Source organism: Cyprinodon tularosa, unplaced genomic scaffold, assembly GCF_016077235.1.
Source record: "Cyprinodon tularosa strain WSP-4 unplaced genomic scaffold, ASM1607723v1 ctg164, whole genome shotgun sequence".
NCBI lineage: Eukaryota > Metazoa > Chordata > Actinopteri > Cyprinodontiformes > Cyprinodontidae > Cyprinodon > Cyprinodon tularosa.
In genome coordinates this window covers 756,058-876,580 of record NW_024038475.1, presented here as the reverse complement: position 1 = coordinate 876,580, position 120,523 = coordinate 756,058, and the positions used below count along the sequence as shown (strand labels likewise).

The window sequence follows — 120,523 nt, the reverse complement described above, 5'->3', positions numbered from 1 at the left end:
TATTTTTACTTTACTTTACTACTTATTTTCATGGTGACTTTTTACTTCTACTCCTTACATTTTTACACAAATATCTGTACTTCCTACTCCTTACATTTTAAAAAATTGGCTCGTTACTTTAGTTTTGAATAATTTCAATGGAGTTACCGTTATTATTTTTCACATCATCAATACCAAATTCAATCTAATTGGATGGGAATCTACGTTGCATTTGACGCACCACTACAAGATGAATCGACAGATTCGGCGGTATTCATTGGCGGCAAAGCATTGCAGCTTGGTGGCGGTGGCGAGATGATTGAAAAAGAACACAACGGAGATCTAGTCCTATTGCCAGACATCCATTTAAAATGTAGGCAACAGCATGAAAAAAGTGGTTTCTACTTTTACTTTTATACTTTAAGTAAATTTACAAGCCTGTACTTTGTTACTTTTACTTGAGTAAAGAAGTTTAATCAGTACTTCCACTTTTACCAGAGTATTTTTTAACACAAGTATCTGTACTTTTACTCAAATACGGAAAGTGAGTACTTTTGCCATCTCTGCTCCTTTATATCCTACACTCCTGGAACTTTATATTGAACTGCGTTTGTTAAAATCAACCTGAAAATGAAATATTTCTGCAACTACCACTCTGGGCTGGTGAAAGAAAGGTCATTATCTAAAAAAAATGGTCACTAATAATTTTGGTAAAAATAACATGCTGGATACCTTATCATGGACACTTCAAGAAAGATTTTCATTTTATTCTAAATGAAAATCTGGTTAAGTAACAAAAAAATAAACAAGTAGAAAATAAATCAATCAGTTACATTTTTTATTTTAAACTTGCATATTTTCTAGACTCTTTTTTTTTATTTATTTTAAAGCTAACTGTTTTATGTTTTAGTACACCTTTCAAATTACAAAAAATTTTCAATAAATATATAGCAGATATTTGGATAAATGGAAGAATACATGTAAAAATAAAAAAAGGATTTCCATGGCACAGATAAAGGACAGAGATTTGAATGCAGAGACAGAGATATTCTTAACTATAATATATATAATTAATTTATTTTCCTATGTAGAAAAAAAATCCCATTTTTAGACCCTGGTATATGCAAAAGAGCTTAATAGAGCACAAGGTTGTGCAAAGAGAGACAGAAATCATCTCTCTCAGTTAATTTCAAACTTACAAGAAGTTATGCTAGAACAGAAAGTACTGTCCTATTATTGGCGGAAATCATACAAAGTATAAACAACAGGTTAATAACACTGGAAGTCATGATAGTGGAAAACAATAATAAATATGTTTTTTTTCACAGTATGAATTTACTAAAAAGTATATCTCCTACGTTTGCAACAAATTTGCCCACATCTATAAATACTGGACTATTTGCCCAGAGCTGGATTTATGTTTGAATAAAGTTCTCCTCAGACATACAGTCTTTGTCTTACACTCTTCAAACACAACATTTTTTAAGCTATAACTGTCTTGTACACATGCTCTGGCTTTTTTCTTTTGCACTTTCAGGAAGCTGTCAGGCTTTATGCTTTTGACTGTGTAGTTTCTATGTTTGGCTTTTTACTGGCATAACGCAGAATGGGAGTCAAGTGGAGGACTCTAAATTGGTCAGGAGTGTGTCTACGTTAGCGATAAAGTAAGGAGCTGTTGATGGTGTTTCCCTGTCTCACACTCAAAGCATGTACGATAACTCCAGTCAACCATGAGCACAAATAGAAATCTAAGCTGTTAGAAGCAACTATCTCAGTCACTATTTGAAAAACAATATCCTATACTAACAGCTTATTTCTTGGTCCCATCACAGATATATTATACTTTAGCTTGTTTGCAAAACCTTATTGGTTTAAAACCTCAAGCAAATTTTCTCAGACAAAGAATGAATACAAACCTCCGATTAAAGCATTTACTGTGCTGTACCACAATTAGCCTGTTCAGTACTGGACCTGTAGAATAGACACACTTCTTAAATAGAATTTTTTTGTAAAGCAAAAATGTCTTCAAAAGAACAAATCACACCCTGATCTGACGAAACTTAGGAGTAGATGAACGACAAAGTCTTTCTCATCTAGTCTTCAAAGGGCAACAAATTATTTTTTAATGTTTGGATCATTTATAGATCACACTGAGGGCCGATATAGACAAAAGTGCAGTGGTGTCAGTTACCAAGCTACCAAAATTACTCCAAGGTTACATCGACCACTCATCCAGAAGGGTCATAAACATATCAAAAACATGTAAAGCATCGCAGGCCTCAGTTAATGTAACTGTTCATGATTGAATAATAAAAAAAAAAAAACTGGGCATCCATGGAGGTTTTTAAAGCACTGCGGACAAAAATTAATTATGAGACAGATCATACACACCCCAAGAAATATCTTTGAGATTCCCAACACTTTAGGGAAAATTTTAATACGGGCAAGACAAATGTGGACCCTCATGGAAGGGGTGAGTCCCGTCGCAGCTGAGCTTTGGTGCTTTACTGCTGCAGGACACTGATCACATGCAAAACCTGATGGTGACACCCTAGCCATCTGTCAGGACCATGCATCTTGTCAAGTACACTTTGGAAATGGTGCAGGACAACAATCTAAGCACACAAGCTAGTCCAGCTCTAAACAAAGATGAATGAAAGCACTGTGATGGAAGAGAGGTATCACTAATGATGGCAGCTGCTGCAATCTGGCTTAGCACAGGAGTTTGTTTGGTTCAGAAGGGTTACTTTTTCAAAATGATCCAGTTAGGTTTCGTTTTTTTTCCCCCTTAAAAATATCCTGGGCGTGCTTCAGTGGTGCGATGGTTGGTGTGCATAACCCATGTACGGAGGCCATAGTCCTTGACGTACTGTAGTCTGGCCTGTGGTCCTTTACCGCATGTCTCTCTCTCATACCCCCTTTCCTCTCAGACTACTATACAGTAAAGAGCCACCGCTAAAATAAAAAAAGAATTTATTGAGTTTTTCTTTGCAGTGTGTTAAAATGTGCTTGATGATCTGACAAGTAAAAAAATATATATATATAACCAAATCCTAAAAGGACACATACTTTTTAACAGCACTATGTCCTCCGTACCTTCATTCATTGAACAACAGAAAGCAGTGTGTGGGTCTTTCAGGGAGATCGTTCTCCAAACAGAGACTCCATCAGGAAGGGAACACTATACAAGTGTTAGCTGCTATCTGCCAGACATGCCAAAGCTGGAAGCCACTCCATGATAGCTGGACCACTCACTCTCACCGCCGGGACTTTGATTCTCTTGCCAGGCTCCAGGGCTCCCCAGCCTATCTGCTGCCCTGTGGTGTCGAGAAAGCCCTGCACTCAGCAGCTGCGGTAGCGGGGAAGCAGAGTGTACAGGCAGACCTGGAGGGTAGAAAACTAGGCCATATTTCTCCGACCGCAGGGGAGAGGAAGCAGGAGGCAGCACAGTGGGAAAACAACGACAGGTGATGCAGCGATGGCAGGTGTGTGTTTGTGCACATCAGGGAAGTCAGTGTGAGATGCTCTGACCTTTATTGTAACTGACAGGTAGTGATGCCTTGATTAACAACCATCCAACACACCTGATACAGCGATGCTTCAGTGACTTAAACTGACACTACGTTGCCCTTTTCACATCATCGACTTTTCCAATTCGTTAAATTAAAAGTGGGTTTAGAAGGAGAAATAAAAACAGATAACTTCATTTTTAAATAATGCTATATATTTCTTAGGTCTGATATTTCAGTTTCAAGGCAGTAACTTATAAATATTGAGTTTTAAAAAAATATTATTTAGAGCCCCTATTATTATTTAGAGCCCCTAGATGTATCCATTTCAGTGATATTGAGTGTAACATTTGACTTTCATTCATTTTTTTCTGAAATTTATCTACTTTTCCTCAGTAAATCTGTGTTAAAAGTATTCAAGCAAGTGTCAAACCAGTTTGAGCCTGTTTTGTTGATTAGATTTTTCCATCAGTTAGAAGTAAGACAACATTAAACAAGAAGATTGATTTGGTTTTGGTTTTTACTTGATAAATATTTTGCATACAAGCAGTTGTATTGGCCATTCAAGTCAGAAACCGGTTCTGTGTGCAAGAGTTATCTCTGGAGTGAAATGGGTATTTTGAATCCAAACCACAGAAGCTGAAAGTAATCAGAAGTGTTATTTTTACAGTGAAGTAACTATTGGGGAATCAGTGGCTATTCACACAGCTTCCATAGGAAGTGTGTTGCCTCTTATGCGTGGAGCTATTGAAGCACTTTTTAAACTAAAAGAAAACATACCTCTACCTTATAACACGATAGGCTTTTTTGGGGCTCCTGAGGGCAGAAATCAAGCCTTACATTTGATACACGTCTGAAGAGATCAGCCAGAAAATTACCCAATCCATAACAGTTAAGGATTTTTTTAGGTAACAAGCGAGGCAGTACAGATGCATTTTCTAATGTATTATTTTGATTCATTACCTGTCATAGCTCCAAAACGGCCGACTACTTTTATGGCAAGTCTTTCGTGGGTCGAGAGTTCGATGTGTTGATATTTGGGGGAGTGTTGGCCTAGTGGTTAGAGCTGTTGAAGGTTGCAAGTACCCTCTTCGATCCCCACATCCTCCAATCTGGGTTCCTGAGCAAGACCCTTTACCCCACACTAATCGCCAGGTGCCACACAATGGCAGCCCAGTGCTCCCCAATGGGATTGCTGAAAATGCAGAGAGTGAATTTCCCCATTGTGGGACAATAAAGGGTTTTACATTTTTATTATGTGTGTTGAATAGTGGTTAGAGCAGTGCACTTCTGCTCTGAGAAGGTTGCAAGTACCCGGTTCGATCGCCACATCCTCCAATATTGGTTCCTGAGCAAGACCCTTTACCCCACACTGCTTGCCAGGTGCCACACAATGGCAGCCCACTGCTCCCCAATGGGTTTGCTCAAAATGCAGAGAGTGGATTTCGCTATTGTGGGACAATAAAGGGTTTTACATTTTTATTATGTGTGTTGAATGACTAACTGGTCATTCACAACATATATAGACAAGTTAAAAAAAAGACTGATATCATTAATGAGTTGGGATATATAATTTAAGTCTGAAATATTTGTACGAGAAACTAAAAGATCACTACACATGGTATTGGGAGAGTCGTACTGTAGAAGCTATGCTTGCTGACATTGATGCTATGATACCCATTCATCTGTCAACATTGTCGGCAAGCCACTGACGTTTTGGGGGAACCAACACAAAGCCCCGATCTCAGTCTCAGAAGAAAGTTTTGGAGCAAAGCGACCAGCAAACCTGAGTTAGGATGAATAGACCAAACTTCCAGCAAATTACCATGAGAAAGATGAGTAAGGATTTATCTCGTAATATTTCTCCCTGTACATACACAATTGGGGACGGAGCTAAAAAGAAAGATAGCATCATTTGCGCTTTGCATTATACGTTGTAAAATTTATTGGCGAGTGTTTTACCTGTGCTCTGTGCTCCCCATAAACCAGCAGCTTTCTGAATACAGCACACAGTGGGTCACATGAACAATGAGGAGAGGCTACAGCAGCCAAGACAATTTCTCTTGTATATCATTATAAATGGTGGAAAACTGTTTAAAATAGGAAACTTGCCAGCTTCTTTATTATATCGTTAAAAATCTTGCCAGAGAAACTGCACAAAATACAAAACCCTACTCAGCCAAGAGTTGGGTGCAGTCAGCAAAAATCCTGGAGACTGAAGGTAAAGTTTAGTTTAACCGGGACCTAATTTGGGAGAACAATTGGTTTAATTGCAGTGTCAACCTATATAAATCCCTACAATTAATAAAAAAACGCAATATTTTAAAAGTGTGCAATTGTTTTCTGTTTCAAATAGGTGTTAAATAACAGTCTATACTTGTTTTTATAAGTGGGAAAGTTACGTTTATGGATACTGGACCAGCACAACGGTATGATAAAATTGTAAGTGATGTTTTAAGATGTTGAAACTTATCAGGTCTCTATGCATTTTGTTGCTCTTGGTAAAAGTTTGATGACTCAACTAAACTTGCTTTTACCCAAACGTGGATTAATGTAGTGGCATGTTAAGACTAATGTGCAGCCAGAGAGGCAGAAGAAAGTGTAGTCGATACAAGCGTCACTGTCAGGTAGGCAGAATGGGTTTCTTGTAAATTATTGATATTTCCCAGTGGATGGATGGGCCCAAGATAGAGGGTGTAAAATGAGAAGCTGGACAAACATTACATTTTTGTGCATGACATTTAGACCTTGAAATGTAACAAATGCAGTATTTCACCATGATAGATGGTATTCAAACACGGCTTAGTTCTGGTTTCAGAGGCAGAACAGCAGATATTAAATTCTGTCTTTGAATGATGGGCAATAACATGACTATTAAAAAGCAGAGGTGGTCACTGTAACATGCTTTTACTTGAAGAGTTTCTTCTATTTGTAAAGTAAATAAACAGTTTTTGTGCTTTTCTTTAAAACACGGTAACCAGAAATGAATCACCTTAAAAGATATTACACTCAGTACTCGAGTTGAGGGGGGACGGCATCCCCCTTATTAAAAAAAAACTTAAAAGATCATACCCTTTCTTAAATAACCATCCCCCCTGTGACATTTTATTGCAGAACGTGTAAAATTTCTACTGTATATTAACAGTAATGGCAATAATATTTCCCTTTCAACATTTGGTGGGCTGTGGGTTTACGAGTACCTTGATGAATTAATAAATAAAATCAAAGAAGTGGCCTACCATGACTATGAAGCTGATCCCAGTGGGGAAATTTGCCCTCTGCATTTGTCTCTAACCCTGTAAGGGCAGTGATAGCCATGCCGGTCCAGGGACTGACTGCAGTTCTACAGCATGGTGCTTTGGTCAAGGTCAATGACCGGCGTAGCTGACATGTAACAACCATACCATGCATATTGCTTTAGGTTAATAGACTATATTATTTAGGCTATGTATGCTTCCAAAAAAAATAAAAAATTACACCATCCCCCTTCTTTTCTTTTTTTTTCAACTAGACTACTGATTACAGTGTATTTAATTTGTTTGTATCCATTTTAGCTGCTCCCATAATAAGGGAGCACCAGGGAAATCATTATTATTTGCTCATAAGACAAAGTTTTTATACTGTTTGTCCTTCTTGCAGGAAAAAGAACTCAGGTGCCCCACATGGCAGTGAAAGACCTAAATAATCTCCTACAGTATATACACTGTATTTAAATACACCTCATTCATTTCCTTTTCCATAACTAACTAGAAAAATAAGGAAAGGAAATAAAGTTCTCAATACAAAAATTTACACTGCTAAATACATCAAAGGAATTAACTAGCTGCTATTTTGTTTACTTAAACAGAACTCAAGCATGTTACCTTGTGAAGCCTTTTGTCTTCAGGCTTAAAAAATTGATTAGTTTCAGTACTAGATTTACGATAGGTGGATCAATATTTTAAGAGCTGACAACATGCCATTTGGGAAGAGATATAACAGATTTAAAATAAGTAAGCATGTCCAGGAGGATGTATAAGTGAAGCTTGAGTGAAAAAATCAAAATAAATATTATCTAATAATATGAGAAATTGAAGTAGTAGAAAGTTGGGCTTTATGAAGGTTTAGGAAATATAATCAGAGAAAACAGCTTTGCCAATGCAGATGTCTCCATAAATGCTGTTGCAGCCATGCATGAAAAAGTGTGCATGGCACAGATGTTATCTTTACCAGTGCCTTGTGGGTTTACTTAGGGATGAGCAGCTGAGTTTCTGTAACATTTATATAACATTAATATGTGTGCATAGAGGAAAATGTTTAAAATAACAAACAAAACCTTTTGTCAAATATTTGATCTAAGGTCCATCTGTGATATGTGAAACTTATATATATATATATATATATATATATATATATATATATATATATATATATATATATATATATATATATATATATAAAAGGAATAACAAATGCTACAATGCGATAATTCAGGCAAAAAAAAAAGCCATAGATCTTTAGAAATATAAACTGATTCCTTCTGCTTTAATTCTTAGTTTTGGTCAATTCAGACCACATTATTGTATGCATCGGGTCAGTTTGAAAACAACACTTATTACAACATGTCCCTTTTTAATGTCTACAATTATAGTGAACTGGGTTACATAAATAAAAAAGTCTTGTTTAGATTATGCAGGCTCTGTTTACACATAGAAATAACCATGTTAGCCAACTTATTCATAAGAAGGATGGGGCTTTAAACTGAATTATCTGTTAACAGAAACAAACAATGAACATAACATTCTCTGTAAAGTTTTTTGAACCAATGTGAATTTTAAAATATTGCATCTCCACAGACAAATCAAGAGTACACTTGAGTATCATCTGCATAGTTACCACTCAGTCTTCAATCAGACCATTATTGCTTGTTGTTAGAAACATCACATTTATTGGAAATGACTAGATGAATTTCATAAAGTGATAGTACAACTCGTAAATGTTTTTGTAGAAAAGCTGCAGGAGTTTAAGCTTTATTTTGATTGTACATTTAAAGTTTTATGAATGTATTTTTGTAGTTTTAAGTAATCAGAAAATACAGTACTATCTGGTGCTATGTAACAATGTTCTGATTTTATGTTCACTGCAAACCTTGTTAGGCACCTCCTGCTAGTTTCAGGTTGTGATGCTTTTGCCTTTTAGAACCATATTGATCCTTTTTGGAATTAGAATCAATGGGGCAACAGAAACATCCCTTAGAAATGTTGGTTCATATTGGCAAAGCGAAATAAGTTGTAGCAGATTTGTTAGCTAGACCTCCACAATGAAAATCTGTCCTTCCTAGTAACTCTAAAGGGGCTGTTTTGGATTCAGATCTCACTATGGTGAATACTTCAAGTCAACGAAATTAGTTTGGGATTATCTGAGCTTTATGACATGGAACATGATCCTGCTGAAAGTAGCCATCAGATGGTAGATAGACAGTGGTTGTAAGAGAATAAACTGGACATGGTGTTTAACAATGCTGTGCCAAGAAAATATCCCCAGCACACTTACACCACCAGCAGCAATATTGATGATTGGTAAAAGGCAGGATGGATCCCTTTTTTCAGGATTCTTATGAGAAATGTTGACCCTACCTAGGGAGGCAACAGTGGGTTGGTTGCAGGAGCTTTCCCTGCAATCGGAGGTTATCTACTGATGGTGGTCAGAGGGACCGATGGCCTCAGTGTACATCAGCCTGGCTTCGGTCAGTGAGCAACAGTGCAGCTGTAGCTACAATATAGCTTGCCACCATCAGTGTATCTGAATGGGTGAATGACTGAATGTAGTATAAAGGACTTTGGTCAAGTTGCCTGACTTGAAAAAGTGCTATATAAGTACTTCTACCTATAGAATGTTGCAGCTGAAATTAAGGCCCATCTGACAGGGGAAGAATTATCCAGCTTGTGTGGAGGTCAGATTCCTGTGAATCTGTGCAAACTGAGGTCTCAGCTTCATGTTCTTAGTGAACACCCTATGTGTAGTCATCTGCTGATGTAGCCCATTCAGGGTTCACCATGTTGTGGGTCTAAAGGTGGTACTCTTGAATTAGCATGTAACATTTTTCAACTGAAATGTTTAACCTTTTTCAGATAATTTGCTTTCAACTCAAAAGGCAGTACAAAATCTACATCTCAGTTGATCAGTAGCTTTGAGAATATATATATAATATATATATATATATAAAACTGTGCCCCCTGGAAACAGTATAGAATAAACACAATTCTTATAATATCAATTATGCTGGAGGACTCAAATGAGTTCCAGTGGCAGAATTTTATCATGAGACAGAAAACACAAGAAAAAATATACTGTTTTACAACACTTAAAACTGTCTACTTTTTCAAATTTGGGACTCTCATGGTAGATGAACGTGCAGGAGTGCAAACTAAACAGGACAAAAATGCAGAATGATCATAGGAAAGGAACTCATTATTGGCACAGAATAATGAAATCCAGTTGAAGGATGATAATAACAGACCCAAACAGGCCTGAGGGATTTCATTTTCCACTCTCATTACCATGTAATGATTCAGGCAATAGTAAGCTGAGGTGAATGGAAAGTCACTTCCAGGAAAAAGGGGTCTTCTTCCTAATGCTTTTGGACACAAATCAGTGGCATTGGATGAACTCTTACTGCAGCATCAATGACAGAGGGAAACTGCAATATGCATCCAGCAAAGGATCAGCACTGTCCTTGGCTGTTTATCTAAATTGCGGGGGTAACAGGCGATACATTATTTGTGAGAATTGACTTTGGCATAGTGATGCATCGCCTTAACGGCCACTAAAGGCAAGTGAAAATTCAGGGTTAGAAAAGAATGAATTTACATTGTGATGACAGGGATTTGAATTTAAAATAAACTTGTAATAAGCTTCTAGAATGTAAATGGCAGTGAATAACAGTTCAAGTCTAGGTAACAGGAAAGGCTCACTAGAATCCATTCAGATTCGTAATTGAGCATTTCAGAGGTCCAAAATAAACTTTTTTCTGTCACCTTTTGAAACATCCAGCACATATAAGGATGTTTATCTGTTCTTTACAACCTTATACTGGTGATTTCCATTAAGATTCAGATCTATAGTTTATTATATAAAAATGTTACCTTACTCAACCAGCTGCTGAATTTTGAATACATTTCTGTAACATTTCTGGCTGATAGTAGCATTTTCTATTGTGTGGAATAGGTGTTGTTGAACCATCAAAAGAGCAAGGTCCATAGTGATGTGAAATGGATAATTCATTCTCTTTAGATTTATGACCTATAAAGTTAGTAAATGGTGATCATTTGCATATAAATCAATGGTCTAGAAAAAAAAACAAAAAACATTTTCCCCACATTTTAATGTTCTTAAATAATTAGTTTTTGAAGAGTTTACACACCAATAAAAATTGGTATGATGAGATCATGTCAGTGAAGAGTCCATGATTACTTCTCTTTCCAAGGCCCCCTTCATTCCAGAGTAAACTCGCACCATAACATCAGAGAGACTTGCCAAGTCAGGTATTCCACTGACAGTATTACTCATCACTGCATGCTATGCAGTGGAAAGTATTCTAAAATCCCTTGATCTGCATCATTTCATGCAGTTAAAAAAAATCATGATGTTAAAACTGATGGGGTAGGTGCAGAACTCCTCAAAATGTATTTACTGATTTTATAGATTGACAGGAAATGTATGTGGCTGTGGAATTGTGAAAAAGCAAGAAATTTACCAAGGTAAACGCTGAAGGCACAGCAGAATAACATTGCCTTGCATAAACATTTGGTTTACACATTTTAAACAGTTGTGGAGGTTCCGCACAATTTAGGTCAGCATTAATCTAATGTGAAGGGAGCCTATAAAATTGTGCATCTTGTGCATGACTAATTTTAAGAATCTGATGGTCCTCTACCTTAGACCAAAGCTCTTATTTATTAAGGAGCTACTGGTCCCCTAGTGTCTTTGGAGTATTATATTTTTGCTGCATGAAATTCAGGTAAAAGGGTTGCTTTTTTTTTTCTTTTCTTTTTTATACTATCAACAATCCATTTATAATATACCATCATTGATATGGCTATTAGGGTTTGTTTTAAGGTAGTTAAATTTTTTAATTTATTTTATTTTATGTGCTTACCAATAAGGTGTAAACATAATTTAAAGGGGACAATAAAACAAATTTTTCTCCAATACCAAAGCTAATAAGTTTAAAAGGAGTTCTGGTGGATTTTTATGGTACAGTAAATAATTACCAATGAAGTTTAACCTTCTGATATCTGAAGTAGGCCTATGTACCTGAAAAATTTCTTTCAAACACTCAACCCCGGATTTGCTTTATATGAAGTGAATGAGACACTGAAGAATATATTGTTGACTATGTTGAGAAAAACTCTACTTTATCTCTACTTATCTGTTCAACTACAGCTGTGAGTAGAAACATCTCTGTGTGGCAGAATCAAATGTCACTAGATTTAAATGTCTTAGATGTTCCCAGCTCACTCAACATCCATACATTCAAATAGTCAGACTTGGAAAAAAGAAGAGGAAGATGTTCCTGTGATTAGTCTCCTCAATCAGTCAGTCTCCCAGAACAGTTTAATTAAAATCACAAGTTTGAGGATAGCCTAGATCTCACCTTGGCGTGGTCTGTCTCTGGAAGGCTTACTATTGAGTCCTTTTTAGGGGGACCTGTGTCCGCCTGACCTGTTCCAATGCTACCTACTGCCATCCCTGTTGCAAAACCATGCAGAGAACCAGGCAAAGATGCTACAGGAAAGGCCCCGGTTGACATTTGATGGGGGAGTACCACCCTATGAGGTACTGCACTCAGAATGCTTGTAGGGCCTGACAGGGTTTGAGGGGGTCCAATAGAAGTGGAAGAAACTTGTGCTGAGTGGGGTGGACTGGAGACAGTTGGTTGCACCCCTTCATGGGGCAATGAGGGCTGTGAGGCGGATAGGGCCCTGACATCTTGGCTCAGACTCCCCAGGTGCAAAGAATGGGTGCTCTTATGCATGCTGGGCCGGTGTGCAGGACTGGCTATATGCTGTTGAACCAGAGACAGCTGGGAGCCTGAGTTAGGACCAGCCAGTGCACTGGATCCATACTGGAATGCTCGTCCTCCTGTGGCTAATGGGCTCTGAATTGGGGGACTGGCCAAGACTGGAGCAAAGGCACCGGAGGCTAGGAGCTGTGACTGTAGCGGAGAAGCAGAGACTGGGCTGGAAACACTTTGCATCACCTGAAATCTTCTCACCATCCTAGGAGACTGCAAGGTCCCTGCTCCCATCGAGTTTCCTTGCATGGGGTTACAAAAGTTCATCGCCACAGCTTGTTGTAGAGTTGCAATTGCTGAGTCTCGAGGCTGAGTGGAAGAAGCTGGAGGAGAAAAAATCCCACCAGGAAGTGGAGGTGTCATTGACATAGCTCGTGGCCGGGGTACATCCACTTGCTGAACCATCTCCCGATCATATTTGACTATTTCCTGAATCATCTCATTTTCATGGTTGTTGAAAACACCAGAATTGAGATCATGCTGGACTTTGTGCATCAGGATTGAGTTCTTCTTGCCTGCAATGATATAAACACAGGATATTTAAATGTAGCTGAAATACTTTCTCTGGTTCCTAAAGAGATATTTTGTGAAACTAGCATGTCATATTCTTGTTTATCTTTTGCCATCCTGACCATTATGGAAAGGCCGTTTATATAAACATAATCACTGGTTATTTATTTTATTTTAACAGAATAGGATTTATATGTCAGGAAACAAACTGTTTATTGCCACACTCTTGCTAAGCTCTCCACATTGAAATAAAATGAAAATAACGTGAATGAAAATCAACTCTGTAGGGGGTTTTCAATCAAGCCAGCTTTTTTCCGAAGAGTTACTGATGCATCTACCAGTAAATTAGGTGGACTGAAGCTTCAAATAGAGGACTACTGATAAAGAAACTGAGTGTGACCCATATGGTCATGGTGCTGACCAGCTGCTCACTTCCTGAGGGTGACAAAGGCAAATCCAAGGGACTGAGATTACTATGTCCAGTCAAACGGGTAAAAACTTAGTTAAATTAAGTACAGTTTAGTGTAAAAAAAAAAAAAGAAAAGAAAATAAACTTCTAAGGCAGATGAACAGTAAATTTGACTGCTATATACAAACTTTGGTAAGTGTTACAGTAGATGACCTAACAGTGTTGAATATTTTTAGCACACTATGAAATTCAAAACCTGTGATGCTGTGCAATGGATAAGTACTGTAGCAGTGCCAGCTGGGGGATGTTATAAATGTTCTCTGAAGCAGAAATAAAGAAAGAAAGCTTGCAGTATTCTTAGGGGAGATGGGAAACACTTACAGTGCTGTCTAGATGACACAACCTATGCATAAGTCTACAGAGCTAGGTGCTCCCTAATGGTGGAGGGTTAAAAGGTGTGGGATCTAAATACCAAAACTTTGTAGACTATATATAGAAATGCGGATTTATATTCTGTTTTCCAATAATATCTATAAACAAATTAGATATTTTAAAATAGTTTAAAAAAGAATACATGGCAATATTTAGGCATTTAATGCTGTTTGTGTTGCAACTGTGCAACAATCACAGCTGACTAAGTAAATATAGACTCAACCAGAAATGAGGGTCAGCAGTCTCTTTTCCTGTCCTTTTTGGGACATAATATTAAAAGTTTGGCAACCACCATTTTTGGAGAGGAAGAAAACTTAAGAAGCACTTAAGGTGCAGGAAAACGCTTTATTTGATACCAACAAATATCGGCTGTCGCCATTTTTGGGGTAATTTACAAGTTACTACAACGTTTGCATTAAAATAAAAGGTATAATCGAGAGAAAAATAAAAAAAATAATGAACCTATCATATATGCACACAAACACCAACTGACCAATCAGCAGAAAGGAATGTTATTTCCTCCCTGGTTAAAACAGTGGATAATAAGGCTCTGGCTGAGAGCTGGTCTTGGAAGTCTCAAACAACTCAGAAGTTGACCATGAACCTTTAACAACCTATAACAGTTTTTTGCTCTCAGACTGACGATGGATAATTCTAAAAACAAACTGATAGCAGATGACTGTTGAACAATTATTAGGGGTTTTTCTCAGAGTTGTCAGCAAAGCTGTACCAATTAAATTCCTGAAAGCAGGTGTGCGTTTAGGCGGAGGTTCTGGCAGGGTCAGACTGCAGCTGTGGAGATCAAGATAATAGGATGTGCAACTAACCAACACACTGTCAAATTACTGAGATGTGTGTCAGATATAAATGTGTGACAGATTTCTGTCAACTGAAAGTGTGATGGAGAGGAGAAGGCAGCCTAATGAGGAGTTTATTACCTCGTAAAAACTATGTTTTTAGAACTGAGGAAAGGTGGTTAATGGTGCAGTGAGGCAGCCAGTCTAAATATGCCGGCTGCTTTGGAAGGAAAAACTAAATCAGATGAAAAGATTCTGTTAAATTTAGAGCTAAGCAAGCTAGATAGAAAAAAGGCTCACATTTGTGCAGCTTGTCTTCTGTGCTTTCTTAGCTTCATCCCAAAAAATGGGAAATCTTTTCATCTTTGGTTACTATGAAGGTCCCGCACACGTTTATCATGTGATGGGCTTTGTTGCCTTGCTTAACAACTTAAAAAACATAATATCTGAAACAACTTGTTTTTTTTTTAAACCTTCATGGTTGCAAAAATCTTTTATTTTATTTTATTTCCTTTGGGACAAATAAAGTATTTTGGATTTAAACAGAATTGATCTGAACTGGATTAAATGGAACCAAACTGAACTGATCAAACCAGAACTGAACTGAACTGAATTGAATTAGCGCAAATGGGGCCCAATCTTCCAAGATTACAAATAACAGGTCCTGGATTGCAGGTCTTTTTTTTTTTTTTTTTAGTATATTTAATAAGAAGATGCATTGCAGGCAATCTACAAATATTGTTGCGCAAATGTTAAATCGTGCAAACCTGTTTAAAATTAATAGCTTGTTTGCTGTACTGGCAGTTTAAGAGAGGCACTAAAAGGAAGTTAGGGTTTAAAGCCATAGAGATGCAGGTAATAATGATAATAATAACAAAAAAGATAACACTAAATGATGATTACAGTGCATCTGCTTTCTATAGTGGCCCTGAAGTGCCAACCACATTAACAGATCTTTATACACAACTACAATTAAAAAAAAAAAGCAACAGCATATTGAAAACTATAAATCAACCTCCTGCAGGAGGTAGACACTAGTGAGTTCTCACTGACATTCATTCTGCCATTTTCTTTTCAAATGTTGAATGAGTGGACACAGGCAGAATTACTTCTATTTAAAAAACCCAAACAGTGCCGTCTAATCAGCGAATATGAATATGTTGATGAAACTAGCTGCAAAAATATAAAGCATAGAATAGAAAAATCCCCTTATTTATCCACAATGGGGAAATTCTGGTCCACTGTGATGTAACTCCAAAACACAAAGCACAAAAAACAAATGCAATATGCAAAAATGCAAATAGCAAAAACCGCAGCAAATTCGCTCTAACAATCTGGACCACTAGAGGGAGTTGAACAAAGAACAAACCATTTCTGACCAGATTGTTACTTATATGTTACTAAACTTAACTAAGCTGTTATTCTGTAAAACTGTAAGACTGTGTTTTTGACAATGAAATGAAAGATAAATAACCTTTCTTCTTTCCATTTTTTTCTTTCTAATTCCTGCATTAATGATTAACTTCCTGTTGGTACCGGAGTGTTTGGTTTGCTCCATCTATTGCTCCGCAGCATTTTGGTTTTTTTAAGAGTGAGTTTGCAGCCGTTTTTATATTTGCATAATTTTCTGTCTTTGATTACAGCATTCAGGTTTTTCTTGCCTTGTGTTGTTGGTGTTTGCATTATTTTTGGTTTGCATTTCTCTTGTTGATTTTAGATTTTTGCTTTTTAATTATTGCAGCATTTTTTGTTTGCAGTGTTTTTCTGTTGTATTTGTTTTCTGTGTTTGCATATTTTGGAGTTTGCAGCTCATTTCACTGTCTGCTCCACGTTTTCACTTGTTTGCAGCTTATTTCTTTTTTGTTTGCAGCATTTTTCTGTTTCTATTTTTTTTTTGGGGGCTTGGGTGTTTTGGAGTTTGCATCCCATGGTTTTGCAGCTCGTTTCAACGTTTAATGCACATTTGCACCTGTCGGCTATTGTAGTTTTTAGAACTAAATATAAATGTTAGCACAACAACAAGGCCTACCTTTCATGATCTTCCCTGATTCATTTTGAGTACTTTTGTATGAAGGAACACCCCAAAAAGCACATGATTTTAATCATCTTTCTATTTCTGGCATGCTGTTTGTCATGAAAACAAATACAACACTTTAAGTGTAACGTTAGAGCTTATGACCTTTCTCAAGTACGAAAAAAAAAAAAAGGGAATGGCGTCCATACTTACTTTACTGCAGTGCCACCCATATAAAATGAGCTATAATGCAAAATCTGCCATTATACTATAATTTACTGACAACGTCAAACTCTTAGGGCCGGATTTATCAAGATCCAATTTTGCATGCAGTAATTTGCGCTCGCAAACTGAAATTTTGCACGAGGGGCTGAACCATGGTTTGCGGGTGATTTAAGAAGAGTGATTGCGTAACTGGTGGCAGGTGCAAAACTGTTGGAGACGCCCTATTTAAATGATGGTTTTGCGCATTTTGTGGTTTGCGGCAAAGTAGTTTGTAGTTTGTACAAACTAGTGCATTAAGAAATTTAAATCTTACAGTGACACCCCCACTCCCTCCAAAAAAAAAAAAAAAAATATATATATACACATATATATATATATATATATAAAAACTTTGGCAACCTTTATTCCCTAAGGTGGTATGTGGCTGAATTTCTACTTCACTGCAGTATTTTGTATTGGCCTGTAGAAAAATGCACATACCAAATGGCTCACAAGAAGTGACTGTGGATGAGAAAACTTCGCGTATGCATCCCCGCAGCATTGGTATGTTGCTCCACAGGCGCAGAGGTCGGGTTCTCCGGTAGGGCGACATGGCATTTAGAACGTCGGACAGCACTTCTAAAAAACGAGATTGGGAGATCCCCGCTCTCGCTGCAACCGTACGCTGGAAAGACCCAGATGCAAAAAAATGCAATGTTGCAAGGAGTTTTGTGATATCTGGTATTGCGTGGGTCCTCCTTGTGGCTAGCTCCAAATCCATTCGGGGTTCCCCCAACAGCTCCAAAATGGCAATGCTGGATAAACGATATGTTTTGTTGATAGTTTCCTCGTTCATTCCAAAAATATTCACACGGAGTGAAAAAATGCGTTCTCTGCGTCTCCTTGCTTCATTTCGATGTCTCCTTCTTGCGACAATAACCGCTGGCATGTGTGCGCAATTACGCATACAGACCATTTGCACCTTCTTTTGAAACGTGTTAAATATAGAGTCAGATACCGTTAGCAAAATTGCTTTCAGGTTTGATAAATCACTTTGCGAGGGCTAAATTAATATATTTACATGTTCTCCTCCCACAAGACGCACTTTTGCGTGTAAACGCCCCATATTGCATATTCATAGCAGAAAAAGTACTAAATGGATAAGAGGCGCTATTTAGCACGTTTTAAAGACCAAATCCTTTTAGCACGCTGTTGATAGATCAGTTTGTACATTTTTTAGCGTGCGCAGTGAAATAGCTCACGTTTTTATACATGCAAACCTTTGATAGATCCGGCCCTTAGTGTTTTCATAGTGTCGTTATCGTACTTTGCTTGTTTTGTAGTATGAACATTTTAATGGATCGAAGGAGTTAAATATCTGAGTGGCACTGCATAACGATAGAGTAAAGGACTTCAGTCCGGACTTCACCATGTCATTTTTTAATGTGTATTTACTACCTGGGCATTTTCGGATGGAATTACAATTATCTGCCCTTCCATCAGTCTATGGGTGCCCCAAAGGTAGCTTGCCATGCATCCTGTGAGAAAATTTAAAGGGATTTTAAGAAAGTGTAGTGCTTTGCCTGTAAAATGGCAATTCTGGAAATGATGAGCTACAATTAGATTTACAGCGCTGTGTGAATATGCCTGTGAAGAGTGCTCTATAAATAAAGCACTCATTCATGCTACAATGATTAAAACTGAGGTTGTGTCTCCTCTGAAGGAGCTGCTTTGATGAAGCTGCATCATTTCCAAAATTGAATGGAAAACCAACATCTCTGGATCACTGCTTTCACAATAATGCCTTCTAGTAAAATAATAACGTTTGCTTCTAATTGTCTGTTACTGTTCAATAGTTCTGCAGTATATATGCACGTGTTTTTGGAAGACCTCTGGTTGACATTGACATACAAACACATATTGCTTCAGGCATGTCACCCTTTCCTTGCACCTCACTATCTTTAATTAAAGGTACCGTTGATGTAATCAAGAAGAAAGTAATGTGTAATAACTGATCAATTCAAAACAAGCCCCTGTGGAGCCTTGTGGGAATGTTTGATTGCCGGCTCGGCCTTCAAATAGAAATGGCAGTCTTTCTCCAAATAAGTGAGCCACTAAACTGATGGGGTGCAAAATTTGGCTGCTATGGAAACACCTGTCAGAGGGTGGCTGTGGAGATTTTGATACACATGTGAAATCTGGTCATGGGACAATCAGCAGCATGGCTGACCTCTAGAAGATTGGGAGCAGCAGTTGCTCACATTGTGAAGAAAAATAACTGTCACTCACAACGTTAAGGATCTAAGTGTGTGTTTTGACTTTATAGGGCAATTATATTCATTGGAGACATTAAAACATGGACATATAAACAAAAATATTTCATAGTTTTAATTATTTATTAGTGTCACTTTCCATAATACTGCCACAGCTGAGCAGTTATTAAAAAATACTTTGCATGAATAAATAAAAACACATAGTTCTTTTTTTCACTGGATATCATGGATGATTTTAGGAATTCTCACATGTTTATCTTGTATCTTATATATTTCTCTGTAAAATAACTGCTTGGAAGTATATTTGTTTGAAGGATAGACATTAAATATACAGAAACTGTATTTTTACTTACTTTTTTGATTGAAGGTTGACATTTGTACCTTAAAGTAGATGTCTCATATTTTATCTCAGGCTTCTGTCTGTCTCCTTTGTAAGCTCTCGTTTTTTTCAAAAAGCATTTCAGTGGTATTTTTTGAATGCTTATTGTTATTGTTATTATTATACATCCGTATCAGCATTATATTTGTTATACCAAAGATTTTTTAAATGTTTAACTTACAGATAAAGTGGAGGATGTTCTTTTTCCAGTTGGATCATCAAAGTTATTCCTCCTAATTGTCAATCATTGTGGTGATATGTTTAGGTAAGGCTATCTTACATGCTTGTTCCCATTTTCACTCACGGGTCGTGAGTGTGACATAGTGGAAAAATTGAAAATCTTCTTTTGGAAAGTAAGCTTGTATGAGTGATGCAGACAGCAACTTTTAAACAGAGCATGCACGAGGAGAAACGGGCTCTTGCATACTTTTGCATGTGTTTAAAAGGCATTTCCTATCGGGAGCGATTACAGGGTTGTGCATGTGCATGTGCTTTTTTTTTTAAGTGGAGAGGACAGGTCTTTTAAAAAATTCACGAAAAATCCTCCACTCTACCTTTAACCTTATATGTAACCTACAGCTTTGGGATGTGTTGGCCTAGTGGTTGGGGCAGTGTGCTTGTGCTCTGAGAAGGTCGAAAGGACCTCTGTTCGATCCCCACAGCCTCCACTTTGGGTTCCTGAGCAAAACCTTTAACCTCACACTGCTCCCCGGGCTCCAAAACACTGGCAAACCACTGCTCCCCAAGGGGATGGGTTAAATGCAGAGAGCGAATTACCCCATTGTGGGACAATAAAGGGATTTACATTTACATTTGACGGTTGGTTATTATTAAATATACTAGTTTTTGAAATGGATAAACAAATGTATAAATCACAATCAATGTATAAATCACATGTTCAATAAACCACATGAAGAACCTGTTAGGTTTGGAATATACTAATACAGTTACAATTTTTGTTTAAAAAATAAATGGATATCTTCTCTGCATTTGAAAAAGTAATAACTAACATACTGTTACTAAAGAGTAACTAAGTTTGTCAGCGAGGGAATGCATCAGGATGTACTTTTAACTCATAGGGGTATATATTTTTCAATTCCAAAATATAACATTAAAAAGTTAACATTAACTCTTACTGAATCAGTGAAAGTGACTTCATTCAGATGATCCCGTTTTAACCCACCTCCATCCCCTCCTCGACCATCGTAGCTAAAGCTTCATCAGAGTGTCATTCCTCCCGGACTCTTACTGCGTTCCCTGTCTAATTTCAACCGGTCCGGCAGAAGACCGCCATGTTGAGCCTGGTTCTGCCAGAGGTTTATTTTTCCTCTCCACTGTCGCTCCATGCTTGTTCATCATGGACAGGTTCTCTAAACCTGTGTTATCCAACTGGGCTTCCATCTTCCAGGTCCCTGAGTGAAGCTCTAGTATCAGCTCACGCAGTCCACTGGATCTCCCCATTAAGCTCAGCATACCGTCTCGCTAACCAGCAGTCTACAGACTGACCAACTTCATCTATCTCCACTCCACCACCGGTTTCAGGACTGGGGGGAAACAGCCCTATTCCTTGCTGCTTTTCATGCATATCCATCAAAATTAAACGCTGTTTCCTGCTGAGGTCTGAGCGCCAAAGACAAAGTAATTGTATCAAAACATTTCTCCGAATTGTCTTTTCTCTTCATGTGAGTTTTTAAGATTGAAATAAGGCTTATAATAAGTTGACTTAAGAAAACAATGTTTACTCCATTTTTATTATTGATGCAGTTATAATACAGTTTGGGAAAAAAATCCACATGGACGACAGGACGTGAAAGATACTTATGTTTAAGACATAGCTCTGGAGTAGCCTTGAAAACATTTCTACACAAATTATTTTTTTCTTCTTAAAGTTATATAAAAAAAGAATAGTGAAGTCTTCCAGTCTTTCTGTTCACTGAACAAAATGATGGCCTTACCTATCCTGTCCAGTCTGTCAATTGCAACCGTCTCAAAGGCCCTTCTCATCATGGGATACTCTTCTAGCACTTCATTGAAGTTATCCACCGAGAGAGAGTACAGGCGGCAGTAGGTGTCTGCTCGCACACTGGCTGTTCTTCTGCCTCGGGTCAGCAGGCAGATCTCTGGAGGGGAAAAAGAAGGAACCCAGAAGCGTGACTAGAAACCAGAAAGTGGCAAACTGACAGATTTTAGGACAAGGATGTGAGAAGGGCTCCAAAATTAAACCACTGCAATTCAACCTTAATTTCCTTCTTCACTTTAAAGGAAATTGAAAGCAAATATGTCAAAATGACAGTTATTTCTGCACAAAAGTATTATGCTTAGTTAAGTTTGACCAACTAAAACAACATGGACATTTGTGCAGCACTGACAGCTGTGTGAGAAAGAAGCACCCACTATATTTAAGAATATGTAGCTAAACTTCATTACTTGACTTGTTCATCTTCCTTTCTTTTAGTATTTCTTTTTTTTTAACGCATAGCTTCACTTTTTTTAAGGGCTGGGGCTGACTGTTGTCTTGACAACCACATGCCCTCCTTTTCTCTTGCCTTTAAAGGTCGACCTCCTCAAACTCTCAGTGGAAAACAAAGAGAGTAACATCAGAGGAATACTCCGTCTAGAAATTATGAAAGGGTTCCGCAATGGAATAAACTGTGACTGCATGAAGCATTTTGGCATCAATTTGTAAACAAAGGATTGTTAACTATTAAAAACCATATGAGCATTTAAACAGGCTGTCTGTAAGGAAATAACAAATTCATTTAATATGCATAATCCTTGTTTTCTTAAAATAAGAGGTCTGAGAAAGTTTTAAGAAATAAAATTATCTTAGAAAAACATATATGAATAATAAGATGATGGCAATGACTAGGTGACAGAAAAACAGCCATTAAAATCACACAGACCTGTTTCAGTGAGAGGCTAATTTCTGCAGCTGTATGGAGCATAGATTGATAGAAATCTCTCCTGGTCCCATGTGTTGTTGTGAACTATCTGCAAGCTGGCTCAAATAGATGGATTAATTGTAACTGGATTGAATCTGTGTTATGATAAACAGATTTTTAGGTAACTCGTGGTAAAGTGCTTTGCCCAGGGGCACATTGACATGTCGGAAGAAGCTGGTAACAAACCCACAACATTCAGGAGACTCTTCTTCCCATTGAGTGCCAGTCCCCCCAATAAAAAAAATAAAAAAACAACACTTTTCTTTAGCTGATATGAAAAAAAAAAAAACATTTGAAACTAAAGCAGTGTCATCTATACATCGTATAAAGCTGATGTTCTAACTTCAGCAGAAATCTATGAGACGTTTGTCTTTAAGACATTTGACTACAGGTTGACTAGATGGTTAATTTATTGACTGATTAACCAGGAAATAACAGCTTGTTATAGAATAAAAGGATTAAAATTACAAAAATGAAATGATATCTCACACCATATCAGCTCAGGCCAGCGGGTGTTTATTTTATTTATTTTAAAATAATGAATGAATGGTTTATTTATAACACGCAAAAACATTTACAACAACACTTCAGATTGTTTATATGGAGAAACAATCAATGATTTAATGTTGGGAATAAAAGCAACTAGGCCCTATTGTATGTTTTCATTAGTTACCTTAGTTAAAGTAGACAACAGAAGTAGTCCATTTCAGAAGTGTGAAGCTAACACCCCATCCATGAGAAAAAACTCAGCAGGTCATCCATCTCCCTATTAAGCTTCGAATTAAACCAAAGCGGTCGACTTTTTTAGTGGGTCATTAGTGGAGATTCATACAAACTGTCATTTGTGATGCTTCTGTTTTTGAGATATAAACTTTTATAATTTTAACCAAAGAATCCACCTATGAGCGCTTGTTTTGGCCTTGGCACTGCGATCTGGTGACCGGTCCATCCTGCTCATTGCTGGGCTCTCTGCCTTCCCTGCCTAATAATCTGTATCTTTTTTGGCAAGAATTACCTGAACTCTTAATCTTTTCCAATTTTTTTTTTCTTTCATTTCAAGTTCTGTTGGAGTTGCATCTGACTTGACATAGTTTAAAGAATTACTATCCTTGGTAAGTTTTATTGCATAATGGAAATTAAGGCTTTTCCATCTACAATAAAGTATGAATAAATATTGACAGGATATATTATGTTAAATGATAAAAAATGGATTGAAAAAATTATTCAAAATTATTCAAAAGAAAAATCATCAAACATTTGTCATCACAGAATATTTATTTTAATATTCATGTTATGGTAATGTTGTTTTTGAGTTGTAACATAGCAAATATGCTCACTAGTTTAAAGGATAGTGATGATTGTCGGGGCTTCATAATAAAATAATGTTATTTTAAATCTGGAATGAAGTACATTTCTTCAAATTTATCTGACAGTAAAGAAGGAGCTGCATTAATTCAGTTACTTTGTCATTAAAATCGGCAAAAGAGAATAAATGTGGATTAACAAACCAAAAAAGAGGTCTAATAAAACTTTTTTTTAAAAATATAATTAAAATCTTAAATGAAAGTTGATGATTTGTGAAACATCAAGACAGAAACGTTTAGATTTTTTAAACTTTTTTGTTTGTCTAAGAAAGTAAAGTACACACCTATAGTAAAATATGGCCATTTTTTTCTCAAGCCGCTAAGCAGTAATTTAATTTTCTTTGCTTTAATGTAGCTCCTCTATCTTCGGCAGCGAGAGCTACATTTTAGATTCACTTATTGCAGAATAAATCAAATCAATTTTCTGCTGCCCAACTAGGCTGACCAAGCTTTGCAGATTGTAGCACCCAGGGTGATACATTTCTTTAAAGCAAGCAAAGCTGTTTGTTCAAAAGCATCCAGATGCATAAGGCTATGTCAAATATTTGGATGGTCTATTGTGGAGTTAATTTTTATCAATTAAGATTTAAAACCTTTTAAACATTAAATCCTTCTCTTTATGGCAGTCTATTTTTGAGAATTTACACATACAGTCTAGGTATGCCAAGCAAAATGTAAGCACTTCTAATTAAATTATAGAAATACCAGCTTACCTTATTCGAGTAAAGGATTAATAATACATTTAAATTTGTAAAAAGTTTTCAACCCAAAGCTGCTCAGAAAAACATTCATTTGATAATGTGTCTTTCTCAAAAATGTGTGTAGTGGAGGGCTGGGCTTTATGTCTGCTAGTACCGTATGCACATCACTGTCAAAAATTATGCATGCTCTATATTTTCTTTTGAGTAAATTTAAAGTTGAAAGGTCAAACTCAGCCAAGCAGGCTGCATATCAGTGCTCTATCAGCCACTGGGAAACCCTTAATTACATCATTAGGGGAAGAGCCTCAAAGTTCAGTTTTAAATTCACTGAGTTTGTGTTCTCGGTAGAATATATTAGTAAAAGTTATATTCTTCAAAGATTATCACATTGTATTATATTATAATAGTTAAAAATTATTAGCTTATGTTTTTTATTTCCATATTTTTTTTAATCCTCTATCCCCTAATATTCTGCGCCTCCTCAGTAGCAAGTACTTAGAAAACCCCTGATATAGCTCATTGATTGAATCCTGATATATCTCATTGAACCTTTTGCAGAAAATAAACAATACAATAAAATATATAACATTTTTATCATAATGTCTAAAGATATAAAAAACATCTCTGGAAAATTGACCCAAAAAATTCATTGGTTATTGATACGGTTTGTAGTATTATGATTTATGTTCAGTGCTAAACGTGCAACTTGCAAATGAGTTAAAAATATATATAAAGTATAACTTACTTATGATCATTGAATAAGTTCTATATCAATGGTTAATTGATTTTGTAAAAAAATTAATACACTATGTCTATGATGAGAACATTTTGTGGGTCAGAAGTTGAAAGTTTGGGAAGCCTTTATCTAGGGATTTCAATGCTGACAGAACACTGTATGTTATTTAGTTTATTTAGGCACAATAATTTTAGAGGTACTACTATGTTTCTATCACACAAAAAGGAAACAGTAGCTGCAGAACAGCAATGGCTTTTCTATAAACCCCATCAGTATGTTTTCAGTAATAGATTGAAAAGTTTTGTCATACTCTAGGTTATCTTAAAATATTTCAGGGATATGGTTTACATGTCTCTGTGCTCCACGTTTGGTGAGAGTTACTGTTCACAAACTGGCTAAGGTATCACTTCATAAACACCCACCTGGGATTTTTGTCGTTTCACATAAAGCATGGATTTGCATACCGCCAGCATCATTAGCAGCCAGTGGGTAGTGCAGTGAAAGGATAATAGCACTAATGAAACCACTAGGGCTGAATAAATTGCTCATACAACAGGTTGGTGAGTTGCGGTGCCATCCTTATAGATGACAATGACTACTTAGAAATGCTGGGACTTCAAAGTATATTCTAGCAGAGACATGAATATTCATTAGAATGTCTTCCACACTTTACATTCATTTATTTTCCATAGGGTCCATGCTTTCCTATTTCTAATTACAGGGCCAAAAGTTGGCAGAAAGTTGCACCGTCACTGGATGAAGCTTCTCATCTTGTTAGGATACATAAACACCTATTGTTCTTTTTAGCAGGGGCTTTGCCACTATGGAGAGCACTCAGCAGTAATAATAGCTGTCATTAAAAATCTTACAGTAAATGCAATTTAGCCTAAATAATTTATTATCTTTAGGTGATCTTAAAAGACAAAATGAGTAACTAATATACTGGATGCTAAGAAAAGAAAAGAGAGTCAAACTTAAATTAATTATACACTTCTTAATTGAATTATTGTTAATTTTATGACATCAATTAAATCCTTCTTATAATTGCTGGATTTTTTCATGTCTCCATGTATATTTTTCCCCATTTATTTTTAGCAATGAGCACTTTGTCTAAAAGTTGGAAGGCCACCCTGCCATTTCCCCAAACTTTAGCTCCCTCCATAGATTCTCTTTTGGATTTAAGTCTGGACTCCTTTTGAGCCAAATCGCTATTATTCATCCTTGTAAACTTCAGAGATTATTTTAAACTATAACTGGAAAATAGGCCAAGAAAGCCACAACAAAATTCTGTTGAAATCTACTGTATGACAGTTACAGTAGCAGCCATTCAAAATGGCCCTTCCCAGTCAAACGCCAGCCGAATGGCCGCCCACTTCCGTGCAACTCCCAGCAAAATCCCCTCCAACTTCCAGCCACTGGAGTGGCTCATTCCTTCTCCTGGGAGTGCATATATTTTTACCCTGACTCAACCCTTTCACTGAATTACAGGGTCTGACCAGAAGATTAGGCTACTGTTTAATTCTTAATGTCCACAAATTATGACAGAAAGAATATTCTAGTACAAAGATTGATGTTTAAAAAGGAATTGTAGGGAACCAGCCAAGGAGCAGCCAAAGGCCCATCAAGGAAAGTGGCGAAATTTTGAATGGCTACCTCTGTATTTTACCAGGTTTATAAAACTCTTCTAATGTAACATTTTAGAATTATTTGCTTCAAAAAACAAAAACACAAAACTACATAAAATCAGTGAAAAATACTAGAATCAGAGACTGAAATGTACAATGAAATATCAGAAATGTGTTTAACAGTCATATCACCTGTAATGCATAAAGATATCTTGCTCTCCACCACTAGTTTAAACCAAAATTTGACAAAGGTTAAAATGATTTTGGAATAACCGAAGCATTTATTCTTAGGTTCTATAATCTTCCAGTAAAACTATAACGGCTTCTGCTTCACAGAGAATGTGTTAGCACATTAAATTATGCCTGTACTCGCTGCTTCACTCAGATTCAATGATTTTACAGCACTTAGAACATCGTTACCAGATCCGGTTGTCCCTCAAATTCAAGGGGAGATTAGCTTCTTTGTTGACGGTCACAGCCTTACACACCATTCATCAGACATTAAATGTTGATTCATAGACACTGTCTCTAAGCTAAACAGCCATTATTCATTGTCTCTGCATCCCTAAGAACATGCTGTGCACTTGACTTAATGTAATAGTGCTCGGGGCAACTTTCACAATAGTGAACAGGGAACCAATGGCAACCATTCAGCTCATACATATGTGACCTTGTGTTACTTCTGTGGTTTTAAGGGTAAACTGGAAAAACAATCTAAAAATAAGTTAAAATGTCCTAAATTAAGTGTATTTACCCTTAACTTGAGTAGGCAAATCAGATAGTTTGCCAACATAATGAGTATTTTTACTCTTAAAGTAAGATAATTAGATAATATGCACTTGAAATAAGACAATACAATTGTGTTTTCTCATTTTAAGTGGAAGTTGTCTTGTTCCATTGGCAAAATGTCTCCTTTGCCTCCTCAATCCAAAAACAAAAGCACTTATTTCAAGAAAAATTACTTATCTAAATTTAAATTTTTTCCAGTTTAACAAACCTGGATTAAGCACTAAACAGTAATTGGTGAACATCAGCAGAAGAAAAATGAAGTAGACATCTCTATTTTCACACACATGAATCAAATATTTAGTCATTCAAAGGACTGTGGAGAACTTGACTGCATGCTGGGGAAGTAATTCAGCTGTGTTGGACCAAAGATATATCTTTAAGTGGCCGGATATCAGCCCCTAAGGTCCCAATTTCTAAAACTGCATTTTCAATTTACAGGTTGTTGTTATGTTTGCTAACACAGTATGGAAAAAAATCCTTTTAAGGACACAGTTAAGAAAAAGCACGACTGAAATAGAAATGTGAGAAAGTGACGTACCACCAAAGTAGGAGCCGTCCATCAGCTTCATGCCGATGCTTCCTTTAGTCAGAACGCTCACCACCCCGTGCTGAATGAAGTACATCTTCTTGCCAATGGTGCCTTCTCTGATGATGTAGTCTCCAGGTTGGAAGACTTCAAATCTCAGTTTGGTCAACATGGCTGTCACAAAGTTTGGATCGGCGTTGGCGAACAGCGGCATTGACGCCACCAGTTTACGGCAATTGAAGTTAACAATTTCCTAAATGGTGAGAACAGACACTGTAGAAGAGAAACTGAAATACCAACATGCATGCATGTTAATTCTTTTAAAACACAACCAGTCAATAAAACTAAACTTTGCATTTTTTTGAAAGACCTTTGCCCTTCAAATATATACACAGTACTATTATTCTTAATTAGAATTTCAACTTTCATTTCAACTAAACAGAAAAAAATACTGTTTTGATGGAAACTGAGTCAAACAAATTGCTGCATGCCTTCAACTCAGTAAGAAGAAAAATGGCTACATATCAAAACAAACACAGAAAAATCTCCTGTTTTCAGACTATTTTAGATTTTCATTATACTATTTTAGAGATTTATAGCCCTTCCATTAAGAGGTAGACAATGTGCAGAAGTGGAATGTTTTCTCTTTTGTTAATATATGGAGTAACACAGTTTTGCATCTTTTTTTACTCCACCTCATCTAATAGGTACAAAAAGGACAGACCGGCTTAGAGTCAATTACATAGTAACAACATTAGTATTACATTATAGATATTTAAAACCTGCAATCTAACAGGGTACATTACTTCGTGGGTTACAATAACTTAATAAGCAAACTCTTTGCTGCAGCAGAGGAATGCTTTCTGTTTTTAGAGCAGAGATGGAACAGGAGTGAAAAAATAGAGTCATATGCGATGTTAATTGGCTGCTGTAAGTAGAGAGTACAGCAAATTTTCAGATATTCAATCCTTTTCATTTATTAATTAATATTAAACATTTTATATTAGATAATTTAACTCCTGGTTGTATTTAAAGTTAATATGACAGAAAAGTCCTACAAAGTAACTTATATGTTGGATTATAAATATTAACGGCATAGCTACTTTGTTACTCTGATTGTAAAGTTACTGAGCTACTACATACTGTACTATTTTAAGTAACATGCCCCAGAATGCCACTTGCCAGTCTGTGTTTTATTTTCAGATTAATTCAAGTTAGGTTTAGACTTTAACGTTTAATTTAAACTACACACAGAAATGAGCAGTTCCCAGTTTTCTATGGCTGATGAGGGGTCATTTTTTAATTGACCTGATTGACTGAGATTGTTAAAATATCCCACCTCACCAGCCTCTCTCTAACGTCACTGATAGCCAGATAATTAACAATTAATTCAAATCAGACTTATTGAAACAGGGAAACATTTAAACAATGTGGGACTGCTATGATAAACTCCTAATGCAAACTCTACATATTTAACTGTGTGCCAGTTTTAATCAAATTAAGCAAGTTATTCCTGGTTGACAAAAGGTAAATTCATTTTAGTTAAAAAGCCCTGTATAAACACTGCATAAGAACCAAAATTTCAGTACATTATGTAACTCAACTGAATATTCATGAATATTCATTCTCTTGTTTTATATCTACAGTAGGATGTAGTGTGCTGAAAGACGATTTTATTATTTTTTATGTGCATGTTTGATTCAGAAAATTGTTTACACAACCCTTAATGTGATAACTTATATAACATATGCTAAAGAGTTGCAGATAAGAGAATTCCAGTGTCCTCCAGTAATCAGAAATGTGTGTAACAGTTGTAGTCATGGACGATCGGAGTGTTTTCATACCTCTCTCAGAGGCTCATTAAGCTCCTCCAGGATGCTCTCTTCATCAAACATCTTGCCTTGGTATCTGTGCTCATAATAGTCATGGATTTTCTGTCGGAAGTCAGCCGGCAGTTTGTGGAATGACATGTACTGCTCCACTTGCTTGTACTAGAGGGCGATGAGAGTCGGGAGAGGTTGGAAAGACAGAAAGCAGATGGTTGGATCAATACAGACAGGACTTAGAGAAACCATAGTTTGACAGATTTATCTGAGGATTTTGCCTTATGAGTAAAGAGAGGTACACTTATTTTAACTTTTAGAAGAATGAAAGTACTTATTGTTTTAAATAGCACAAATCTTAGGTTTTTAGAGGTAATACCTGATCTACAGAATATAATAACAAAACTTGAACTCATTAATAAAGATAATGAAAGTATGGATTGGGGTGTAAGAAGTAAATACCAACAGTAAAAAAATCAATAATTGTTCAAGCAATAAGATTACTATCAATAATATCTATAATTTTAAGGCAAGTGTTTAAGTTGAACAAAGATCATATAATTTCGGTTTTGTTAGTTGATTTTTTTTCGTCTAATTTGCCTGTCACTGGTTTAGCTGATTGGCTGTTTAGCCTTTACATCCTCATCTCCTCACATCCACAATTTCCGGTCATGCAGCCTGTTTTGAAAACACTGGAGGACCAAACTCATCTGAGGCCAATTTCCAAAAAAACAGAATTCAGATATTCCAGGATAAGATAGAAAGTCAAGCTTAACCTAGTGTAAAGGAAAGCATCCTGACTTCACCCCCTCCTCAAACGCCAAGCAAGGCTCCCCAGGTGCGGCTACGACTAGCCAGGTGTAAGTAATCAAGGTAATCATAGGTCTGCAGTTTTCTTCAAGACCGAGGTTGATTACAAGCAAACAACAGCAGATCAACTAAATTACTAAATAGCCTAAAATATCCACTAAACCATTCTCTAAACTGAAAATGTTATAATTTAGGGAGTTACTTGTTATTTTTCTCAAATAAACACTTATTAACCGGGGGGGAGAAATGATCGGATGAAGCCATTATGGTAACATGTGCAGATTTTGAGGTTTATAGATATATATAAAACTATTTTGTCCTTGTGTGCAGGACACTTGACCCTGAGAACTTCATGAAAGTCATCTAGCATTAAGACCTTTATTAAAAAAAGCGTACATGATTTAACCTTTTTTTTTGTGGTTACAATATTCTGTTATCATGACAGCTGAAAATCTGGTATGAATTCTTATTCTTATTGTTTCCACACATGCTTGGAAACAATAAGATGTTTTGGATGATTTAATTCATGTAATACATTTTTGTATTTGACAGGCCTAATCATTACCCACCCATAACCTGTTTGGATTTGCTGTTAGCAAAATCCCTTCATGTGCTTCAAAAGGTGTTGTATCTTGATCTGTGTGCGGTCCAGAACAAAGATAATATTATGGAATCCTGTGTTTAAAAAAATGAGCAAGTAGTCCATTTCTTCTAAAGTTTTGTTTGTAATGTGTAGCATAATTCATGTTAGGTACAATGTTGTAGAATCCCTCCATGATTTACATAATTCTTCTACATCCTGGGTAGGAGATGAAGATGTGCGTATATCCTTTTAATACCAAATACACATCTTTGCGGCAAATAGTGGCTTTGCTAAGATTTTCAGTATTTCCTTTGGCAAGCAGGAACGTACCACTAGCAGAAAATCAGTGTTCTGTGCTGTGCTGAATTTTGGGAAAAAGCAGTCTGCACAGATAGTGGATGTCATCTCCAGAAAGGTGTTTATGCTCATGCAGGTAATTGCTGAGAACAATTCAGATACAGACTTTTTCTCTAATCCCTTCAGTTTCAATTCAGTTTATTTATATACCACCAATTCACAACATATGTCATCCCAAGGCTCTTGACAGAGGCAATTCAACCAGATAATATAGTTAATCTGATTCAATGTTTTCTATCTAAGGAAAACCAGTTGACTTCAACTCATTGACTCGAAGGCAATCCCTCACACTAAGCATGCTTGTAGCGACAGTGGAGAGGAAAAACTCCCTTTTAACAGGAAGAAACCTCCAGCAGAACCAGGCTCAGTGTGAGCAGCCATCTGCTGAGGCCGACTGGGGTTCAAGGAGACAGAAGGAGACATACAGAAAGAAAATGAGATACAAAAGGTAACTGTAGCCCAGCTCCACAAGGCGGTGAGTGTTTTGGATGATGTAATTCACATAATTCAACACATGCTATAGTCTACTATAAGCCTTTCTGTCATACTTAGAACAACGGCCATATTTAAAAACACAGCAAACAGTAACAATGTCCATATATAAAGTATATAGTTAATACTGGTATAGGCCACCATATTAATGTTGAAATTATAGAAGTACTTGACTTTATGACAGTATATATGAGTGTCGGTCAAAACTCATTGGTTTCTGATTGGTGTGAAACTGACTGAGCAGACACTGTGCCAGGTTTAGGTAAGCCTGGCTTTTAGTCTGATGGGGGCAGGATAGCAAAGAAAAAAATACAATGGCTACTTACAGTATATGTTCCTGTTTATGTGAAACAGATTTTTTATGTCAGGATTTCACAAGAATCTTGACCTAATCCCTTATCTTGGTTTTGTGACATAGGCTTCTGCCTTTGGATTATTTTTTTTTTATATGGATTACATCAAAATAACATAGTTTTCTTAAAATTAGATAGAAATGAGCTAATAAACCATTAGCAGTGTCAATTTTCTTCCTTTGGAAAATAAAGCTCTTCATTTGGTGTTTGGTGCAGACCCACATTATCAACTCTAAATTTGCCAGAACTAAAAACAGTGTCAATTAAAACAAGGAAAAAAAGAGTGATTATGCTCCATGATTATAGAGTAAAATATAAATAATTTAATTTTTTTTTTAGTTTAAATGAGTGAAAAATCAAAGTCTATAATTACTTTTGCAAAGCATTGATGCTTAAAATGAATAACAGAAAACAGTCTGGCTCATGGGACCTCCAGTGAGCGAATCCCAATGGAGAGTCAAATTAAACCTGACCAATCACATATTGCCCACATTTACTTTTATCAGCGTCAAACACTACCAGTACACCCAGCTCTCTTAACTGACCATATCATATTTCACGCCTGAATAGTTTCTGGAAATTACAGCTGCTTAATCCAGTTTGTAGCCTCCCACATCATGTGAAATTGCTTAGTGTCATTTGGTGAATGAATTGCCCCATTACTGCTTGTTCCCTCCATCCAAATAGTGCTTGGATGTGCTTTGCAGAAGGAGCATGCGTTTTTCCTCTGTTTTTTCACTTTCCAGTAAACTCAAGAAAACATGTATAATTGTGGTCAACACACACAAAAAAGTGTGTGCATAAAATATGCCTGAATGATTCACAGCAGGAGCAGTTGAAACTAGTAGAGCTGAAACAGTATGCTCTTTCTATACTGTATAAGACTTATACCAGCACAAGAAGATTCAGAGAGATGCAGCACACAAATGTCGATATTTACATTCTCATTCTTATTCTTATTTACAGAAAATCTACAGTTTATGATAATTGGGGAGGCTATTCTCTGAAATAACTTTAGCAAATAAGAATAAAGCTGCTTGAAGTTGACAATCTGTGCGACAGATCTATATTACTCTGATGTCTGGGTTGGGTTAAGTGGTACATTAAGTCTACATATCTCTGAAAGTGTGTGTCTTGTGTGTGAAGTGATGTCAGACGCTCAATTTCTTCAAAATATCTCATTAACAAGAGAAATCCTTTAGATAAAAAAGAGGAGCATAAGAACCGTCTCTGTCCAACATGGATAGTAAAACCTAAGGAGCCAACTGTGTGAGTAGGGCAGGGAGTCATGTTTGTATGGGTATGTGTGGCAGGTGATGAGGTCATCTTTCCTTAAATGCAACAAATGACATGCACATAGAAATTATTCCTATCTTCCAGAAAACTACCTCTACGCACACTGTTAGATGGCAGACATAAACCTGTGGTTTAAATAATAATATCCCTGATAGACCGAAGACAGAAAGGCATCCTTGATTGTATTTTAATGCAGGGTGAGCTTCTCTTCCCGTGTATTTCTTTAACATTGTGAAGATGAAAAGGAAACTTTACTGTTGTTATTCAACGTAAAGCTTTAAACACTTTTCCCCTGTTTTGGCCTTCCAGTCTTATAGACCTCTCCTTTTATAGACTTACATGTTCCTAAAATATCTACATCTAGTCGATCAATAAGGGCATCAAAACAAATGCACTAAGATGCAAAAGAAAATCTATACTGTCTTGAGTAGCATGTTTAGCCATGTGTCATTATGTAAACGTCATTATTCTAATGCGATGGAACCGGAATCCTATAAGTGCTTTGGTTGTAATGGCCTTAAGTTGGAATCACTTTCAAACTTTCTGAATAAAATAGGGATTTTAATTTGATCTTTACCATTTGCAGCATTTGCAGACATTAAATGTAGACTAACAGTCATAGCAAGAAAAAATGGTTTTTAAGACCAGCAAGAAGGTTGTGAGAAAGACTAAGTGCTTTAATATAATCTAACATTGATCATGCATCAAAGTAAATTAAAACAAATGCAACAATTGATTGACCATCTAAATACAAGTAGAAGTTTTGGCAGTTTTATGGAGGAGGAAAAATATCCGCCCTTAACTTTGAAAATGTACTTTTGAAAGCTTCCTAGTTCAGGATGGGTATAACTCTATTGCTATCTGTTTGGCATGGTAGCGGAGGTGTCATGGTTTAAGCTTATTATGCAGGAATAGGAGTTGCCTATGAACTACTTCTTATACTAAAGTAATCTGACTCAAACCAGAGATACGCTATATTACAGACAGCATCAGAAAACCCTCAAAAGTGGGTATATCATTCTAATTGTCATTAAAAAAAACACTTAAGAGTCAAATCACTTCACTCTTTCAGCCAAAGCGTCCCGCATATAATCCTTGTGATTTTCATTTTCATGTTGCTTTACAAATAGTATTCTGCCACCTTTTTCACAGAAACTATTTACACAGTTTTAGTTTTGGACTGAGTTCAAAAGCACCACCATAACGTGGTGGAGGGGTTTCAGAAAGTCTTGCTGACATGTTATACTGCGTGATGGAGCTAGATTAGGTGCATCTTATTCAGTCAGTAATATTTGGGACTATGCATGAAATGGGCCTAAAACTTCCAGAAATAAGACAAACTCCCTTATTTGATGTTTATTGACAACAATAATGATTCGGCCAACTTTCATAGCAACTACATCTTTGAGTTAAAAATGGGATAAGCTGGAAGACTTCTATTAATTTCCAGTCTCAGGATTCTGAGAGTGACAGTCTCAATTAAACTGGAATGACATCTCAGTGGCTGGTGGAGCAGAGGCGAGCCACAGAGTTTCTCAGCATGAGGCGCAGATTAGTGGTCATGTCAATCAAAGCAAGGGGATGGGACTGAGAATCAAATGGCCAAAGATTTTAAGCATTTTGACTAGTAAATGGCAGAGTTTAAATCATCCAAGAGATTATGTACAACACAGCTGCCATTTTATTTAATACAACTGTGTTTATGTGCATGAAATATACATAAGGTGGACTTACAGTTTCTTGCAGTTGTACAAAATTAACTAAGCTAATATATTTGGAAATTTCAATCAGATCCTCTCAGTTCAGGGCTTAGCAGAAGGCAGGATTGATTTTATGGGACATGCAGCCTTGAGTTGGTGGATTGTAAGTGTGATGCATGGCTGCCAGTGAAAGCTGTCACAGAGGGCAAATGTATAAATTTAATTTGCCCCTTTATTGATGGCCCAAGCTTTTGCACATCATGGGTCATAATATGATATATATTACGTGTGTGAGCTCTAACATTTGATAGATTTTAAGAGACATTTTTTCAACATATTTTATGTTGTAAGGACTTACTGCCTGTTATCCCTGGTTTTGGATCAGCAGGGTTTTGGATGAGCAGTAAAAATCTGCCTTACAGTGATCTAACATAAGTCAATGAAAGCAAATGCCATTTTCTTTTCTGATACAATTTGACAAGAACTCTCTAAATGGGTTTTTAAAAAAAAAAAATATATATATATATATATATATATATATATTTTTTTTTTTTTTTTTTTTTTTTTTTTTTTTATTGCAACCATAAAAAAAACTTACTTAGTTACTGGCTGTTATTGCAAACATGTAAAAATATATATCTTAATATTTTTAGATCCTCCTTAACGAACAAAGTGAAAATGTGTCTTTCAAGATTGTATTAAAATCTGGATATACATGACAATATAATACCAGGGGTGTAATTTACTTTTACAAAAGTTTGAGCATTCTGTTCAATTTGAGGGTAAAGCACTAAGCTGGATTAAATCTTATTTGTTTGACAGATTTCTATTTGTTCACGTTAATTATACATTTTCCTCAAGGTGCAGGGTTACATGCGAAGTACCACAGGGATCAGTTCAAGATTCAAGACTCAAGAGACTTTATTGTCATTCACATCACGTGTTACATGAGGTAGAACGAAATTGAGAGTCACGGCCCCAGTTACATCCGAATATAAAAAATTAAATATAAAAACTAGCTACAAGATCAAATTATATAAATAGAAAAAATATTTACAGGTATATAAAAACAAGAAGTAGAAAAATAAAATGTATATTAATAGGAATGTACAGGATGGATGTAGGCCAGTTCTCTTTGCTATATAAACAATATGCTTAGTTGGTAGAATGATTGTAAGGATCAATTTCCACTGTTATGCTGATGATACTTAGTTATAATAGTCCATAAATCCTGATTAAACTAATCCTTATTTCATAGAATACAGGCATGTCCTGAACACATAAATACCTGGATGACTCTAAACTATCTGCTTTTAAATCAAGACAACACAGATCTTATAGTCTATAGAACAGAGTCTTGAAATAAAATCTGATTAGTCAGTCACTTTATCTGGATGGAATCATTTTGACTTTAGATAATGAAGTAAAAATCTTGGTCTTTATTATTTAAATCCCATATCAAAGAGGTTCCTAAAATTTTCTTCTTTCATCTCCGGAATATTGCAAAAAAATTTGAAATATCCTGTCCAGGGGTGATGCTGTGAAACTAGTCCATGCATTTGTTACTTTAAGACTGGAATATTGTAATTCTTCAGGAAGTCCACAATCAGGAAGTCCACAAACTAGAGTTAAAAGCCTTCAGCTGATCGAAAATTCTGCAGCCAGAGGCCTGATGAAAATTAAAAAGGGAGACTGTATTTCTCCTATCCTAGCTTCTCTTTATTGGCTTCCTATTAAATCCAGAATAGAATTTAAAATCCTCCTTCTGCTAATGTTAAAAGTTCAAATAAATTAAAACAGTGTTTCTATTTACCAAGGAAATCCAGGAGACACGTCTTTCCTCTCACAACTATGTGGACATCCTGCTCAATTATGTTAAAGGGGAGACAGTATGATGGGGTAGTGGAGGCTGGCATGCAGTTATATAATAACTAATGCCTTCTGTCCATGTGTGGTGTTTACTGGCAGCTGGTAAATTGCCCAACAGCACAAGGGCAAATGTACAGATCAAATGCCGAAAGATTGGTGGCTTGGGGTGGAAAAAGAGTCATGGAGGACTCTGCAGGAGGAAACTTCTCTCTAGAACATGAAGGAAAAGTTGGCAGAACAATAAGACATACAAACAGTAACATCCTTACTTCTGTATGTCTGTTCAAGAATGCCACTTAAGCCCACACACAGACAAAAAATGTAATAAACTGTTGCTTGAATAGTTTGGAAGAATCTTTGACTGAGATGCCAGAAACCACGTACAGATAAATGCCTGGTCATATAAAATGTAGATGTCAGTATGTGTATTCTCATGGTTATTAAAAAGAAAAGAAAAACGGCAGTAAAATATTTCCCAAAGATTATTTGAAGGTAAAATTACTTTAAAATAACCACTGCTGACAAACCGGAACTTAGCCTAATACAAGCCAGAGACAAAACCTATATCCTGGGTAATAACCAGCTATAACCAAATGGCCAATATCCTTTTCTGTGCAATAATAAGCATTGCTCTGGAACGCCACTAAGGCAACATAGTTTACCATATTTTTTATGCAATTTTCTCCTACAGTATTCATAAGATATTTCCACCAAAAATAAACACCCCTTTAATTATTTATCTGTTTTTTCTATGAATTGTTTTTATCGTATCAAGACATTTCATTTTTATGTACATTACTTATAAAAATACATTTAACAGCTGGTAAGATACAAAGATTTTTTTAATTCAATTTCCGAACAGTACAAGTATTTTAAAATGTGTGTCTTAGATATGAGTCTAAGTATCGTTTACCCCGCTCATCATTATTAGCAATGGAATGGCGTTCCTTTCACGTTCAGCCTGTTTCAACTCACTCTTTAGCAACTCTGCGAGGTAAGACTCTAAAGCATGCTTTAGGTTAGCCTTCATGTTTCATATTTCAAATAGGGATGAGAGGGAGCGGGAAAGACATGCCTTCACCCATGGGTTGCACGACTTTCACCTGCACCATCAGCACTCTGACGTTGCAAGCAAGATGAATTGCTGCGAGAGTTGTGAATTAAAAACTCCCAAAAATACATCTTGCCAGAAGCCAACAGATGCATTAGTCCTGATACAGAAATGTCTCGGACCAATGAAATGCAGTAATGTCTATGACATCAGCAAAAACAAACATGGCTGCACTGCTTTTAGCTGGAATACTCAATTTCTTTTTGAAAAACAAGCAAAGGACCTAATTTGAATATTTGTGGATGGGACAGTGTCAGGGTTCTGCCCTCTGTTTATTTTAAGATTCTTTGTGTTCAGTGTCTCTATAGTTTATTTCTACCAGTGCTGCGTCTCCCAATATATACGGTACACCAACTCTTCAGTCACTCAGTGCTGGTTTGTTGTTTTGTTGCTCTCTCCTCTCTGGTTCCCCAGGTGAGTTTTCCCTGACGCTTTGATTATCTGTATTTTGGTTCTCAGTATTTTTGTATTTTGTATTTTTGCCTCTATTCCCTTGGACTACCTGATTAAATCTACAAAACTCGCCTCTGCCTCCTGAACTCTGCATTTGGGTCCTTAAAAACCTCCACTCCACCTTGACAGACAGATGTTTGAGCGATCCTCCCAACTGGATTTTGTAAGAATTTGATTTATCTGTTAAATCTACTAGTTGTGAAACAATTCAAGAATGTGATACAGCACAGCTGCTACTGCTGCTGTGATTCACCCAATCAGCTCGAAGAATTGTATAGAAAGTTACTGCTTTTGTGAACACTTTTAACAGGAGGCTTTCCAGATAGAGATCTGTAGTATATTTGAATTCCACACAGTATTAATCTACCCGGTTATCAGCGCTCACCCTCCCAAAGAAATTTGAACTTATGTACTATTTCTAATTTCTTCATTTAAAAGAGTATTTTTAATATATTGCACTCTGTTTCTGGGTGAACTTGATTTTAGGCAGCCAGATCAGTAGTTTATCCTTCATTTAAAGACTATTTTCTTAAAGTGAAATGGTTGACTTCATTAACATAGCTGTAGGTTTTAAAAGAAATCCCTCTCTTTAAAAAACTCAATTATCCTATTATAATCTTAACATGTTTGTCTCCATTCTTTAAAAATCCCCTCTGCCTGTTTGACTCTGTCTTTTGAAGACATTTTACAGAATCAAACTGCATGCAACTGCATTGTGATTGAAATCCAACTTCATAGATGAAAATCTTGTATTGACTTGAATGATTTAGCAGATATAAACTGAACCTGTTTATTTTAGGTTTTCAAGTGCTTCGAGGTCACTTTATTCTTGAATTGTGCTATGTAGATAAACCAAATTTGTTTATCAGCAACCTTCCTTTTTTTGGCAAAATATAATATTACCTTTAGGTACTACAATATACTAAATAACATTATGTGATGTATTTGGGGGATTTTTAACCTTTGTGTAAATAATACATTAAGCTGAAAATGATTTCACGTCTGTTCTCTTGTTCATCTGCATATAGATAGATTAGGATTACCGTATTTCAACAAAAAAATCATCAATGATAAATTTTTATACTGATATTGCTAGCCATTACTGTATATTTACATTGGCCCACAAACCTGATTTGCTAATTAAACATCACTTCTCATGTGTTTATTGACACATTAGCTGTGTTTATTGACACATTAGCTGACATCTCCTGGTTCACTTGTAGAGGTTTAACAGACTTGAAACTTCAATCTTGTTACCTATAATTTTTAAGGAGCCATATCACAATAATAAATATGAAGGGTGTCCTAGTTTCCACCTGCATAGCTGTCTGAGTTATATTTCTAAAGGAATGTTTTCTCTTTATTCAAAGCATGAAAAAGTGTTTCAGTGAGAATGATGTAAGAAGAGGAGCTGGAGGAAAAAAACAACTCTGGACCTGCCTGCAGTTCTCTAACATTTTATTGAAAACTATTCTGAATCATAGGTATCTAATATGGTGGAGCATTTCAGCAGATTTTTTACCATTTAAAATGTTGGTATGAGGGTAGGCAAATTACAGGGAAAGAGTGTTAATGCGCAAAAAGATGTGAAAAGAATGTGAAAAAAACGGTGCTCTGAGTTATGCAATTAAACCTAGTGACAAGCTCTTAACTCACTAACTAAAAGAAGCAGTTGAAAGCTTTCTAAGCTGTACAAGTGAGATAAAGATTTAAGTAAATTATCTAAAGAAAACATTATTTGGTTTGGCTCTTATGGTAGTCGAGCATAATGAATAGTCACAACATAACCAGCACTCCAGCAAGGTGCACTTAGACCTTCTATGACTCTGTTGTGGCATCAGCCATCTTCTATGGAGCTGTCTGTTGGAGCAGTGGCTTATCTGTAGCTGAGAGAAAGCGGCTGGAAAAGCTGATCAGGAAGGCCAGCTCTGTGATTGGATGCCCTCTGGAGATGAGAAACAAAAGGATCCTAAATAAATTAATGGTTCTGTTGGATAATGTCTCCCACCCCATGCGTGAAGCTGCTGCAGAACTGGAGAGCTTCTTTTACGATAGACTGCTGCAACCAAAATGTACCATGGAGCATTATCACAGATCCTTCCTCCCAGCAGCTGTAAGACTTTGTAAACATCACTGTTCTCAACAACCTCAATAAGTTGTCTTAATTTATGCTGAATTTTGCACAGTTTCTGTCTTAGTCAGTTAAATAACATGCTGCTGTCATTTTTTGCACATCTCTGGTGTTTATGCTATTTTTCACATATCCATTACTGTAAGAATTTCCACAGCTGTTATTGATTTTTTTATTCTCCAGATACAGAGTATTATATTGTAAAACCACTGTACAGTACAATACTCTATTTGTTTGATTTTCCTATCTGTTATTTTTATACACTTTTTATACACTTTTCCAGGGTGCATATTGTGTGACCTCTTCTAATTTTACCTTTTGCTGCTGTAACACCACAATTTCCCCATTGTGGGTTAATAAAGGGATTATATTTTATTCTATTCTATTCATAACAACAAAGATGCAGACCCAAATGCAACCCAAGATGCAACCCAATGTAACTTTTATGACAGCTGCTAATGAAAAGGTTGTCAAGTCTAAAAAATCAACAAAAAAGTTGGAAATCTCTGACCTTGTTTGCAACAATCTTTGTCACCGTTTCTCTTTCCGATCTGGTCTGAAAACAGGCTAAACATGTAAATAAGGTAGCTGATTTAAAAAAAAAAAAAAGCATAAAATTGATGGGAATATTTGTTAAACGTGGCCATGTAGGAAACGCGGAGATCACTCTTTCACCCGGGAGGTCTGAGCCTGCAGCAGTAGATGATGTTAACTACCACAACTGTTATTACATTTCTGTCTTAACATAGAGCACAATGCTTTGTTTACTCAGAGTTAAGTCAACACATGTCCATGCTATCAGTAGCATCTCAATTGTATACAGTTTAATTGTTTTTCCACAAAGTATCATTCTAATCCACCTCAGCTCAGCGTGGCCTACTTCACTGGTTAATGATGGACAAAAAAGCCACGTTGCTTCGACAGTCCATAGTTTTGAAAATGACTAGTCTTGGTTCATCCTTGCAGGCTGTTGCATCTCTGTTCATTAGTTACTGTTGTGCATCACAGGAGAACAGGAAACAGGAGAGACAAAAGGAACCAATAGCTGCATACGTCACACCCCTGGCAGGGGAGAGACTAGTAACTGAAAGAAAACAGACACCAGCTTGAAGTCAGACGCTCTTTTACCCTTCCTCTCCATTTCTCTTGAGTCTCTATTAAACATAAAACTCTGCCTAGTGCAGAAGGACCTCCTATTAGGCCTACAGCCCTAATGTCAAAGTGCTGAAGTGGAAACCAATTATACTGCTTTTGTGTGGTAACTTTTTTATCCTGGCTCACACAAAGAAGAAGAGGAAAGGTTTCAACAAAGATTAACTGAAAAACTGACAACAACAAAAAAAGAAATAAAATTAAAGAAACAGTAAGGAATCTACTGGTATAGTTAGGTACTGTGAGGTTAAATGTATAAAATGATATGCCTTTTAGAAATACTGTATGTGCTTAGAAATAAATACGGTAATGATGGGGTCAATGCTATGTTTTTCTAACAGAACGAATACAAAAATGAGGATTTCTTTAGAATAATTTGTGACCTTGCAAAGTTTACAGAATGCATTATAGGAAAGCTGAAAGTAGCCTACACAGTGAACCCATGAATTACAAATTGCTGAGGTTAAGATGTAAAAATAAAAAACAAGTTCAGAAGAACAGTCAAATAAATAATAAAAACTACATTTCAAAATGCATAAGCAAATATAACATAAGATCTGTCGAAGAGTAAGATCAAAAGGCAATTGCAACAAATAGCAGGCTTCCTGGGAGCGTTTTCTGAATGCTGATTGGCTTTCGTTAAGGTGGGTTCAAAGCTGATTGGCTGTGTCGCAGGTGGATGTAGGAGAGCAATCAGTTTCTTCAGTTGAACTTCTGTCTAGGCTCCATAATACCTGGCACTGAGGGATTGCACATGCTATCTTGCTAATACACAGCGTTTGTTGCATAAGAGGTAAATATCACAACTTTCCCATTTTAATAACAGAAACCCCCAATAATATGAACTGTAACAAAGGCAGGTATAACAGAGAAGAAGATTGGTGTGAGTGTGAATACAGAGATCGATTAAACAAGTAGCCTAGTTAAGAAGACTGCAATTCTCTACTCTATAACCACAGCTCTGCCACATTTACAGCACAAGGAGCTGTTCAGATTCAATATACATCTAATTACCAGATAAAAATACGCATACAGCATGAAAATAAAATATATGACTCTTACCAGAGATGCGGATTATTTAGAAACAAAATGCATCCTTCTGTCTTTGTGCAGGAAGTCTTAGTATCTCCATTTAGTATCAGCCATTAAGGCCAGAAAAACTTTCAACAAAAGCAAATCTAAAATGCAGATTGTCACTAGCTTAACTTGGCTGTAAACAATTTTTGTTCTAACTGGCCAATCAGAGTACAGATAATGCTGACATTCGCATGGCCCGCTTGCTGGCCCTGTGGTGCACATCTGAAATCTGATTGGTTGAAGAAAACGCTCCTCACTTACGTTATTAATGAAACATCAGGCAGCACAGCTGATTTCATTGGCATAGCAACGCACTAAGGCTGAAATATGACTGGACAAAAAATATAGCTACTACTTAAATGTACTGGAAGCAGAGCAGCCAAAAGAAATGTAACAAAATCAAAATGATGGATTGTTTGCAATTAATGAATGCAGTTGGATTAAAGAAAATTAAAATTTAGGTTGTGAATGTAGGTTAGTGTTTTTCGCCAGCAGTGAAGGCATTGAAGGCACTGACCGCCCACCACTGAATACAGGGGTTGAATCATTTATGCCATTTCTCTTGATGATAAGTTGATGGCAACATAAAACTGTGTCATGCAAACAAAGGAGAGATGCTTTATTTAAAAAACTGTTAATCCTGCAGTCACTGATTGTTATCATGGTCAGAGGCAGATACCATGACCTTTAAAAAAAACAACAACAAAAAAAGATCCATGCAGTAGGTCTTGACACATCAAATCAAGAACAGCAAAATGAGGAGACTAACACTACAAGGTGACTACAGTTCTGATTGATAAGATATAATAAATTATTTTAGGCTGCAGGAAAGGACCTGTTGTTCTGGAGTGTTTCTTTGTGACTCTTTATGGACATGTACACAGGACACACTACAAGATCTCCACATCACCCAGGATCTGAGGGAGCTAACAAGTTGCAGAACACCCTGACACAGTGGTGTTATAAAGCAACTCCCCCCACACACACATTCTCGCCCACCCCCTACCCAGCCAGCTGAATCCACAAGCTTTGATCTTCTCCTGTACAAAGAGGACAGATGTATTCTTGTCCAGCAGTTACAGTCATGGATGTAAGAATAAGGGACCAGATGCTATACCCATCAAAGTGCATTATTGGTATCGCTATTCTTTCTGTTCATATCAAATATCATAACTTTATTTACAGTTAGCCACATAAACAGGAAGTAAAATCAGTAAAGATTCGTTTTTGTGGCATAAGATAGTCACTATACTGTGAGAAGCAAGTTGATCTGCATTCTTAGTGCTTTTTCAGAAAGACTGCAACATAAAGTCTGCTTTTTCTGAACAAACATTAATAAAGCACAATTTTGTTTATCTACTGCCAGGTTTTGATAAATCTTTTTACAATTAGTAAAAAAAAATGTTTTTTTTTTTCCTTGTTCGGACTTATGGGAAAGATCATAATGTCCGATTAAACCAAGAGGTTTTACTTGATGGAGTCATATTACTACAACTACATACAGCAACATATGAGAAATTATGAGAATTATTATGTATGTATATGGCAGTACTGAAGAAACTCTTCAACAGATCAAAGAAAAACAGCAAAAGATGCAAATTACTATCACCAAGATAAATCCTTTCTAAATCAGCTCCCAACATAACACCTCAAGGCATCTTTTGTGGAGAAGGCAGGTTTTAAAGAGGAGACCAACAACTGCCCATACCTCACTGAGCTCATTTTATTTCGATCAATTTGACAAAGGAATGGGGAAATAAATGACAAACGTGGCAGATGAGGTGGTAGGTTCTTTAGACATATTCATAGAATTGTTAATATTCAAAGAAACTAATCGGAGCTGGTCAATATTTAGTAACATTAATCTCTATTCTAATAGTTATGCCCTCTGCTTTGGACTGGTGACCTATCCAGGATGTACCCCGCCTATTTTCCATAGACTGCTGGAGATAGGCACCAGCCCCACCATGACCCTGATGGATCAAGTGGGAGAATGCCTTGTGCTGAATCTTTGTTAACTTAAACATAACTCTGGGCATTTCTTAAGATGATAGATAACTGGTGCAGTGTTTTATGGCAGCATCCTTACCTTTTCCTGGTATTGCCGCCTTGAAGAATCCAGAGACTGGATGAGTGCGGTCGCATGGCCAATGAACATGGCGTAGCATGTTGCTCCCACGATCATACTGAGCATGGTCAGCCAGATGTCCGACATGCTCTCTGGGGCTTGTCTTCCGTATCCAATGCACAGCATGTGGCTCATGGCCTTGAAGAGGGCAAAGGAATAGAGCTCGCTCCATGAATCATTCTGTGGGAGAGAGGGAGAAATTAGTTAGAATGAAACACTTATAATTTTTGGTTTAATGTTAAGTGACCCGATGTGATGATATGTCATGCTTAAATTCCCTGAGAAGGGGGAAGTAATAGCGTGTACAAGTGGGGCTGAACTGATGAAAGAGAAGATATATTAAGAAAAGAGAGGTTTTAATGAGTGAGAAAATTCTGATAAAGTCTGAGGCTCTGTGTTAGTACTTAATAGCTCAGGTTTCTTAGAGGGTCTAATCATCATCACTGAGCGGCCTTGCCTTGTCCTGGCCATGCAGAAGATGCAAGAAGAGAGTATTTAATGAAGAGCCTGTACTGCTTCTTCATTCCCCCTTTGATTGGTGCTCACACACTCATTCAGCCTCAATTCCCTTCTGTTGGACTCATTAGATAGCCCTCCACCAGCACCAGGGGGACCTCACGTCCCCTCTTCAAACAGCTGCCGGTAACACGCAGCCTCAAGGTTACTTATGTGCAGGATGGGCCCACCCTCAGTAACTCAAAGGACCCCTTAGTTGTTTCATTTAGTCATTTCCTATCAGATTTGTGTTTTCCAGCCTTGTTTGCATTAAATTTGAGATTCAAATGTTGGTGGTTTTGAAGCAGGAGTAATAGCATGCATTTTAAGGGGCCTGCAATCAAATTTCTATCCAGAGAGGTGATTTGAGTTTCTGTAGGAAAAAGTTGGTGCTTGGACTTCTGCAGCAAAAATAAATAAATAATAATATTAATAAGTCTCTGGCAGGCTTTGAGACTTCAAAGCTAGGTTGGTTCTTTCAAAGCTGATGGAATAGTAGGTTTAAAATGTTTAAAATTAAAAGTGAATTCACTGTAATCTTTGCTTAGTTACTATTAGATATTTGCTTTATTTAAAGAGAAATTTGCAGCCAGAATTTGGACACCTTGTTCCAGACAGAGGCTCACTTATGCTACCCGCAAGTTGCGAGAGATGTGAAATTACTATCGGTATGGTGCCACATTACTGGTGGATTTAAAGTCAAGATTAGGAACACTAAGCCTGAGAGAAAGTGCAGAAATATATCTCCGGTTTCAATCGGCTGCATCTGTCTGTCTCTATTTCAGACTTTATCAATTTACTGTCCAGCATATAGATTTCAGAGCAAGGTCCAGGCACAAATAAGTGCACAGTAATAGAATGAACCCTTTTGTTCTACTGGGGTCTGTTTTAAATGTATCCAACATGACATATCAAAAAGAACAGATTTCTTTTTCATAAATTGGTACAATTTTAAAAGGGAACAGAAAGAGACTTGCATTTCGTTGGGGTTTTTGGGAAAGTCCAAAGAACAAATCATTTAGTTTTATTATTTTTTTCTTGTATTCCTAGAAATCTTTTTATTGAAATCAAGGATGGTGTACTTACTAATTTCATATTTCCATTCCAATGTTGTTACAAAGCACCAAATGAAAACACTCAGTCTTTCAAAAATAATAACTTTCCTCCAAGCTTGGCTTATTAAAAGCACAGCAAGTATTGAATCATTTGAAAAATGTTGTCTGAACTAAGCTCTATGATTGCATAATTAAACATTTTAATTAATTCATGATCATTTACCTTTTAGGAACGACGAAGCTTCTCTGCACAAAAATATGACGATATAAATTGATGAAAATCCTGAACTTTTCATTTATATGTGACAGTTTGCACATAAAACCCTCTAGCCAGAAAGACCAGCTGCAATGAGTCCATTTGTGTCTAAGTTTGAGTTAACAGCTGATTAAATCCGACAGAGTACACAGCTGTCTCTTACTGTAGGAAATTACAATCTTCAGACTAACACAATAAACCAATTCTACAGAGATACTACCTTGTATGAAGGCAGGGGCAGGGCAGAAAAAAAAACAATTAAATTAGCTCTTGTGTTCATTTTATTTGCTATCAGTCTTCACTGAGCTGCACAGATGATGGCTAATTGTACATAATATACTTAGGGAGGAACACAAAGGGACTTTGGGACATGGATGATGTATGATGCCGTCGTTCTTGGATAGTGTCTCTACGTGCATGCTGGCACACTTGTCTGGGCGGATGCTCTTGACTCTAAGGATCCATTTACATATGTGGGTATTTGACTATGTGCCCACGAGTCTCACTTTAATGGCCAACACTGGAACTGTGTTTGACTTCAAAGGACACATATCTGATATTTTTATATGGAAACTTCAATAAATTAACTTGTTCATTGGTTGTTTGTTCCATGTTTATGTTTATATTTCCAAACTAAATGGATGAAGTAGATCCCACGATAGCCTCCTGTACACCAGATTTTTTAATTATTGAGAATGTTACATAGAAAAGTAACAATGATGTTAAAGTAAGTACCACAACATAACTCACCATGATTGCCAAAGTAAATACGGAACTAATAAGAAATTCATTACAAGAAAATTTATTTTTATGTACAGAGATACAGATATAGTATTTATAGCTATTTATGCTAAATCTAAGCAGAGCACAATGTTTGTGAGGCATTGTAGAGCAAAAAAAGAAAATCAGCTTTCAACACCAACAAGAATTAAACATCCTTTTCTTTTATTTCATATCTTTATACCTAAGTGACATCTTGTCACTCAGATGCATTTCTGCCGAATAAAGTGAGACAAAAAATGCAAGAGGTAAATGGATAGATGCATCAAAATATTGAGCAATCCTCATTGCAGCCTGACACCTAAATGTTCAGATTTTAACAAGATAATGAAAACAGAAACATAAAGCCATGGAGCATCAAGTAAAGTTTATAGAAAACAAATGTATTGAATTATCCCTAAATAGAAAAGCAATCACTGAGCACTGTTATTCTCCAACTGTAAAGAAACAGGAATTACTTCACAAGCGTCAGTATATTTCAGCATTGTGTTTTAACATTTTTTTGACAATTTTATTTTTTTTGTCAGGTAATAAAGCCTTTTAAACTGTGTTTTTCTTTAGGAAATTAGATTATATGTTTAACAGTAAACAGAAATACAATATTTATCCTTTTGACTAAATTTCTGGCAGGAAGCCATCACTTCCACAGATACACATCAACGCCATAACACATATGTCTTACATTTTCTACTTATTCACACCTACACTGTCAAGCCCTCCAGGCAGTCAGATCACCTCAGTAACTGAGAAGATCCTTATTAATATTGAAAATCTTAAAGCATTTTTAAAGTGCTTCCTTGTGTGACTGATTAAACATTGATGCATAAACAAATTAGCTGTTAAGAAACTCTCCTTATGCATTATAAACTCTAGGTTTGTTGGTGTTGCAAACAGACTGAGGGTAGGGGTGGGGGCGTCAACCGCATAAGTGTTAGGTGGATGTTTTGCAGATTATGTAAAGCACAAAAGAGGCAAACCTCCAACTTGTGTGGCGTTCCTCATCTCTTATAACTCTGACAAAGGGGAGTTTACGGGAGTGGCGTACTAGTGGTTATGGCATATAGCTTGGAATCCTGAGGTTCTGAGTTCGAGACCCACTCCCACAGACTAACCCTAACCCACAGACTGCTACTCTAAGCAAGGCCCCTAACCCCTGATTGCTCCCTGGGCAGCCCACGAAAGTAGCCTACTGCTCCCCAAAAGGATTGGGTTAAATTGCAGAGGTAAATTTCTCCAATGTGAGATCAATAAAGTAAAAAAATTAAGCTCAGATAATTGCCACAGAAATTAAAGAAGTGAAAGATACTAAAAGTGAGGATTAACTAGTTGAGCTTAAAAGCATTTGGTAGCTATGGAGGAGCTAAAGAGTTCTGAGAACCAGATTAAGCCATGTAATGTAAATATCTGGTCTTATCGGGGAAGACGAGATATGAAAATGGCTTTTTTTTAGAAAAAGAAGTTGCAAAGCAGCCATGCTGGATTTTGGGAGGAAAGTTTGTGAAAAACATGTTTTCCTTTGACAGAATTTAAAATTCAACTTCCACCATTTCTGAAATCTTTTTCTTTAACAGACTTGATGTATAAACAAAGTAAAAGTCAGTTGAATCTGCACAATTGAACTGATTAAGGGAATTGCATAATCAGTTGATTGTTTAATATATATATTTTACTACAACACAGCACAATATGTATTTAAAAGAACATTTGAGCACTACTTGTTTGGTTTAAAGTCTAGTTATTTGTTAGCATGGCCTAGTCAAAGTCTAGTTTAAAATGAATCTGAAAAGTTACAGCAAGTTTTTAAAAAATCCATTCAAATTGAATAGGATGGGTATAACATTAACATTTTCTTTTACTTTACCTTGCTATAAATTCAGTTTCTGTATTCATGAAAAAATGTTTGTGGTTTTTATTTTGGTAAAACAAGGAAAACCTTCAACAGTTAATAGCACTTTTCCAAGGGACTGCACTGTATGTGACTACAGAGAAAGTCTTTGTGCCATTCAATGACATTTAACACACAAATGTCACAGAGCCATGTGGAAGATGACCCTCCTGTGATACTGAAAAACCTCCACATCAGCACAATGCAATATTGAAAGCGGAGTTGAATACCAATAGAAATCAAATATTACCACAGCCATATAAACATAGAAAACAGCCTCAGATTCTGAGGCACAAGCCTTGTTAAAAGACAACAAAGCAGAGAATTCTAAATGTGTTTCTTGGAGGAGAAAAGAGTGGACTGACAAGAGATGATGTCCAAGAAGGTTAGTGACCATTCAGAGACATTTCTTTTTGGTGACCTCTTCTTTTCTCATAACACATCCCTTCAAGCAAACAACATTATGTCATTGGCCATTGTACTTTTCAGCAGCTAGATGGTGTTTAATTGGTGTGCCAATAAAATGAGGTGGCATCTGAGCAACTGGGATGTTGGGATAACAGGGTCAGGGAAAAGACGAGAAGAGTCTGGATCTGAGAAAAGCTTCATAGGAGGAATTATCTTGTCTAATTTACGTTAGTTTTTCTGTCTGCAGGGATGTGTCATTATCTTGGTGCCGATTCACCTGCCTAGATTCACCCAGTTTCTTATTACTCATCTATGGTACCTGCTCCAGTCTCTAGAATATTTGAGGCCTTGGTGAGAGTCTTCTTGCAAGTAACAGTTTTTTTCTGATTGCCTGATCCTGACCCATTCGGCCTGTGGACCTCTGAGCCTGCCTGTTTTCATTCTGATCTGTTTGCTTAACCTGTCATAGGACACCTCCTGGATTCTGCCTGTTGACCGAGCCTGGAACTGCTTCCTGTCACCGACCTGGATTTCCCTTTGGAACCTCTTCGGATCTCTGATCTTCTGGCCCAGACTCCTAAACCTCTTCGACATCGGCTTTGTCCTCTGGATTGTCCTGTCTTCCTTTGTCTGCTTGGATCTGATCTCCTGACCAGTTTGCAGTCTTCAATAATTCTTAAGCATCCAAACTCTCTGGTAGCATTTGCCGCATGCTGTTGGCAGCCGTCCCGCTGATATCGACCTTTTCATTTAGACATGGACTGAACTTTAAGACTAGGTTAGTGACTCACACGTTCTTAATCATCCTCCGCCAGATTAACGTGGTCCCTAACCTGTGTTTTACCTCTGCAGAGGTTCCTGCCTTAGACGCCCTAGCAGTCCGCTGCAAATAGGTCATTTTTTAAATAAATGCTTTGTGAGAAATCTAACTGTCTGCCTTGAATACTGGGTCCTCTTTTCTGAGTCGTGACAGGGATGACCATGCAGGATGCACTATTTGATTCTAAATAATGTTCTTCACCCCCATTAAGGAGTTGCTTTATTTTCAGTTATTACTGGGATATTTCCCCTTTGCCTGCCGCTCATCTACAACATGCTTCACTCCACTTATACTGTTTTAACTCAAGGCTCTTGTTAGCTGAATTCTCTGTTTATAAATGTGACATAGTTTATAAAGATTTAAATGCTGCAAACTGAGTGTCACACCATGCTGTCACTTGTGTCGCTGACACATCCAGACTTTTGACTGGCCTCCATGTCAGTCGTTAGGTTCCAATGTTTTACCTCCAACAGATCTGATTAGATTTTAAAGCCAAACCAAACCACAATCCCAAAGGCTTTGAATTGTTTGCATTTTATTTTGCATTTGAATCAGCATCTATGATTCATGTAGCCCATGATTCATGTTCTCAGTGCCTTGTATGATGAAGGAATGACAAACATGCTAATGCAGTCCTGATGGCTGGAGGGAAATGCCAGAAATGAACTGAATAACTGAACCATTTAAAACAGTCTTCTAAAATAATTCATAGAAATTAAGAATTCTGTTACACAATAAAATAAACAGCTAACCCTAAAATGATAAAACATGAATGGTCGCATTGTTCTGATTTAAAGGAGGTTTTAGTCATTGCAATATGCAATACACTGTGGTTTGATGACCGCACCCTTTCTCAAACTGCATATCTGCTTAGTTAAAAGCTTTTCAAGTATCTCAACAGTTTAACTAGTTGCTTTTCAGCCTGTGAAGATATCAATTTTATTTTCTACACACAAATTAAAGAGAAGAAAAAACCCAAAGGAGAATTAAAAAACCAGCATTTAATGGAACTGCTTTTTTTCACCATCTCCTGTCTTCCTTATGGGTGGGTTTCTGTTTTAATGAGAGGAGTCCAGCACCTGCACATGTGTGAAAGCCCATCGTTGGATGAGGGTTATTTTTTATTTTTTGTCTCTATTTAACTCAACACATTTTTCCCATTGAGGATGTTTTCAATGTTTTGATTGCTGCTGATTTGCTGTCTCAAATTTTCTGGTATGAGCTCATTAGAAAGCACCATAAAACTGCTTACCACCATCTTGTTAAGTGAGACCCAGCAGTCAGATGGAAAGTCCTGCAGCATGGGAACAAGGAACTGCAGACAGCCGTCCCAGTGGCACAGCAGCAGCATCATCGCGATCAGGTTGATTATTCGCATCACAGCGCTGGCCAGGTCGTAGGTCATGTGGAAGATCTGTCAGCGGGAGCAGAGATGGAGAGAGAGTTTACACGACTGGAGTGTCAGGAGGGAAAGCTGTGCTATATGTGATGAGAATTAACTATCAATGTTTAAACAAGCACAGTCACAGCTCAGAAGATGGCAAACAGGACCAAATTTGCTTTGACTGCACATCCAGTTTGGTGTAACACAGCAACAGTTTGTCAAGCTTTACTTTTAGCAATATGGCCCTTATTTGACAGTTGGGGAAATTCTGGTTAACTCTGTGAGATAGATGTTAATTAACAAGACAGCTTGTTATGACTAAAAAGCTGGAAAGGTGTTTTTGAAGCAAAAAGCAGTATGTCCTCAGTAATACTAGTAATACTATTAGTGTAGCTTATAGAACACAAGAAAAAAAAAACTCTGCATCAAGTCCTTCCTTCCTTCCTTCCTTCCTTCCTTCCTTCCTTCCTTCCTTCCTTCCTTCCTTCCTTCCTTCCTTCCTTCCTTCCTTCCTTCAATATCCAAAAAATTCCTAAATTGACCTAGAATGTACATATTGATAGAAAACAAAGCAAAAAAACAAAACATAAAATCACCTGACGATTAATTATGTTTTTCTCACATAATCTTAAATGACTGCTTTACTGGCTGGGTTTCCAAGAAAAATAATATATAAATAAAGGAAAAGATATTTATGTCATGTTGCAACATGGTGTCATCAAGCTTGGAATTTTCTCAAAGGCCGACACTTTTTAAATGTGACATATTTCCTTCTGTTATAATGCTTTAGGAATTTGAACTTGGCCTATTTGAAACACATAACACGTGTCATATTTAACATGCTATTATCATCTGGCAGAAGTCTGAGAAGTCATAGCCATTGCAACATTAAAGTCTATATTCAAAAATCTACTAACCAGGTTTACATCCAGGTAGAAAAGTACTTAGAGCTAAAGTGATTTCTTTCCAGAAGTAAAATGTTATGAATATTTAAGAAAGAAGTTTGGATTCTGGAGATCATCTGTGTGTCCTGCTGCCATTGTTTTTGAGCTCCAGGTAAGAATTTGGTCTTAGGATTAAAAACACTAAACAGTTCTGTCTTCTTGGCTGTTGGCCAGGCTGTGTTTTCATTATGCCTGTGGGGCCAATATTACATAGTGTGAAATCCTTATTTAACTGGGCCAACTGGAGGGTTACTATATTATAGGTAAAAGAGTATTTCCTCAAAAGGTAAAGGGTGGTATCAAACATGAAGAAGTAGGCCAGGCAATGTATGTCTGCTTTATAAGCGTATACATTTATGCATGCCTTAAAGCCCCTGTTTCATACAGCCAAGCTGATGGTTTAGTTATTTCAGAGTCCCACAAGATACATGAAAACCATCTTACATGCAAACTAGGCCACATGTCTGGTGATGCAAAAGAGCATAATGTTAGGAATTTTATGGCTTGGGAGAAGCTAGGTCTGGATATTCTGTAACTCCTGTCATATCAGAGAACCCGCCGGCAACCACTTGCAGCTGGCTGGAATACTAAACATACAATCATATTCTTCTCTGCTTGTTAATGTAGTGAGATTCAGAGCTTTGGACAAACCCATTGTTTCCTGGGCATTATTCTCACAATATTTGTTTTGCTATTAGGGATGCATGTTTTTCGGTAAGGAATGATTCAAAGTCAAAATTTCCACTTAAAAGTGGAAGAGAAACTAATTCTAAACATGGTCAACAATCTACAACTGAGTTAAGCTTCATGAAACACCTTAAACCTAATGTCAACCTGCTTTTTCAACCCTGACACCATCAATGACTGAATTGAAGGGAAATATGTCTTGCTCAGACAAACATTGAGGTAGTTTCTCACAATGATACAATGAAGACAATGTAAAGCATCTTTCTTAGGATCTGTGTCAATGCAAGGGGGGCAGGTGCACTATACAAAGTTGAGAGAATAATTAGTACAAAAAACTTTGACTAAATCATTTGATAAATTCAAGACTATAAGAGTTGAAAATCGAACACGACTTCGGCTTCCAACAGGACAAGGACATAAAACACTCATCACAAGCTGACTCCATTAGTAATTCTAGAATTGTCCAGATCTCAATCCTCTAAAACATTGGTGAACTATAACTTAAATCAATTAAAATAAACTACACCAGTTCTGATAGAGAGAAAGAAAAAATACACAAGAACTGTACCAGAAGGCTGTTGGTGATGACAAAGGAGCAACCATTTAAAGCCTTCTTTTGACAATCATGGACATCTATAACTAGTGCAAATATGGGCTAGTTCAAAATAAATACTGTATAATTTACTACTAAACCACCAAATCCAACACTTTGTCTCCCTTATATTTCTAAATTTAGCATCTATGTTTGAAAATGCCCATTAACTCTAACTGAAGAGAACCAGGATGGACAACAAACTGTGAGGCCCGTTCAGTCATTAGCAGCTGTTCATATTGTGATTAATGAGTCTCCAGTACTAATGATCTCCCTAACACCCCAACAGCACCTAGCTATGTGTCACTGTCACACCACAATCCAGGTCAAAGCATGACCACATGTAGGTAGGCAGTGAGGTAGTGGTGGCCTAGTGGTTAGGGCATAGAACTTGGAATGCCTCTCATCAAGACCCTTAAACCCAGTTTGCTCCCCTGGCGCCCCACAGTTGCATCCCACTGCTTCCAAGGGAATGGGTTGATTGCAGAGCTAAATTTCTCCAATGTGACATCAAGAAAATCTATTTTTCATTATTATAAGTAAAAGAAATTACTCCTTTATGCAGTGAGAATTTAAAAAACATATTCAGTAAAATAGTCAAAGAGATGAATGCCAGTGAGTTCAAATCCTGTTTCATTTATGTGGTGATTTTAGTTAAAAAGGCATGTAGCTCCACCTTATAAAAACTGCACTTTATATTTCCACTGATACTGATGACACCCTTTATGTTGGTCCAATGTCCACGTAAAAAAACTAATCATTTCAGGCCTCCCCGTAACAAATGATTTTGAAATAATCATGGGTAATCTTCTGGGAAACCCACCTGCGGCTAAATAAGCTGAGCCTGACCAGCTAGGGAGGGTCAGAGCTAAGTCTGGATTGGGGAGCAAAGCAGAGAAGAGCTAAGTTTAACTGAGCAGTTAAGGCCAGAGCCATTATTGTCTGCTGTGTATTTAAATCAGCAGTTATGACTCTCACTGAACTTAAGTTACCACTCTATAATCAGAGCTCCAGCTTTTTTGAGAGCAAGAGCACATGCGTTTGATGGCAGATGTTTGGTTTGTACACTGGTCAGTTTGCATACTGATTGAAAAAGTGGAGATGGTAAATGAGGCAGTAATAGTTGTTTGTGCAGCACACATGGGGCATATGTTGGATGATAATGATCCATCAATAGCTTAGGCTCATTTTCTCTGCAAGACTGATTGGTCATCATTAAATTAACTTAATATGAGTTACATTTTACTCCAGGTATGAACTAGTACTGACTATAAACAAATCAACTTAACAAAAGAAATGTACAGAAAGTCTTCACTAACTTTTCTCTACACAGCTGTAGCACTACAACACAAAATGGCAGACATGAAACAGCAAGATATAATATCTTAAAAAAATAAATAGATGGAAGAACTGAAGGTCAATACATCACAGGTCTGCCTTTAATATTAAAAATTTGTTCAAATTTAAGGCACAACTTGTACTCGTACTCGTACTCGTCGTCTCCCGCTTTATCCGGAACCGGGTCGCGGGGGCAGCAGACTAAGCAGAGACTCCCAGACTTCCCTCTCCGCAGACACCTCCTCCAGCTCTGTTGGGGGAAGCCCTAGACGCCCCCAGGCCAGCCGAGAGACATAGTCTCTCCAGCGTGTCCTGGGCCGTCCCCTGGGCCTCCTCCCGGTGGGACATGCCTGGAACACCTCCCGAGGGAGGCGTCCAGGGGGCATCCGAAGAAGATGTCCGAGCCACCTCAACTGACTCCTCTCGATGTGGAGGAGAACCGGCTCTACACTGAGCCTCTCCCGAATGACCAAGCTCCTCACCCTATCTCTAAGGGAGAGCCCAGCCACCCTGCGGAGGAAGCTCATTTCAGCCGCTTGTATCCGGGATCTCGTTCTTTCGGTCATGATCCAAATTTCATGACCATAGGTGAGGGTAGGAACGTAGACCGACCGGTAAATTGAGAGCTTTGCCTTTTCGCTCAGCTCTCTCTTCACCAGGACAGACCGGTGCAGCGTCCGCATTATTGCAGCAGCCGCACCGATCCGTCTATCGATCTCCCGCTCCATTCTTCCCTCACTCGTGAACAGGACCCCAAGATACTTGAACTCCCCCACTTGAGGCAAGGACTCCCCTCCAACCCGAAGGGGACATGCCACCTTTTTCCGGTCGAGAACCATGGCCTCGGATTTGGAGGAGCTGATTCTCATCCCAGCCGCTTCACACTCGGCTGCGAACCGCCCGAGCGCACGCTGTAGGTCTTGGCAGGAGGGAGCCAGCAGAACTACGTCATCCGCAAAAAGCAGGGACGAGATCCGCTGCTCCCCAAACCAGACCCCTCCGGTCCTTGGCTGCACCTAGAAATCCTGTCCATAAAAGTTATGAACAGGTCCGGTGACAGAGGGCAGCCCTGTCGGAGTCCAACATGCACCGGGAACAGGTCCGACTTAATGCCGGCAATGCGAACCAGACTCCTGCTCCGCTTGTACAGAGAACGGATGGCCCCTAATAAAGGGCCCCCGACTCCATACTCCTGGAGCACCCCCCTCAGGGCAGCACAAGGGACACGGTCGAATGCCTTCTCCAAGTCCACAAAACACAGGTGGACTGGTTGGGCAAACTCCCATGAACCCTCAAGCACCCTGCAGAGGGTGTAGAGCTGGTCCTCCGTTCCACGGCCAGGACGAAAACCACACTGCTCCTCCTGCAGCCGAGGTTCGACAATCAGCCGGACTCTCCTCTCCAGCACCCTGGCATAGGCCTTTCCGGGGAGGCTGAGAAGTGTGATTCCCCGATAGTTGGAACACACCCTCCGGTCCCCCTTCTTGTGGAGGGGAACCACCACCCCAGTCTGCCAATCCAGGGGAACTGTCCCCGACCTCCACGCGATGTTGAAGAGACGTGTCAACCATGACTGTGGTTTTAATCCATTTGGAAGAATGAATGACTAATGAAGACATGCTTACATTCAACTAAAAAGTCAACAGGTATCTAAGAAATAGAAATAAAATAGAATCGTATGTCAGATGTCCAGAAAGACAGAAGAATCAAAGAAAATGTAAACTAGTTCAATCTAACAGATATTAATGAAGAGAAGCCACACCTACGCTAGAAGTAATTTGATCATTCATTTAAATTTTCATCCAAAGTCTTGCTGCAGCATAATGGAGTAGCTGGTGGCTCTTATTTTATTTATAAATTTTTTACGTCCTGCTACTAAAAAATAACACTTTAGCCTTGAGTTATAAATTGTATGAACTAGTGTTTCAGTATCACTTTAGTAATATTAGGGGAGGACAGAACTTTTTCTAAACATGTTTAATATGGGAATCAAATTGCATGTTCTGGTCAAAGATAACACTATGGTTCTTTTACTTATACCAGAAGTCAATTTAACACAATCCAGAGGAAGTTACCCGGCTAATTACTTTATTTTTAAAAGACACTTTTGTTTGTGGATGTTGGAGCTCATCCTTTTTTTCAGTGTAGTCCTGTTTCTCTGACTGTGACTAACTAAATGTGCTCTTTCATACTCTGACATGAGAGCTGGCTCTGAGCTGGTCTCCCTGGCTGTGTGTTTCCTGGATGGGGCCGTATGTATGTATGTGTTTTTTCTGAGTATGAGGATTTTTATCAGAATCAACGTTTTCCTATGCCCGAACAAGTCAGCTAAACAGCTAAACCATAAAAGATATTGAAAAAATTCCTTCAATGTGGCGCTGATTGACAGATGCCTTTTGTGTCTATGCTTCTTTTTCTATATCAGCTTCTGTCTCCTTGAACCTCAGTCAGCCTCGTCAGATGGCCGCTCAAACTGAGCCTGGTTCTACTGAAGGTTCCCTCCTGCTAAAAGGGAGTTTTTCCTCTCCACTGTCACACTAAGCATACTTAGTGTGAGGGTTTGCCTTTGAGTCAATGAGTCGATGCAATCAGCTGGTTTTCCTTAGATAGAAAACTTCGAATCAAATTGACTGTATGATATGGTTGAACTGTCTCTGTAAAGTGCCTTGAGATGACATGTGTGTGAATTGGCGCTATATAAATAAACTGAATTGAATTGAAAAGACTGGTTAAAAGATGAGAACAGTGATCTTGTCTGAGCTTAGATAAAATGTGAAGTCATCTCAATGTTTTTGTCTAAGAAATTATAACAACAAATGAAACAAAATCACTTCTCCTTCCCCTACATAAAAACATATTTAATGGGATTATTTAATCTTTACTTTGCTAATTAGCTCTTACATCTCTCTGAATTATTATTAATATCACAATTGTAAATATTTTCACCTTTTTTGTTGTCATCTTTTAATCAAGCCCTTTTCTTGCCATGTTAGTCCAAAATGTCACTAAATTAAGATTAGAAAAAGATAAGACACAATTTTTGTTAAGGGAAAGAGATGCTTAGAATATCCCTGAAATGTTTGTTCACATTTCTATAATACTACCTGATCACATGTACTGACAAGCAAAAATGAGTCTTTAATCAACTGCCTCAGTAAACTGTGCTATAATGATCTAAAATCCATTCACTGAGTTCATTGTGATGCTGCATCGTAAAACCTAATTTGTTCACCTGTTAGAAAGCTATTGTTTACAGGGCCACAGTTGAGATATGCAAAATGCAATTACTTGTTTATTCGCATGATCTGCTGCACCGTAACCCATTTTCCATTATTAGTTAAAGCACAGTCAGAATGGATTCGCTTCTTTATAATAATTAGACTTGGCATTTATTATGGCTAAGTACCGGTGCTGTGCAGCATGGGTCATGGAGATGGAGATATTACAAAAATGTCCAGAAAAATGTTGATCAATATAAAGCTTTGTTACCAGCTTTCACAAAAAGACAGTACTTGTACATGAAACACACAAAATAAAAAGTAGAAGTCAAGTTGTTTTTTTTTTTTTTTTTGCAAGTGTAAAAATTGTTCATCCCCATGAATTTAATGTTTTAGTCAATTCAATTTTTAGAACAGATGTGTAGCATTGTTTGATAAGTCTTTTATGTTTAAAACTTGCTTTTTTAGCATTTTGTTTTGAAATTGATAAAAAGATTATAGGAGTTTTCACTCCTATAATTGTAAAACAGAATCTCTTTCCAACTCCCAAAAGCCTGGCTGCATCAGTAACTTTTTAACATTTTAAGATCTGTTACAAACCCTGTTCCTTTTCCTGTGACTAGAGAATAAAAGATGAATCTTAGTGTACCTCCTCCCACTGGTGGATGTAACGGATGAGCCTTGACAGCCTGAGGAGGCGCAGCAAACTCAGGATCTTTGTGAACCGGACGATGCGAAGTGCCCGGGCCGTTTTGTATACCTCTGAGTCGATCCCCTTCTCCACAATGAGGAAGATATAATCCACAGGTATGGAGGAAACAAAGTCCACAATAAACCAGCTCTTCAGGTATTTTTGCTTGATCTTCTTGGGATCCAAGATGATCTCAGTGTTGTCTTCAAAGACAATCCCTGTCCGGAAGTTGAGCACCAGGTCCATAAGAAAGAAGGTATCTGAGACCACGTTAAAGATGATCCAGGGTGCTGTTGTCTCATCTTTGAAGAATGTGATGCCTACTGGGATGATGATCAGGTTGCCAACCATGAACATCAACATGGTGAAGTCCCAGTAGAACCTGAGCAGAAGAAGATTAAACTGGTGATTTATCCTGATCTTTTGTTATAAGTTAGAAATACAAATTCCTTTATAAAGATCTGAGTAAAGCCTTGAAATAAATGTATCTTTATTGCAGTAGCCTAAAAATTTAGTTCAATTCCCCCCATTGTAAATACAGTCATCTTGGTAGAAATATTAATATTAGAAAATAACTATAATTTAACAAATGATTTTCCTCCCAGCAAAAAATAATGTTACAAAGGAATCCATCTCAGTCTTTTACTATTTATCTTTGATTGAGGAACTGAACGTTTACTAGGGAAACAAATCAGAGGCCATTTTGCCAAATAAGTGTTGATCTTCATAAGGCTGCTCACCAAAATTAGTATATACTGACAGTCAGATTGAAAGGGATGAAGTTCTGAGAAGCGAGAGCAGTTAGGAGTCTAATAAACTGCTTAGTTATATCATCAGGGATGATCAGCAACATTTCAGCACCACATTTGATGTTTGATTTTTAAGCAAAGACTGGGTTGAATAAATTAACAACAATTGTAAAGACAATCAAGTAAAATTACAAATTTAATAGACACAAATATTGTGTATAATAAATGATATATATAACTACATTATTTTTATAATTTAGTGCTTATGTTTACAAAGGGGTATAAAGAAGTTCCGTGTGAAGGGTCCAGACAGCTGTTTGGATATTTTCTTATGAATGAGCAAATGAGATTCAATATATTATGCAACTCTAATTGATTTTGTGACAACAAAAAAATGGATAAGGACCCGTATTTATCATGCAACCATGGACTTGGAGCAGAAAATTAGGGGAAAATAAATAAAAATTCTTTGTTTATGGAGAATAGTTAATTTTTATAACACTTGTGCAGGAAAAGGGGCATCTTATACACACAACATCAAGAAATATTATTTGTCAAGTCTGTCATTAAAAAAGTACCTTTTTAAAAATCATTATGATAAAGAGGTGCAGTTTTTTTTCTTTTTAAACATAACACTGGGAGTTTAACTAAACCAGTGTTATGTGGTCAGATGGGACCAAGATAAATGTGTGGAGCAGCACATTGTGCCCACTGTTAGGTAGGGTGAAGGATACAGTATGTAACGCTCTGAGATCATTTCTATTTTTTAAAGACCCTAGATATGTTATTAGAACTCTTTGGAACACATAGGGACTTTTTTTTTTAAAACCCCATAGTATTTTGGAAACCATGGGTAATCTAATTGAAAATACTCATATAAATTGTCCTTTCTAACTAAGATGACAGAAGGCAGCCTTTTTGACACTTTAAGTGTGGCAGACTCAAAGATTTTTGTACGTCGCAATCATGGTTGGGAATAAGAGGTAAGACCGCAGTAAAATCTGAACTACTTAGTTTTTAGTGGCTGATGTTACATGCCAGTAAAGATGAGACTTTACACAGCTTTAGTGCAATGATATTAACTACAGTACTGGGTGGGGGACTGACACTGACATTGTAGACATAAAACTGATGAGCTACTATGCCTTTTTCTGTCTCCATTTATTTTATTCTTTTAGCGTCTTACGTCTGATTTATACGGAAGCCCTGAAAGTCAAGAGAGAATAAAAATCTGGAAAAGAAAAGTTTTAATTTTTTTTTTGTCTTGTATTATTTTTATGCCCTAAAAGGCAAAAGAGAAAAAACAAAGGCAAATGTTTCTGTTGATTCTTGTAATACTTTATATTTGCCACTACAGGCACTGACACAATAAGACAGACACTCAGTCACGGCTGTATTAGTCAACTTTATATAGTCAGAGGTTTTCAAGTATCAATGTCCCGAATATAAATTTTTGCTAAGTAAAATAAGATGCAAATAAGGTACAAAAGCTATGTATTTATAGATGTGTATTCATAGATTTATAAATAAGAAAATCACTTTGAAGTTTATTTTGCTTTAGCCATTTATCAAAGAGTTTCATTCCATGCAGAGTGGTATAATTTTATTTCTATATGTTTTTAGGACTATGAATACTAGCAGGAGAGCTACTGTCCTGAAAGCTTTGGATACATCCCTCCTCGAATGCAGCTCATCTCTTTGGCATGCTATCAAGTTTGGCAAAGGCCTGGTAATGAGCCACTCATTTGATTTCAGATTTCATGGGGCAGTGATGCATCTATACACTGCAGGACAGCAGCTTTCATGGACTGAATTCTGGGTATCCTTGCTAATAGCCAGTAAGAACCACAAAATTAAGTTTCTCTGAAAATTTTAATTTACATGAGACATGTAAATGTTTGAATTAATTATTGCATCAGTGCAGCGTGGCGTGGTGGTAATCACCCTGTGACGCTGCTGAGGTGTCCAAGGAGCCCAGCCTGCCTTAACAGCCTTCTGCCTTTATGTGTAGTTGGTTCTGGCGTATCTTATTCTCCCTTTGACAGCACTGTATACGTTTTAAATAAGCTAAGTTCAATCGAGAAAAGACATAGCAGGGTCAACAGCATCATCATGAAGGAGATGCATTGAGTGCTAATTTCCAGGGAGGTTGGTATATATTCAAGTGCCTCTAAAGGCGGTTCTTTTCGTTGCTGCATGTAGACCATACTGTTTTCCTATTGCTAAGCTTTCCATCAATATGTATAGGGACACCACTCAAGTAGGTTATTTAGTAATTGTTTTTTGTGGCATTCCCTCCTTCTGGAGTCTGTCAATAACTGTCTAAAAGACATGAAAACTCAACAATTCCCCTGTGAGTGTGTTGGTCTTAATATGAATACAAAAAAAATATCTAAAAAAAAAATCATTAAATATCTATTTTAAAAAACTGCTTATTTTCTAACTGACAAACTGTAAGGCAAGCATTGAATTTGCCAGAAGTAAGATATTAGAGAATACAGACATCCTTTCAGTAATTCAGTTCATTTCTGAACTGAAATGCTAAAATCCATTTTTAATCAGTGTGCAATGTTTCAACTTTTTAAGTGTGTTATCATTTATTGAGAATTGGTTTTTTGTAGAAAACGGACGAATAAAAATAAATTAACTGTTTTTACGCAGAATTTTTGGGAAGGAACTGTTCTTGGTTCTGAAACTGACTTTTTTTACTGTTTGGAACAACCACCGACAAAGCCAGCTGACCTCAGAAAAATGTAATAAATAATTCTGTGAACTAAGCATTTTATCAACGTATGAAGAGTCTGGACTCGTTTTAAAATATCTGCTTCCATTAAAATAACAGGACGGAGAAGAAAAAATATGCGCTGAAGTTACTGCTTGTAATTATATTTTGTGTGTGCTCATTTTGGGCGTTTAAAAATGCTTTTAATGAATCTATTCATCTAAAGTTGTCTGAAATCATTTTCCAGGATCCCAAATCGGTGCTTTTATACCTTTCATGGACCTAAAAGCACTTTAACAGGATGAACCATGTCGGATCCGCCCATACCTGAAGTCGCTGTATGGGTGGATAATCCAGTTACCCGCAGATTTTACGCGCTCCTGCTCCTTCTCCACCGCCTTCTGGCTCCCAAACATGCGCAAGGAGAATTTATTAACTCCAGGCTGGAGCATGGAGCTGAACTGCCGCTGCATGTAGGTCTGGTTCCCCCTGGAGTCCCCATCGTCCGGAACTATCTGAGAACTGTCCTCCGCTTTAGTGAAAGTGACAGAGTTTCTTGAATGCGCACTCGGGGTTTGACCTTTGCCAGTCGGAGCGCTGGAAAAAGAAACTCTTGAGTCCTTCTTCTCCATCGGTGCGGTGGTCTTGACCTCAGTCCCGGTGGGGCCCTGAGTCAGGGAGCCCGCTGAGGTACCAGAGGCGTCCATCCTCCCAGCCTGCCCCTTTTCCTCTTGACTCCCTACGTCTCCATCTGTTTGCCTTTCTTGTCTGGAGATGAGAGAAGACAGACTCCCTGAACTGGTTGGGTCCCTTCTACAGTCTCCGTTCTTGTTGCATATCATTCCGATGGGCCCCGCGCCTGATGCCTCTGAGACTGTGTCCCTCCTGTGGTCTGACACTGAGCCACCCCGGCTGCCAGTAGCTTCCCCCGGACATAACAAAGCAGAGGCGGCGCTGTCAGCTGCGCCCAGAGGTTCTTTATAGGAGTCCTCGTCCTGCAGGAGCCACAGTTCGTTGTTGTTGTTGGAGTTTTTGCGCGCGGCCCCGCCTCCAAGTGTGAATCTCTTCATCTCTGTCCCCCCGCCGCTCCCATCATTAGAGCATCCGCTAAAACTGGCAGCTACTACAGGAGGCGCAGGCTGCTGGAAGCCTGGCTCCTCCTCGCCTACCTCCGCCTCGTCCATGACACCGGCAGGAGGAGACTCCCTTTAACCTGGGGACGAGGAGGAGGAGGAGCTCCTCTCCAGTTTCCATTCACATCACTTTAGGAAGAAGAGCGGCGTGGCGTTACTATGGCTACAATGTCAGCTGTTTTATTGTGTGTTTGCAATAAAGACAGAGGGGTGATGACTTGACAAGAGCCTTAGGCTACAAACTAAAAAGGAAAACCATACTAAAGCAGCCTGGACCTCAGATAATAATAAAGTTAATACATTGTAGGATGATCTACCAGAATGAAAAGGGAAAGTAGCCTAAGCTGTTGAGATGATAAAACTGAATAAATGATAACGGCTTTAGCAAATACACCATGTAACCATCATGGTCATCCAGGCTTTTTAAACTCTGGAAAATCAGAAGGAAAGCAGCGCCTGTTACTGTCCTCACGCTTATCATAACCTCCACCTGACATAGATACTGAAATGGTGAAATAGCTCCATCTTGTGGACAAACGTGGTTATTTTACAATTAACTCCGAATGAGTTCATTTTGTGTCCAAAGGTTTTACCATAAAACCCTGTTTTACGAAAGATTATTGATTTCGATTTTACAGGGAAAATTTCTGGTAACTATAGGGACCATGTACTTATTTCTTCATACAAATATACTTTTCAGAAATCACCCTAAAATGTAGTGCATCCACATTTTCTCCCATTTCTTATGAGTTCCATTCTTAAAATTTAAGTCATTACTTATATAACTCATGAAATCCCCCCTAACATGTTATCTTTAGACTGTGTTAATAAAAATAAAAGATTTTGCACAAAATGTTTTTTCTCTGTGTAAAGTTATAGAGAGAACTGGGAAATTTAAGGTACTTTAAAAACTGTCTTCAACTGATTCAAAATAATCAAAAAAAAAAGGCATAATGAATTAACAGAATAAAGAAAAAGTTGTAAAAAGAAAAAAAAAAAAAGAAAATAAGAACAAAAATACAAAATAAAATATGACAGGGGACCCAGAAGAGGCTGGCTATGAAAAAGATCACATGAAATGTATTTTTGTTTTCATTGTTGTGAAATGCTTTGTTATTCTAATATCCATAAAAGGTACTGTGCAAATAAATGTTACCTACTTAACAGTACCAAAGTTAATAAAGATTACAGCAAAATATCTGTAACACCAGCCTGACTCTGCTGACATGTTGGCCCAGAGAGAACTTGAACCCAAGTAATAATGAAAATCTTAGGTTTTGAACAGAATTTCTATCTAAATCTTTTCACTGATGATGTAATCACTTTCCAGACTCATAATCATATCTATCAGGTTACAAATTTGTCCATCAGTTCATGAATAAATTGTAGTTGTATGTGCCAGCTGGTTGTGGCGTAGGTTGTGTGTCCAGTGCATTTGTTGAAGGTATAAATATACACGGTGCATGCTAATTATCACACATCTGTTGTTGCATTGCAGTGCATGGCTGATATCACAGACATCAGCTGCTATGAATGCATAATGGCTATAGAATGCTATAGACATGGAATGTTTGGAATGTGCTGCATCTGGTGAATAATTTCCCAGTTTCCTTCATTTCTTATTTTAATAGTCGCGTCTCTTGATATATTAGAGGGATGTTTGTCATATTGATGGATAAAAGATTAATCCATTCATTTGGATATATTTTGAACCCTCACACCACCTTTCCAAAGGTAAAGATCATTTAGATTAACACTGTAATGATCTGATATTAGTAGTCAAGATTTTTTCTGCCGTTGCTCCTAAAATCAATGTTATCCTTTTACCTGAATCCCTGTGGTTCCACCATCAGCTCAATGGAAATGACTGCTACTGAGCAAGTTAGGAAGTCAGATAAATACTCCTCTATTCACTGTAGTCATCCTATAAAATAAATGTCCAGCTCAACTCAAAGACTTTCCATGTTAACTGCTTTCAACAGGTCCTGGAAAACCTTCAGTGATCCAACCTTTTAGGACGCTTAATCTGGATGCCAAAATCATTCATTACAGGCCCATACCTAATCCAGCATTTCTGATGTTCTGAATGCATTTTCCAAAAAGAAAACAAATCCTTTAAAAATAATCTCTTTGTTTTTATACATTGTTTTTACTAAAACATTAGTGAATATATGTGAATCATTAATTTTGATGCTGAGGCATCTAAAACCTCTGTTGGTCTTGGTTTTGCCAGATTGCAATGCAGCGTTCAACACAGCTGACTAGTCTATAGCATCTGACTAACATCTCTAGGGGACAACAGTCTCATTTGGGCCAATACTGCAATCAAGTACAGAACTTAAATATGTTTCCTTTAAAAGTACAGAATAACTAATAAGTCTATTTTTAAAAACTGTTTTATGCATGACGTATGACATCTATTAAGTTTCCCTTTTTTGTTCACTGTGTTGGTCAAGAGATCAGAAAATACAGACTTTTTTCTAGTTTTAATCTAAATTACACTTCCAGACAGGACAGTATGGGCTCCAGAGGACTGAACTGAACAGAAGTCCTACTGAATATTCTTTTTAGTGCTCTGGTATGCATTGCATTAAAGTTGCAGCTAGCATTAAAATCAAAATGAAAAATCGGGGAAAATGTATAAAATGTAAAAAAGAAATTTAATAATTCACTTTTTTTTCTTTAAAAAAACCTATTGATGCCAAACAAATACTGCAGGATTTGTAACATATCTAAACATGAAAACATATAACTCAATCATACTTGTAATGTTTTATATTTTTGGTAATGTATTATTTAGCAAACAAAGATTCTAGTTGGGAGGTCTTCAAGCTTCATTCTCTAACAGCTTTATTTACTATACACTCTCCATAGCTCAAATTATGAAGGAAAACATTGGCAGACAACTCAGCTTATCTTCTGTCATTACCACATGGTTAAAGTTTGCTATCACTTTGTGTGTCTATTATATCACCATGTGGATGTGTCGGATTTTCTGCAGCACTTGCTTTTATTTTTGCAAGGTAATGGGAAGTTAGATCAGAACTTAACTGGACTTCAGATTTTTATCTTACTTTCTATTATTAATCTCTACAACCTCATAAATTACTAGGATTAAGGGATCCCTCACAGAACAGGAACCTGAAAACCTGATTTTCTGTTTGGGAAGGTTAGATTATTGCAGTGGTGTTTAAACAACTCGGTAAAAACAAAAATAACACAGCAGCAGCTCTAGAATAATAATGGTGGTTGATTATTCACCAACACTTAGAAAATATTTATTAAGATCAAGTATATGCTGCATTAAATACAAAAGATGCCTGTGGGTGTGAATGAGGTGGGTGCAGACCCCAAAATGAAAAGGGTCTGATATTGGCATTTCCATACTAAATAAGAGCAGGCCAGTTCACCAGGGGTGCTAGTAAAGAAATGTTTGTCATCCATGTTTACCTTAAAAACACAATTTTGTATCAAAGAGCTTTACATGACAGAACATTACTGTAGTTAAATCTTGGTCAAATCAATAATTCGATTAAGTGTTTTAATTTCTTTTAACGGGGGGTTTAGAATGCAAGAGAAATTCCAGAAAATAGAGAGAATTTAACTGAGGGTTCAGGATTCTGTCTTTAAAAAAAAAAACTACTCAGGAAGTGTGCAGTGGTTTGGTGTTTTTGCACCTTTAATCAGATGAAGACCTTTGGACACAGATCTAGAGCTGGAACGGACAGAGTTCTTGTTTTAGGGGTTACATGCTAAGCAGAAAATACAAACAAGGAAGTGCAGAAGTCCAAAGACGATAATATGTCTGTGTTGAAAGTTAATGTTCCCATGTCATGCTGACAGCAGCAACCTGGCAAGATTTACAGTAAAACCAGACAACAGCAGCATTCAACTCTCAACATTTATGCATGCATATACCATTGGATGTAAAATTTGATCCAGAAATCCCACCACAAAAAAAGCCATGTATGGTACAAGGGATCAAAGCAAATTCCTGCCATACATTCCTGGCTTCCAGTCCTTCAGCAGCCCGTCTGTGATGGCTCGAAACGCAATTAATGTGGACATGAGACGAGGCTGCTGTGTGATGGGTGAATCCTTGCTTTCCATATAGCAAAGCTGCTCATATATATACACAATGACCTGTATACATAACCTAAGGTGGGCAGTAACTGGTTATATGTACTGAAACATCTATGTACTTTTGAGTTTTACTGTACCACTTTTTTTTTACTTTAATATTCTTGTGAAGCAGCACCATTTCAAATCATGCAACATTTTGGGCGACTCTGCTCATCCAAGATTGTTTAAATATACAGTAAATAGTGGAAGGGCCTTACATGTATACATAGCTGTGTGCTCAAATACAAGCTAAAACACGAACAGTCTTCCAAACACTTAAAAGTAGTGTTCAATCAAAAGTCCACACATGAAAAGAATAAAAAAAAATAAAAAATCTGAATGGTCCTTCAGCTCTGATGGACCAATACTGCATACTTTAATTGAACCATTAATTGTAATAGGCGTGTGTAAATAGTATCCAGTGAATTCACACAGTTTAGCTCTGAATAAGAAATCCCCCTCAGCTGTTTTTAAGATGAGCCCTTAACAGCAGTAAGGAGACATGACTATACTTTTACTGGGAACCTCCATGCAACACAGGTGTTAAAGTTCTGAGACCATCATAGCCAGACGTTGATGTGAGCTTGTATAGAAGAGTTGAGATGCTTTCCCACCTGAAGATAATACTGCAAATTGCACTTATTTCGTATTGTATGATTCTACATTCCACTCCAGCTCCACCCAACACACTCCTACTTCATCTGTTGAATGACGCGGTCCACTACAATTCTTTGGTCTATGATCTTATCAGAGGCTATAAAGGGATCTGATCTTGTACGCCTTCATATTGCTGAAAGCATTGGTCAATTCACTGCTCAGGAATGTGTGTGATGTTCATATCCTGAGGCCAGCACTTGGGGAAAAATTGTAATGTAGGACTTTCTCGTTAAATCAAAACGTTAACCAGGACATTAAACTTTTCCCGCCCCAGATAAATGGTACTTTGCAAGATATTAAACCAAACCAAGAGAACAGACTTAAATTTCAATCTCTTTATTTCAGTTTGTGCAAGTTGTACAAATGATGTCCTTCCGAGCTACACACTTGACACAATCTGGCCAACTCTTTAAATTTTGCAACTCTAAAATTTAACATTCAATAACCACACTGTTCAGGTTAAATGAAATATATATATGGCTTCTGAATTATCTACACAGTGAAGAGGAAAGAGACAACCATTTAACAATCAGATGTTTCAGATAGCAAAAGCAGAGATTCAGTAGTTTTATTCAAAATGTGTGCACATTACCAAATATGCATTGCAACACCTAATCTTTTGCACTTGGTCCAGGGTAATCTTTATACTGGAGTGGTCAAGCCTGCAAAGATAAACCATTTTAAGTCAAAAAAAAAAAAGAAAAAAAAAAGAAAAAAAAGAAAAGAATCATCCAATTAAAATTAGATCTAAGATAAAGACTTTGAAGAGATTAAATGGTTGTAAATTTCTAGAAAATAAAAAAATTGGATCTAAAAGTATTTTTTAAAAGAGGCAAGGTTAAAAACAAAACAAAAAAAGACATGAAAAGCAGTTTAAGGCAAAGTAAAACACTCTGCAAACCACAGCTTGAGGGGCTGCAACAGCTCATACATGAAATCTAGTGCACTGTTTTTCCACCAATAATCTTGTTAAAAAGGTATTACAGAAAACTTGTTGCGAACAGTTAATCATAAAAACAGTGACAATTGTAAAGCAAGAAGAATCAGCTTATAAAAGAAATTTACAAAACTATGCATTCCTATTACAGCACACACTTTGCTAGAATAGCATTTAAACTCATGCAAAATTTGCCACAGGGCCTCAAGCAGAGAGTTTCACACCATGTTCCTGGCTGCACGATGCAAAGAGGGAAGAAAAAAAAAAAAAAACACCAAAAGCTAGTTAAAAAAATGGAGGGATTGCACAATATAATGTGCCACACATAAATCCTGGGGTGCCAACTGGACATCCATCTAGAAATGGGAGGTAAAAAAAAAAAAATTCAGTTTTCTTTTTTATTTACAAAAAAAAAAAACTTCTCAGTTAAGAGTAGTAGTTATAACTATGGCATTACAATTAGCAAATCATACATCATTACTGCAGATTAATGCCATGAGGACATTTCTCTTAGCAGGTCATAATGTAGATAGTTGAAAAAAATGAACAATCCCAGTGGAGAGGCCTTTAGAAGAAATGTCCAAGAAAGTTCCTGCTCTAGCAGGACAAACACTTTCCCACAAAGACGTTTATAGAGAAAAACCATTTAGGTTTTAGAATAACCCAATTCCTGGCAACTATTGCCAGTGTTCAACGCTTAAAATGAAATCTGCTTCCATCTGTGATCCAGTTCTTTGAATTTATTACACTTTTATTTAGAGTTAGAGGCATATATAATATAAAAAAAGAAATTCTGATTAAGAGTAATGTAGTTAGCTTTTTTTATGTCATTTTCACATACCTCCTGCTGTTTTTAGTTGGAATTCCTTTGCCTCACATTCTTGTCCTTGTGGTTTGAAGTGGAATTGCTCTTCCTGGAATACAAATGAAATGAGCTCTAGCAAAGGCTAATAAATAGAAAAGAAAAAAGCTCAAGTTTTAACATTACTTACAGAGGAGCAGATCCTACGTCATCGTCTGCATCAACAAAAAGAACAAAAAAAAAAGTTAACAGCAAAACCTACTGAGGACATTTATAGAGCATTGCAATCAACGGTTATAGCAAATGGTAAATGACATCTCAAACATGACTGCAATGACACGATCAATTTAACTACACAGGAAAAGATGTGCTCGTCATTACAATTCATGACAACCGAATTCATACAACGGTGATTCAAACAAACAGTTCGACTAGATCTATTTGTTTTAGAAAAAAAAACAAAAAACTATCAATATAAAATGCCATTTTAACAGTTCTGTTGCTCCAGCCAGTCTCCAGTAATGCTGAACTGTTCAGTTGGCACTAATTTTTACTGCAATTTCCTCTTGAAACTCTCAGCATCACAGAGGCTCATGCAAACCAAGCCAGAGATAACACTGCAACAGTTGTATTCTAAAAATGATAGAGCCAACACGCATCCTAGCAATGTGTAGTGGAAGTTTCACACCTGAGCAATAGCATGTAATCACAAGGCAAGACAGTAAGGCTCCTTTGTGTCCGAATGATGAATGAGACATGGCATAGACTGATCTTTACGAGGTCGCTTCCTTTTGGTCGTCATGCATTAAGTACAAGATGCAGAAAACATGCAAACAAGTCGAAGGACTTTTATCAAATGTGACCAGCATCATTGCAAACAATTACACTTCAAGTGTATTTTTGACTCTTTCATTGGCCCAAAGACTAGACTGACTTTAAGGACCAAAAAGTGAACGTGAATTTTAGGCTTGCTCTTGAAAAACATTCAGCGCCAGTGAAAGAGTGACCAAATCTTTGAGCACATTCCTCTTAGAAGTGGTTACTATGAAAGCAGTTCAGTCAGGCTCCCATAGCTTTTTCCTTCCCCACGCAGTCATCTCAGCTCAACCACTTCAGTCTGACATGCAGTTTTTGTTCACTTACCAAAATGCAAAATCAGCAGCGAACAGAGAAGTAAAAAATGTAAAAAAAAAAAAAAAATGCTTTGATAAAAACAGAAGCCAAATTATGAGCTACATTAAAATAAAAGTAAATAATGACAAAACAAAAGATAGCCCCGTCTCAAATACAAGGCATGCTACCATTTTCCCCTGCAGTCCAGTGGGGATTGAGAAAACCAACAGATTTATATGTAATGACTTACAAGATTTGCAGTTGCAGGTAAAAGCCTGACAGATGTTTTAGCACCTTCAAAGGAATCAAAAACTACCCAAACTTAATTGTAATTTCCCAATAAAGAAACCTCAAATCCTGAACTTGATTGAGGGTTTCTAAAAGAAAAAGAAAAGTTTTGCAAAAACACCAAAGATTGGCAGGATCATAATCCTGTTTGCCATTAGTGTTCTTTTATACATGCAGCACGTACCATCGTTGACCTCATCAGGCTTTCTCCTCTTTTCATAGATGAAGATGATTGTAACAAGGATGATGACCTCTGCCACAATGCCGAGGAAGGGCCAGAGAGCAGCCAGGCGACTCCGTACACGCAGCTTTATCTTGTCGGTATTAGTGCCGAGTTCATTGGTACCAGAGCAAATGTAGTTTCCACTGTCGCCCTCCATGTCCAGTTCATCAATGGTCAGGAGGGTCTGGTTGGGGGTACTCTTGATATTGTATCTTTCATTAGTGAAGTTGGAGATGGGCTGTAGAGCATAAGGGAGTGAGTTAGATTTAGAGAGACCAACAACGAAATCCAGTAAAAAAAAAAAAAAAAAAAAAGCATATATATCCCACCATTTCACGACCATCCTCTGCATCCTCTTTGAACCACACCCAGTCAGTGGGAAGGGGGTAACCATGAGCCACACATTTGAGCACTACTTTGTCATTCTCATTCCCGTGTTCAGAGTGCTTATAGGCTCCAACAGAAGGAAGTACTGCATAAACAAAAAAGGCATATTTACCCTCAATAATGTGAACAGGGCAAATTTTCAGCAATTGACTTAAATTTACCTTTCACTTCAATGGTCTGCTTTACTTGTGGCTCTGTATCGAAAACACATTCATAGGGTCCAGACTCTGCATGGGTTATTTTTTCCAAACTAAAAGGAACAAAGAGGCACCATTGACTTTTAAACAAGCAACAATCCCAGTTATATTTTCTTTTCCAGTACGAGAAAACAAGTGCAACTCCATTAACCTAAACTGCAGCTTTAAAAAAAAAGTACAACTTATGCTGCATATCTGGGTGTGAAACTAAAGCCGCTTGTCTGCATGAATATTTAAACTTTGCCATTAATCACAGCCCTGCTTTGTTCAGAACTACAGTCCTGCCTTCTCTCTAAAATGTAGAATTAAGGCCAGACCAGGCAGCTACAGCTAGGGGCCCCACGTCCCTGCTGCCAAGACTGCCAGCAAAGCAGCATGCCTGCACGGTCCACCTCACTAATCTAGCGTTATGAATGGCTGAATAAAAACCTGAACTCTGCTGCTAATGGAGGAAGCCATAGTATTTGTCATGGGAAAGCACGTCAGTAGTGATAACGAGACAATAGAACATTGGGAATACATCACCTGCTGTCTTAATGAACAACAATCTGCTTCTTACCTCAACTGAGCATGGTACTTGTTCACATCAGACTTTGTGTCCTCAATGACTTTGCCATTGAGAGTCCAGTAGGAACCCTTACTGCTAAGGTTACTCTCAGTCAAGTTGCATCTCAGAATGGCAGATGTTTGGTTGACAACCTCAGTGGGATCTGCAGTGATTTTGGGGCCTAGGAATCAAAAAGAAACCTTTGAGTCTTTATTAAAGACAAAGAAAAGAGAAAAAAAAATTAGAAAATAGATGTCTCGTTGTCAGATAACCATTTAGTGCATATTGCTAATAAACCACCAAAACTACAGAATGCATAGCACTTAATGGTTGTAAGACTGAAGACATCTATCCCACTCACTGGTAAGGAGAAGGAGACCAAAGGAGAAGAGTAAACAGAAAAGGCAATGGACAAAGTAAACTACAAGAAGGTCATGGGGAAAAGTGTTTTGGTAAATGCATGCAGAAGAAGCAACACCTTAGAGAAGTTCCATTCTTACAGTTTCAGATATGGAATATTTTAGAGCAAATGGGGTCTTCTGTTTTATTTATTCAGTGACATAACAGTACAGTACTCAAGGCAAAATGTTCCCAAATGTTTAATAACCAGTTGACATCTTCTGTGCCTATAGTAAAGCAGGCTATAAGCAACAGCTACGAGCATTAACTAGTTTATACCATGGTCTGAGTGAAAAACTAATTCAGACTGCCTGGAAAGGGACAACTTAAAACATTCTGTTCAAATGTCACAACATTGTTAAAACCTTGAGCTCTTAATGATAAAAAATGAATTAAAGTATTTATTATTCCTCTTATTAATGACCATGGTATAAGTGGGACAATGTGTTTTTGGTCCATTTTCAGAAATGTGACTTTGCAGAAGGTTCACTGCTGCGTTGTCAATTTATTTCTTATAATGAACACCTAGTTTGCATCATCCCCTACAAAATATTTGAATAAAGCAAGGCCTATCAAGCAGCATCACTAAGGCAGTAATCTGACAGCCCTGTTCTCTATACCCATTTACCATTGCAGGATTGGAAGGGCTGGTGCCCTTTCTTTCCGATTGAGGGTTTATACAGTATGACCAGACTTGTAATTAACAGAGCCATCAACTGTATTTGACCAAGTCTTGAAATTAAAGCGGAGGAGGTATCAGATTAAATGCATTCTTTGCAGTCAGGTGATAGAGGCCTAAAGGGGCAGCCAAGCTATGTTCTGAAACCAGGTTCACACTTCACTACAGGACAACCTTGGAGATTCTGAGGAGAAAAAGGGAGAGCTTGTACTACACGGATAGGATATTGAACCAGGAAAACAGGGTAGGAAGTCCAGGATTTCACTAATGAAGAGCTAAAACTCAGCTACTTCAACCTGAGCCTCCTCACTTTCTCCTTCCACTCACTTTCAATCACAATTATGTTTGCCTGCGAGCGGATCCACTTGATTTTGGGAGTCTTCTTCAGATCATTGCGGTCAGGGTCGTTGGAAGCACGGCACTCATATGTGCCTGTGTCATCAAGAGTGAGGCTGAGGAGGTGAATGGTGCTGGTGGCATGTTCTATGTATGTGGCATTTACTCTGACACGTTCATTCCGTGCCCCATCAAACAGCTGGGTGAATGTCTCGCTGGACTCCTCGCCCTCTATAAACCACCACTGCACCTCAGGAATGGGGTTCCCTATTACTTCACAGTGCAGCTCAACACTGTCATTGATGAGCTTCATTTTGGAGAGAGGGGATATTATAAAACCCGCTGAGTGCAATTAACAGACAGCCCAGCAAACAAATTCAAAAGACATTTAATGGTGTTAGCAGCAAAGATGAATGTGTGGTATGATAAAAATGTAGAAATGGAGAGGGGGAAAAAAAAGCATAAAGACAAAGTTAAAACACAAAGAAATTAAAATATGAAAGCAAGCACAAGACAGGCACACAGATCAGATTTTACAGCCAATTCTGTGAGACATTTTTAACTCTGATCAAGTAAAAGAAATGTAACAAAAAGGCAGTTCTAGATGACCAAAGCTCATTTAGCAACAGCAAAAATATTTTTTCCTAAAACCATTGCGGTTTTAGAGGATAGAAATGAATCGTAACAGTTTGTAGCTTGAAGATTTAAGCTAAGTTTTTAAATCCTAAGTAAGGTCCAAAAAAGCACCAACACATGTATGAACCTCTGCATAAAAACAAAGTTGCTTTACCATGCCTGTTCTCCTGGTACAAAAATATCCAATAGATGTATGTAAATAGAGACAGTTTAAATTTTAAAACCAACTGGTGAATGTTTGATTCAGTATAATGCAACTATTTGGCTCTGCTGATGTCTTCAGATTTTGTTTCCATACAATTGCCATTTCAGAAACAGCTGTTAGCTAAATGAGCATGGTCATGTAAAAACTGTGAAACACAAGCATTGATGCATTTGAACTGAGTGCAATGTGAAAGACAAAAGCAAGTCAAGATGGAAAAGAAAAAGCATTTCAAACCAAAAGTTGATGAAAATGAAGACACTTGAAGCAAATGGTGTTTGACGGCGGTGTCAAAGTTAATCTAGGTTAACACTGGATATTTTTAGGCCACCATGCCATTGATTGAATAGCGGCTTTGCACGCTTCACTAAACAAACTATAAGTTCCAATATATGGTGTAGTGATTTTTTTTTTTTTTAAACTACACATTTCTCACGCAGAAATGCATTTAAATGGCCTGAGAAACTGCAAACCCTTTAAGGCATTCTGTGAAGACCAGTAAATCAGGCTTCATTACTCATGCCGATTATGTCTACTAGGAAAGCAAGCACAGCAAGTAAAGCTACAAATTAATGAAAGCCTGTTAATGAGTGCTTTTGGATTCCAGCCCTTCCTGCATGTGTAGCTGTCATCCCTCTACACTCACAGAGTGGAGCTGTGTGGCTATTCAACAGGCTAGAAAAACAAGTTGCCAGACAACATAAGCTAAATCATGTCAACCGCTAGTGTAAGGTACAGACATTTGAAAGTAGCCGTCTTCACTGCCTCCAACAAATAAGGTTAAATGTCAGCAGGTCAAAAGGGATCCTTAGTTGTAAACATTAGCGTCAGGCACTGTGTACTGCTCTAGTGCAGCTTTCCACCATATACAGAGGTCACCTTCAGAGCTTATGACTATTTAAACTGAATACACGTTTACCTGACTTTTCTTTCCCCCACCCACATTTAGTTTTCTATTTTAAGTATTGTTCTGTAACAGGAATATATGCTTGAAGTTCTTTTAAGATTGACTTTCCAAAATTAGCTTTTGGCATTTCAATGGGGACAACAACAGTGTCCCTGGTAGGATTGTGTTACACTGGAAAAGAAAAACAATTGTTAAACAGAATAAAAAAAATTAAAAATAAATTTTTCTTTTCTCTTTTTTTTTCCTGACAGACAGGACATAGACTTTGATTTAATTTGTCATTGTGTACACAAATGTGTATACAAAAATACATTTTGTTAAGTACAGCTCTCTAGGTCTTCTCATTGTTTCTTAAAGTGCAGCCTTGATAAAGGTAAACATCAGTGATCATGGACATAACGAATAACTGGCTTAAGATCCCAAACTGTGGTGTGATTGGAGCCTGGTTGGATTAGGTCAAATTAATCCAATCAGAGTTCTGACAGAACACAATCAATACTCAATCAAGATTATTCTTCAATAATAACCAAGATCATTTAAGATGTACTACATTCCTAACCATCTGTAGTAAAGAATGATAAGGTACAACCAGCTGACGAAAAATAAATTATCTATAGCAAATTGACTAATGAGTCATTTTAGACAGAACCCAGTTTCTACACGTGCCACCACTCAGGGCGTTAAAGAGTATGTTGGATTAAAATATAAAACATCGTTACTTTTTTAATCCAAGCAACATTTGCATAAAGAATCAAAATATAACGAGCTTAATTTAATTAGGCCCAACGTTTGATAAACAATAGCTGTAAAACTAGGTCGCCTTTGGTTTGGAAAGCTCAGGAGTCGCAACGTTAACGGTTACAAATAAAATGATTGTTTAAGGATTCGGAACACATGAGCGTCTCAAATACAACCCTTTAAATTTAAAAACCTGCGTTAATCTAGTTAGTAACGCAAGTAATCATTTCAAACGTTACGCAATTAGAGGTTAAATTTACCACAGCTCCGAGGGGGCGCTTTAAAACTCACGTCTTCTCATGTGCCTCTAAAGTAACCCCGTGATTTTTAAGAAATAACGTTTTTCTGAAAAAAAAAAAAAAAAAAAAGCTATGGCTTCAAAGCGTTACATGTTGTGCGGCATTAAGCAGTTATAATGCGAGTCAACCCGCTCTCAACCGTAAATTAGCTAAACGGTTCGGGTGGTACGTCTCAAAAACACCGTAAACTCACTTCATTCACCTACAGAGGGAAATAAGATTATAAGACAGCCAATATGTGTTCATTTAACGTCGAAAAAATGTCTGAGGAGAGCGAACAAAACAAAATGTTCGTATTCGGGGCAAAGTCTGATTCTGAAGCAACATGGCGGACACACAATTCATACCTGTAGAAGCGTCGGCTCGCCAACAGCTCAAAAGCAGGGCAGCGACAGCCCACAATAACTTCATGGCTAGTGAATAAAAACCGATTTTACCCAGAAATAAACACCCTGTGAGATTGTCTTTTGTGGAAAGTCTACTTAATGCCGCCGCTCCCTGAGGTCAATTCCTCAATGCCGACAGAGCTGATGTGCTTGCTTGGTCGTCCTCTACGCACACGCCCTTATCAGCACGTACGCATGACGTAGATCAGCGGGCGTGGCGACGCATTATCATTCCATCATTATTAACTGTTTCATCACTGAAACTTCTTATTAACGCCATCTTGGCAGCGACGGAGCTAGATGGGGGGCTAGAGATAGCCATGGCCACCCTTAGCCAAGCAATACACACGGATAAATACAGAATTCAAGCAGAAATAGCTTTTTTGTTTTATGGGGTAAAGAGAAAAGTCATCTACAGTAGGAGTCTTCAGTGAAATCATAGACAAATATTTTAATAAAAAATGTAGATATTTGTAATTGTAAATATCAATTTTATGCAGAATGATAACTGATAAAAGTAGGTAAGTAATGACAATGGAAAAGATGTTCGCCCAAAACTCAAACCTGAAAGAATTTTATCCACTGTTTTTTAAAATAGACTCAATCAGCGATTAATGGCTCTGAACCTTTCCATCAATGTCTGAGGCACCATGTCTCTCCTACAGTTTACATTTTGATCACTTCTTCACTCTATAAATGGAAATGTTTCACTGTCGAAAAGCTGTATGTATCGACATTCCGTTTTGTATACACTCTTTTTACACAAAATTACAATAAAGTTTGTCTAAGTCTTTTTAAATAATAGGTTTAAGATGCTTTTAAATGAAAATGTAAGGTTGCATATCAGCAGGATTATTTAAACAGCCAGTTAGACATTTTTTACTGTCAGACAACTGTTTACTGCATTTTGCAATAACTCTTAAAAAGTATAAGAATGCATAGGATTCAATGGTAGTAACACATCCCCATAGGGAGGGCATCTATCCTGCTGATTGGAATTTGACAAACATTTGATTGGTTGGACTGAATAAAGTCAACTGGAAGACAGTAATATGGAAAATGAATGTGGAAGAGACAACATCAAGGACAGGGAATCTTAGTTACACTGCAAGACCTGGAATATTTTACAACAGTTAGGGGTATTATTTTGTTTTAGTTGCCTTTGGTTACAAAAGATAACGGGCTCCTAAAGCAGTATGCTTCTTAAAAGCTAAGAGCCTATTTAATAGATGCCATCTTCCGTGCAGATATAAAGTACGCTATAACCAATGTTTTTTCAGGATTTCCTCCACGAAAATATTTATCTAAAGCTTTGTCATTATTAAAACCAGATTTGGATGTTTGATCATTTCTTTTTGCACCTTTCATTAATTGCTTTTCTGATTTTCTTTTTCCCTATAATTGATTTACCCTTAATCTACCTATTAATTTATCAAAATAATGTTTTCTGCTTACTTTGATCATTTTAAATGTTTTTTTTTTTTTTATTATTTCATGTATTGTTTTTAACCAATGTAAATTTAAATGATTCCTACATTATCAACCAAAGAGAGCTGCAGCTAGGTTTTAGGGTGTTGACATTCTTCCAGACCGGTGAACAAGCCTGATTCAGATTATTGCGGTTCTCTGAAGCCTTTTTAATCTGTCCTACATTGAAATCAGGTGTGTTAATGCTGGGGAAACACATGCAGGAGTGTGCTTTGAGGACCTGGTAAACATTGTTCTTTTGTTCAGATTCTATCATTCCGGTCGACAATGCCAGAGCTTAAATGACTTACTGATAACTGTGCCACCTGTGATTTTGTTGTCTATGTCTTTTAACCCTTTAAACATCCTTGTTCAACTCCAGCCTGTGGTTTCCTATGAAAATGATCAACCGTTTGGTTGACCAGACTGTTAAAGAGGAAGATAAAAAAAAAAAATCTGTTTAACTGCAATAAAAAATCTGTAAATCTTTTTTTTTCCCTCCCCTTTCTTAACCACAGCTACAAATAAACATTAACTGTATTGTGACTTCAGGGAGAAAACTCCATGAAACATTTTAAGTGATTAGTTGGAAGTAACTATATTTCTACTAAGTTTTAAGATCAACGCTATTGCTAACAGCAACAGAACTTTGCCATTGTTGATTGACTTAAAAAGGAGCTGAACACTCCTACTGACCTAATTTTTTTTTTTTTATCCGATACTAGAGCTTCAGTTGCAACAGTCAACTTGTTAAAAAGCATTTTGATTCTGCCAAGCCTTGAATCTCAATGTTTGCAAAAAGAGCTTAAAGTAAATTAATTTTCACATTGTAAAAAGAGAAAATACAAAATCAAACCTCAAAGCTGTAAATCAAATGTTTATTTTTGTCTATCCACAAGTGTTCTGTCCGCCACAACAATCTCTTTCAGTCAAAGCCTTGGAACCCAATGTCCCAGGGGACAATAATGGTACAAAGTAGAGGAAATGCACACATATAGCCAAACAATAAAAGGAAGCATGACATGGCTGGCTTATTGATGATATTTATCAGGCAAGTGCAGCAGTAAAGGATTCAATACAGTCTGTTTACTTTTTGCATACCATTGGATCAGTCATCACTTTGAAAGTACAAAATTATCTCAAAGCCTTATTATGCATTGAAAAGAGGTTCAAAAGCGTTTGCTAATGGGGGCTATTGTCCCTCAATTGTTCTAAGAGTGTAAGAGTACCAAGAAAGGAACACATAAATTAGTCTGATAACCAAAACTTAACATGTAATACAATACATGTTAATATTTCTATAAAAAAGAAAAAAAAAACCCGGCATCCTTTATTTTATTTATGCTCCACTTTGCATTTATTACAGAATATTATAAAGCCCAGATTTTCTTATTGAAATGCCACAAACACATCCAACCAAACAGTGATGAAAACATCTGAGAGATTTACATGGGAAACAGTTCAATAATTGTATGTTCTGTTAAAAAAAAGAGCCAATCAGGCAACCAGAGACTGGCCAGTTTTTACTTGATTGTCCTTGAAAGTATCGAAAGAAACGTTGAATTTTTACTAACTTATTAATGCATTGATACCTATAAAAATGACTGTCTGCTAGGATTTAATCAGACTATTAGTCATTGTCTGCTGGCTTTATTAGAGAACCCACAACATATTCTGACCCATATTCTGTTATAGACCTTAATGAAAAAAAAAAAAAAAAATGAAACTGGTCAAATTTGGAATCAACAGATCAGGCCTTTAAAGAAAACGATAAGTCCTTTTGGCCCAGAAAAGCTTGATCAGTGAATCTCTAGCGCCATTTGTGATTTAAGAATACAAATAAACATTCTTGGAATTAATTGTGCTAAATATACACAGATTCATACTAAAGTCTACTGCATTTATCTTTTGGTACATATTTCTGCTTGCAATTAAAACTATTTAAACCAGAAACAAAATAAAAAAATTCACATCATTTTCATTCCTATGAGAGAGAAAACAATCCTTCAATCCAGACACAGATATTCTAAAACTTTCCTCTGATTTACAGATTCTGATCAAATAGCTAGACTAGCCCTAGTTCATGTTCTCTGGGATACTGGTAATAACCCAGTGATTAATGGTCCCTGTTTGTAATCAGAGGTAGATTTTACAAGTTCATACCAATCAAAATAATTCCTCTACTTGAAATTAAAAAAGACCTGCTCACAATTGTTGAACTGTTACTGAGCAGCTCATGGAACAACTTTGAGTTTACTGTCCAGTATACTGTAGCTACCTGCATATAGGGGTAGTGAATGCTGCTGGTACAATCTAGTTTCTAATGTGCTCTATTTAAGAGTAACACAATGAATTACACAAACTATGTAGTTAGCAACAAAATAAAACAACCTAAGTTGTTGTTTTTTTTTACATCCAATAAGATGCCTCTGAACTTGAGTGAAGGTGTAGCCATTTTCTACCCTTGATCTTCACCTTCCAATGGTTAATTATTTGAATTTAAAGATATATGTGCTGCACTGCAGTTTTGGCTTCTAGAAAAAGAGCAGGGGTGTGCAAAGTGGGCCTCTGTTTTAGCATTAAACAATCTCTGTATTTCTGCACCACAAACTGTTTTTTTTTTTTTAAAGCTTAGCATTGTCACCAAAAGATGTAGCATCTGGGATAGAAAATCTAAATTGTTATCAAACACCTGGGCTAGGCTTTGGTAATAAATAGCTTAATTCAAACAATCACTGCAACTCATGGGATAATATTTGTTCAAAATAAACAACTATAAAAACTGTTTATTTTGATTGGAAACGTATGGACTATTCTTTCAAACCAAAGGATTACATCGTAATGCAAAATGAAACTAAGCATTCAAATATTTTTATGCTACTTTAAAAAAGGAACAACCATATCATGTGCTAATGGCAAAAGTGGGTTAAATTGAACCAACCAAACTTAAAAAATGTATAAAACTGCCAGCAGCCTTGGTGCTTCTACCTCAGTTACTCTCCTTTCAGATGCCGTTTCAGCACCACCAGTCTCATGCTTTTCCACATCCTCCCAGTCAGAAGCTGCAGGGTAGGCCTCTACCCTTCCACTGTTCACATTCCTGATGAAGGTGGGGGGGGGGCAAGCTGGGCAAGAATACATAAACACATGTATCACTTACCTATGAAACAGGCCTGAGTGATCCTGGTGATATGCACTCAGGTCTCTGCCCTACTGCAGGGAGGGACATTGCTCTAAAGTAGAGCAGCAAAGGAGCAGAAAACAGCTCATGAGGCGATCAAAACAAACGCCCTTCCTAAGAGTTATCAGTGGAGTTCTCGTTACTGGTAGAACCTGAAGACTGAGGGGTAGAGGAGGAGGAGGATGATGAAGATGAGGTAAAGTTCATCCCTGATAGCTCTGGAGGGTTCGTTGCCGTGTTCTGGCCACTTAAGCTCTTCCTGCATACTGGACAAGTGTCATGCTGAGAAAAAAATAATAAACAAGGGTGGTATAGATATTTACTCTTCGTGACCCCATTTTAAGCACCAGCTGGTGAATATTTACAGTAAGCAGAAGAGAAAACAGGGTTGGATGATGTGTAATACCTGTTCCAGCCAAGGGACTATGCAATCATTGTGAAACATGTGATTGCACGGGAGCTGCCGCACGTTTTCTCCAACACTGTAATCTTCTTTACACACTGGACATTCCAGCCTGGAAGCTGAAAAGAAGCGGGTGTTAAAAAGCTAGGTACACATAGGACCCTTTAACTACTATTAGCTGAAATGTGCCAGCAGCAAGACTTTATTAAGAACCACGGTCATTAGAATGCTCTGATCAGGATTTAGAGATTTTTAATAAAATGGTCAGAGTCATAAACGAACAAAACAGTTTTAATGTGCGTCTCGCTCCTGCTTACGAGCAAATACTTTAGGAAATTAGTTGGCTAATGTTAGCATGCTAATCTGGCTCATAACCCATTTAAGTTAGGGCTTGATCATTCGGATAAAAACTCAAAGTTCCCATCTTTTCCAACCAAATCAGATTTTTAAATATAAATGTAAATCCGTTTATTATCCCACAGTGGGGAAATTCACACTCTGCATTTAATCAATCCCCTTGGGGAGCAGTGGGCTGCCCTTCTGTGACGCCCGGGGAGCAGTGTGGGGCTAAGGGTCTTTCTCAGGAACTCAGAGTGGAAGCTGTGGGAATCCAACCAGGTACTTGCAACCTCCTCAGGGCACAAGCACACTGCACAACCACTAGGTCAACACTCCCCATCCATTTTACCCCTTTCCTTCCATATTAAAGAAAATATTTATACTGTATATATGATATTAGGTAAGCGATTAAACCATTATACACCCAAAGTGTTCATAGTTGTGTTTGTGGTAATGCAAAAAAAGATCTTAACTGTTTTAAGGATCAACATAAAAAAAATAAAACTTGCTGACACAAATCAGAGATAGTTCTCTTCATTCAGTGTAGGTAATTATCTGCTTTTTACTTACCAACATGCTCATCATTAATTTGTACTGTGGGAAGACTTTTTATTTTGTCTCCATCAGCAGGCGGTGGCCCTGTGTTCTCAAACTGGTTTAATAACTAAACGGGAAAGAAAAGAAATAAAGAATGCAATTATTGGATGTGAAATATTAACATTAATACACCAGAGCTTACATATTCTTTATTTACTTTATATACCTGTGTAATAATAGTATCAAGTCCATTAGCGCCCCAGGCATAGTCCATTGGATTGGAGTGGAGAACCCCCCTTTAAAAAAGGAGATATTAGAACAGAAAATGGCTGTGATTTAATCTTTAGGTTCTTTAATCCCAGAGCTGCAGACTCACCAGGCTCCAACACCAATGTTTGGCATTGCAGTAGGTGCAATTATTCCATTCACAAGCTGTTGGATGATTCTATGAGAAAATGAAAAGTCAAGTTTTCATTGTTTTAAGAATAACAGAGTAAAGGAGAAAAGAGCTAGAAAGAATGCGATAACCAGCACAAACAACGGTCCACATCATTTACCCTTCTAGAGTAGGAACCCCATCATGTCTTCCCGCTTGGCGCCTTGATCCATGACGACTTCTTGGTTGCCCTGCAGTGTGTCGCTGCCGAGATGACGTCACCCTTTCAGACTGGTTTTCAGCATCCCGACTGTCCTCCGCTCTCAATCCAGGCCCGAGGTCAAAGCTGTCATCAATGACGCTGAAGGATATCTGACCAAAGCCTGAAGGGAATGGAAATAACTGCTGTTCCACATTCTGTCAAGAAGATACAAAAAAATTAAAATAAATGAAACACACAAAGCAAAAGACATTAACTATGAAAAAGAAATCTTACACAGACAAATATAAAGATCATCTATGACGAATGTCAGTAAGCCTAATTTTGAAACTTAAGATTTAAAACTTTATTTTAAAATAAACATAAGGTGCAAAAGCAGAACTGAAAGCTATGACAGCTTCCATCCCATCAAACTCGGGTTAAGCAAAAAATGTCAGTTAATGATGTTTTAAGAAATGGCGACTCTGTTACACAACAGATGGTGTCTAACAGAGTCACAGACCTGAGAAAGCACAGAGATCTCCATGTTTAAGGTAAGAGTCTGAGTAAAGATCAGCTTAAAAACCTCAAATGGTTGTTGGTTCTGGAAGCCGCTGGAGATGTTGGACACGGAACCATTGTCAGCACTAGACAGGGAAGCAGATTGTTGACAAAATTACAAAGGAACTTGGTGATGGGTTTATTTCATTTTTCCACTTTTCAAAAAAATAATCTTTAAACAGGTTTTGCTGGCAATTCTTCCCCAGTAGAGTGATTCACTTATAAAACACAGCTTCCCCAAATATTTCCTTACTCTGAAATGACTCCACAGAGGGGCTGGGCCATTAATCCAACTTCTTGTTTGTTTATGAAGTTTTCATCTTTCCTCTAATGCACTCTTTGGGCTTCCATAGTTAATCACCAATTATTCTTAGGTGTGTACTCAGGCAGATAAACTAGCTCACTGCATAATACCATTAGCTGAATGGTATTATACATTTAGTGATAAATTTGCATTGATTAATGTGAAACATGATGATTTTTAAACTAACAAAAATGCCTTGTCCTATAAACTGCTGATTGAAATAAAATATATCTTTTGAAGGTAATTTATGGCATTTATTATTATGAAATTTAGGACATATAAAAAATAACTCAAGTAGTTAATAAATACAAATTGGTAAGAAAAATTACAGATCAGATCTGAACAGTACTAATTCTTCTTCTTTTAATTTAACATCCAAAGTAAATGTTTTTGATCTGAAGACTCAATTGAACAGAAATGAGAGGACTTGAATTGCACAACTTAAAACCTGGAATCGAAAGAAAATTTACCAGCCTGTTAAGAACCTAGTTAAATTTTATCTCGTTCAATTGTTTAAATTAGGGCTGCAACTAATGATTATTTTGCAAATCGATTAATTTTTTAATAATAATCGGATAGCAAATGGTTCCTTAAAGAAGACTTTTGGCGAAATTAAACCAAGTGAAAATAAACCTTTTCCACTCAAAGAGTTTTGGATAGAGCATATTGACTGACGAAAAGGCTTTTAACTTAAATGCAAAATTTTATATATTTAATTTACAACTGCTGCTAAAGGTGTGTTGCCCTTCAGCTAAAGGCATGTTTTAGTCTCTACACTCAAGTTAACGATTAATCGATTACTAAATTAGTTGATTATTTCAATAATTGATTAATCCAATTAATTGTTTTAGCTTTATTTCAAATAGTTCAATAGTTTGATCAACAATTCAGTGCGCTTTTATTTTGATTAAAGATAAACATTATTTTAGACTCATGAAACACTCAAGTCTAAAAGCGATGTCCTACAAATTACTTTAAAAGTTTAAGGGGTTTCCTCCGATTTGAATATCAGTGATTGCAAGCTGCCCAATAAAATTACATAAAAAATTTAAAATAAACAAAAAGATGTTCTTTTTGAAAAGGACAGAATTATGAGAATCGTTTGATTAGCAAATACAATGATTTAGTCCCACGTTATAACGCACCTTCTTTCTTCCAGTAGCTCCTCAATAAATCCAGACTCGCATTGTGGACACATATACTCCTGAAAAGAGGAACAAATTAAAAAAAAAAATTAAGCAACAAACCTTTTACTGTATAACAGCATATTATGATCAGCTCTAATGTTTATCTAGTTACAATGTTTTTTTTTTTTTTTTTTTACACCAGGTACACAATTTTGGTTTTCAAACGCACGTCCTTTAGCAAACCTGAGCCAATTAAAGACATTTACTAACAGATTATGGAAAACTTATAAGATGGTATGTCAGATACGTTATTGGTTAGAATAAATTCTGAGATATTTACGTACGTCTAATTGAATTCCTTATTAGGATCGATTGTCCCTTCACTATTGCATATATGGATCAAGCATGTTAACCAGCTGTATCTTTTTAAGTTAGCACTTCTTTGTTTAGCCTGTTGCAAGGAAATCTGGCAATGGTGGTACATTGTTTTAAGAAGCAGGTTCTTTGCATGTCTTTAAACTTGCTGTAGCCCAGCTGTAATGTCAATTCACCAGCCCAATGGAAGCATCAGCAGACGTGCTAGCTGCTCAGCTGTGATCATTTGCATATAAATAAAGGATCTAATCAATCAGGGAAAGTTAGATTTAAATGGTAATAGTTAAGCTCGTCTACTCACATCCTGTAGCCCCACTGTATGATAATAAAAGCTCTGAGGGGGGCTAAGAGAGATTTTGATGATGGGCGCAAATGATTTGTCCACGGCATTTACATCCACATCAGACAGAAAGCTTGTTAAAAAGAAAAGGTGTAAAAATGGCAGACACCTTTAACCCAACCCACTTTACATCACCTTCTAAAATCACACATCCAAAGTTTGCTTTTAGGGCCCACTGAGGATGATTGGAACTTTAAAGGACAGTTAAGATAGACTAGACATATAAAAGAAAAAGTGTTTTTTTTTAATAAGGGTTACGGTTGCCAGAACACAAAAAATGGCCCAACTCAGGAAGTTGTGGCATTGACACAGTAATCTGCTTCTAATTTGGTTTTGGTGCAAAAAAATGAAAGCAAGAAACAGAGAAGTCTGCATCACCTACAAAAAACAAAAATCACCTTTAACACAACAAACCCAGAATATTTGGTCAAATAGTGCATTTATAACAAAAGAAAAAAACAACAAAAACAAACAAAAAATAAACACATTCAAATGTAAAAACACATTCACGAACCCACATGCATATTCTGTATGTGTTTGAAGGATATTTATCATCTTATAGGATCAGTATCCAGCTGACAAAGAAAAGTATGGGAACCAGATAGACCAAATTAATCAAACAACTATTTTATCTTCAAAACTGTTTCAAGAATATACATAAATAATATGAAGCTCAAACCGCTGTCAGCTCTTAAATTAATCTCCTTTCAATTTTCAGGAGAAAAGAAAAAAAAAATAAAACAACTAATTTATCAACAATACATACAAACACTAAACAAACTGATATATATATATATATATATATATATATATATATATAAATACATTGTAAATGGTACACTGCAATCTGTCGGTAATGATATGCTTCCTGTGCTTTTCTTAGGAAAAACAGCTTCATTGCCTGTTGCAGGTCCAAGAAAAGCAATTTTGAAAAATAATGTAAGCAGACGATAAAAAGCATTACAAGTAATTTTCAGATTTTTTTTTTTTGGTACAGATTGCATGTCATGTACTGTAGTTCATACCACTGCAGTCAAAGCCCCCATCAACACCAACACTCCTCCTAAAATAGCCAGTAAACTGACTGAATTAATGAGGGGCTTTCTACTCATACAGACCACCCCAAGAGCGCCCCCCCCTCCATAGGATGCACAAACACTATGGATCAAGTGGGTTTACTTTCTGTTTAAAGGTCCACTAATTTACCCACTGAGTCACATCTGCTCCAAAGCAAAAGTAATATAATAAATTAGGAACACCTTAGAGTTTCTACAATTGGCTACGTCAGGACACCAATTGCATCCAGTAGTGCAGTTTTAGCACTAACAACAGGCTACTTAACTATATCTTAAAGATCTTAATTGTTCCTCCTATTAAAACCTAGAATTAAAAAACGTTGATAAAAAGTAAAAGTTACAATCTCAACTCTAAATAGTATTAAAGGGTTTGCAAACTGTTGCGTTTTTGAAAAACTGACCATTAAGAATATATATATTTCTACACATGGTACAATAATTGGCTTTCCTTATCTTGATTTCCCCCCCATGTCATTAAATGAAAAAAAAAAAATCAGAAAATAACTTGGCAATTAAGACATCATACTCACAGAATTTATCTAAATTAAGGGACATGATTAACAGCAGCTTATAAGATGATCTTCCAGATTTTGTTTTTTACCTACATAGTTTCAATTCAATTCAGTTATTTATAGCACCAATTCACAACACGTCATCTCAAGGCACTTTACAGTTCACCAGATCATACAGTAAGATTGATTTAGAGTTTTCTATTTAAGGAAAACCATCTGATTGCATCGACTCATTGACTTGAATGCAATCCCTCACACTAAGCATGCTTGTGGTGACAGTGGAGAGGAAAAACTCCCTTTGATGGTTTATGTATAATTTTTTCTGACTTATCACCAACTCCAACAAAAGGTTAAATCTTATTTTTCAATTTATTGATACAGAGCACCATTGTTGATCCAGTAGGCTGGTAAAGTGGTTGTTAGCTGTATTAATTCAGATCCATCGACTTTATTTCATGCCAAACACTAGTGTTATTTATGTGATCGCGTTATTGGTCCTCTTAAAATAAGAGGTGAACATTTAGCTACAGGAAATAACCAGGAAATAGATAAGTGATGTTTTGAAAAGCAGTGAGAGATTATTCTATTATTCTTATCAAACAGAGAGAAATTCCAGGATTTCAGTTAGTAAATGCAACACCACTAATCCAAACAATTAGCCTGACAAAGACAGACAAAATTAATATTATTCTAAGTCATGTTACACAAGCGGTATTTAAATAAGTTTTGTAATTACGATTGTACTGTTTTGATGTAAGCAGACCCTGACATAAATTCCAGGTGGCGTGAAATGATAAGCGAAGCCTCCCAGGAGGCTGCTAGCACTGCTGCTATGCTAACAGCTGAACCGGAGTATATGAAGGCGAAAACAGCCCCGCTAGGGTTTCCTTCATGTAGCTTTCGTCTTCACTAGTTCATCCCTAGTTTAATACTCACGGGAAGCCGAGGACTGATCTCTTGTGAGCATCTGTGACAAAAGAATCGACTGGGGCATGGAGGAGCTTCAGCCATCTTTAGCTTCTAGACAGGTGAAAAAACGGACTACGGAGCGTCGTGAAGGACAATATTAACCCTTTTGCAAAAGAGGACCTTGTAGAAATGTCTGTATGTAGCCGCATATGGCCCTTTTAAACTTGTTTAGAGATGGTGGTTTCTATATCTAGTGTTACTTAGAAGCAAGGTATGGTAAATTCTATTTTTATATAAAATACATATTTTTAAAAAAAGTTTAAAAAAAATGAGCTGCCCTCAAACAGTTTTCTCACGTCAGGAAAACAAATGATTGCAACATTTGCAAATTCAAACACAAAAAGAATGAATCAAGATTATAAAATTATAAAAAAAAAAAAAAAATGCAAATGTATTTACAGTTTTTGACAGAAATCTGGGCCTGGGTTTTGAGAAATGATTGATCTCAACTATTCAATTGCAGCTCAACCCAAATGTTCATTCACTTTTTTCAGATATAAAAGATAAATAATTCTAGATTAAAAAAAAGTTTAAGCAAGTTATTTAAACGCAACACAATCTGCTTGATTGTTTTATTTCAGATTTCCTTTTTCAATCATAGGGTGAAATGTTAAGTTCGCCCACATGGGGGTGCTGTTGTGTTTTAAATGTGCAGTTGCAAGTTGTTTTGATAACCAGTGTTTTCTATTTGCTTGTAATGTGGCAAAACAAAGATATAAAGTCACATTCGAGTAATAATATGCAAAAACCGTGTAATTATCAAAAAATAATGATGATAAATACAAAAGTATTACCAGTGGAGAGGTTAATATACTGGACCTGAACTGCTGAGTGTTATCTGTGTCCTCAGCATTTCTTCCTACAGGTTTACTGTGCTGCTCTGCCTTGCTTGAAACCCAGAGGTGTGTTTATGCAATTTGGCACCACATAAGATTTATTTTGACAAGTCAGTTTTCCATTGGATTCTTGTCAACCTCTGCCTGAGCCCGACAAACATCTATCAATCTTCTAAAAGTTGTGCAGCATCTGTTTATTAACAATACATCTTGTCAGAGATGGATTTGTATGTTGTCTTTGAGTATTTCACAGGAGTTACTGGAATCTATTTTATCAAGATTCAAACCTGAGCCAACACCAAACAACAAGCTTTTCACATGGGTAATCCTGTCCCCCCCTTTTTTTTGTAAAGGAGGACAGATTCTTGTAGGCGTCTGCCTTGAGGCTCTGAAACAGCACTGAAGGTGTGAGAGATCACGTGGTTACACAAGATGGCATTAAGCATAATATGATTCAGGTTGATTTCAGCTTAGAGTTAGAAATTATTTTTAACTTTGTAAAAGAAATCTGTCTCCAATATATCTTAAGAGTACGTCTCCATAATGAAATTACCGTAACTGTAGGCTGACAGCCAGAAACATTTCTCACAAATCTTGTGTGTTATTGGCAAAACAGTATGACAGAACCTTGGAGTTGTCATTCAGCCATTTTATAGCCTCTCTTTACCTTCTGGGCCTTAATCTGATAGCCACACTTCTTTTATCCTTGATACAGATTGTATTTTTTAATCAGTATCCTTGATTAACACTGCTTTTCATTTCGGCACATATTTGCCTTTACATGTCTTACTTATTTTCAGCCCACATCATGGCCCTGACCATTTGAGATTGTTATAAAGCCTTATAACCCAGAATTAAGTATCTTTAATCGCATAAAAAACATGACAACATTAATTAAATGTATTCGACTTAATACATATAGTGGGGAAAATACGTTTTTAGTCAGTAACAGGTTGTGCAAGTTCTCCCACTTAGAAAAGTGGGAGAGCTTGCACTTTAACTATTAGAGACTAAATAAAAAGAAATGAAGGAAATCCCATTTTAGGATTTTTGAAGAATTTATCTGTAAATTACGGTGGAAAAAAAGTATTTGATCACCACCAAAAAAAGCAAGATGTCTGACCTGTAATTTCTTCTGTAGGACACTCTTCTGTCCTCTATTCATTATCTGTATTAATGGCTCCTGTTTAAACTTTCTATCTTTTTAAGATGGAGCACAATCAGTGGCTGCATAAATGTTTTTTTTTTCCCACTGTAACTTTTGGAGATATGATTGTATGAAGATAATCTGAGTACATCACTTTTCATATTGGACTAACTTCATAGGTTATTATAACATACTTTTTTTATCGAAACCATGCCACTGTGGGTCTTGCTTTATGTTTAGGGTTGTTGCTGGTGAAGATTCTCAGTCATCCAGGTCATAGTAATAAAAAAAAAAAAAAAAGAAAATCCAGTGGATTGTTTTTAATTTTCTTTTTTTTTAATGTTTAGGGTTGTTGTTCTGTCAAAAATGAATCTCAATTTTGGATTAGGACTTGTCATGAGGCAAACTGCAAATTGATCCTCTCAAGACTGCCTTTGACCAATGTTTTTATACTTTTTGCGTTTCCAGGTGGCTAGATAAGATCAGATGTCTCCCAAAACAAATCGCCGTTGATGGGAGGAGGATGCAACTGTTAAAAAAAAAAATTAAAAGAATGATTTAAAAGACATGATCTATCTATGCATGATTGATACCTTTTTGTTGTATTTGTTTGTAAGTTTTGGTCCTTTTTATATGTGTGAAACAAGAGCGGTTGACATTTTAAAGCAACAGAGATTTTTAAAATCAATAGTTGCATGTAGCTAAATTTGGGACAGAAAGCTTGAGTAAGCCTGAGCAACAAAGATATATAATTTTAATGTTAATATTAAAAACACTCCCAGAGATTTTTATATATTGGCTTTAAGTTATTAGTTGTTATCAACTTAAAGCAAATGGGGATAATCAAATATGGAAAGGCAGAATTAGACCACAGTTGGTGTGATTCATGCAAACTAGGTGCTAGGTGATCTGGTCATTAGCTAAAAATAGGAACTCACCTATTTCACTTGGAAATGTTCATCTCTGGCCTTCTTGACGTGATCCACTTGAAGGTGTGACAGGAGATTATTTGTTTTAAATTTGTTTCCAATACAGATAACTTTTTAATGTGCAGCTTTGAAGAACTAATATCTTCAACCACTTGATTGTTTTGCACTGGGCTTGCTGCATATAGGGATTAGCATGCCAGCTGCTTTCTCTTCTTATCCTGCAGCTCCTGGTATCCTCTCTTTCCTGTCCTGTCCTTCGAAGTTAGTTAAAAGCCAAAACCTGAACTCTAACTTCCTTCTAGAGGAGCAGCGAGAAGCTGCAGTGAAACAAGGACAGGACAACAGGAGCGAAGGGCATCAGAGGATGGTAATCAGTCTTTCACCTTTTATCGCTCATAATGAACATAACAGAAAAGAGTGCTTATAAGGAATGTGTAATAAAATCAGTCACAGGATTTTAGAGCCTCTATATTAAGGTTTTGCATATATGAAAATAAATTAAATGTGCAGGACTGCAAAAAAGGATGTTTTATTTGTTATTATACCATGTTTATTGTATATATTTAGTCAAATGCATGCAGGCTAACTGTCCGTACATTTATCAATAAATATATTATAGATTTTAAAAAGTCATAAAATAATGTATTGACATATATCGATTCCCATTGAGAAATGGTCTGATGAAGGTTGATAGCCATTTCTTTTTTTTTTTTTTTTGGAGGGCAAGGATCTTTTTCTCAGTTTGGCACTGCAATGAAATAAAGCGAATCTCCTGAGAGTCAACTATTGAGAAAGTGGGTCTGAAAGAGATTTTCACATGTTGGTCTGGAGAAACATAATATCTAGAATATATCGAGGAAACCATGACAGAATTCTGATGAAATACAATAATGTCTGGCTATGTCTGTCCAACAGGGCTTACAGTGTAAGCTAATTAGAACCTTCACATGCTCCCTCCTGGTGTTGTGTCTGCTCTGACCATGTGGGAGCAACAAGGCTGTGTCTGTCCCATCGGGCTGAGATTAGAACAGGGCTGATAGCTGTGTCTAAAGTTTTTCTCTGTGCCCGGTGCATAACAACAGCTCCCAAATGCTGATTTTAGGAATCGAGTCGTATAAATGAGAAACAGCAAAGCATTTTGTAAAGCTTTCGGCATTATGTAGTTTAACCCACTGCTATACGTAAGAAACCAAAAGGTGTTTAAGCAGAGTGAGCTGCTCATATTGTTTATGTAAGTCGACAAGCTCCTTTAGATAGTGGAATATATCCAGCTTTTGCAACCCGGTTGTCGCTGCTTTCATTCTATTACACTCCAAGGGGAGTAAAGTGTTGCAGACAGAAATGCTGCAATGGACACTGCTCCTTTTGTCACTCTGCAGAGTTTTTCCAGACACTCCAGCCTGTGTTGCCCCATGCTGTCCCCGGTGGGGCCCTGCTTACACTTACACAAACGCACCCACCCACAAACACACACGATCTCAGCAAAAACAGCAGTCTGCTGGAACTTCCTGGGCCTCTTTAGTCATGCGTCACTTGTTTTGAGTCCCACCAAAAGGAGACTCCCCCTCCCTCCAGACACTCTCTGTCTGAAGCCATGTGTCACAAGACCTGTGCATCACACACATACAACACACACACACACACACATTTAGATCCTTGCTCAAGAGCAAGAAAGCACGTGAAGATAAACACTTTTGAAGGTCAAAGCTGTATTAAGAAAATAATATCTATGGAAATGTGTATCCTCATACAAGAATCCCAGCAGGTATCTCCTATGTAAAATGTTTTCCTACTCCTCTTATTTCCCCACAATCTAAACCCTGTGGCATGGCACTGGTACGTAAATGTTTTGGATTGCATCACCGAGCAGCTAACAAAATATTCATGTTGATGGAAGAACATAAGTGTACAATTATATACAGGTGCTGGTCATAAAATTAGAATATCATGAAAAAGTAGATTGATTTCAGTAATTCCATTTAAAAAGTGAAACTTGTATATTATATTCATACATTACATACAAACTCATATATTTCAGATGTTTATTTTGTTTAATTTTGATGATTACAAATGACAACAAATGAAAATCTCAAATTCATCATATCAGAAAATTAGAATATTGTGAAAAGGTTCAAAATTGATGGCCCCTGGTGCCACACTCTAATCAGCTAATTAACTCAAACCACCTGCAAAAGCCTTTAAATGGTCTTTCAGTCTAGTTCTATAGGCTACACAATCATGGGGAAGACTGCTGACTTGACAGTTGTCCAAAAGACGACCATCGACACCTTGCACAAGGAGGGCAAGACACAAAAGGTCATCGCTAAAGAGGCTGGCTGTTCACAGAGCTCAGTGTCCAAGCACATTAATAGAGAGGCGAAGGGAAGGAAAAGATGTGGTCGAAAAAAGTGTACAAGCAAGAGAGATAACCGCACCCTGGAGAGGATTGTGAAACAAAACCCATTCAAAAATGTGGGGGAGATTCACAAAGAGTGGACTGCAGCTGGAGTGAGTGCTTCAAGAACCACCACACACAGACGTATGAAAGACATGGGTTTCTGCTGTCGCATTCCTTGTGTCAAGCCACTCTTGAACCACAGACAGCGTCAGAAGCGTCTTGCCTGGGCTAAAGAGAAACAGGACTGGACTGCTGGTGAGTGGTCCAAAGTCATGTTCTCTGATGAAAGTAAATTTTGCATTTCCTTTGGAAATCAAGGTCCCAGAGTCTGGAGGAAAAGAAGAGAGGCACTTCATCCACGTTGCTTGAAGTCCAGTGTAAAGTTTCCACAGTCAGTGATGGTTTGGGGTGCCATGTCATCTGCTGGTGTTGGTCCATTGTGTTTTCTGAGGTCCAGGGTCAACGCAGCCACATACCAGGAAGTTTTAGAGCACTTCATGCTTCCTGCAGCTGACCAACTTTTTGGAGATGCAGATTTCATTTTCCAACAGGACTTGGCACCTGCACACAGTGCCAAAGCTACCAGTACCTGGTTGAAGGACCATGGTATCCCTGTTCTTAATTGGCCAGCAAACTCTCCTGACCTTAACCCCATAGAAAATCTATGGGGTATTGTGAAGAAGAAGATGCAATACACCAGACCCAACAATTCAGAAGAGCTAAAAGCCACTATTAGAGCAACCTGGGCTATCATAACACCTGAGCAGTGCCACAGACTGATCGACTCCATGCCACGCCGCATTGCTGCAGTAATACAGGCCAAAGGAGGCCCAACTAAATACTGAGTGCTGTACATGCTCATACTTTTCATGTTCATACTTTTCAGTTGGCCAACATTTCTATAAATCCTTTGTTTTTATTGGTCTTCAGTAATATTCTAATTTTCTGATATGATGAATTTGAGATTTTCATTTGTTGTCATTTGTAATCATCAAAATTAAACAAAATAAACATCTGAAATATATGAGTTTGTATGTAATGTATGAATATAATATACAAGTTTCACTTTTTAAATGGAATTACTGAAATCAATCTACTTTTTCATGATATTCTAATTTTATGACCAGCACCTGTACAGTGTGTGCTTTCTCGCTGCAGATGTTTCTGCAGAGCTTGACCTGATCTGCTTTCTCTGACCCTTTGTTACTATGAATTATCGGAAACCATATGATTAACTACGTGCGTGTTGTGCTTTCAGGATAAGGATAAGACCCCCAGTTATGCTTTATTTTCTTTTTGTTTTTGTGGCACTAGTGGCTCTTTTTTCGACAGTAGGCTGAGAGGAAAGGGGGTATGAGAGAGGGGGAGAGACATGACGCAAAGGGTTTGAACCCGGGTCGGCTGTGTTGAGGACTAAGTCCTCCATACATGGGTCGTGCGCACTAACCACTGCGCCACCTGCATGCCCGTTATGCTTTTTTTTTTTTTTCACCTCAAAGAATAAAAAAGGTATTCCAGAAGGATTGAAGAGAAACAATATCTAGATTTTTACATTTATGAAAACCTTTTGTTTACAGTGGTTTCCTCGAAGCTGCTGTTAATCTGGAAAATTTACTGTATTGGATATTCTTATTGGTTGGGATTCTTAGATAGTTCAGTTAACAAAAGCGTTTCAAGGGAGCCTGTTAGCTCCAGAAAAGCAACTATGGAGTTTGAACTTACTTAATTGCTCAAATCTATACAAACCAATACAAAGATTTGTTTCGAAAGCCTAAAAATACATTTTATCTCAAATGTTAATTGGGAGCTGCGTGATATTGAAAAATGAATGAATGAATACATTTTTTAAGTGTAGGAGTCTTTCATTTTGAATTGGCAGTATTACCCACATTCATTTGCAAAACATATTCATCAAATTATTTATCAGATTCTGAGGACAATCTGCAGACAATCCTTTTCCAAAGTCTTATTTTTTTCCTCCAAAATCTTCTTCAGTTAAACCCCATGATTTGCCATCAGATTTAGTTATGGTGTCCATTTAGGCAACTCAAGAACTTTAATTCTTTAAAAAAAAAAAAGTGTCCTTTTTTTATATCAATGTGTGGTAAGATATTTTAGTATCGTGTCTGGAATAGAAATCTATCAATAAAAGCAAGTAGGAGGATGGAAGGAAAACTGTAGCTTTTTAAAGGACAACCACTGGTACAACTTTATTTCTTTTTCTTGAATGGAGATAAAAAAGAAGAGGATTCATGTTTTATTATTATTATTATTATTATTATTATTATTAAAAGATTGTATCAGTGCAATTGTTACTTTAAATGTTTTAGCTTTTATTCTGTCAAGAATCTGGGTATTTTTGATAATTATGTGATAAATAGGTTGTTGCTGTCAAGTCTAGCAAACCTTCGTCCAGTTTCCTTGAAATAATGAATAACTCTTGTTACTTTAAACTGGAATAATGCAGCTCTGTATAAAAAAAAGATGGATAACTGTCAATAAAACACCCATCTTCTAAGTGGTAAAAGAATGTGAGTTACTTCAATGTTATTCCGACTGAATAAATATTTTAGGATTGTTTCTTAGAATTTAGATCTGGTTCCTGTTGGAGCTTTTATATAAGCAATGTTCCAACAGGGAAATTAGACCAGGTAACCTGCTGTCTGTAGATCTTCCTAGGACTCGTTTTTGAGTCAGAGTTTCTCCCTGTTGTATTTCACAAACCTCAAAATAATCATTGTGTTATTTCAAAATATTTGTTAAAGACAAATTAACAATGAAACTAACAATGAAACTTAACAATGAAATTTAACTCCAGTTAAGCAGAAGCAAAATTCAGATTTTTATTAATGGTTTTGTTTTCTAATTTAATTTCCTAATATTATCTTTTTTTTTTTATCTAATATTAACTTTTTGTGTCTGATTTGATTTACTGTATGTGTATTTTATTCATTATTTTATGTTTTTATTAAATTTTATAGACCTTCACTACTTACTTACAGACTTTGAATAAAGATTGATCGATCGATTGATTGAATATTAGTAGAGGGACTGGGATGGAGCAAATCCAGCACAGTCAGCATTTTTGCAGCCATTTGAAGGTTTGGAGTAAAAAAAAAATGTTGATATGTAGAATTTCTGACCATATTATTCACCTTGATCAAACACCCTTTGTTTTAAAGAACAGCGACCCCAGAGCATGATGCCGCTATCACTGTGTTTCACAGAAGAGTAGCGTCTCTTGTAAGAGTAACAAACCTGTACTAAGGTTAAGGCACACAGAGAAAAGAGCAGACCATTTAAAAACAAGTTCCTCCTGGAAGTTGCTTTTGGGAAACTTCTAACCCATTTTATTTTTTCATCATTAGAAAACATTCAGGTTTAGCCACTTAAATCCCGGTGGCAGAATTTCTTTAAATAATAATGTCCTCACTGTACCATGGTATATATACCACATACAGACAGTTCTGTTGAAGGTTTTGTTACTTTTATCCTGACTCTTATCTTTATACACTGATCTGTATAAATGTTTATTTACAATTTAATTTTTCTTTTTTTAAATCATTTTAACAGACTTGCTTGAATTTCAGTTGAATTTCACAGGACATTCTTTAGAGCAGTGTTGTTGTTTTTCTTATTACTCTTTGCATGATCTCCACCTGAAGCTGCATGTTCGATCTCATCTCATCTTTTGAAGCAAAAGTTACCACAGGGAACCAAATGCAAGGTGGAGCAGATGTTAGATTTTAAATAATGTCATCATTTTACACGGCTATAAACAGGCTGTATATCTCACTGTCTATCTCAGAAGCTGTCTTGTTTTGGCCGGATGAACAAGCCTGGATATACTAATTCAAAATCCAAACTTAAACCTGAATTTAGATAGAAAACCTACAATAAGATGATGAACCCCCCAAAAAATGCTGTGCTGACTTTCACTCTCCTTCTTTTCACAGTAAAGGACAGGGTATTTTTCCCATTTTATAGCTTTCAAAGGAAACTGTTTGCTACTCTTCTTAAACTGCTGATCTGGATGAAATTAAGTTATAAATTTTATCCCCTCTCCTTTGGTCAGAATGACATTTCAGATGTATTATATGTTTACTACGTCAGCTGAAGTTGCAGTTACAAAATGTCATTTATACAACGTTGCCTGGCTACCAACTATTTTATTTTGTGTGTTTGCGTGTAGTAAAGATTTTAAATCTAATACAGTGAATGTTTTTTTTAATCTGCTTCTATCTTTTAAACTTTGTTGTTCTTTAAATGCAATTGGTTTGAGGCATGATGTCCCAACATCAAAATATTATGTAACTGCCAATCTAGGTATAATTGTTAGAAATACAAACCGTGCAACTCTTAAACTCATCATTTTTAACTGGGAATTATACCAAGTAACAGATGTTCAGCATTGAGGTCTGCAAGGACAGATACCACATAAGCCACATAAGTTTATTTGTGGTAAACCATTCTAATTGGACTTGCCAAAGCTCTCCTAGTACTTGATCTAATTAGGTTTGTCCAACACACTCTATGGTAGCTGCCATAACAGCTCAACGGGAAGAATCTGTTTAAAATAAGTTTGCATGAAGCCATTTTCAGGACAGAACTTTAACATTTGTCTTTGTAAAGCATTATATAAAGTAAATAGCTTATGCAAAGTTGAGATAACTAAATTCTAAAGCACTCGGAAAGGGTTATAAAAGAAAAGAAAACTTTAACTATCTTAAACCACAAATTGATTTGAAAATATGGTTATAGTGTCGCAACAATTCTAAGCCTCAATTAGGTCAGTAAAATTCAATTGGAAACAGGTCTGGAAGGCAAGTGTTGCTCAATTATCAAAATTTTGTGGCTTGTTAACTCAAACCAGAGCGAATTCAGTAATCCTATTAGGTGCAGAGGCAGGGAAGAAGGGAAGCATGTTCCCCGGAGAAAACAGGTTCTTAACATTTCTCCAAAGAACACTGTGATGCTATTAGAGGAGTAAACAATATTCCTATTGCTGATGTCAGATTGTGGTCCTGGTAAACTGCGATTTCCTCCAAACTAGACCACACAGAATGGCCCCACAAAGGCCATCTCCCAAAAGTCGCTGTCAGGAAGTGACTCGGGTCATTGAGAGTAGTAGGGGACAATTTAGCATTTTAAAAAGCTTCCAATCTCTCCTAATTAGTTAGTCTATATCAAGCCCTTGGAAAAACTGCATATTTTCAATAAACATGCCCAGACTTTACATCGTTGCTATGGGCTGTGACAGAATATACTCTAAGGCTTCTGACTGTATGAGCAAATTATTGTAGAGTTTTGCTGTTGTTTTTTTGGTACAAAATACCCGCCTCGATGTTCACGCCAAGTCCCTGAAAGCTCAAACTTTCCTCCCATCAATCATGTACCAGTATACCTATACAAATCTGAGATCACAAAAAAACATTTCCAAGAAACCCATAAAGAAGCATCATGTGTAATATCATGAGCTAGACTTGTTGTGTTGGCACGGTGATTAGCTGTCAAAAGAAAATTTGGGGCACATTTAGAAAAATGACAAGGCTTTCTGTGTAACATAGCAACACTGGAAAACCATGTCCCCTGATAGAGTGATGGATCTGACATCTATTAGTTTCAGCTGTGGGACAGAGATGTTTACAATCCAGCGGCGTGATCCAGAGGCTGGGTGGTCTCTGAGACACTCTGCAGAGCTCAGTTTCATCACAACTCAGCTTGAGATGTAGGAGCTGACTGGTTGCTTACTGGAAGTAACGAAGCATCTTTTGGAGGAAACGATACCATGTGGACGTCGTTGAGAAAGAAGCCTGACATATCAGAGCAGGATGATTACGCACCACCAAAATGTCAGCGTGGGCGTCACAAGTGTTTGTAGGGATATAAACAACTCAGCCAGAGGTTGTGATGTAACGGTTGTGACTAATTCAGTGATCATAGCAGGTGAGCCCTACCATCACAGATGCACCAAATGCCAAACAGACAACACAAAGTGCTCACATTCACAGCCGTGCTTCTGTCAGAGGTTAGGCCGACCACAAACTGTTGCTGGCATAAAATTCTCTTTGAAAAAATGGTGTAAAGTGGGGAGAGAGGTCTAACGACGACTATAATTAAAATTGCTCAGAACTGACTCAAAGGTTGACTGCTTGGCTGTGTCTCTGACACCTTTGGTGGAAGAGACCTACATCCGTCAGAGGATTAGATGGTAACTATAAACATGTCGTACCCGGTGAAGGCATTAAACAGTCATAATGTGTCGGCAGCTTGTAGGATTTTATTGGATTTGACCAACATTTACCTGCAAGTTAGATACAGCAACATGTACACTTATTGAAACCATGTTAAAATCGATTAGGACACTTTAAAGCCAACTAATCTTACAGGTCATAAGATCACACAGAATAAAATCATATAATCAAATTTGACTACATCCATTGAGAGTCGAAAAACACAGCAACATAACTTGTAAAACTGGAATCTGCCAAAAGTAAATTTAAATTTAAAACCTTTTTTAAAGACATAGTTTAGGCTAAGTTAATAACACCCTTTGCAAAACAGGTTTGTTTAATCAGTACTGTAGGTGTTTTCCTGAATGTGTCAATGTTTGGTGGAGGTTTGTAAGGACCCCAATGCAGAGATGAGGAGTCAGAAATGAGTTTGCAGATTTAATGGTAAGTCCAAAGGCAACAGAGGCACAAATCCAAAAATACAGAAAAGGAAAAAAACAGGAGATGTCAAGGAGGATAACACACAGGGAGCCGAGTAACTACAAACTAAGAAATCAACAAGAAACCAGCAATGAGGAACTACAGAGGTGGTGTATATATGGAGTACTGTACAAAGAATGGGCTAATGAGCTAATTTGGAGCAGGTGTGAATAGAACTAACTAGAAGGGAGCCAGGGGAAAGGAAAACAACCACAAGGGGGCAAAAGGAAGCAACATAGGCTACGTTTACACTGAAGGCCTTTATGCTCAATTCCGATTTTTTTGTGAAATCCGATTTTTTGGCGTTGCCTTTCACATTTCCATATATATGAGATTTCTATGTGATCTCCTGTGTGAACTGCAGTCATACAACAAAAGTGTCCTGCATGCGCATTAGAGGACGCAATGATGTCACAGGCCAGAGTGCTTCATGTTTACAGAAGTTTAGTGCTGGCACGCATCTAGTGGTCTTTTCCAACCATAAAAACTCATTCTTTTCAATATGTTTAAACATAAATACTGCTCTCCGAATCATCATCTGCCATGGTAGTTGTTTTTCTTGCCGCTTCTGCGTAGCAAGACACATAATAGTGACCTATGTCGGGTATTAGTGATGAATCCGACCTGGCCGTTCAGACACAGGTCGCAATTTGAAAAGATGAGATTCGTATCGGATTCAGGACCACATAGTCAAGTGGCCTGGGTCGGATTGAAAAAATCAGATCTGTGTTGTTCAGACTGCCATTAAAAGATCAGATCCAGGTCGCATATGGGCCAAAAAAATCGGATTTGGGTCACTTCAGGCTGCAGTGTGATCGTAGCCTAAAGAAATGCAAAACTGCATAAATATAACACAAAATAGAAAAGAAACGAATAAACAAGAAAACACAGAACAACATAAATCAAAGTGGAACTGAAAACTGAAAAGGAACTCAAACAGAAGTCCACAAGAGGAGAACCATAACAGAATGGAAGGGAGACAAGCATCTCTCAAAGTATATTATGTTTTGGTGGGGTTTTTTTATTTTGTTTTTTTATTTGACAAAAAGAAAATTTGAGTTATTAATGTTCCTCTCAGATAAACCTATATAGTCATTGTTGCCGTCATAATTCTTTGACTGCTGGGAGGCCTTCTGCCTCCCCCCAACTCATATTAAGTGATAAGCTCCAAGTATCAGCCGGGCTCCTTTCAATCACCCTAATCTTGAGCTCTTTCAACAGATTCTGTTGAGACACTGGCTGGCACAAATACGTCAGGGGTATGAATACATTTGGTATTTGCGGTACCTTACGTTTTTTAGATTATTTAGTTTTTTTGTTTTTGATAATAAACAGGTTCTTGTTATTCTTAGGAGAAAATCTGATGCAATAAATATCCGCCGTGCCAGCATTCAGGGTCCACACAATGCTAAGGAAAGCAAAACAAATTAATAAAGTTTAAACGAGAGAGAACTTCAGTCCGATTTGAATGGAGCTGGCATAAAACCAGCAGAGGCGGCACGCAGCTCTACTTGGTGAAGAATTGGGTTTCTCATCTCAGGAAAAAAAAAAAAGAAAAGAAGAAAACTTTGCAAGCCTCTTGTTGCTATGGATTCATTTGCAATATATGCTACTGAACCAGATGTGAAGAAAGGCTGTGCTGAAGGAGATCCATGCAGCTGTATATCTCAATTTGCCCTTGAAATGTGAGTTTTTTATTCACACTCCAAGTAGATTTACAGTGAAATAATGTGATACAAAGAATGAAGATGAGTAAAAGCTGTGGGTCTGTTTTTCATCCGAAGACCCTGGGGAGCTTGTTAAGTTGCATGGCATCATACATTGTTTGAAATACCAAGAATTTTACCTAAGTAAAAAATAAAAAACACTGTTGGACATGAGGTCTCAGGGGGAAACAATAAATGAGTTGTCAGTGGGTGTTTTAGCAGAATGATCCAAAGCATATGGCCAAATCAACTCAGAAATGTTTCACTAGAAAATAAAATTAACCTTGTTTCATGGCCAGTTCAATCCCCAGATGTAAATCCTATAGCAAAGCAGAGCAGGAAGTTAGAATAGACTGTAAGACAAGATCTAAGGCAGACTGTTTCTTACTCTGTATTTGCTAAAAACCTGCAAAAGGTGTCCCAGGAAAACACTAAGCAGAGTCCTATCGGCAAAAATGTGGTTATAGAGAAGATTAGACACAGTAATTAGAAAAAAAAATATTTTCAAGGTTGAATACTTTAAATGTATGACTGTAATTATGCATTTATTTATATTGACAGGTTTAAAAAAGCTCAGTTTTGCTCTCTCATTTTAGTTTACTGGAAGACGCAGCTTCTTTTCAAGCATATAAAAAATCTGGCAAAATATCTTATTTTAGAATGAGTCCATTTGAAATTCCTGTGGGACTGTAACCATTAAAACTATGACAAATAAAACCCTCTCTGGTTTGGTTTGGTTTGTTTACTGTTTGGATCAGAGAGGAATTTATACATGGGAAAAGATGTCAGAAGAAAAATGCCTTTAAACGGTGTGAAAACGAAATACAAAGCGATATATCATTATAGAGAAATGGGTGTCATAACGTTTGAATTAATTGGTCTAAATGTGAATTATTCTTTTACAAAACATTTGTCTTTCAGTTTCTTCCTGACCCAAAAATTCCCCTAGAACCGTCTGTATTCATTTCTGCATGCCCGATGACAAAATATTACCATTGTGTTGGTGTTGTTTTACTGGCGCTGAATAACTTTAGAATTTTCCCTCTATCATCACATATATTTCAGAATGACATAAACATTTAGGAAAACGGGCTGCTTCATGCTTTTTTTTTACATGTGTACCGCAGACCCATGTTGGCAAAGTGTTTTGCCCATTTTGAACTAACAAAACATCTAATTCCATTCCCAGTGTAATAAAAGGGTACTTGGACAGGAATATAAACATTTCGCTAAAGTTGAACCAGATGCTGCTGAATGGCCCAGTGCAGGCTTGACTGAGTTAGGAGACAGAAAAACAAGGGGGTTACTACAGGAAAGTGAGTCGGTGCTCAGTCTTCACTGTATCAAAATAAAAAATCTTCATCTCCTTCATTCCTTTGATGCCTAATCCAGAAAGAATGGACATCCCTGAGCAGACATGACAGGAAAGCTAACCAGGCTGGATTTGATACACAGCAGCGTCTCGCATGATGCCTTCTGGAGATTTGGTTCATATTTTGTCATGTTACATTTCAATAAATATTTTTGAAATTGTATAACTTGATAAAATTGGAGGTTTGTCAAGATAAGAAATCAAAGTTTTAGAGGAAATAAAAGCTTAAGCTCATGCAGAGTAAATGAACTTATTAAATTCAGTTTAATATAGCGCCAATTCACAACACATGTCATCTCAAGGCACTTTACAGTTCACCAGGTCGTACAGTTAAATTGATTAAAAGTTTTCTATCTAAGGAAAACCAGTTGATTGCATCGACTCATTGACTTGGATGCAATCCCTCACACTAAGCATGCTTGTGGCGACAGTGGAGAGGAAAAACTGCCTTTTAGCAGGAAGAAAACCTTGAGCAAAACCAGGCTCAGTGTGAGCGGCCATCTGCTTTGGCTGACTGGGGTTCAAGGAGACAGAAGGCAGACAAGCTCTGAGCCAACTCCAATGTCAGAGGATGAAGAGAGCACATGCAGTCAGTCACAGTCAGAGAAACAGGACTACACTGGAAAAACAGGCCGACCTCCAACATCTATAAACAAAGGTGTTGATGGCAGCAGCACAGCTGATATTTCTCTCCAGAGTGGTGTCACAGCCAAACTGCCGGGAGTTAAATTAAACAATTATACTTACATTTAGCAGGACCGTTCTGACATGTGAATCGTCTTTAATCCCAACCAATTCACTACTCCTCTGATTGAACAGGACAGCAGTTCAGCTCTGAAGGGGAAACTTAAAATCTGTTTTCTACTGTCCCTTACAGTAACATGATGGAATCAGCATTTTGTATTTTTATAATTTTATCCAAGTACTTTTTGTATTACACTGGAAATCCAGTCTTTAGAGCTCAAAAGGAATAATACACAGAGTCAAAGAGGGGCTCTGGTAGATGAGCAACATTAGGCAGCCTGTTTATGTTATTCTGAAACATCTTGTGATAGAATATTTCTCAGTTGAGTGGCAGTAATAAAACACTAATATAATGGTGAAATCTGGTCTGATTCTCTGTCCCCACTGAAAAAAGTATCACAACAGCATGGTACTGCTGCCAGCATCTTACTCAGGGAGGGCAGTGTGTTTAGGGGAATGCATAGTGATAAAAAACAACAGTCTTTTTTTTATCATCATAAAAGGTCAATTCTGGTCTCTAATGGCCTCAACATTGCAGTCATAGACTTCTATCTACTGTGGCTTTCTTTTTGTTTCTTTTAGGGAAGACTGATATAAAGTGCCCAGCTGTTGTGAACCTTTTGTTAACCAATGAAAAGATCTGAGCATTAACTTGAGGCTAGAAATCTTACAGGGCAATGATTACTGATTTTAGAAATGGAAAATTGTTGTGTGTATTCTCCTCTATAAAATAAAATAATTTGACTTCAGCAAACTCTCTGGATCCCTGCCTAACTGATTAAAGCTCATGTTGACCAGCCAGTTAGTTTAAATATACAATAACGAGCATCCGTTATGCCGTATATCCTTTTAACATAACTTTGCCTTAAACATCTCCTCTACTTGTCTATCCTTTACATGTTTATCGTGTTTCTTGACTTTCATGACTCAGTTTGTCAAAAAAAATAAATAAAATCTTCTCAACACAGCAGACAACATGCCTGCCATATTTGTAAATGGAAAAATTAAGAATCCTTTTCCATTCTCATCACAAATAACCACTGCTTTTTGTTGGTCTATCATTTAACATTCCAAAATAATGCTGAAGTTTTATGTTACAAAATGACAAACTGGGAAAAAAACACTGAGATCTGAATCAATTCTTTTGCCAGACATTATTATCAACTTTGCATCCATAGAAAAACAAAAACAAGATGTTCAAATTTCCAAAAGAAAGAGAAGACTCGCTGATGAACCACAAACTTTATGTTTTTTTTTAAATGTCAGTACAAAAATACAAAAATATGTTGTAGCAGTCTTCACTCAATTTCACAGCAGATACACAGGTAGGTAGAGAAAGTGAATATATTTACAGAAGACTCATTAAAATGCTTCCTAGTACCCAACAGGAACTGTTCAAATCAGACATCTGTTTTGAGAATTTAGGCTGGTTTACCAGTGTCAAAGGCAGTTGAACACATTATAATCAGCTCTAGTGAAATGTCCCGATCTGTTAGGCATTCCCAGACAAATCTAATTTTCTCCCAAGTCAGATGGCACTAATAATATTTTTCTGTCTGGTAGACGCTTAAAAAAAAAAAAAAAGCCCAATCCAATCAAAGAGGCAAAACAGCATCTGAGCAAACTTGCACGACCTCCAAAAATGCATTAGCAAACAAAGCCAAGCAGTAAACAGAATATGCATTTTACAGGGCTGGGATTTGTACCAACATATCCACTGGGATCCCACAATAAAAAAAACAAACAAACAAAAAAAAAAGATGGTCCTAATTTTGGTGAACTGTGGGTGGTGAATAGCTTGGACCTGGATCTGGATTTGTAAACCCCCCCCCAGTGCATCAGGAGGCGGGAAGCAGGGGCATGACTGCACAGGTTTGTCTTCCTCTGCACACAAACTAAAGCTAAATTACAATACAATAGCAGATATGTTGTTTGTGGTGAAATACAACCAAGCTGACTGAGAGTTAATTGGTTTGAGTTCTCAAGGCGTATTGGCGCTGTCTCTAACCACCATAAGAAAATACAGGTTTCATAGGGTGTAAACTGAAAAGATTTTAATTACCTAAACCTGTGAAAATGATTGAATTTTTAACGAAAACAATATATATATGATTGATCATCTTTCCCATGGTTAAGTGAATTTGTTATTGGGAAAAACAATCATAAATAGAGTTTTATACCTTCTCCAATAAATAGTATTGGTAATCTATTTACAATATGCACACATCTCCCAAACAACTCCATACAAAGACACATTTATCAGCCTCTCACAAAACAGTTGGGTTTTTCATAAGGTGATCTTTTGGCCCCAAGTGAGGAGAATAGAAGGGATTGTCAAACTGAAGAGGTCATTTTGGGGAACTAGTGGTGTGACGTCATGGTCAATCAGCTCAGATCCTGCCAGAGGAAACGTTTACACGGCGTTCTCCTCGCTGTCCCTGGATTTGTGAGAATTCCGAGGTGAACCTGGAGGAAAATGCTTTGTCAGAGTTGAACTTGTTAAAAAAACAAAAAACAAAAAACAAAAACAAAAGTTCTTACTGTTGCAATGGCCATAGTGGCGGACTCCTATGGAGCGGCCAAGGTAGCAGGTGGCCCTGCGAAGGTGGCATGCGCTCTGATAGGTGATGTTGTTATTGCCACAGATCTGCTGGTCGGATGTCACGGGTGTTGGGCATGGCGTAGTACGGCACATGACGCAGTGAGCACTGTTGGTCTGATCAGTGACGCAGGTGTGGGGTCCCGGACACACAACGCTGGAACATGACTCTGTGGGGAAAAAATAAAGAGGATATTGGAACATAAGGATTAAGAGGACAAAGGGTATGAAAATATACAGGGTAGACAAAAGTAATTTAATAGTTTCAAACATTGGGCACTATGGAAAACCTATTATGTTAATGGTTTTTGAGGTTGGTCAGTGCTTGCTTTTATTCAACCCAGAATATATGTAAAAATTAGTCTAAAGTTCCTGTTTAGATTCAAGATTTTAAAACCTTTGGGTTTGTCCTTTATTTTACCTTTCTACAACATTTTAAAAGTCCATTATGTTTTTTTTTTTATGTTTTTAAATGAAAATGCTGTCAAAGCTTTGATTTAATTCCTGCCAAGATGCCAGATAGTGTCATAGTGATCAGTTTTCTCCAGAGATTAAGAGCATCCAAACGTAATCTAGTCCTTGCCCCTACCGCACCTTCTTTTTTACTCATTGTGCATTAGTTGGCTGCTCCTTTTGATAATCAACTTCCTTATAGAAATGACTCCTTTTTTAGAAATATTTCTGATTGTAGGAAGAAAAAAAAACTGAAGATATATCCAAATCAAGTAAATTAATCTATTAGATCTTCATGTATCTAAGCCACATCACTTCACATTTATCCATGGGCCAAACTAAAAAACAAAAAAATCAATAAAGCTGAACTTGAATGCATCCAGATAATTTTTATAAATAAGTGCTTGCAAAATTGGACCAAAAGAATATAGTCTGTGCTCAATTATTATGAAATACTGGAAATGGTTAAATAAAAAATACTTTTTTAACTTGATGAGGTCTATAATGTACATTTTGTAGTTCATTTTATAGTATGGATGAGTTAACAGGATGCTTATTTTAAAAAACAGATTTAAAAATGACATGTTGATAAAGGAGAAAAAAAACAACAAACCATCATTTGTACTGACAAAAGTTTTCAGTGCTTTTCAGTGATTTTTTTTTTTTAATTTTGCTTTTATTTGATAAATAAGTTTAAAATTCAGTTAAATAAATATGACAATACATTAAAAATATTTCTGAAGAGCTTGTTCAGCTATTTAAAAGCTGTTCAAAGTAAGGAATTAGATTATATTTATACTTATTTTCACCAAGTATGTGTCAATAACCTCATACCCTGGAGATTTTTGGACGGCCAATAAGATAATGCTTACTTTTACACTCTCCCTGGTACATGATTTCCAGGTCTGGGTGTCCCATGCAGCGGGCCATCAGCAAGGCACACTCATCCTTGTACGACCTGCCGTCGCTGCCACACACAGCGTGCTTTCTCTGAATGTGAGAGCAGTCTGGAGAACACACACACTGAGGCCTTCCCATTTTCATCTTGCAAACCTTCCCAAGGCTGCATTTGACCCCCTCGCAGGAGTCTAGAAAGAAAGAACAATGTGTTTCAGTGTTGCTATATTGACATGTTATATACACATTAGGGAAGTGCTCAGGCATTTTCATCCAAAACAAAGACCAAATGTGGGTCTTTCCCCGACAGCGAGACAATTTTCGCTCTGCACAGTATTTATAATATCCACATCTCTTTATTAACTGTTGCACAAAGGTGTCTCGTCTGGCGGAATGTGCGACGGGTGTGTTTTCATAACAGAACTATGTGTAAGTCTGCATACACACTGTCTCTTGGCTCCTGCAGGGAGAATGGGAGGAGGAGGAGGGGGGGCGCTCTGAGGTAGACTGAGTTCAAAAAGCTGTCCAAAAAGTCTACAGGCTGACAAATCAGGAAGCCCCCAGGCTCCTTTAACACTCCATATAATGTTATGGCACAAGAGGTGGTGCAACCCTATACAGTGCAGAGTCAGCATTAGTCTAAACAAATAGGACTTTTCAGACTTTATGATGATTATTCTTGATAAGCTTCTAAAAGAGGCTTGCAAATAACCAAAAGCATATTTCCTGTTTCAGGAACCGATCTTAGAATCCCACACCTTTAACTTTAAGTCAACTTGGATGTCACTGCATATTTTTTATTTGCATATGCTTATATCCACAACCGTGCCTCATAATAATGTTGATGCGTTCATCTGAACTGACAAGTTTTTGTTCATTCAGCACTTTTTAATCCTCCTACGGTTTGATTCCCAGACATGTAGGCAAAGGAACGCAAATTCCAGCCACTAAGAATGATTGTGTTGTTTAAAATGTTCTCATTTTAATGCTGCTTGCAGAGAACATTGAGAGAACTTGTAATGTATTTCCTTTAAAAAAATTTATAACAGAAAATAACATAAAATAAAAGCTTTTCCAAGGTAAATTTGGGGCTAAAGCTGATCAGGGTGAACTCTTTAAGGTTTTCTTTTTGGTTGGAGGCCAAAGTCAGAGGCATATTTCCCCAAAACTCTATAACAAGCACCAATGACTGGTTTTATTTGAAATGTAAATCCCCTTATTGTCCAACAAAGGCGAAATTCGTTCTCTGCATTTTGACCATTGTGTGGCGCCCAGGGAGCAATCAGGGTTAAGGGTTTTGCTCAGGAACCCAGGGGGGAGGCTGTGGGGATCGAACCAGGTACTTGCAACCTTATAAGAGCACAAGTGCACTGCTCTGACCACTAGCCCAGCACTTCCCCCTGTACCTCACAGTTATATCTAATACATCAACCATCATCCTTTTTTAAAATTTTAGTCTTTATCTTTTTAACCCTTTATCATATTTTCCAATAGACAGATATAACAGTTTGGAGGTTTATTACAGCCCTTAGCATTTTTCAACAAAGTTCCTTAAAGTTATTGATCAGCATGATGTAGGTAAAAGTAACTGCATGTGTGCTCTTTAGGGACATTTATATATTGGTCATTTTCTATTACCTTTGCATGGTTTGCAGGAGACAATACCCAGGAAGCCGAACAGACTGACTTCGTTTAGGGGCAGGCTGGTGTTGGACCACGCTGTGTCCAGACGGCCCCCAGAACAGCACTCCTCTCTGCTCACCTCTCTCATCAGCACCATGTCACACCGATGGTCTGGACCCTGCTGCAACCAGCACATCCCCGCTGGACATGTCCACAAAAAGGCATATTAAAAAAAACATTTCTACATATTATGGATTGAGTTGACACATTAAAATGTATACATCACATTATTAGATAAGCTTTTGTCAGTCAAATGTGTGGTTAAGTTTTTTGTCGTTGTCTTTTCTATCTCATCTTTTCTTACAAAATAAAAATAGGTAGATTGAGCAGGTTTAGCAGGTCCACATACAAGGTTCTTATCATATCCTTAGCATATGTTTAATCTAAAGGTAAGATGCAGTCTAAAAATGCATTTCTCCAAGTTTGAAAAACACAAAACAAAGTCCACTCACCACTGACTGGATTTCTTCCAATCTGACAGAGAGAAAGAATCGCACCCAAAGCAAATATCAAAAACCTCATTGTTTATCTTGGTGGGAAGAAACACTTTAAAAAAAGAGTCTTCAAACAAATATGTGCAAAAATGATCAGCGTAAAGAAGTGATGTTCTTCTGATGAACAGAGCAGATCCTTCTAACTTCTTCCAGCGAGGAGTTTCCCTAAAGTGAATGGATGTGTTGTGGATAAGTGATGTCGTTCCCCCTCTGTATAAATATTTAGCCCAGATGGAATTATGCTGCTGGGATGGGCGATCCTCTCAGCCAGTAATAAGCTAGGGCAGGACACAATTCGACTCTGACTCAATTTCCAGAGTCGGGAAATGATCCATGCCCTCCAGCTCCAGGCGGAGGGCACTTATGTGACCTCACAAAACTTTTTGACAACACATTAGACTAATTTAGGGCTAATTAGGTTGAAGAAAAATGCTACTATGCCTGTTTTCTGAATTATTGTGTTCATTAAACACAAATCTCAACCTGTTGTGTTTTCTTCTGCATATTACTTAAGGTACTACATGACTCTATCATTATTCTTAGTTAACGTCTTAGGACTGTTTGCTTTACAGTCTGTTGTTTGTTTTTAATGCAGCATAGTTCAATAATTACAGTACCTAGCAAAAGTGCTTTAAACACAGCAAACTGATTTTTAATGGTTAGTGATTTTGTATTTCTACAAAGTGGCAAATAGTTACAAAGTGGAAGGAAAAAATACACACTGCTGTAAAAATCTCATAAGTAAAATGTGAAAAAAGTCTCCTAATTAGTAAATTGACTTACGCTGCATGTATTTTAATCTCAGCATAAGAACAACTGCTCTTTATAAGCTCTGACGGTAGTTAAGGGATATTAGCAAACAAACAGCACATTTAAGGCCAAAAACAAAAAAAACAACAGACCAAAAACAGCCGACAGGTCAGGGAGAAACTTTTCAATATGTCATTAAAAAATGAAAATGGTATGGTACACACTATAAGTGGCATATTATCTCTGTGTGGATAGATAGATAGATAGATAGATAGATAGATAGATAGATAGATAGATAGATAGATAGATAGATAGATAGATAGATAGATAGATAGATAGATAGATAGATAGATAGATAGATAGATAGATAGATAGATAGATAGATAGATAGATAGATAGATAGATAGATAGATAGATAGATAGATAGATAGATAGATAGATAGATAGATAGATAGATAGATAGATAGATAGATAGATAGATAGATAGATAGATAGATAGATAGATAGATAGATAGATAGATAGATAGATAGATAGATAGATAGATAGATAGATAGATAGATAGATAGATAGATAGATAGATAGATAGAAACACAGTGTCGCCAGGGTGATTTCTTTCCTTACCTAGACAAAATAAAAAATAAAAATTTGGTGTGCTAAAAAAAAGATTTCACACTGTAACCAAGGTCGACATCCTTTGAGGCAACAGCCCAGAACATCTAGAACTATAATGGAAAAGTATATGTGTGTTAGAAAGCCATAGCCATATGCTTATAATTTATTATCTTTTCATCTAAAAAAATCATTAAAGCATAACATAAACTATTTTTTTGTCATACTATGCCATTCTACCACAACATATAACATATTGCAGTGTTTGGATTATTATGTAAATAACTGAAGGTCTCTTGATACTTTTGCAAAGCTTTTCACGTAGCAGTCTGAGTAATAACTCATTTTGTCAGGCTGTTTTGTCTTTAAGTACTGTTAATATTTACCTACTGTCAATAGATGCTGACTTTGGCCTTTATAAGAATAACAGAGTGAGATGAAGGTGGTCTGCCATTAAGAAAAACAAACTAAACAAACAAAATTATGTTGGATAGTTTCAAGGCCATGTGTTTCTTTCCACCATGGTCAGTCTGTTCATTACCCTGTCACACAATGGAGAGCATGTACAAACATTAAATATAGCGAACATAATGCACTTGACAGCTAAAGGGACATGCAATACTACTAATGCGTTCCATCTCACTGAAAGTCACTCAACAGGTGTCTTGAAACTAATCTGTATGGTCTTTGTATATGAACATCTGCCTTGCACTGCTCTGCTTCTGCACTCGTTCACCTCCTGATTCTGGAGCGAGCTGTAATGACAAACTTATGTGAGCATGCCCCGCATGTCTTTTCCTGTTTTGAATATTCAGATTTTAATGATCCCTTTTTATCGCCGCAGGGGAAAATGGAGATAGCATATGTGGTAGTGTCTGTGCTTTTGTGAATGATTTTGGCCTTCTTTAGCAGAGATCCCCAGGGCAAGAAAGGAATTCTGCTGCAGCGGTGAGGACAGACGAAAAGAAAAAGCGGTGAGCAAAGACTGTGGGTGGTCTGCTTTTTCTCTGGAACCTTGCAGGTTTGCACAGTATATCATATGATTTGCATAATCATTACTATGCTGTACAAACAAATATTGCAAACTTTGGTGCAACTTCTAAATGTAGGACATTAATTTAAAACCTTATTGTGGCTCAGATGTGAGGCCTTATCAAGAAGCATCATATCAAAGGCATCTATTGTATTGTGTGTCATATATAAAATAGAGTGTGGCATTTTCTTTGCAGGGTGGTTGCTGGGTTCAGAGTAGCAGACTACAAGGTCTTTTGATCATGAATGAAAAAGATAAGATTCACTGTTGCCACCTAGTGGAAGGAGCTGTCACACACAAAATTAATTCTGGGATATTTACAGAAAGCAGCAAGATATCCAGGATACAGTATAAATAATATATAATGCAGCAATAAAGTAGGCAATAACACTGAGGCTATCATCACTGCGGTTAGCTTTTTTCCTCTAAGAAATGAATTATAAAAGCCTGAGTTCATATCTTTTTTATATTTTTGAAACAGCATCAATTAGCAAATATTAAAATTTAATGCAGATTTTTTTTTTTTTTTCAGGGAGTAACGCATGTTTTATCTATGTGAGAGCATTCAATCCAAAACATGGCAAAGCAGAAGGAACTTAATATAAAACTTTATCAAATCCCCCTTTATGGGGCAAGTTATCATTTGTATCCTCTTGTTCAGCCATTCAGCAAAGATGTTGCTAGGTGGCCGTACCTGTTATTTTGGCATTTGGCCAACTTGAGCCCTTGAATGGTATATTATATATCTATAAATTAAGTTTTGAAAAAAAAAAAAAAAACAGAGAAAAACAGTCAAAAAGCTATTGCAAAGTTAAAAAGTGCAGTTAAAAAGTTAATATGCTGAGTCGAGAAGTAAAATAAGTGCCTGTATCAGCATTAATACCCTATGCTTTATATTGTGACAGAAAAGTGTTTATTTCACTCTGTGGGTGTTTTTCATAAATTTCTTAAAGAAGCACTTTTATTTTTGAAAATATATTACAGAAATCGTCAGTTTCTTGTTAATACATTCACCTTGATTTTTGCCATAAAAATATACATATTTTTTGAATGTTATAAAAGGTATAAGCTCATGTCCTGTTCTCCAATAACACTCTTAGCTTGAAATTTTGATTTTCAAAGTATTTCAATGAGTGCCCAATAAAGGGTTAAGATTAATAATAATAATTATTCTCACATAAGACAGACGCATGTGTAGGAAATAATACAACACACAATTAAATTCAATTCAGTTTCTTTATGTAGAGCCAATTCACAATGCATGCCATCTCAAGACACTTTACAATTCAACCAGATCATCCAGTCAAATTGATTCAAAGTTTTCTATCTAAGGAAAACCAGTTGATTCCTTCGTATCATTGACTCAAAGGTAATCCCTCACACTAAGCATGCTTGTAGTGACAGTGGAGAGGAAAATCTCCTTTTTAACAAGAAAACCTCCAGTCGAACCAGGCTCAGTTTGAATGGCCATCTGCAGAGGCCGACTGGGATTCAAGGAGACAGAAAGGCAACTTGTCAACCAGCTCCATAGGCTGCCCCGTCCAGGAAACATACAGCCAGGTAGAAGAGCTCTGAGCCAATTCCCATGTCAGAGGATGAAGAGAGCACATCCAGCCAGTCACAGTCAGAGAAACAGGACTACACTGAAAAACAGGCTGATCCGAACATCTATAAACAAAGGTGTTGATGGCAGCAGCACAGGTGATATTTCTCTCCAGGATGGTGTCACAGCCAAACAGATCAGACCATATGAAGCTGGTATGAGAAAAGGCAGCGAGAGCATAACGTTAGACAAATTCTGCAGAGAGGGAGAATAGAGATAGAATGAAGAAGGATGATGAAAAGGGGTCCCTATGTCCTCCAGCAGTCTAGCCTATAGCAGCATAACTATAGAGATAGCTCAGGATAACCTGAGCCACTCTAAATATAAGCTTTATCAAAAAGGAAAGTTTTAAGCATACCCATAAATGTAGACAGGGTGTCTGCCTCACAGACTAAAACTGGTAGTTGGTTCCACAGCAGAGGAGCCTGATAACTAAAAGATCTGCCTCCCATTATACTTTTAGAAATTCTAGTAAACCTGAAGATTGAGAGTGAAGTCCTCTGTTAGGAACATAAGGAACAATCATATCTCCGATGTAGGATGGAGCATCACCATTTAAGGCTTTATATGTGAGAAGGAGGATTTTAAATTCACAGTGGCCTTTAGTACATCAATGAAATAAATATCTATTTTTACTTTTCAGTTCATGCTGCCCTGTGAAATCTTTTTTAAACCTGTTACTGACAGTCTGTCAGTATGGACCATTCATTTGCAGAACCAAATCTGACTTCCCTGTTTTCCAGCATTCATCAGAATATTTGGAAATGGAATATTTGGATGTTACAGTAAATGGAATTATTGTAACATCCCAAAAAAAAAAAAAAAAAAAATGATGTATCGCAGCTTGCTACGTAGTTTGTGAGGACTAATTTTTACAGACTGGTCAGATAGATCTATTTTTTGTAGTGTGACGTTTTTTCAGCAAGACGTGCTGCGCTTGATTGGTCTCCCGCAGAGACAACCAAATAAGTCCTTGCAGGGAGTGAGTAAAATTCTTAAGTCAGCTGCTGCCTTGAATAATTTCTGACCATTCTCTAAAGTGCAGAGCCAGTCACTGCAGGCTTGTAAATACGGTAAACTTTAAAGTGCAATAACATAAACATAACATAACATATGTTAACAGGCAAGATGTTTACAAATCATCTGAGAAGAAGGCCACATTTGAAATACCAGTACATTTGTGGTTATTGAAAGTATGTCATAACTCTGTTGATTTGTCAAAAAAAATGTCATTGCTTTACTTTCCAGAACTACATACGCTTTCTAAAAGGAATACAAACCAATGAGGTTAACTTCTGGAAAGTGATGCATAAAGGAAACTACTGAAACCTTTTCCTCAACATGAATGTCCCTTTACTATCAGAAATAAAGTTGTTGGTATATATATATATAAATATATATATATATATATATTTAAAAAAAAAAGTAAATATAATTCTGCCAGGATAATTTTGGTTTTACCTCTATGCATGCATTTAAAACAAAAAGAGGATCCATGTTTTCATGGTAGTGGACTGATAAATGAGTTGCATTAGACCAAAAGGCCACATGATGGTGCTCATCTGACGTGTCTCAAATTTCCTTCCCTTGTTGCCAGGGTTTCCATTAGGCTGCCTGAGACTTCTATGGGAAATCTTATTTTATTGGCTACTTTTTTTCTTTTTGTTCACTATATCTCAACCAAACACAATCATTATTCACTCCTTGCATACATTTTCTGTCAATGTTTCCATTAGTAACATTTTCACCTCATCCATTTAGTGTATTACAGAGTAAAGACCCTGCACTGCCTTGGGTTAATCAAGAATCTGGAGCACTTGTTTAGTTTTCATAAATATTCTTGATCAGTAGGGAAGCAGAAACTGCATTTTCTCCATGTCTAGACACTTGTTACCCATCTGAAGTCATGTTGTTGTGCACGTCACGCAGCTAAACACAGCTGAGCAGTGGTAATTGTCTGCCTGCCCCAGACAGGCTGAAAGCAGCTTCATCATCTATCCACTCAATTTACTCCTAATGTGGGTTACTGATTGAACCGGCAATGAGGATAGGAAAAGTGACGAGGGCAAAAAGAGTCACCCCTTCAGCTGCTCTTCGTTCAACTTTCCTCCTCCTTCTCACCCACCTAACCCAGCTTCCTTCCTGTATTTAGTGAAGTCCCTGCAGCGGTTCATTAATGGGAACGGTTAATGTCGGTGCACGCTCTACTCATTAGAAAGCTACACACTCTTCAACTTTCTCCTTCCATTTCCCCCACAGTCGTACCTTTCTTTTTGCCCTGGTGTCACCATTTCTGCACCCCTGAGGCCTTCTTCTGCTCTTTCGTGCTAAAACCAGAGCAGGACCCTAATGGAGTCATGACTAAAGTTCTTCCATTGGGGATCTTGTTAAGTTCTACCCTCATCTATCGGCTCCTCCCCTGTGTGCGCTAAGAACCCCTGCTGTTCATCTACCCACAAATGTCACATGGGTCAGCATTTCTTTCTTTCATGTCTTTGAATTTAAACAACAAACAGTCATTTCCCTAATGTCTGATATTGTAAATTAGGCTATATTTCAAATATTTGCAGAAATCTCAAAAATCAGCACCACATAATTATCATACTCAGTGATTTAAGAAACCAATCTGTCATTTGATGCCTGATTGCTGAAGCTGCAGTAGCTTCTGTGTGTTCATGCCAAAATGTTCATGCCATATCTTAGCTGTTAACTGAACTCCCTTAAAGTTATTAGGCATGGATGTATTGTATGTGCTGACAGTGAGAGAGACTTATTTGAGCAAGGTTCCCCCTTATGCAAATTAGACTGTCATTGAAATATTTTGTTTTTTCATTAGTCAACCAGCTCAGAACATGGAATTCTTATAGGATATAGACTCATTACACAGAGTGATCAATTGTTATAAAATGGTTACTCTTGTGGAACAAGGGGATTACAATATGTTATGTCTATAAAAATCCAGATATTAAAGAAGGCCATTCATTTTTATGGTTTAACAGAGATGTTATATATGGCCTACATATAATTGGTGACACTATAGCTGCATAACATATTTAACAGACATACATATGTAACAGCATACTTTAATATAATTGCTAAAAACCTGACTGTTCATGTATTCAAGCATTTTAATAGAGAACGTAATGTAAAAAGAAATCTGACTCAAAGTCTCGAATCCAAGGTCCCTTATTCTCTTTTTTGAAACTTAATTTTAGAACTTGGAAATTTCAAGCTGCAAGTGCAAATGAAATACAGACTATCTTTGTTCTGTCAGGATAGCTTATGAAACGTAACAGCAACTTTAACCTTGATGTGCATTTAAAGCTCTGAAAACTTGGCAAAAAATTGGCATACCAGCAAAGCATAATGAAATAATGTATACGTTGCCTGAAAAGTCAAAACAAGACCGTGGAGACAAAAGAACTTTTCAATATAATCAAATATTCAAAAGCAAAAGTAGTGATTTATTTCCAAGCCAATCTTTAAAAATCTAGTTTCACGTTGCATCAGGGACATTCCAGTTGTGTAACAAGCTAAGCCTCAGACATATTCAAAACTACCCTGTCTATCTTGTGTTTGCAAGACATTTCCCAACAACCATCTGCTGTCTTCACGCTTCAAGCAGCCTTATGTCACCTTCAGATGCAACTTATGGAAATAGTGTTTGTCAGACCTCATTTAAAGTTCCCACATCGCCTTCTGCTATTTAATATGCAACTTAATATGAGTCACTTACTGTAGGCAGTAACTTGGTACTGCAAGACACCTTGAATATTGGAGCAAAATTAAACAGGTTGTCTTGGAAGTCATGCTGATGTATCATAAGCACAAAAAAGAAGTAGGAATTATGAAGAGCAAATACAAAAACATCTTTATTTATGCTAAACAGCAATTAAAACTTAGAAACTTGTATCTTTGTTTAAGGCAGAGATTTCTCTACCTAACAGAAAACATAACAGCTCCATAAATCTTTTCAGTTTTAGGATGCTTGAACATGACCCAGCAAACTTTATACTCTGTGCAACAAATTTTTCTCTTTTTTACATCTTAGCCAGTAATGTCATGTTATTCCCATACAAGCAGGAAAGGTTTTCCAAAAACAGTCATACAGGTTGTATAAACAGATTTGGACAGTTCGCTCTGAATTACTGAGTCCCACAAGGTTTCATTCTTGGTCCTGTTTTATTTGTGATGTATTT

The 120,523-nt window shown here is 37.1% G+C and overlaps 4 protein-coding genes across 7 annotated transcripts; all 4 read right to left on the bottom strand.

The window, feature by feature from the left end:
• Window positions 1-9,158: 9,158 nt before the first annotated feature.
• hcn2b (hyperpolarization activated cyclic nucleotide-gated potassium channel 2b) lies at window positions 9,159-64,787 on the bottom strand. Its single transcript, XM_038280773.1, has 8 exons — window positions 63,931-64,787; window positions 60,091-60,514; window positions 52,531-52,692; window positions 45,541-45,759; window positions 30,089-30,235; window positions 28,257-28,497; window positions 21,517-21,681; window positions 9,159-13,058 (listed from the first exon to the last, which is right to left on the bottom strand). The coding sequence occupies exons 1-8, from the start codon at window positions 64,785-64,787 to the stop codon at window positions 12,094-12,096; spliced, it is 3,180 nt and encodes a 1,059-aa protein (XP_038136701.1). The 3' UTR covers window positions 9,159-12,093.
• A 5,048-nt stretch (window positions 64,788-69,835) lies between these two features.
• Window positions 69,836-78,779, bottom strand: bsg (basigin). 4 transcript variants are annotated; one of them, XM_038280775.1, is made up of 9 exons: window positions 78,553-78,779; window positions 75,415-75,765; window positions 74,022-74,190; window positions 73,427-73,515; window positions 73,208-73,350; window positions 72,840-73,116; window positions 71,445-71,469; window positions 71,294-71,366; window positions 69,836-70,177 (listed from the first exon to the last, which is right to left on the bottom strand). In XM_038280775.1, exons 1-8 carry the CDS (start codon window positions 78,614-78,616, stop codon window positions 71,306-71,308), a joined length of 1,179 nt encoding a protein of 392 aa, XP_038136703.1. In that variant the 5' UTR covers window positions 78,617-78,779; the 3' UTR covers window positions 69,836-70,177; window positions 71,294-71,305. The 4 variants fall into 4 exon arrangements, with proteins under 4 accessions (XP_038136703.1, XP_038136705.1, XP_038136702.1 ...); XM_038280777.1 differs by having other exon boundaries at window positions 71,445-71,457; XM_038280774.1 differs by lacking the exon at window positions 69,836-70,177 and adding an exon at window positions 70,330-70,808.
• Window positions 78,780-82,460: 3,681 nt separating this feature from the next.
• Window positions 82,461-90,429, bottom strand: LOC119780671 (E3 ubiquitin-protein ligase RNF126-like). Its single transcript, XM_038280789.1, has 9 exons — window positions 90,325-90,429; window positions 87,104-87,162; window positions 85,680-85,740; window positions 85,076-85,311; window positions 84,895-84,963; window positions 84,745-84,814; window positions 84,552-84,645; window positions 83,646-83,761; window positions 82,461-83,521 (listed from the first exon to the last, which is right to left on the bottom strand). Exons 1-9 carry the CDS (start codon window positions 90,397-90,399, stop codon window positions 83,354-83,356), a joined length of 948 nt encoding a protein of 315 aa, XP_038136717.1. The 5' UTR covers window positions 90,400-90,429; the 3' UTR covers window positions 82,461-83,353.
• A 17,000-nt stretch (window positions 90,430-107,429) lies between these two features.
• fstl3 (follistatin-like 3 (secreted glycoprotein)) lies at window positions 107,430-112,548 on the bottom strand. The gene is made up of 5 exons (XM_038280800.1): window positions 112,287-112,548; window positions 111,790-111,975; window positions 110,127-110,342; window positions 108,744-108,971; window positions 107,430-108,668 (listed from the first exon to the last, which is right to left on the bottom strand). Exons 1-5 carry the CDS (start codon window positions 112,354-112,356, stop codon window positions 108,616-108,618), a joined length of 753 nt encoding a protein of 250 aa, XP_038136728.1. The 5' UTR covers window positions 112,357-112,548; the 3' UTR covers window positions 107,430-108,615.
• Between the last annotated feature and the right edge of the window lie 7,975 nt (window positions 112,549-120,523).

Excerpts from the sequence above, each read along its gene's own strand:
- bsg (XM_038280775.1), bottom strand. The coding sequence starts at position 78,616 with ATGAAGTTATTGTGGGCTGTCGCTGCCCTGCTTTTGAGCTGTTGGCGA. Across the intron at positions 74,191-75,414 it reads AAACATAATTGTGATTGAAA|GCCCCAAAATCACTGCAGAT; the intron begins GTGAGTGGAAGG and ends TTTGATTCCTAG. Across the intron at positions 73,117-73,207 it reads CAGAGGATGGTCGTGAAATG|CCCATCTCCAACTTCACTAA; the intron begins GTGGGATATATA and ends TATGCTCTACAG.
- LOC119780671 (XM_038280789.1), bottom strand. The coding sequence starts at position 90,399 with ATGGCTGAAGCTCCTCCATGCCCCAGTCGATTCTTTTGTCACAGATGC. Across the intron at positions 85,312-85,679 it reads AGAACCAACAACCATTTGAG|AATGTGGAACAGCAGTTATT; the intron begins GTTTTTAAGCTG and ends TCTTCTTGACAG. Across the intron at positions 84,646-84,744 it reads TTGATACTATTATTACACAG|TTATTAAACCAGTTTGAGAA; the intron begins GTATATAAAGTA and ends TTTCCCGTTTAG.
- hcn2b (XM_038280773.1), bottom strand. The coding sequence starts at position 64,787 with ATGGACGAGGCGGAGGTAGGCGAGGAGGAGCCAGGCTTCCAGCAGCCT. Across the intron at positions 21,682-28,256 it reads GGACGGCTCCTACTTTGGTG|AGATCTGCCTGCTGACCCGA; the intron begins GTACGTCACTTT and ends TTTCCCCTCCAG. Across the intron at positions 13,059-21,516 it reads TGACAGACTGGACAGGATAG|GCAAGAAGAACTCAATCCTG; the intron begins GTAAGGCCATCA and ends ATATCATTGCAG.
- fstl3 (XM_038280800.1), bottom strand. The coding sequence starts at position 112,356 with ATGAGGTTTTTGATATTTGCTTTGGGTGCGATTCTTTCTCTCTGTCAG. Across the intron at positions 111,976-112,286 it reads TGGAAGAAATCCAGTCAGTG|CGGGGATGTGCTGGTTGCAG; the intron begins GTGAGTGGACTT and ends GGACATGTCCAG. Across the intron at positions 108,669-108,743 it reads CCACTATGGCCATTGCAACA|GTTCACCTCGGAATTCTCAC; the intron begins GTAAGAACTTTT and ends ATTTTCCTCCAG.